Source organism: Prionailurus viverrinus, chromosome C1 (genome assembly GCF_022837055.1).
Source record: "Prionailurus viverrinus isolate Anna chromosome C1, UM_Priviv_1.0, whole genome shotgun sequence".
NCBI lineage: Eukaryota > Metazoa > Chordata > Mammalia > Carnivora > Felidae > Prionailurus > Prionailurus viverrinus.
The window spans coordinates 10,584,391-10,728,569 of record NC_062568.1 but is presented as its reverse complement, the minus strand read 5'-3'; the positions used below and the strand labels follow the sequence as shown (position 1 = coordinate 10,728,569).

At 44.6% G+C, this 144,179-nt stretch overlaps 1 protein-coding gene and 1 long non-coding RNA gene across 4 annotated transcripts; one reads left to right on the top strand and one right to left on the bottom strand.

Moving 5' to 3' along the window:
* Positions 1–39,910: 39,910 nt before the first annotated feature.
* On the bottom strand, positions 39,911–136,462 carry PAX3 (paired box 3). 3 transcript variants are annotated; one of them, XM_047871355.1, is made up of 9 exons: positions 136,372–136,462; positions 134,810–135,045; positions 133,353–133,482; positions 132,096–132,230; positions 71,007–71,212; positions 61,120–61,285; positions 59,813–60,027; positions 40,842–41,088; positions 39,911–40,342 (listed from the first exon to the last, which is right to left on the bottom strand). In XM_047871355.1, the coding sequence occupies exons 1-9, from the start codon at positions 136,454–136,456 to the stop codon at positions 40,308–40,310; spliced, it is 1,455 nt and encodes a 484-aa protein (XP_047727311.1). In that variant the 5' UTR covers positions 136,457–136,462; the 3' UTR covers positions 39,911–40,307. The 3 variants fall into 3 exon arrangements, with proteins under 3 accessions (XP_047727311.1, XP_047727310.1, XP_047727309.1); XM_047871354.1 differs by having other exon boundaries at positions 71,007–71,206; positions 136,372–136,456; XM_047871353.1 differs by having other exon boundaries at positions 133,353–133,479; positions 136,372–136,456.
* LOC125172807 (uncharacterized) lies at positions 129,309–131,840 on the top strand. Its single transcript, XR_007154842.1, has 3 exons — positions 129,309–129,793; positions 130,671–130,754; positions 131,018–131,840. It is a non-coding gene; the product is annotated as an uncharacterized LOC125172807 (long non-coding RNA).
* Positions 136,463–144,179: the final 7,717 nt, after the last annotated feature.

Sequence of the window (144,179 nt, the reverse complement as noted above, 5' to 3'; positions counted from 1 at the left end):
GAAAACTACGTGTCACGGAAGACAAGAACATTTTAAAGCCTCTTCTCGTTAAATTCCCTTCCAGGGAAGTTGTATTAGCTGTGTTTTACAGATAAGGAAATTGAGGATTAAAAAAAGATAAGTGAGTTGCCCCGGATCAAGGAGGAAATAAGCAGATCAGCCGGCCTCCCTCATTCAAAGTCCTGACCCACAGAGCACACCCATCCTGTGCAACTCCCTCCCCTCTGTGGATTGGGAACCGGTGTGAAAACAGGGCTCTGTCCCCCTGCCTGTTGCTTTGATCGCAGGATGAATGGGCCCCACAGCCTTCCTCCTGGAACCACCTCGTTCACGAATGAGGGATCGATCCCAGTAACAAAGCAGAAGATGGGGGACTGTTGGGTAAGACAGTGATTGAGAGACGTCCTAGAGTCAGACACCTGAAATTCAAATCTCAGTTGGGCCAAATCTCGGGTAAGTAATACATACTTTCGCAAAAACAACGTAACATTAAGTGCCTGTGTCCCGAAGCTGCCTGGGTTTGAAGCCCCATGCTGCCTCTTACCAACTGAGCAACTCCAGGCAGCTGTTTACGTCTTTATGCCTGTTTTCACATCTATAAAGTGAGGACAATGTTACCACTGCATTAGGTTACAGTTAAATGAGACGATTCCTGTAAAACACTGAGAACCGAGTCTTGCACATAGTAAGGACCCAGCTATCTTCTGCTATTATCTAGAATTCTACTTCCAATATATAAAATGAGGATAGGGGCGCCTGGGTGGCTCAGTCGGTCAAGTGTCTGACTTCAGCTCAGGTCAGGATCTCGCGGTTCGTGAGTTTGAGCCCCACGTCGGGCCCTGTGCTGACGGCTCAGAGCCTGGAGCCTGCTTCGGATTCTGTGTCTCCCCCTCTCTCTGCCCCTCTCCTGCTCCTGCTCTGTCTGTCTCTCTCAAACATAAATAAACATTTAAAAAAATTCTTTTAGGGGCACCTGGGTGGCTCGGTCGGTTAAGTGTCCGACTTCGGCTCAGGTCATGATCTCGCGGTCCGTGAGTTCGAGCCCGGCGTCGGGCTCTGTGCTGACAGCTCAGAGCCTGGAGCCTGTTTCAGATTCTGTGTCTCCCTCTCTCTCTGCTCCTCCCCTGTTCATGCTCTGTCTCTCTGTCTCAAAAATAAATAAACGTTAAAAAAAAAAAATTAAAAAAATAAATAAATAAAAATAAAATAAAAAAATTCTTTTAAATAAAAAATAAATAAAATGAGGACAAAAATAGAATATCAAGGAGTTAGTGTGGGAACTAAATTGGCTGATAAGCATGGAGTGCTCAGCCTGGTCATGGCTCACTGGCAAATGCCCAGCAAATGTTAGCAGTCCATTCAAATGCAAGTTCCCAACTGTGGGACCGGTTACCCCTCCTCCCCACTCCCTCCCCACCACCTGACATGTGGCAGCCGGTTTAAAACATTAAGAAACATACTTAGAATTCCCGATAGCCAGAGGCCACACCTAGCAGAATGGCATCCTGGGACTGACCCACTCATCGGAAAAGAAAGGAAGCTAGAATCTACCACTGTGAGTACATGCAGAGAGAGCCATACTTCTTAAATTTAAAAAAAAAAAAAAAAAGTGGGAGGGGCACCTGGGTGGCTCAGTGGGTTAAGCAGCCTTAAGCAGTCGACTCTTGGTTGTGATCTCATAGTTCGTGAGATCGAGCCCCTCGTCAGGCTCTGAACTGACAATGGGGAGCCTGCTTGGGATTCTCTCTCTCTCTCTTCCCCTCCCCCGCATGGGCATGTGCTCTCTCTCTCCCTCTCTCAAAATAAATAAATAAACTTAAAACATGTGGGAGATAAAGTGCTACTTTTGCTTTATACATACACATCCTTGAACATGCATATTTCTCTACTTTTGTTATGTCCCCTCAGGCAGCAGAAATAAACCCAGAGACAGCACCCAGAGAGCAGTGGTTAGTATGGGTTCTCCTAGAAAGGGCAACCCTCTTGCACTGTTGGTGGGAACACAAACTGGTGCAGCCACTCTGGAAAACAGTATGGAGGTTCCTCAAAAAGTTAAAAATAGAACTGCCTTAGCATCCAGCAATGGCAGTACTAGGTATTTACCCAAAGGACGCAAAAATATAGATTCAAAGGGGTACATTCGCCCTAATGTTCTTAGGAACACTATCTATAATAGCCAAATTATGGAAATAGCCCAAATGTCCACTGACTAATGAATGGATAGAGGATGTGTGGTGTATATATACCATGGGATATTACCGGGCCATCAAAAAGAATGAAATCTTGCCATTTGCAGTGACATGGGTGGAGCTAGAGTGTATTATGCTAAGTGAAATAAGTCAGAGAAAAACAAATGTCATATGATTTCACTCATATGTGGAATTTGAGAACAAGACAAATGAACATATGAGGGGGAGGAAACAAAGGAAAAAGAGAGGGGGAAACAAACCATAAGAGACCCTTACCAACAGAGAAAACACTGGGGGGTTGATGGAGGGAGGTGGGCAGGGGGTGGGCTAGACGGGTGATGGGTATTAAGGAGGGCACTTATTGTGATGAGCACTGGGTGTCACATGTTAAGAACTGAGTCACTGAACTCTACTCTTGAAACCAATATTGCACTTGACATTAACTAACTTTAAAATTTAAATAAACATTTGAAAAGGAAAAGAAAAAGTATGAGTTCTGCCGGCACAGGGCCTGCAAGTCAAATCCCCTCTGCCACCTGTTTGCCTACGGCCACCAGCTAAGAGTGGCTTTTCAGATGCACATTCACAATTGCTTTGATGACAGACAAGTAACTTTGAATCCAAATTAAGTGCAACATTATCCCTCCCCCCAAAACATTCTTCTCATTAGTAGACCTGCATTACAAAAATTGTACACAGTGATCATTATTATTTTTTTAACTTTGCCAATGAAAACATTGTGAAAAGTATTTTCTCTTGTTGTGTAAGTACCTACATGGTATCTTCAATATTGCCTCTTAACCTACAAAAAATAAATTGAAATAATAAATATTATTCTCTGGCCTTTTACATAAAAATGTTTGCCAACCCCTGCATTAGAGATTCTAACTTGTGACTTTTTAGTCCCAACAGCTGGTTCCTATGAACTCCAAGTGCTTCCCTGATGAGCACATTCGATTTGAGAAGAGGGAATATATTGGTGTCTCAGAACACTTCTTAAACCACAGGGGAAAAAGAGTTCTTTGCCTTGACAGTTTTAAACAAGAAAATGTTACTCACCCAATCCCAGTCCCACACACTTAACTGTGAAATGTATTTATAAAGCCATGTGATCAGAAACATTGTGTAGTGTTTTCTGGTCGTGGGAAAGAGGGCCATCCTGTTGCCTAAATGGACCCATTCTTTGGGAAGAAGTTATTTCATATCACATGATTAAAAGTTAACTTCTTGGAACCTCTCCTGAGATTCTGGAAGCTACCATCTTCTAAGCTAGTTCACTTGTTTAAAATGTCACCTCTTTCCAAGAGCCCTTAAAAGTGCACACTCCACCTATTTCATGCTGGATTAAAGCATTCTGGCTGTTAACGTTTCTTAAATGACAGAAGTTAATAATTGCAACTAGCTTCAAACATTAAAAGTCTATTGACTTCTGCTCTTGCCCAGCAGCTTCAAACGTTAAAACTCCAGAGCTAAGGAACCCGTACAGGAAAAGAAATTACAGAGATCATGCCCTTTATTCAGATCCTTATGATTCAAACAACGTTCTCTCCGGAAACGCAAAAGTCAGGTCTGCGTCAAATGGCAAAAGAAGAAGAAAGAAAGAAAGAAAGAAAGAAAGAAAGAAAGAAAAGGAAGGGAGGGAGGAAGGAAGGGAAAGAGGAAAGAAGGAAAAAAAGAAAGAGAGAAAGAAAGAAGAAAAGAAGGAAGGAAGGAAGGAAGGAAGAAGAAAAGAAGGAAGAAAGAAAGAAAGAAAGAAAGAAAGAAGAGGAAGGGAGGGAGGGAGGGAGGAAGGGAGGGAGGAAGGAAGGAAGGAAGGAGAGAAAGAAAGAAGAAAAGAAGGAAGGAAGGAAGAAAGAAGAAAAGAAAGAAACGAAATGAAGGAAGGAAGAAAGAAAGAAGAAAAGAAAAATTTTCAGGAGTGAAAAGGGAATATACATATGCATATTAACAAAATATCCTAAGACATGTCAGAATATGGGAGAAACAAGAATGCACAAGTACAAAAAGAGAAAAGCAGTGTCAGATGCACCCTGCCTGGGTCTTTTATCTCGAGGAACCCAGTAGGAAAATGAGGCTGGAGGCCAATTGCAACACCCAGCGCTGTCAGATCTGCAGATAATCAGGGAACATCACAAACAGTGCTCTCCCAAAATAGAAACTCTTTACTTATAGAAGCCATAGGTCATGACCTCCCCAGTTTGGGCCTCCTATGTATCACCCAGTTCTAAAATTACCCTACACTGCCTGCCTGCAGGGTCCACTCAGGGAAAGGAAACAAAGAGGTTTTGACAATTCTTAAAAGTAGAAAATGAAAAAAGCAATGCCTTTGCCTGTTTTTTTTTTCTTTTCACCCATTCGGATAGGGAACATCAAATTCCATATACAGTAAGTTATAGATAATTTATTAATATACCCAAATATTAAAACAGCTTTAGGGGGCTTAAGATGTCACAAGCATCCATAAACATCTCTTTAAAAAGGCAAATAAGTATAATTTCTCACCACAAAAACTTAAAATACACATTTGAACTGAATAATGTAAACCATCAAAAGACTCGATGGTGCTTTTCATTGACTTGAAATCCTCATAAAAGGGTCCATGTATCTCCATCACTTCTTTAACAAGTTTTACTACAGAAAGAAAAAAATCAAAGAGAAAACCACAGAACCACAAATCTTAAAGATGAAATTGACCTTGAGACATTAATTACTCCATCACTCAGCTGCTCCTGCTGCCCTCACATTTACCCCACACCACAACCCAAAGAATATCTTTCATTTTAAGCCTCAAAATATGAGATGCCACAAATTTCCAAAACAAGCAATTGCCTTTCAAAGAAAACTTGACTTACAAGTGACCTATGAGTATAAATGACCACTTCATGCCCGCTTGGTTCCAGAATCGCTGGTAGAGGGGCTATACCTTCCTAAGGAACCACTCTGTCCCCTCATCTCTCTTGGGAAAAACCCCACCCACAATCCACTCCCAGCCAGAAAAGTACCAGTTCTTACAGGAGCATCTTCCTAGGAGAAGTCACTGGAGTCTCCAGACCCTGCTCCCTGCAGTCAAACCTCGGCCTTGTTCCTTCTTCAAGTCTGTACCTGAAGCCCACCTATTGCCCAGCTTTGTCTAAATAGACCAAAAGTGGGATGGGAAAGCACCAAAATTAAAAGGCATATATTTATAAACATACAAATATATTAATGCATAATATACATGCATTGTAAATATATATATGTACATGGATGCATAGAAATACCTGCAAACCTGTATGTGTGTTCCATGTACATAGAATGTAGAGATAAATATATGTATATATATACACACACATACACATATATACACACATACATATACACACATATATATACATATACATACACACACACATATATATACATGCATATATACACATGCATATATATACACATACATATATATATACATACACATATATACACACATATACACATATATATACCCACACATACACATATATATACATACACATACACACACATATATACACACATGTATACACACATATACACACAAATATACACACACATACATACACACATATATGTACACACATATACACGTGTATATGTACACATACATATACACACATATAGACATACATATATACACACATACACATATACACACACAGATATATACACATGCATATATACACACACATATATACATACACATATATACACACATTATATACATACACACACATATATACACACATGTATACATACACATATACACACATATACACACATGTATGTACACACACATATATACACACACGTATATGCATACATATATATACACGTGTATATACACGCACATATATACACATATATAATATATATATACACTGTACACACATGTGTATATACACATATATATACACATATATACACACATATACATATATGCACACATACACACAAATATATATACACACAGATATAATATATACATACACATATATACACACATATATACGTATATGCACACATACACACAAATATATACACATATATATATATGCACAAACACATAATACATGCGTCTGTATACATATACACGCATGTGAAGCCAGGTAGGGATTACAGCAGGCATGGCTGATGCCCCCTCCAGGCCCACTTCCATTACTGAACCGATGATCCCATCCCCCGAGTCTGATCCATCCCCCGCCTCCAGCTAGTAACTCACAGGAAAAACAAAGGACAGAGGAACACACTGAACTGTACCAGGAGTTTCAATCAGCAAAATCCACATGGAGAGAGACTTTACAGGTCACACAGCCTGGAGTGTACAAAAGATAAACTGCAAGGAAAAGACAGGGTTTAAGAGATTCCCTGGAAACAGACTCTGAGACAGATTTGCATGCAGAAGGTTTCTTGGGGAGTGAACTGAGGAACATCTGTGAGAAAGAGAGAGAAGCCGGACTGGGCAGAGGGGCGACTGAGCTACCACTTGGTTAGCTGATCACACAGGAAATAAGGGAGCTGGGTGCCCTCTCCCACGTCTTCAAACTGACAGAGGGAGGCTGAATCAGGCTCTGCTCAACCAGTCATCGGAAGCAGACTGTCCCCAGGAAAGGAATAAATGACCTAGCAGCCACCCACAGTTCCTTGCCATGTGGGCTTCCCCGGAATGGTCCCTGACTTCATGAAACCAGCAGTAAGATGCTCTGCCGTGAGTGGGCTGCTGACGATACACAGCCTTACGTAATGTAACAATCCCAGAAGAGACATTCCATCACTGTCACCATATTTTACTGGTTAGAAGCAAGCCATAAGTCCTATCTGCATTCAGTGGAAGAGGATTATACAGAGGTATGGACACAAAGAGAAAGGGCCAGCCTATGAGTGTCCTCCACGGTCCCCCTGGCGGATGGATGTATGAGAGCCTCAGTCCTGAGGGGCAACTGGGGGGACCCCACGGTCTCCACTCTAAATAGCACCCTGTATGATAGAAGGCACTTACCGATCCGCGAGACCTCTACAGCTTATTAAAAATGGGCAAGACTAAACCATAGTGTCTAAAACTAGACAGTTTAGGGACAGGTTTCGGCTCAGGTCATGATCTCACAGCTATGGGAGTTCAAGCCCCACATTAGGCTCCATGCTGACAGCTAGGAGCCTGCTTCCGATTCCCTCTCTCCCTCTCTCCCTGCCCCTCCTTGCTCATGTGCTCTCTCTCTGTTTCTCAAATAAACTTAAAAAAACTAAATATTAAAACTGGACGGTTTAGTGATAATATAAGAAAGAGGCTCAATGAAGTGATAATTATAAACGTCATGACCTCTGTTGGGGCTGAGTAAATGGGGCTTCCCAGTTGGCCGACAAAGTCTTGTTACTTGATCTGGTGGGGGGAAGGGGTTTCCCTTATTATTATTCACTAAGCTCTGCATTTGTTTTGTATTTCTTTTATATCTGTATTTTATCTTGAAGTTTAAAGCTTAAGAAAAATCCCAGGATAGAAATATGATTAGTCCCACTGAGGCAATTGTCCAGTCTCTTCAATTAAGTTGCAGCTAGAAAGTACAACAAGGTCATCTATAAAAACATGGCCAGGCAAGTCCACCCTTTTAGTAGGGCCCTATCAAGTGGGCAATTTCAATAAAGGATATGTGGACGAGAAAGAATGAACAGGCTTCTTCCAATTCCAAACAGTATATTCCCAGCAGAGGCAAGTTGAAAAAAGTAATCTCCAGTGATAGCATTTCCAGCTAAGAAACCCTTTTTCATTTGGAGTAATTGAGGTCAAAAAAAAAAAAAAAAATGTGGATACTTTCTAATATTACCCAAGCAGCCATATGGGTGATGCAATAAAGCTGTATCAAAACTTTGGTTCAGCGGTACTAAGAGCAGGTTACATCATTGGGAATGTTATTTGGTTCAAAGCAACAGAACCAAACTCAAAGTGGCTTAAGCGAAAAGGATCTGTAATGTCTCACATCACAGCAAGTCTGACCTAAATAAAGCTTCAGCGTTGGTTATTCCGTAGACCACCGATGTCAAGAGGCACCCAGGTTCTCTGCCGCCTTCTGCTCACATCGGACGCTCCCAAGGTTGGCTCCAAATGGGCACGTGAAAACCAAACATCACATGGTGAAACAACATCAGGAGAAAAAGACAGCGTCTGTCTTTTCTTTTGACTTTTTTTGGAGGCAAACTTTTCCCGGAAACCAGCTTGTAGACGTCCCCGCATGAAGTCACGTGCCCAATTTTAAACAAATCCTGATCGAGAGGAATGTGATTTCCCCTTAGACCAGTCACGCCCACCCTGAGCTGGGGCAGCCTCCCCCCAGATACACAGCAGCACGGGTCGACCAAATACCTGAGTAACATCAAAGTTTTCTGCCAGGAAGGAAGAAGGAGGAAATGGTGCTGTGGGGTCCATTAACAAGGTAACTAACAGGGGCGCCTGGGTGGCTCAGGTCATGATCTCGCGGTTCGTGAGTTCGAGCCCCGCATCAGGCTCTGTGCTGACGGCTCAGAGCCTGGAGCCTGTTTCAGATTCTGTGTCTCCCTCTCTCTCTGCCCCTCCCCCGTTCATGCTCTGTCTCTCTCTGTCTCAAAAATAAATAAACGTTAAAAAAAAAAAAAAAAAAACAAGGTAACTAACAATGCAACCAACAAGTGCACCACACAGATAATTCATCCGCCTGTGAGCTTGGCTTCTTAAAAGACGCAATTATTGACCACAGAACCTTGTGGTTTCCTTACATACAGAAACTTGAAGTCTACAAAGAAAAAGATTTAGAAGATCGTGCCGTACATTTTGGGATGAGCACTGGGTGTTGTATGGAAACCAATTTGACAATAAATTTCATATATTGAAAAAAATTTAAAATTTTAAAAATTTAAAAATAAAAAAAAAAAGAAGATCGTGCCGTAAATACGCGAGCATTCCCCTTTTCTTGTTTGTTCATTCTCAATAGGCTAAACAAGTGGTACAATGTCAAGCTTAAAACACACGTAAAAAAAAAATTAATTACGTGTTTTACTAACTCCCTATAAGGTCCCTGTCCATACAGTTTTCCTACACCCACTTGTGGGTCACCGCCATATCATTGCCACGGCCTCTGGAACATGTCCCCAGTAGGAGGAGCAAATGTAGGGACCACAATGCCAAAGGTGGAGTTCAGTTATCCTGGTCATTCATCAGCCCTTCTCTGGACCCATGCTAAGCTTCCTGTCTCCAGGAAGTCCTAATGAGCTAGGCCTAAGGCCCTGTAACTAACAGTAAGGAAAAAAAAAAAAAAAATGAGCTTGTGATTCAAACAAATATGGATTCAAACTCAAGTTCACCTTGACTTACCATCAGTGTGACAGTTGACAAATTTCTTAATCTCTCTTTGACTCAGTAAAGTTGGGTAGGGTAGTATCTCCCTCCTAAATCCTGGTGCTGGTCAAATAAAATAATGCCAGTGCACTGCTAACTTAATGCCCAGCACAAAGGAAACATTTGATAAAAGTTAGCTTTCATTGTCACTTTTCTCTGCGAATTTGATTTGTGCTAATAAAATCATTATGCTGTAATTTCAAAGTGTAAGCACCCATCTACACACTGCTGTCTGATGTTCTGGGGATTTTTTTTTCTCTTTCTGCAATAGCAATGATTTAAGGAATTTATTGTGGACTTTTCTCCTAAATTAGCACTTGGCTATTTTTGCTATCACTACCTATCCTAGTTTTATCCTTCTATTTTATTTCTCCCTCCCCTAAATGAGTTCAGCACATCTTAAAGCTGAATATTCTTTTAATGTTTTTATTTATTTTTGAGAGAGAGAGAGACAGAGCACGAGTGAGGGAGCGCAGAGAGAGACGGGGGAGACACAGAATCAGAAGCAGGCTCCAGGTTCTGAGCCGTCAGCACAGAGCCCGACGCAGGGCTAGAACTCACGAACCGCGAGATCACAACCTGAGCCAAAGTCGGCGCTTAACCGACTGAGTCACCCAAGCGCCCCTGAAAGCTGGATATTTAAATTACAACATACCAGAGATCCAACCCATTTACCGCTGTTGCACTAAAAGAATGAATGACAATTTCATGCTCTAAAAATAACACCTCTTACTGATGTGGATGATTGCAATGTCTTGATCACATACGGCTCAAGTTTGCACTAAGATTAAACAAAACCGCGCCGTGGAGCGTGAATAGAACCGGTCCACAGAGGAAGGACCGAGCAGAGCTGCATTGGAGAATTCTACCTTGTGCACAACTTGCACAGCTGTATGAGCAGCCACGGGTCCCAGACACGTCATTTCTCACCTGGACCATTTCAGTAGCTTCCTGGCTGATCTCCCTGACTCCACTCTTGCCTCCCCAGAGTCTATTTTTCAGACAGCAGCCGGAGCGATCTTTTAAAAACAAAAGCCAAAACCCTCCAGTGTCTTCGCTTCATGCTTAAAATAAAATCCAACATGCTTAATGTGACCAGTGAGGCCTTGTGCGATCTGGACCTTTCCCACTCTCCCGGACTTGTGCTCACCACTCCCTCCCCTCCACCACCCCCCCCACACACAGCGGAATTATTCCTCCAATATGCCAGATTCTTCCTTCCACACTGCCTACACGCTTTCTGATCTCTCTGCCCAGCATCTTCTTCCCCCAGATCATCATGTAACTAACTCCTATCCTTCAAGTCTGCTCAAATATCACCTGCCTGGACATACTGGGTTTAAGCCCCGCCCTAAAACAGCACCCCCAAATCAAACCTTTTACCCTGCTTTGGTTTTCTCCTTGCCATTACAAGTTGGCCTGGCATTTATTTATGGTCTGTTTCCTCCATCTGGATTTAAGGTCCATGAAGGTAAGCCCTCTGTTTTGCACATGCATACATTTTATTTTTTATTTATTTTTTTAATGTTTTATTTATTTTTTAAAAGAGAGAGTGCAGAGAGGGAGGGGCACAGAGGATCCGAAGTATGCTCTGCACTGACAGGCTGACAGCAGCGAGCCCCGTGTGGGGCTCGAACTCACGAACCCCTGAGCTCACGAACCTGAGCCGAAGTTGGACGTTCAACCAACTGAGCCACCCAGGCACCGCACAGATCTATACATTTTAGAGGGGTGTCTGTCATAAACTAGACATCCCGTTAATGAATATGTAGCATAGTGATGGAAGTTGGCCACAGCACAATAATTGTGATGCTTTCATAGGTAGTGGGAACCATTCTTATTTACTACTAAGTTTTGCAGAGTGAAGTTTGCTAATGTAGATGGTGTTATTGTTCTTAAGCCACTTTGAGAGTGCCACTGAAAATTCTGATATTCAAGGGACACCTGGGTGGCTCAGTCTGGTAAGCATCGGACTCTTGATTTCAGCTCAGGTCATGACCTCACGGTTCATGGGTTCGAGCCCTGTATCAGGCTTTGCACTGACAGCGCGGACCTTGCTTGGGATTCTCTCTCTCTCCCTCTCTCTCTCTCTGACCCTCCCCACTCGTGCTCTCCCCCCCCCAAATAAATAAATAAACTATTTTTAAAAAAGAGAGAAAATTCTCATATTCAAAACAAACACAGACGGTCTCTAAACTAGTCTATAATGTCAAAGAAACTGTTGACAAAAAGAGTTAGACAATCTGATACATTGTAAATAAATACACATTAAATATACTGCGCCTTTGGGTTGACTTAAGCAGTATTAAAAATACACTTTTTGGGGCGCCTGGGTGGCGCAGTCGGTTAAGCGTCCGACTTCAGCCAGGTCACGATCTCGCGGTCCGTGAGTTCGAGCCCCGTGTCAGGCTCTGGGCTGATGGTTCAGAGCCTGGAGCCTGTTTCCGATTCTGTGTCTCCCTCTCTCTCTGCCCCTCGCCCGTTCATGCTCTGTCTCTCTCTGTCCCAAAAATAAATAAACGTTGAAAAAAAAATTTTTTTTTAATAAAAATACACTTTTTTACTACATTCATAGCAATCATTTGTGGACATAAATGACCATTAACGGCCACCAATGAAAATCAGACAAACACTCGCGTTATGAGATTTATGAATGTTTTCAAGTCATGGAAAGGAAAATGTCAGCTTTCAACTCCTAGCTTTCCAGTAAAAGGATATAAAACAGCACCGTAATTATGTTCTGCAGATGTTGTGCTAATAATTTTCCCATTGCATATGAACTCAATCCAGTGGAGGGGGTGTGAGGAGGGAATTGATATATTTCCATATTCAGTGGTATTAGTTCATAAGGAAGGATAAAACATGTCCTGCTATACTGCATATACTCCCAGAGTTAATTTCGCCATGAAAGCAAAACCCGTGGTCCTTAGGGCCAGATAATATCGTAAGTGACAAATTCCTTCAAACGATTCACCATTCCCGACTTTAACGGTTTTCTTCTTTCTCTGCCCATGATTTAAAAGAACACAATCCAAAAAATTCCATTTCTGATGTGCCACGATAAATCAGTGGTGTGTTTAGTACCAACTTATAAAGGAAGAAAAAAATCGTTGTAAGTTATGCTGTTGTGCGAAAGGTCTTTTGCAAATAAATCAGGTTTTCAGAAAGTTGGTCTTTTTTCTTCTGCTTCAGACGTCATCTGCCTTTGGACAATCATTTTGGCTTATCAAGCTGGGTTTGGCTGAATAAGGTGTCTTGTTCCCCCCTCCCCGAGATAGGAGCCTTCTATAAGCATTTAGCACTGCACCCTTGTTTTCATGTTCAAAGGATGATTTCGTCTTCAAAGTGATACTTTTCTGCCACGGACGGGTCACATTCTTGGTCCAGTGCTTACTCTCATTGAACTCCCCGGTAAAGATCTTTCTTTGAAATGGCTTTCTTGGAAGAACTATAACCCAAAAAGACAGTTAATGCCAGGAAAGAGTAAAACAACAGGACAAAGGAAAGAAGAAATAGGCACTGTCCTATGGTCTGGGTTTTGGATTCTTTTTCCTCCTCGGTAGCATTTTTTACTTCGCTTTCCAGTTTTCTTTCCACGAGTTGAAAAACCCTGAGAGATGCGACACTCTCGTTCTCCCGATCCACACCGTAGCCTTTCTCGAGAACACAAAAGGGTAGCTTCAGCCTGAGACCAGTGTCCTGTTCGTTTCCTCCTTGCTAAGCGGCTGACTTCCCCACTTGCTCAATTCTGGCAACGTGATCGCGGACGATTCGTCCCCAAACCCGATGTACCCTGAGAAGTAAACTCATTTTTAAAACAAACTGAAGGGGCGCCTGGGTGGCGCAGTCGGTTGAGCGTCTGATTTCAGCCAGGTCACGATCTCGCTGTCCGTGAGTTCGAGCCCCGCGTCGGGCTCTGGGCTGACGGCTCGGAGCCTGGAGCCTGTTTCCGATTCTGTGTCTCCCTCTCTCTCTGACCCTCCCCCGTTCATGCTCTGTCTCTCTCTGTCCCAAAAAAAATAAATAAACGTTGAAAAAAAAATTTTTTTTAAATAAATAAATAAAACAAACTGAAATGCACTTACACCGTGAATACAAATATAAACTCATTCCAAGTTTAACCCAAACGAGTTTTAATCTTAGAGTAACCTGCGGACTTGACTTCCTCCCCCCGCCTCCCCAGGAAAAATAAACGAAAGGGGAAAAGGATACATTGGTTTCGTACGTATTATTTTCAAAGACACATCCGAATCCTACCTTTCACTTCGGGTATTTGTCCTTGAAAAAATAAGAGCTAGAAAAGGCATACTCTGACACCCCCAAAACAGACTCAAAACGTAGGTGTTCATTTCAGGGCCCAAACAAAACCATGTTCTAACTTCACTCCCCAGAATAGAAAATGCTTTCACAAATTTCTCAGAAAATGAAATCCTTAACGTCCTGCGCAAGGCAACCGCATGGGGAAATTTCAGATGTCCTTTTTGGGGGAGTTGGTCCCGGATCAGGTCTCCTTGCTTGGTATTAATGACCTGGGCTGCTGGGTGCTCTAACTTCCTATGGTGTTTTACCAGCACAGGCCTCTAAAGCAAACTGTTGTCCTACAAAGTAGTGTAACCCTACCTCAGCTACAAACATGCTCAAACACACACAAACCTTCCACCTCGGGACAAACGACAATCCCAGCTGCTTTCTGCCTGGGATCCGGATTCTCGCGGCCAAGCACGCCCCCTTTGAAGTGTAGAGCACCTCTGTCGACCTGCATTTCGCAAACTTTGCACTGTTTCTCTAAGCCTGACCCCTGAACTGATTGTCTGATGACTAATTCACATGCTAAGCTGCGGTATATCAGTATCACTGGCCTGCCTGCGTTTGTCATTAAGGGTTTGCAGTAAAAAAGGAGATGAAAAAGAAAGGTGTAATATTAGACCAGTAGCCAAACATCTTATGAGTGTGTTTTGAAAACGTGAGGTTAAGAGAAATAGGCAACTCGTCTTAAGTAAGTCTTTCAAGTTATATGGAAGGCCTATATGTTTTTATTTTTGACGTGACTTTTATTCCTTTCTGTCCAAACTGTGGGCTGCTGGTAAAAGCCAACCTTATGCAGGAACAGACTCACTGCTGTGTGAGTTTCAAACCGCCGAAGAAAGTAAAGATGAGCTCTTCGATCGCCCCTGCTTCTGAAACGGACCTGTGTTGCCACCACTAATGTCACCAAAGTAGTCTAACAGAAATTAAAGAAAAGAGTGTCCATGGATGTTTTCTGATTGAAAAAGCGGCTTGTCAGGTCAACGACTGATCTTGCTGGGTGACAACGTTTTGTCTTACGCGTCCATGCCGAAGGTGAAAAATCTAACTTCTTTGGAACTTTTCATCACGAGAGACAATTGCATGAAGCATCATTTTTGTCCACAAGATTTGTGCGCTATTAATACTGTGAAAGATAGTCTGTTGGGACATCTTGGCAAATGCCACCACAAGATTCTTGAAAGGAACAGTGGGGCCTCAAAATGTGGATAATGGCTCTTTGAACAGACTCTGAAGACCCATTTCCATAGACTGGACCGGCTCTTTTAAAGAAATACATGACGAGAAGTCACATAAAAGGGGTGGGGCAAAATGAGAACATTAAAAGGAAAGTAAAAGATTAAAAGAGGGAAAGAATGGAAGGAAAATTCAAAAGGAAAAAAGATCAAAAAGAGGATTAACCATGTTACTTGTTGTTTCTCAGAAATTAAAAAAGTATGGAGGATAAGGAATTTGTTTCCTTTTGGCCCAAGAAAAATGCCAATTATGGTAGCTAAAGTGCCCGGATCACATATCAGCATGCTTTGGAAATGTGAGAAATGGATGGGAACTATAAACACGGAGCAATAGCTTACAGTTATGTTATGAATTAAGCCAGAAAAATATCAAGATTTAGTCACTGAATAAGCTGCCAAGGTTAATTTTCTCTGATGAACTTGAGCAAGATCAGAATAGAAGCGATAGGACTGTAGTTACATGTTTCGTGCAACACCCCCACCACTTTCTAGAATCAAACTTCTCTCCTGGAAAAAAAAAAAAAAAAAAACAAAACTCAGGCTAAGACAACGTAGTCAACAATAATGAGGTCACGAAATTCCCTTTTCATTCCTTGATTTTTATTTGATCAGTGCCCTAGCTCTGGGTTTAGATCTCGGGTAGACTAAAATGAGGTAGCCAACATTGATTGCTGGGTCGCCGTCACTTGACAATGCTTTTTGCATACTAGTCCTCTTCGGCTTCTCTTTCCTATCCTTTTGATATCAAGAATTAATCATTTAGGTTTGCCTTAAAATACAGAAAGTGTTTGGGTTGTTTATATTAATCAATTTGGTGAAATTGATCTTGTACATCTTAGAGTATACACTTTATCGTTGGATGTGTGTGTGTGTGTGTGTGGGTGTGTGTGAGATCATTTAATTTATTTTATTCCTGGTGAATTCATAGCAGTTTTCTGGTCCACATATTTCCTTTTGAGTTTGGCTTTTAAGATGTTCAGTTGTGTTGTGGTGGGTTTTTTTTTTTTAACCACAGAACTGTTTAATTGCCAAATATTAATTGCTTCAAAAATAAGAAAATCAAATAACTTCCTTGCTCCAAAAGATACAGCAGACAAACAGTAAATCATGAAAGAGAAGCACAAATGAAAGGGGAGAAATCAAAACGTAGTTATGTGACACTAATATCAAATGAATTCTAATAAAAATACAGATTTAAATTCTAAATTATGTGGTGGAACTGTATAAAAAATGTTTTTGGCATTCAGGTATTCTAATGGTATATTTAATATAGTCTCTCTCACAGGTAAACTATGTAAATTTTACCTAAGTCCCCATGCTTTTAGTTTTCTTCAAATACCCTTAAGGGCAAATCGCACAGACAACAATCCAGAAAAGTGAATGAATTTTATATTAATTGCTCCCTTTGTCAGTGGTCAAAAGGAACAGACTGCCGCTTCTGAGGCGTGTCACTATAAACAAACAACTTAGGTCAGGAGCCACCGAAGTTACTTTACCTCCCGCTGTCGCCATCTTGTGCGCACTTTGGTGAGATGGTTGGGGGTGGGAACTGTGACCCCAGCTCCAGCAAGAAGGATGACAGGTTACTGAAGGGGTGGGAAATTGAAAATAGAGCCCTTACCGCAGCAAGCCTGCTTCTGGAATCCATCTCATAGAAGCAAAAGTGCCAACATGGAATTAGATATCTATATCATCTATATCTATATCTATATTGATATCTCCATTCTATCTATCTATCTATCTATCTATCCATCTGTCTACATGAGAGAGAGAGAGAGAGAGAGAGAGAGAAGGAGAGAAAGTTTAGCACAGTATATTTACTGGCAGAAAAAAATCTGAATGTCCATCCATCTATCCATCAGGAAATGGTGTCATGAATTATGACTGATCCCCCCCCCCCGCAGTATTATGTAGCAGATGTCCGTGACAGCATCTGTTAGGTTAAAAAATAAAGCAGAGGCTACTACAGACAAAACAAAACACAAAACAACTCCGCGTGTGCAAATGAAGGTTGTATTTGTTTATATGAGCATAAAGAATTAGTGAAAGAATACTATTAATTTGGGGAGACTAGAGAACGATGAGTCACACTTTCAGCTTTTTATTTATGTGCCTCTCTCTGGTATGGTTACACAAAGTGTGATTTCAATTTTACATACGTATTCAAATAAAGAATCATTTTAAAATACGTAAGTTTTGTCCGCTATCTGGGGGATAGGAATCTTTCCTGGGGGTAGGAATCTTTGTCACAGAATCTAATTGTTTGAACCAACCTTTAGGCCTCTGAAGATGGCAAAGAAGAATGAGGGGAGGATTTCTAAGCAGGTAAAAGAAACAGAAGTTGCAAATGCCTGGAGAATGAAGCTTTCAGGAAGAAGAAACAGCAAGTGCAAAGGCCCTGAGGTAGCTGATGTTTGGAGCATTAAGAAATAGCAGGGCCAGTGTGGTTAGGGCTGAATAAACAAGATGGGAACAAAAGAGCTTTTAAAGAGATCCAGGGGACAGATTATAAAACGTGTGTGTGTGTGTGTGTGTGTGTGTGCACGCGCGCATGCAGGCACGACTAGACATAGGGATCACAAACAACAGTTTGAAAACCACCGATCGGATTGTATTCTAAGGGTGAGAAAAAGTCACTAGAAGATGTGAGCTACATTGAAAAGAATCACTGTGGCTGCTGTGTGGAAAACAGACTTGGGGGCCACACGGCAAGAGTGGGAGCAAAGATTCCATTTGGGGGTGTTGCGGTAGTGGCCTAGGTAAGAGAAGATGACGAGGACACTAGACCGTTAGCAGCAGAAGTCATAAGAGGTTTTGAATTTAGGATATATTTCTAATGCAAAGCTGCCCCAGAAGGCGTGACCGTTTGGATGTGCAGCAGGAAAGAAAAAGAAGGCTCAGAACGACACCCCATTTCCAGGCATGACCGACTGGGTGAATGGTGACGTCATTGACTTAAATAAAGAGCAACGGGACAGAATGAGATGGTGACGGAGGGGGAATACTGAAATCTGCTCCGGATGCATAAATTCGAAGTCATCATGACCACGTGCCTGCTTTGGCTGATGCCACATGGGCAGTAGTGAAGTGCGCCAGCCTGGTGAAGACATAAATCTGGGTGACCTCACTAGATGGCCGGCTAGCAAAGCCACAGAACAAAAGGAAATCTTTGAGGGCGGGAGTTTTCAAACTGTGCAGCTTGGCCATGAAATGAAGAGTCATGAAATGAGTACAGGGGCTGTGACCAGGAGTCTTTTACCAAAATGAAATGAATGATATTGGATTAGATACAACTGAGTAGAAAGGAATCTGACTGGGGCGCCTGGGTGGCTCAGTCAGTTGAGTGTCCGACTTGGGCTCAGATCATGATCTCACGGTTCGTGGGTTCGAGCCCCGCATCGGGCTCAGTGCTGACGGCTCAGAGCCTGGAGCCTGCTTTAGATTCTGTGTCTCTCTCTCTCTCTCTCTCTCTGCTCCTCCCCCACTGGTGCTCTGTCTCTCTCTGTCTTTCAAAAATAAATAAGCATTAAAAAAAATTTTTTTTTTAATTTTTTTTTCAACGTTTTTTATTTTTTATTTTTGGGACAGAGAGAGACAGAGCATGAACGGGGGAGGGGCAGAGAGAGAGGGAGACACAGAATCGGAAACAGGCTCCAGGCTCGGAGCCACCAGCCCAGAGTCTGACGCGGGGCTCGAACTCACGGACCGCGAGATCGTGACCTGGCTGAAGTCGGACGCTTAACCGACTGCGCCACCCAGGCGCCCCCAAAAAAATTTTTTTAAAGGAAAGAAAAAGGGGCGCCTGGGTGGCGCAGTCGGTTAAGCGTCCGACTTCAGCTCAGGTCACCATCTCACGGTCCGTGAGTTCGAGCCCCGCGTCGGGCTCTGGGCTGATGGCTCAGAGCCTGGAGCCTGCTTCCGATTCTGTGTCTCCCTCTCTCTCTGCCCCTCCCCCGTTCATGCTCTGTCTCTCTCTGTCTCAAAAATAAATAAACGTTAAAAAAAAAGTTAAAAAAAATAAAATAAAAAGGAAAGAAAAGAATCTGATTGTATTGAATAGATTAAAATAGAAAACGTGAAAAGTACCGCATGTGTCCTCGACAAAAACCGCGGCCACTCTGGGGAGCTGTGTGAAAGGCAGTTAGTGAGGGTGAGGTCACGAATCCGTGGGTGGACAAACACTACTGTAGATTTGGCCCAAATGCATCTCATTTAACTTTCCCGTAGGTGATGGTTTACCATAACAGGACAGTTAACGTCGTACTCATTTTTAATTAGGACACAGGACGTGAAGGTACGTCGGTGGAGAAAATCCCCGGGCCACAACCTAATGCCAACTCTTCTCCCGCTGACCCTTTGTTGCCTTGTTCTTTTTCTTTACAGCCATTTATAACTCATATGGGATACATCATATTAAAAGGACTGAAGGGCCCAGTCATGACCACCCCTCCCACGGTGATTTCTGCGTGTACACAAGGATCTTGATGATGGTGCCATTTTACCCATCCACGTCCAAGCCTCTACTCAAACGTGTGTGCCTTGGAAGTGAAAGATCATAAAATTAATAAATCCCAGTCTCCTTTCTCATCTTTAAAGTTCAGGGTTGCGGGGTTGCGGCTCAGGTCGTGAGCTCGCAGTTTGTGAGTTCGAGCCCAGCATCAGGCTCTGTGCCTAGAGCCTGGAGCCTGCGTCAGAGTCTGTGTCTCTCTGTCCCTTCCCTGCTCGTTCTCTGTCTGTCTTCCTCCTCTCAAAAATAAATGAACATTAAAAAATGTTTTCAAATTCAGGGTTTCTCCTTACGAATAGAAAAAAGGATGGGAGAATCTCGAGGGTGCCCATACACTTGCTCGCAGAGATTTATGGAACAGCCGTTAGGTTGCGGGAAAACTATCTTGTGTATTTCTTATGACAACCCTGTGAGAGACGAGCTAATATCTCTATTTAATCACCGAGAAAACCAGGACTCCTGAGGTTTAAGGAGTTGCCTGTTCAGCGAGTAAGTGGGATTTGGGATTACAAACCAGGTCTTTCTGAAGCCAAGCCAAGTTGGTTCTTGTTACGCGACACCACAGCAGCTTTACCTAGGTGTGCTGGTAGCACTGTTGTCGAAAGAAGAGGTTAGAAACACCCTACTTGTCCACCAAAAAGGGAGCGGTGAATTATGGTATATTTGACGATGAACGTAATGGAGGAAAAACTATATGGAGAAAGGTTTTCAACATATATTATGTAGGAAAAAAACCATGTGACAACCAAGGTGGAAGAAAAAGACAGAATGTGTTTATTAAAATTAAAATTAAAATTAAAATTAAAATTAAAATTAAATAGGGGTGCCTGGGTGGCTCAGTCGGTTGGGCGTCCGACTTTGGCTGAGGTCGTGATCTCACAGTTCATGAGTTCGAGCCCCACGCCGGGCTCTGGGCTGACAGCTCAGATTCTGTGTCTCCCTCTCTCTCTGCCCCTCCCTGCTCATGCTCTCTCTCTCTCTCTCCCTCTCTCAAAAATAAATATTTAAAAAAATCTAATAAATAAAATTAAAATTAAATAGTATTTGTTAAATATATTCTTATTTGAGTACCAAAAAGGGGATATATACATATATCCAAATACACACCACATATGTTTGCATATGAAGAGACTATTTGGAGCAGGATATACCAGAGCCTGTTAATAGGGGCTACTACTGGAGAGAAGGACAGGGGGGGTCTAGAGTAAGAAATTAAATTACTTTGTATTGTTAACCAAGTGCGTTATTAACTTACATGGTCATCATGAGCACTGTAGTTAAAATAATTCCAAATCTGTTTCCAGGCACACAGTGGGAAGACATTTCCCCCACCCTTTTTGAGACGAGGCCATGTGTCATGCTTTGGTCAATAAAATGTGGGCAACTATAAAAGGTGTCACATCTAGGGGCGCCTGGGTGGCTCAGTCGGTTAAGCGGCTGACTTCGGCTCAGGTCATGATCTCGCAGTCCGTGAGTTCGAGCCCTGCGTCGGGCTCTGTGCTGACAGCTCAGAGCCTGGAGCCTGTTTCAGATTCTGTATCTCGCTCTCTCTCTGCCCCTCCCCTGCTCATGCTCTGTCTCTCCCTGTCTCAAAAGTAAATAAAACGTTAAAAAAAAAAAAATTTTAAAAAGGTGTCACATCTAGACAGAAGTCCTAAGAGCCAGCGCCCAATGCATCCGTCCCCTTCTGCCATCCTAGCCACACGGAAAGGAGAAAGCAGAAACAAACCCTTCATGAGCCAGGGTCCCTGAGTGCCTGGGATGAGGGGAACACTCCTCCAGCCTCTCCTGGATGATACGACATAGAAAAGAAAGGCTCGTGTATAGAAAAACATAACCCTGGCAATTACATTAGAACTTCTCAGTATTTTTTTTAAGTTTATTTATTTATTGGGGGGGGGGGGTAGGGAGGGGCAGAGAGAGAGAGGGAGAGAGAGAATCCCAGGCAGGCTCCATGCTGTCAGTGCAGAGCCCAACTCAGGGCGCAGTCTCGAGAAACATGAGATCGTGAGCTGAGCCGAAATCTAGAGTTGGATGCTTAACCGACTGAGCCACCCAGGCGTCCCGGAACATTTTCATATTTTTAAATGGTAAGGGAAAAGATTTGTGTTAAAATAAGTTGGGTCGCTCGTTAGTTAAGTAAATATTTATCGAGGACCAAATATGTCCAAGGCACAGGGAAGTTCCATCAAATAAGACCGACAGGATCCTCACGTCCACAATTAACACAAACAAATAAATGAGCAATTTATGCCCATCACACATCAGGTGTGCTCCAATGAAAATAAAGCCGCCTGAAGCTTTGGCGAGGGACCCGGTGACTGGTTCGGGAGGTCAGAGAGACCTCTGGGAAGCAACCTCTTCAGCTGATGGTTGCAATTATGATGAGAGTTCTAAAACCACAAAGAAGTTTCTTTCAATTTCTCTGTAGTCTCCAAAGTTTCTCGAGTAGGTCTATATTTCATTTCAAACCAGAATAACACCGTAAAATAAATAGATAACAGTGGATAAAATGAGGGAGTAAGGGAGTCTTTACTTAGAAAACCCCGGAAAGTGAAGAACATATTCAGTTACACCTGCAGATGGAACCGATAGAGTCGTAAGTGGATACAGAAGCAAACGTTGGCACCTCTCTCAGCGGAGGAGGCCACGAATTGAAAATGTATCCCGTAAAACATCCATCAAGATAGCAGTAAAAGGGGTGAAATGTGTACACACATAAAAACAATTGGAAACATATTTGCCTAATTATACAGACAAAGATATCAGGATGAGTGTTGAAAGGGGCTGAGAACCTCGAAGATGTGGAATCTCTGCCTTAATGGAACCCAACCAGGGCTGGGAACATGGCCTCAGGGACAAATGCCACCAATTACAAAAACATTAAAGAGTTAATAAAGCCTGTGAAGTGTTTCCAAAGAAAGGAGGAAGTGAGAGGAGGAAGCCACAATTCCTCTTTTATCAGCAATTATTCTTTCATATGTTTGTATCAAGCGAACTTTATTAAATCATTCTGCAAAGGTCAAGTGGGATGTGTCTTTCCTAGACTATTTTCATATTTCATGACACAGACTGGGTAACTGGATAATATACACTGTATTTCCGAAGACTGGAAGACATTTACGCCTGAGCGCTGACTTCCTGTCATGTGATATTAGTCATTTAGACAATGGGGTTTTTTACGACGCAGCATATGTACCCAGCTCAGCCAATTCCCTTTCCGGTGCCTGAGAATCTTCCACTCAGCAGCTGTCAGAAACACAGTTTACCTGCTTATCTTTAGGAAAAGCGACTAGTTCCCCGTTCACACCTACAGCGACAAGGTGTGACCTCCCAGGGGGCCAACGTCAACACTTTTTCTTAAATCAAATAAAGCATTCAAAAGATTGAAAATCCATTTCGCGGCTCGCAGAATAATCCATGAGATACGAAGTTCTCTTAGTGAAGATGCCTTCTCTTCCCGAAGGATGGGGCAGGGCTTGAGGCTCTGAGAGCCTGACCCATCCGAGAGGGCCCCGGGACTCACGTTTGTCATTGCTTCACCGTTAGGACCATTTTGAAAGTGACATTAAGACTGCAGTGTGCTATATTGGTGTTCCATCATTGTTATCTGCTGTCCAGAACTTTCAAAATTTCTCACAAATATTATGTCATTTTGCTTTCGGCACCCCTACCAAGTAGACACCTATCTGGGATTGTTACCCCCGAAGCAGAGAGGCAAAGGAAACCACACTAAATGTTATCAGTGCTTCTGTTTGAGTTGTGGCTCCTCAGACGAGGGTTGTCTTCATCTCTCTGCTTGGCTGCAGTTTCTATTGTTCTTTAATGGGCCTTTATCATTTTGCAACACATTTTATAGTTGTTTTCAATGTTTATTTACTTTTTGAGAGAGAGACAGAGACAGAGCACGAGTGGAGGAGGGGAAGAGAGAGAGAGGGGGACACAGAATCGGAAGCAGGCTCCAGGCTCTGAGCTGTCAGCACAGGGCCCGACGCGGGGCTCGAACCCACCAGCAGAGAGATCGTGACCTGAGCTGAGTCAGATGCTTAACCGACTGAGCCACCCAGGTGCTCCTTTACAACAAAATTTTAATGTTGTGAGGCAAATGCAAACAAACCCTGCTATCCCTGCAGTAGACCCTGTAAGGCAAGGATTCATGTCTTTTCTCTGTGTTACTATCACCAGCCCAGGGCCCTCTAGGCTGCACCCTCTTCTTCATTAAGTACATAACATTCTTGGGGCACCTGGGTGGCTCAGTCGATTGAGCATCCGACTCCTGATTTCAGTTCAGGTCACGGTCTCATGGGTTCCTGAGATTGATCCCCACGTAAGGCTCCCTGCTGTCAGCTTGGGATTCTCTCTCTCCCTTTTTCTCTACTCCTCCTTTGCTCACGCGCGCGCGCGCGCGCTCTCTCTCTCTCTCTTTCTCTCTCTGTCTCTCAAAATAAATAAATAAACTTAAAACAAACAAACAAAACAAAAAGCAGATAACGTTCTTTATCTACACCCGGTAGGGAGGAAAAGAAAATTAGCATTGCTTAGTAGTTGCCCGTGTGCACAGGAACTGAAATAAGACGCATAAAATTCACCCAGTTAATCTCGCTATCTTGGGAGCTGTATTTACTCACGTGATCTGGAAAGTGGCAGCTCAGAGAAACTACCACCTTAAGGACATTAGTAAACGAGCAACAGGAGAACAAATCAGGATTCAAGCCCCCGCGTGACCGATTCCTCAGCCAACACTCTCTCCAGTACGACACACGCGGGCCATCCTCGGCATGCTACTAGTTCAGTATTTCCATCCTGCCTCCTTTCCATACATCCTCCATGGAGGAGGGGCATTAGCTAATGTTCCTCCTCTGCTTGGAGGCCGCCAGTCACTTCCCATTGCAAATGGAATTAAATCCAAGCTCCTTATTGTGGCTGCACTGGCCCAGCCCAGGCTGGCCTCACCCCATGCCGCACTCTCCCCACTGCATACCAGACATAAGGACCTAATTTCAGTACCTCAAACAGGCAAAGCTCTTTCTCAGATTCAGACCACCTCACATGCTGCTCCCTCTGTTTAGAAAACCTCTCTGCTCACTTCCCCAGGCTCATCATTCCTGCCAGGCCCTCCCTGACGATTCGGTGTAAGAAGGCCCCACGTTTCACCCTTCCGATGCTCTTTTCCTTCCCCACACTCAGCACGATGCCTAATTACAGGTTCGCTTCTTTACTCGTTTTTGTCCGTCTTCCCTACGTGAGGTTCAGAATCTGCCAGGAACCACATCGACCAAAACATCAAAGACATTCAGTGATTCCCGGCTGACAGAAGATTGTCACAAAGTAGTTGCCAAATAAACGCATAAAAGGCTCAAGTCCCGGTGACTCCCAGTTCACATTCTACTTCACTTCCAGGTCATTTGGCCTGCCTGGGTCCCACTGTGTCATCAATCACATCTGCCTTCTTCTCGTCTACAAGAGTGTGTCAGTGGTATTATTGGAACACAATCCTTCCTTACCTCCGACCCTTGCCCCGGATTCCAGTAGGTCCATCTGACCTGAGCATCCACCTGCCGTGGAACTGGACAAAGTCGGGGCTCTTTCAGCAAAGAAGAAGACAGATGGAATGACCACCTCCTGCCCACAGACTTGTGCCTGTAAAATCTACTCACCTTTCCCCCTGCCCCCCACCCACTGCCAAAGACAGAATTCTGTAAAATCCAAACCCGAAAGAGCCATCCCTCCAAGCGATTCCTGACGTCCCCCCAAAACTGTTACCCCAGTGCCACCCTCACTGTTAGAAATCGGTCTTGCAGTGGGATAGTCCCCAGTGTATAAGCCAAGGGGGTGAGAAACCCTGAAGACTATAGCTTCAGACTGATCCCTGCTGTTCTTTCACTGGGTCTTAGACACATACCTGTTTTCATGACTAAAGTTGCAATGGTAAATAAGCCACCATTGGCAAAGATTCTTTGGAGCAGAGGGCAGCTCATTGCTTTCTTCTTTGTATCTTCAGTCTCATTATTTTGGGAACTCTCAGTGGTTAGAGGGAGTCATTTAAAAATTATGACCACACATGGAAAAAAAAGAAGAAGAAGAAGAAGAAGAAGAAGAAGAAGAAAACTATGAATACATCTTCTCAATAAATTATATTCACATAAAAGCCATTTTTTTGTGACTTTTCCATTCACGGTCATTAAAAATAATCTCTCCGTTATTTTACTAACTTAGATAAGTGAATGAGTAAGTTTAAGAGCCCAGGAACATGTACAATCTGCATACCATAATTAATGTGATTAAGTAACACTATTGGGGCGCCTGGGTGGCTCAGTCGGTTAAGCGTCTGACTTCGGCTCAGGTCATAATCTCGCGGTCCGTGAGTTCAAGCCCCGCATCGGGCTCTGTGCTGACAGCTCAGAGCCTGGAGCCTGTTTCAGATTCTGTGTCTCCCTCTTTCTCTGACCCTCCCCTGTTCATGCTCTCTCTCTCTCTGTCTCAAAAATAAATAAACATTAAAAAAAAAAAGTAACACTATTCATTGCTAACACTTACCAGTAGCTCACCATCAGTCAGGCATATGCAAGGTAACATTGGACCCTCAACAGAACCCATTGAAGAAACCATCATTTTTCTTTTCTTAGAGAATATTTGTTTATGTTTTATTCTTTTTTGAGACAGAGAGGGAGAGAGGCAGAGAGAGAAGGGGACAGGAGACCCAGAGCGGCCTCTGCGTTGACAGCAGGAAGCCTGGTGCTGGGATTGGACTCATGAACCGTGAGATCACGGCCTGAGCGAAAGTTGGACGCTCAACTGACAGAGCCACCCAGGCACCCCTTACAGAATTTGAAATTAGTTTAAAAGAAATCAGATAACGTATCCAAAATCACACAGCTAGTACAAATGTTTGAGTTGCCAATCCAGAATTTCAAACCAAGGTTTTGAGTCCCCGGAGGTCTATAGCATTAGGCTACACAGTCCTCTACTATTCTTATGATGGCGTGCCATTTTTAAGGACTTAGAGGATTTAAAGAGGTAGGGTTGTCTCAGATGCTCTGGAACCTTATCGAGTCCAGCCTCTTGAGGTGTCTGGGGGATCCATAGCGAGACATGAGTTCGTCTCTTCTCTGGCATGCCATGGACCCCATCTTGGTTATATTGTCCCCAAAAGCAGCTCTCTTAGTGATCTTTCCAACAATGTATTGTAGGTGGTTTCTCTCTGCTTTCAAACCATAGCATAGCAGCCTCACATGTACTAAGGAGCAAACCTTCCAATGGCCTCAATGGCCCTCAAAGGCCCAGCAAGACCCAGGCCCCTGCCACCTCCTCCGATGCCATTTCTGCCATTCACACCTTGCTCACTAGCCTGCAAATCCCCCTCAAAGAACCCATCTGGTCTCCAGGCCACTCAGTCCCTTATATCTGAGCCACAAAGCACAGCTAAAGAAAAGCACTCCACCCTCACCCGGGCCTCAGGGCTGTTCCACGACCTCCGTGTCCCCAGACAGAGCCCGCACCCCTCCACTGAGGCCACTGGAGATGCTTGTGCCCTCCCCGCCGCCCTTAGCCTCGGAGACAACAGGCAGCACAAGTGAAATCCCGCAATTCCACGGCCTCCCTCTCGGCCGGCACACACGTCTGTGTTCTTCCCTACTGCCCTTACTTAAGCAGGAAAGGTTTAAAATGATGCTCTCTATCCGGGATAAAGCCAGTCTGTCTAAAACTGCACTGCATCTCGCTCAATCCCTTCCTACTTTGCCGGGCCTACTTGCTTCCCTCATTGACCGTCACTCACCTCCAGCCTCTCACTGGGCAACAAAGCTTACCATGTGGCTTTAAAAAAGGTGCTTACGCTTTCTGAGTATCAGATAATGTTACCACGTTGTTGGGTTGCTGTGAAGGTTTTTAGACAATACATTTCTGCAAAAGCTCCATAAAATATAACTATTGTAATTAGAGAGTAATTTCCTAAGTCACGAATCTATGTTGTCAGTCTTCTAGTTAAGAGTTCTTCAATGGCATCCCTTCACTTTTTTTTTTTTGCATTTTTTAAAGTTTATTTATTTTGAGAGAGAGTGAGTGGGGGAGGGGCTGAGAGAGAGAGAGAGAGAGAGCGAGAATCCTAAACAGGCTTCACACTCAGTGCAGAGCCTGACACGGAGCTCAATCCCTTGACCCTTGGATCATGACCTGAGCCGAAATCAAAGAGTCAGATGCTCAACTGATTGAGCCGCCCAAGTGCCCCCCTCTCCTTCACTTTTAAAATCAAATACAAATCCTTGGGACACCTGGGTGGCTCAGTTGGTTGGGCGTCTGACTTCGGCTCAGGTCATGATCTCACGGTCAGTAAGTTCGAGCTCCACATGGGGCTCTGTGCTGACAGCTCAGAGCCTGGAGCCTGCTTCGGATTCTGTGTCTCCCTCTCTCTCTCTCTCTCTCTCTCTGCCCCTCTCCTGCTCATGCTCTCTCTCCCCTGCCTGTCAAAAATACATATTTAAAAAAAGTCATCACAGGAAATAAAATAAAATAGAAATCCATGAACATGGTATGATATAAGGCATTCCGGACTGGACCCAGACCACCTCTCCCAGCTCATCATTCTGTCGTATGGACAACGGATGTTATATTTATCATTAAGTCTCAAAGGCAGCTTAGATCTCTTGGTCCCATTCTCCTTGCTCTTCTCTCCCACTCCCCCTCAACCTGCATTTATTATCTTTTGAATATAATTTATTGTCAAATTGGCTAATATACAGTGTATAAAGTGTGCTCTTGGTCTTAGGTAGATTCCCATGGCTCATCACTTCCATACAACACCCAGTGCTCATCCCAACAAGTGCCCTCCTCAATGCCCATCACCCATTTTCCCCTCTCCCCCACCCCCCCCATCAACCCTCAGTTTGTTCTCTGTATTTAAGAGTCTCTTATGATTTGCTTCCCTCCCCCTCTGTTTGTAACTATTTTTTCCCCTTTCCCTTCCCCCATGGTCTTAGAAAGACAGATATCCTATGTTTTCACTCATACAGAATCTTGAGAAACTCAACCTGCATTTACACAGCAATTCTGGAGCCGTCAATATTGTAAAGTTGAGTGACTACATTCATTCCTCTTTGTATCAGCCAGCTGGCACTATCTGGCTCTCTATTATAGTATAGGAACAAGCAGTGATTCCTACTGCCTCATAAAACTCAGAAAGCTACTTTCTCTTATAAGTTTAAATCATGTAAGCAGAGACAGACAACAATGTTGAGCGTGTGTTTGAGAACCCACTGAGGACATGTTCTGCTGGATGCATGGTCTTGTAGAGAATCAGAAGCTGAGAATCAGAACATCTGAATTGTATTCCTAACTCTACCATTAAAGGCTGAGTGTGAAACTGTGGATGATCATTTCACCATCCTGTTGCTTAACATTCTTGCCAAAGACTGAGGATTGTATTCCTGACCTGCCTTCTTCATGAAGATACTGGGAAGATCAATATGATGTGTGTGAACCTTCCTTGAATTTCTCAAGTGTCATACAGACCATTGCGGGTACGTAAATACTACTCCTCAAACTCTTTGATATTTATGATGAAAGACAAAGTCTGCAAGTACATGGAGATGTTTTCTTACAATCAATTCTCAAGGTGATGTCTTTTTCCAGTGTTAAATTTGAAAGTAAAGACAAAGGAGAAAGGAAAAGAACTGAAGTCAGGTAAGAAGCCCAAACAAACAGAACCCAAAAGAAAAAAGCTTTTGGATTTTGGGGGGAAAAAAACAGATTTAAGGAATTTATTTTTTCATTTATATTTTCTTTATTGTACACTGTAGGTAGAGCAGAAGTCTGAACACAAAAAAGAAACAGAACTCATAAAAAGCCCTGTATCAGACTAAATCATGAGGGTAACTACATTTCTTGAAAACTACAGTGCATACATGGAGAAAGAGACAAGTAGAGATTGATATAAATGATTTATTTTTCTTTCCATGATTCCATTTTACCGCTTTTAAAGAATAGTTTTTGGGGCCCCTGGCTGGGTCACTCGGTTGGGTGTCTGACTTCAGCTTAGGTCATGATCTCACAGCTTGTGAGTTCGAGCCACGGCTCGGAGCTTGGGGCCCGCTTCGGATTCTGCGTCTCCCTCTCTCTCCGCCCCTCCCCTGTTCATGCTCTGTCTCTCTCTCTCCTTCAAAACTAAATAAACATTTAAAAAAAATTGAAATAATAGTTTTAAATGTTGCTATAGACTGAATGTGTCCTCTCAACACTTAGATGATGACATCTAATCCCCCAATGTGATGGTATTAGGTGGGGCCTTGGGGCCTTTTGGAGGTGATTGGGTCACGAGGGTGAAGCCCTCATAAATGGGATCAGTGATCTTGTGAAAAAGGCACCAGAGGATCCCTTCCCTCTTCTGCCAGGTCAGGACACAGCCAGAAGACAGCCTACGAACCAGGAAGCGAGCCATCACCAGACACGGAACCTGCCAGTGCCTTGATCTTGAATTTTCCAGACTCCAGACCTGTGAGAAGTACGTGGTTGTTGTTTATAAGATGCCCAGTCTTTGCTGTTCTGTTGTAGCGGCTCAAACTCACTCTCAGTGTAATTGAATGATCATGAAAATATATCGGTACACTTAGTTAAAGACTGAAGACAGGGGCGCCTGGGTGGCTCAGTCGGTTGAGTATCCGACTTCGGCTCAGGTCATGATCTCACAGTTTGTGAGTTTGAGCCCTGAATGGGGTTTGCTGCTGCTCAGCACAGAGCCTGCTTCCCTGCTTGGGATCCTCTCTCCCCCTCTCTCTCCGCCCCTCCCCTGCTCGTGCCCCTTCTCTCAAAAATAAAGCATTAAAAAAAAAAAAAAAGACTGAAAAGAATATGCAAAGCTGAAAATGTCTCTTATGTTGGTGGAACAACGTATTTGTCAAACGTTCTCCAGAATTGGACTATGGTCTTCATTGTTTCAGAATTGGAACCAAATTGAACCGATAGAACTTGTTTTATTATGGAACAGTTTTAGTACTGTCAAATATGTATAGTAACTTCAATTACCAACAAATAAAACGTTGCCAGGTATAAATTTCTATCAGTCTTTTAAAAACAAAAGACACGTTCCTCTGAATAATAACTACCATATAACTTTGTTCATTCTTTTTTTTTTTTAATGTTTATTTATTATTGAGAGACAGGGCGTGAGCAGGGGAGGGGCAGAGAGACAGGGAGACACAGAATCCGAAGCAGGTTCCAGGCTCTGAGCTATCAGCCCAGAGCCCGATGTGGGGCTCGAACTCACAGAGTGCAAGATCATGACCGGAGCTGAAGTCGGACGCTTAACTGACTGAGCCACTCAGATGCCCTTAACTTTGTTCTTTCTTTAATGATTCCTGTTATGATCTCCAAGACCTGAGCTTTTTAAGTAGGCTGATTACATCGGTATAATCATATTTACACCATAATTTTTTTTTTTGACAAATGTTTCTTCGGTTTTAACACAAAGGTATACTAAAACTTAGCTTTCATCAAATAGTCTTACAAACTACATCATAAATTCATCCATAGATGTATTTATGAGCTTCTTTAAGCAGGAATCATGGTTTGTTTTGTCTTTTCAAGCTCCCCAGTCCTGGGAACTAGGGTAGATTCGGTGAATTCCCTGAAGCCCTACACACTCTCAATATTTTTCCACTTGTAAGACACTGTCCACGTTATATTATCAGCAAACTATAAGCCCTAAAATACTACATAAAATTCTATAAAATGCTGTAGAATTTAGTGCTGAACTCAATTACAGCTGAAAACAAGTGAATCTCTTGTATTCAAGGCGCAAAGAACTGTTCGAATGCTTCGTAACAACCAAGCATAAATAGTAAGTGACGATTTGGTTCCGTTCAATAAACGTGTCAGGCAGGTTGACAGCGAACAAAATAAAGCTGGAAACGCAAAAATAACCGAGCCGCTGGCCTTGTCTTCCAGAAACTTAAATTGTGGAGGAGATAGACAAGTTTAAAACAGTTATAAAATTACATGGGCAAGGCTTATATTCCAGGTTTCTTGCTATGATAACTATAAAAGAACATGGTCCCTTTCTTTTTTATGTCCAGCTTTTCTTTTTTAATTTTTTTTTTAACGTTTGTTTATTTTTGAGACAGAGAGAGACAGAGCATGAACGGGGGAGGGTCAGAGAGAGGGAGACACAGAATCTGAAACAGGCTCCAGGCTCTGAGCTGTCAGCCCAGAGCCCGACGCGGGGCTCGAACTCACGGACCGCGAGGTCGTGACCTGAGCCGAAGTCGGCCGCTTAACCGACTGAGCCACCCCGGCGCCCCTTTTATGTCCAGCTTTTTAGAGTGCACACGACCATCCTGCTTAACCCCAAGAAGTCGATCCTGTGACTAGATTCCTCTCACCCGTGTGTCCCCGGGAATTCTCGGCAGATGACTACCTCTCCTGTAAATCTGACCTGCCACCTCAGTCAACCCTCTGACTTTGGGAAGGTGCTGTGCATGATGCCCCTTACCCTCCCCATATCAGCAAACAGTATTTGCTTGCGTGTACCCTTAGCCCCAACTTGGGCATGGACCCTTCCCTTAATTCCTTAGGATGACAGCTAAGGCCTGACTTCTGTGGAGAGCTGGGAACAACGGGAAAAGACGGCAAAACAGAGCACTCAAACCTAGGTGCAATTTGTGGACCCTCCCAGATCCCTCTCCGTCCTTCCCACCCTGCTCTCCACGTAGCAGGCTGCTATCCGGGCCCACATGCGTGGCTCCTGCACCCTCTGGCTTCTAACTGGGTTCGGCCAATGGGACCCCCAGGAGGAGTTGGGAGAGAGGAGGAAAATGAAGCCGGGATATTTTCCCCTTGGCTCCCTCTCCCTCACAGTTGCCTCCAGATGTCTGTGTCCTTTCAACAGCCATCGCTCTCAGAGCCAACCGTTCTACGTGACGCTCTCTTTCCAGGTTCCAGTAAGTTCTCCCTTCCCGTCCCATAGCAGCTCTCCTCCTCTCCCCAGGTTTCCACATAATCCCTTGTGATTGCCCTATACCCTCCAGCTTTATAGATAATCTCCTTATTAGAAATCCTTCTCTAAATTCCCAAATTCAAGTGTGGCATCTGTTTCTGTTGACCGAGACAAAACCATGGTTGCCTGAGAGCACAGCCCCCTCCCCACCACCCAAGACCCAAACATTTCCAGAAGGACTCTCAGCATGCCACTGTGTTTTTGGGAACAGTTGACTTCTCTCAAGCAGGCCTCTGCTGCTGTAAGCCCAGAAAGAAATAACTGGTCCCCTACAAGTAAATATAATACGCAAAGCTGCCTAGTTTCCCGACATCAGTACCTCCACCTATATGTTCTTTATTCCCCATCGCAGAGAGGATATTTGCTCCCTTCTATGTGACCAAGAAACCCAATAGGGTGCATTTGGGAAGGGGGAATGGGTACAATTTGTCCAAAAAGAGAATTTAAACGTGGAGCTTAAAAAGGAAGAAAAGTATTGCTTCCTGTCTTTGCCCATCAAGGTTGAGCAAAGAGATCTTGGGGCCCAAACTCAGCGGAGCACCCCATTACACACATTTGGATAATTAGTCACAGTGGATCGTCCCAGTCAGCCTGTAATGAAAGGTACTTCAGGTTCCAGACCTGCGACAAAGAACTTTCCACTGATGAAAATGCAGCTGGACCACAAGAGTTGGCATTACACCCCTCCCAAGCTTTTGAGGTTCTGTTTAGAAAGGCAATAATCGGGGGGTGCCTGGGTGGCTCAGTCGGTTAAGCAACTAACTCTTGATCTCAGCTCAGGTCTTGATCTCAGGGTTGTGAGTTCAAGCCCTGTGTTGGATTCCATGTTGGACATGAAGCCTACTTAAAAAAAAAAAAAAAAAAAAAAAGGCAATGATCATAGATATGTGTTCCTTCTCCCCCAAGTTTCTTATCAGGCTCCCTAGGTAGAAAGTCTCTCAATCCATTATTAAGGAAAAAAAGAATTGCTCATTTAACCTAATCTCCTATCCTTTGAACTCTATAAACTAGGGACTCCCAGAAGGCTCTGGCTTCTTTTGTCTGGAGCCTCCACAGCTAACATCATATAAAAATGAAACTAGGGGTGCCTGGGTGGCTCAGTCAGTTAGGTATCTGACTTTGGCTCAGGTCATGTTCTCACAGTTCGTGAGTTTGAGCCTCGTGTCAGGCTCTGTGCTGACACCTGTTTCAGATTTTGTGTCTCCCTCCCTCTCTGCCCCTCCCCCACTCATTCTCTCTCTCTCTCTCTCTCTCTCTCTCTCTCTCAAAAATAAATAAACATTAAAAAAATAAAAATAAATCGAACTGACATGCCCTTTGACACTGCATCTGCCCAGTAACTTCCTATTTCTCCTTAGATATTCTGCCCCAGGGTCCCTTCCTCTGAAAAGTATACAATGCCAGGCAGAGCGATGCCCTGTCTCCTGGTGTTCCCACACTCACTTTCCCTTACGTACCGCTTCGTGTCCCAACACGTTATTTACTGAGCCAGCTAATTCGGAGCTGGGGTCCTCTGGAAGCAGGGACTGTCTTACTTTCCATTAAAACCCCACTGCCCAGCATACAGGAGGAGCTTGGTAAGTATCCAACAAATCATTTAATTAGGAAATAACAAACACTACCTCCCTCCGTCACTCTACAAGTAGTGAAAAGAACCGGCATTTGTGGGTTTCTGTTCAATGCACAGCAGCTCAGCGTCATTGACTGGGTGGACCCAGATGAGCGGGACCAAACGACAGTCATGTTTTCGGTCCTGTGATTCAAACTCTCCCGAATGCCACAGGATCACAAGAGCCTGGGGCACAAGATGTCAATGCACCACTTGGGGAAAAGCCCCACCACTACCGATCGTTGTGTGGTGATGTCCAGCTGGAGAGATGATGGGGTCATAACACAATGCCAATCAGTGATTCCACACGTTTCACCCTCATTTATGTCACCCAACTGCCGCCTCTCTACATTTTTCCCTCGGGTTCAAGAACAGGGGGGAATATAAGGCTAAGGTGACCTCATATGCCAAAGTGACCTCCCTCGGCTGCGTTGTGAAGAATGACCCTGACCATAGCTCTGAGCCCCAGAAAGCCCATCAGCCAGTTCCTTGGTCGAGTGTGGCCAAGACTTCAATCCAGCCAAAGGCTTCTCTCTGAGCTCTTGCTTCATTGACCCTCTCTCTGCCCATCTCCGTGGATTCTGAGTCACAAGGCTGGGTAGACCCAGCACTACTTTTTAATAATTAGGTTATGGTACAGGTAGGTGTGAGAACCAGTGCCATCAGCCATCAACCAACTGGCTCTTTCACTGCCTTGTGCCACCTGCCTCGGTCAGAAACACCAGAAAGATGACTCTCGAGTGACTTGTTAGGCCCCCTGACTCCCGCTCCTTCCCTAAGCTTTTCTACTAATCCAATCCAAGATAATCTGTGTGCCTTCTTGGTCTTACATTAGCCACCTAGCTGGTCCTGCCCCAAGGATTATTGCAATATCAGACTTGTTCACCCTGCTTCACACACCCTCAAGATTGAGCTTCTTCTTCAGATCATGGCAGGACTACAGTACAAGAGAGTCGCTCTTCATTCATTCATTTATTCATTTACTCAACCGGCAGGTACTGAGTACTCATTATGGGCCAGACCTGGTGCTAGGCTCTTGGGATTCAATGGCCGGTGATACCAAAGAGTGGATCTGTGAGAAAGAGACTAGTTTGTATCACCAGCATTGACAAGAAGCCTGAGCCTAGTTCTGTTTCTTTCTTCTCTCTCACATATCATCCAACACTGATTCCAGACCCATGAGTGCTTGTCTGGGGCTGAGGTCGGCCTTGTGGATCTCTTTGCATAAACCCTGCTCCTTGTCACTTGCTCTGCTCCTCAGTGTTCAACACCAGCTCTCCTTATCCATAAATAATTAAACACCAAAAATCATTTACTCAGGATGAGGCCCAAGCCTGCGTCCCCAAATAGATTTCCTTTCCATAGACATCTTGGTTCTAGCTCCGTAGAGTAATTATGTATTTGGAGGATTGAGTCGTCCACCATATGTCTGCACAAAGGGCATCAATAAATCTATCCCCTCCCATTTCAGACTCTTTCTAAACTCATACCCACGAGCTAGTGACCTTGTCCCTTCCACTGGCTCTATTGCCAGGACTGAGAAGATCCCTCCGAACATAGGATGTTCCCCCAAATACCCAGCGCGTGTGAAAACCCCTTTCCAAACTGGACTAAAACAATTAAGTTTGTTCCCATCGCAGATGTGAAATATGATAGCTATTCCTAGGAACATTGCTGCCAAGGAAGGAATGACTCAGCAACTGACATTCCTACATCCGTTATTGAATAATTTGAGGTTCTATTCAGTTTTTCCTTGTAAGTTTTCAAGCTAAACTGTATAACTATACGAACTACAGGAGCAGGGACTCCAACAAGTGGTCAGGACCGAGGGGAGTCAAGTCCTTGCTCCTCTGGAGATGGATTGGGTACAAACAAAAACACATAAATACGTCAGGGAAAAAAATGGTTTCACAGAGACTTTCAACATGAGGAACATGAGCCGAGCAAGAGATCTCAGAGACACGCAGAAATAAGGGCGTCAAGAAGCGTATCAGCAAGAGACGTGAGCGACACACGCCAAGCTCTGAGATTGGGAGGGAAGGGGAAGTGACGTGGACGATCAGGTTCTGTCGTGTAATCCCACCTCCTGGAACTTCTGCTCTCATGTCCTCGGAGTGAATTTTTTTTTTTTTTTTTTTTTAATACCTGCTTTCAGCTTGAGTTTGGCCCAAGGGTAGGTTGACATAAGGAAGTGGGGACTGTGAGCAGGATTTGGAAAGGTAAAATGAACACAGATTCTGCCACCAGGCTGAGCAGAAGTCAAAGCCTGCTTCTACGACTTCTGACTGTGTATGACCTCGGCCCAACCAATAAACAGCTCGGGGCCTCAGTTTTATTTATAATTTGGGGCTAATGATGCCCACCTCATGGGATTGCATGAAGATTAAACAGGATAACAAAAGTGGTAAAGATGACCTTCCTACCCTGTTCTTGAAACATTTGTAGGGGGGGCGCTGGGTGGCTCAACTGGTTAAGCGCCTGACTCTTGGTTCCGGCTCATGTCATGGTCTCGAGGTTCGTGAGTTCGAGCCCCGCATGGGGCTCTGCGCTGACGGTGAGGAGCCTGCTTGGGATTCTCTGTCTCCCCCTCTGTCTGCCCCTCCCCTGCTCTCTTTCTCTCTCAAAAATAAATAGGGGCGCCTGGGTGGCTCAGTCGGTTAAGCATCCGACTTCGGCTCAGGCCGTGATCTCACAGTCCGTGAGTTCGAGCCCCGCGTCGGGCTCTGTGCTGACAGCTCGGAGCCTGGAGCCTGCTTTGGATTCTGTGTCTCCCTTTCTCTGACCCTCCCTCGTTCGTGCTCTGTCTTTCTCTGTCTCAAAAATAAATAAACATTAAAATTTTTTTTTAATAAATAAACATTTAAAAAAAATTTTGCAATAGATCATTGTCTCTTTTTTTCTAAGGTTTTTTTTTTGAGAGAGTGAGAGGGAGAGAATGTGTAGGCAAGTGGGGGAGGGGCACAGAGAGAGAGAGAGAGAGAGAGAGAGAGAGAGAGAGAGAGAATCCTAAGCAGGCTCCACGCCATCAGCACAGCTCTCACAAACCCTGAGATCATGACCTGAGCCAAAATCAAGGGTCAGATGCTCAGCTGACTGAGCCACCCAGGTGCCCCTGGAAAAGATAACTGTCAAAAAAAAAGAGCAACATACTTGACTGGAAACAAGTGAGCTAAGAACACCTGACACATTTAAAGAATTTGGAAGTTTTACCTCCTGCACTTCAAGTCCTGGGGGTTTTAAAAAGACATGCCTTAGATCGGAGCTGACCAACAGAACCTTCTGCAGTGATGGAAATGTTCCATGTCTACACTGCCTGATAGAGTGGCTTCTGCCCACATGTGGCTATTGTACACTCGGGACGTAGCTAGTGCAACTGAGGGACTTTTTAGTTTTATTTCCTTCTATTATAAATGACAGTCATACGTGGCTAGCTGCTTATGGAATTAGCGCTCCTTTAGATTTTTCTAGAACTTTCTCTCACACTGGACTTGAGGAGCCAGAAGAGTGACTTTAAGCTCACAGGCTCTGGAAGCAGTGTGCCTGGAATCAAATCCCAGCTCTGCCACTGGGGGATCTCACAAAAGTGCCTTTGCCTCAGTTTCCGCAACTGTGAAAGAGTAATGCTAATGATGCCTGCCTCATATAAGGTATTGGGAGGAATAAATAAATTAATGCAAGTAAGAGTCTCCAAGGGTATTATGACCCATTTACTCAACAGTAACAGTGCTCATGGGGCACCTGGGTGGCTCAGGTGGTTGAGCGTCCAACTCTTGACTTGGGCTCAGGTCATAATCTCACAGTTTGTGAGATCGAGCCCCACATCAGGCTCTGTACTGACAGCATGGAACCTGCTTAGGATTCTCTCTCTCTCTCTCTCTCTCTCTCTCTCTCTCTCTCTCTTGAAAGGCAGGGGGCAGGGATGAAGGAGGACAGAAGAGTGAATGAAGTAGGCAGTAAGGTTTTTCATGAAGAGTGAAGACAACTTCTAAAATAAAATAAATGACACAATATGAAAGCTCTCAATAAAAATTTCAGCAGGGTGACCACTGAAGACGAAGACAGAGAACGTAGTCTGGAGGAAGACACGCTCCCAAGTGGTAGTTGAGGGATTCGATCGCTTGGAGAACCACAGAGAGAGAAAAGAGGGCAAAGGGGTCTACTTAAACACCACATATACAAAAATAAAACCTTCAGGGGCGCCTGGGGGGCTCAGGAGGTTATGCATCCGACTCTTGATCTCCACTCAGATCACGATCTCATGCGTCATGAGCTCAAGCCCCGTATTGGGCTCTGCACTGACAGCAAGAAGCCTGCTTGGGATTCTCCCTCTCCCTCTCTCTCAAAATAAGTAAATAAACATTAAAAAAAAAAAAAAAAAGAAACCTTCCGTCATTTAAAAAGTGTGCTCAACCAAGCTTGTTCAAGACAATACAATTGTCAGGTACGTGACCCTATCTGTCCATGGTATAGTCTAATCCAAAAGTCACCGTTGTCAGTGAAGTGTGTGTTGTGTGGACCTTCCCATACCCGCATTTTTATTAACCCTACAGTCACCGATTCCCCAAAAAAGCAGTATTGGGCAAGTTTTCATAACTGTTTATTCATTATAAATAGTAAATATTTACTGCACTTTTTACATGAAAGACATTTTTACAACACATCGTTGTTGGTTGAGGCTGCGACACAAAGCCCATCGCCTTCTAGGACCAACGTATGAACTACTCTGGAACTACGCCTAATCTCACTAACCGACTACGTCATCATCCTTAACTCTAAAGGGAATGTATCTGTGCCTACCTCGCTCATGGTTCCAAGAATAGAAAGAAATAAATAACACTGCCTTCCCCCTTCTCGTTCCTCGTAACATCTCGAAAAACAAATTTATTGACATTCTAAAATGTCACCACACAAATGTATGTAAACCTCAGTTCCTCTGGTCTTTTAACGTTGGGTATCCTTGTATAATTTAAAAGTACATGAGAGCCACGTGGACATTTCTGTTCTTGCCCTGCCTTTCATAGAAAAGAGAAGAATGTAAACGTCGTCATGTTAAAAGCCTTATTCTCGAACACGGTCTCTAGTCAAAAGGAGCAAGCCGGGTGTTGGTTGTCCATTAAATGGCGAACATCATGCATTCTACCGCAATGAATCATGGGCTGCGAAAATAAAGCACCTGCAAAAATAGAGTTCTGATTCTGTTTCTACGGCCCTGGCCACTGCCAGAGCATCCGTGAGGTACACAGTATTGCACACCGATAAGCAGCTGTGGGAACGCACGTCACTTCTTCTCCACCGCGCCCTCCCCCCAGGTTGGCCAGGTTGGCTTCCAAATGAAAACGAACTGGGAAGATGTCACATACCTCTCCCCACACCGAGAAAGAAAACAAGCTTTTCTTCCTGTTATCCCATATCCTGTCAGCAAGGCTGCCCGCCCGGGACATTATTTATTGACAACCGGGTTACAAAGGAGGGTGAGATCACAAATAATTTATTTGGGAGGTCCTTTACATCTAGTCTAGCTTCCTAAAAATGGTGCCACTTATTTTTATATCGATTTCCAGTGTGTAAAGGTCAAGGATTCCTCCGTTCCTGCTTCGTTACGTGAGCAGTTTTAAGATCGTAGAAGTGTCAGCATTGAAACATCAAACATGTCATACTTTAGAGTACTTTCTGACTTTACTTTAGAAACATTCTGCTTGCCTGAACCAGTCCAGATAAATCTCACGCACACATACACATACACACACACACACACACACACGCACACGCACACACAAATGGAATGTTTTAGCTCCTTGATCATCAGCACGGAAGAGTTGGGGTATTTGATATGTAGCCATGTTAAATCATTGCCTTCAAATGTTGTGTTTGTCTTTTTACGGTTCCAGGCCTTCCTTTCTTCCATCGCGTTTGTCCAACATGTTCAAAAGAATTTGAGACCAACTACCGGAGGGGGGAAAAAAGAAAAAAAACCACTCTTCTTGGTCTCCTGTCGAGACTGCCCCCCAAAAAAGCTGATTTTTGTTTTCTGAGGAGATTCTTCATGTGTAGGCTGGGGAGACCGGAAACAAGGCCAGTTCGAGCTCCAAGTGGACAGTTCACTTACGCGATATCAGGCTTGAGATAATGAAAGGCACCTGTAAGGAAACACACACAGCTCTTTAGGTCACGTTGGGACAATTCACAGCAAGAGGCAAAATCAGCTACAGGCTGACGATGTCATATTTCATACCACGGTATCAAAGGATCGAGACCAATATTTTTATTCCCGGGACAAGTTTGACACAAGTCTGTGTCCTTGGGATTATACCCCATGTGATCCTTGAGCTGACCTCATTAAGAACATGTGTTTCTAATGCCAGGGGTTATTTCATTTTGGCCAACCCTCGTGTTTTACCTAGTGGCAATCAGGTTTCACATCTCGGCAATTAATAACCGCAAGATGTCATTGACATCAGTTAAGAAAATAATTAGACAAGGGAGCCCTTGCCGGGACAATCGGCTGGCTTTGCCGCAACATTGATACTGGGATGTAAGGCCTAATGGTGCCTCTGCCCACCCCCCTCTTTCTTAAGGAAGGGTGGGGACTTTTCACCCTTTCAGGAGGAACGCTCCCCCAGAAAGACCCAGGCTTACTTTGTCCATACTGCCCATATTGGTAGCCGGTGACGGGGTCCATACTGTAGCCCGTGGTGCTGTAGGTGGGTGGACAGTAGGACTGAGACGTTGGCAGACTGTCCAAGCTCTTCATATGGTCTAGTCTCTGACTGCAGCTGGCCGACACCGTGGTGGTAGGTTCCAGGCCCCCGGTGAGAGGGGAGAGAGCATAATCGGTCTGGGGCTGATGGGGCACACCACCGTGGTTGGTCAGGAGTCCCATTACCTAAAGTAGACAGGCAGATTGGGAGGAAGTAAGAATGCAGGGCGGACCAGATCAGAGCCGAGAGCTGAAAGCATCACCGGAAAGGTCCCCTTTTTATTTCTTCGGAAATCTGCTGTTACAGGGCCTTCCAGAAGACGATGACTGCAAGGCAAAGGGGCGTGGACACCGCCTCGTGCGCAGTGATAACATCTGACTGCAGTTTCAGAAAAAAGGAAGGGGGGGGAGGAAGGTGTAGGGGGGAGCGGGGAGGGAAAAGAAGAAGAGGTGGAAAGAGAGACTCACCATGCCTCTCGTGATAAAATCGGACTAGAATTTCAAAGAAGGGGAAAGGAAGGAGGGACAGAAGGACAGAGGGAGACATTATATCTGTTCATGTAGAGCACTGGCTAATCATAGATTACATCTGGAAGCTTCACATGTGATTTTTAAACACACGTTTGCTTATGTTTTTTAAAAAGCTCAGTGGAGTCAAATGAAATCCTCGTTGTGTATTTTCAGATGTCTAGGTCTGCTTTCATAGCGTTCCCTCTCCAGAAGGTTCCTCTCCCTAACGCGGCCATCTTTCAGTAATTAGAAATAATTACTCCCTCCCCGATGTTCCCAAGCGTTTCATTCATCCCTCCCACTATGCGATCATGACTTTGCTCACCTACTTTGAATTATGAGAGTTTTGAGGCTAATAACCTACTTACCTTTATAGTCCTAGAACCTAACTTGGCACTTGGCACATATTAGGTACTGAGGGAAGGAGGGAGGCAGGGAAGGATGGATGAATGGAAGGAAGGAAGGAAGGGAGGGAGTAGTAACCAACTGCCTCCATTACCTGCCCTTTCACTTCTTCTCTAAACATTTCATATATAAGAAGTGTTAACAGGAAAGAAAAGGTGGAAATGCAAACATGTTCTAAAAAGTCCATTCGGTGTTGTAAATAACCCTGGAGAGCAAGAGAAGTTTAAAAAGAAAAGAAAAGAAAGAAAAACCACCTTGTGGTAACAGAATGACTTTCAGATGCGCATGGGGAAGGGTTTCCCAAACTCAAGCTCGCTGACCCTTACAGCCCCTTGTGATGGAAGTTAAGTGGCTAATTAATTTGGCAGCTGGAAAACTGCCACCCGAGAGAGGGAGGGATTTTTCTCGGCTGCTCTGATCTAGCAGCCGGGGTCAAGAAGCAGTTGCAGAAGAAATCCGGTACTGTGTGTAGAGCCCCCCCCCCAAAATATTACCTGTTTCCCAAGTATTTTAGTGCAGGAGCCCACAACTGCAGGCAATGCCATTATAGTCCTGTTGTATCGGGGCGCCCGGGTGGTTCAGTCAGTTGAGCATCTGACCTCGGCCCAGGTCATGATCTCGCTGTTCATGAGTTCGAGCCCCTCATCGGGCTCTGTGCTCTGCTCAGAGCCTGGATCCTGTTTCAGATTCTGTCTCCCTCTCTCTGCCCCTCCCCCGCTCATGCACGCGCGCGCGCACGCGCCCTCTCTCTCTCTGTCTCTCAAATAAATAAAAACGCTTTAAAAATTTTATTTAAAAAATATTCCTGTTGTATCTGAGGAAGAAATTAAAAGTACAAATAAGGGCAGGAGGAGAGAGGAGCAATGAACCCCAAGCCCCATCTCTGGCCTCGTGCTGTCCCCCGAGGTAATTCAGACCACAAAATCCTGGATGTAGGAGTTCCAGCAAGGGACTACTCTTGCATCCCAGAAAAGGCATCCTAAATTAGATTTCAAAACGGAGGATGCCACAATCCCCTTTGGGAGAGGTCTGCATAATCCTCATAGCCAAACAAAATCTTCTTGAAATGCAGCTTTAAACAGATCTATCTTCAATTAGCCCCGTGAGACCAAAGGGGGGGTCTGCTTACCACCTTCTATGGATTACCCTTTCTTCCTGTATTTTAACAAGTCACCGATTTCCCTCACCTTTTCCCTTAAGAGCTATTCTCTGTTTCCTTGTCTGCCTTTCATTTGACTTGTGTGTGTGAGCATGTGAGAAAGGGGGGCCAGTGTGCAGAAAGGGACACAGCAATACCCAAATTTTTAAAGATGTTCCAGGGGCTCTAAATTTCCTTGAGTTATGTAGCGGAATAGCTTTTTTTTTTTTTTTTTAAATTTCTTTTTTCAACGTTTATTTATTTTTGGGACAGAGAGAGACAGAGCATGAACGGGGGAGGGGCAGAGAGAGAGGGAGACACAGAATCGGAAACAGGCTCCAGGATCCGAGCCATCAGCCCAGAGCCCGACGCGGGGCTCGAACTCACGGACCACGAGATCGTGACCTGGCTGAAGTCGGACGCTTAACCGACTGCGCCACCCAGGCGCCCCCGGAATAGCTTTTTAAAAAGCTTTAAAAACTACATATATTTTAAAAAATAATCATATGTGACAGAGCATAGTTTTATTTTACTGGGCATTTGGAGAAAACGAAAGTCACAAAATAAAGAATCAGTCGGATTCAGAGCTGCAGTACGATAGAGGTTTCTAGAACATGGGGTTCTCATGGGCCCTACCTGACGCCGTTTACGGTCAGTTGATTGCTTCATTTTCTCCTTCTAAAAACTGTGAACATAACCCAGAATGCATTTGAGTTATTTCCTGAACGTTCTTCCACCTACATGGGTTTTTTTTTCTTTTTTTGCCTTTGAGTTTGTGTAGATGATTTTACAGTATATGTTTGGAGCATTCATAAAAATGCTACTGACAGTCTAGTTTATTAAGTATTTTGTTTCAGCCCAAATTATCCATTCGTGTCTCTTAGAAGAAAAGGATCTAAAACGGAAGTCTTTCAGTGCCAAGCACATCCCTTCAAATCATGGGTATCTGGATGGAGAAAATAACGATACGAAAAATGTAACTATTTCAATGAAAGGGGGGTAAGGACACAGGGCACAAATACTTTACTGCAAATAAACTGTGCTGAGTAAAAACAAGTACTTAGAAAAAGCCGTTTGGTAATTACATGAATCCAGAGAAGAAAAATGGCCAATGGCACTGGGTAAAAAGGAAATACATTTTTTTTTTTGGGGGGGGGACAGAGAGAGACAGAGCATGAACAGGGGAGGGGCAGAGAGAGAGGGAGACACAGAATCGGAAACAGGCTCCAGGCTCCGAGCCATCAGCCCAGAGCCCGACGCGGGGCTCGAACTCCCGGACCGCGAGATCGTGACCTGGCTGAAGTCGGACGCTTAACCGACTGCGCCACCCAGGCGCCCCAGGAAATACATTTTAAACTAAAATAGCATCCCTTGTGAAAATACTTACTTGTAGTTAATATTACGTTATAATATTATATTATTATAATTACAAATATAATAAATATTATATTACTATATTATAAAATATGTAATATTAGTACATTATAATTATATGTTATATAGTTATATATAGTTAATATTATGTCACTTCAAAGGAGAAAAGGAGTACTCTATACACAATGAAGGTTGAAGAGTGAGAGCGAAATGTTATTCAAAACATGCACACTCGCCCATGAGGTATCCTGTACATTTTCGTGATAAACTTTTTTTTCATCCTCTGCCATATATTTCTTAGTCTGCATAACTTTGAAAGCGGTAATAATGTTGTCCATTGGAGAAAACCTTGAAGATCCGAAAAGAGAAGAAATGAGTCCTTCCTGTAAGCAAAAGTCAGCTTACGCTGTTCAGGGAGAAACTTTTTGCCGTTCTGAATTTATGAAATACTTTAGGACAAGACTTAAATCTAAGACCTAGAAGTATATCTGCAGGAGGATGGAGAAGATATAGCCGTATCTGCCAGAGCCGTTTTCCAGGGCCATTGGAAAGATAGTTCCTTAAGGTTCCAGGGCACAGCGTCCTTAAGACGTTGCAGAGCGTGACCCGGTCAGGAGGGATGGCTGCTGCGTAAATGGGACAGGAAGGAATCCACACTGGGTCTTCCTATCAGTATTGCCAATGTCACACACAGAAAGCAAGTGACAGCTTCTGCTTGAGCAAGAGCCCTTAGCTCAGCAGTCCAGGAGTTGTAGTGGCCAATGTGAAACACTTAAAAGGACCAGAGCCCAACTTTGGTCTTCCCTGATAGAGCCTAAGAGACACACATTTTCCTGCCAGTTCTTCTTTCCACTGTGATGGTCACATATTGCCATCCTTTCTTTCTCCAGAATTATTTAAGGATGGGCAAGAGGCACTGGCCCAAAATGGACACTAACAAATAATTCTAAACTCACATGATTGATTCCAGGATTTCACATGGAGAAAACTTGAGAAATGTACATCTTTTCAAATAACTTCTCATTTGAAAACTGAAGAGGATATCTGTGTCGGGAGGTAAAATAGTGAATATATCAAGGCAACATGCACTACTTTCCCCTAACATAATTTAAAACCTCAAATCTCTATGGAGGGTCCCATTACACTTTCATGTACATTTCTTTAAAAGCTATTTTGTATTTCATGTGGTTCAAGAGAAGCTATGGAAATTTCTTTTTGTGCTCCACAAAGAAGTTGGTAAACGAACTTCTTAGAGCTCCCCCAATATGGCTATGGAATGTCTTCTAGCCATATTTTCTTTCTAAGAATATTGTCACGATTTCTTTTATACATGTTTTTCCTACAGCAATTTGTCATTTGAAGCCTAAAATAAAATCTCCATTTGTTGCAAAGTGGGGTATTTTCCCCCCTCATAAACCATTAGTGAGCTATTTCTACTACAGGACTGGCATTTTTGCTAATTTTTTTTTTTTAATTTGGAGTCAAGGGAAGAATAATTGCCCAGTTTTCACAAACAATTTCAAAGGAAAATCAGTGCACTTGGAACTATTCAGTTCTGTCTACGGAACACTGACCACATTCTTACTAAATGCCACAGAAGCCCAGAAGATACAATGACCAAGATCGCTGTCGTGTCCCCCTGGGACATACAGCTTCTTTGAGTTTGAGTACAGCTCCCAGGTGAGGAGTCTGAAAAGGCCTATTAAGTATATTTCTAAACTGTTACCTCCAAAAACACTTCCTAGACATTGTTTCTAGATTGTTTTAAGGATAAGCTTTTAAAAAAAAAAAAATTCAAAGCCTTAGAATCATGTGCCGACGCTAATGCTGATTCTTCAGTTATTCGAATGATCAGAGACATTTTCTGAAGATCTCCTTAAAGTCATTCTCCAGGTTCAGAATTCTGAACAGGGTGTTCATATCTTGATTGGAAGATTATACGGTTCAGGAAAAACTAACTCTTGACAATTGTTCCACGACATCTTTCTCTTGAATTAATTTTCCTATTGTAAGATGAAATATAAAATAAAAACTATGGGCCAAATGAAGATTTACATTGAAAACAACGTGTCTGGAAAATTTGTCTTCGCGGGTTACGGTTTTTGCCATCAGCCGAAAGGGCTCAGAGCTCATCAAAAATCTCAAATGATTTAGCAAATTATGGTGTATATCTCGGTGCATCTTTTTTCCTTAGTGGGAATCCTGGTTCATGTCTTTGTTTTCTTGTTTGTGCCGAACTAATCTTGTGATTTCACATTTAATGATGCACATTTATTTACATTTTAGAAAACTGTCGTGAAATATAGCTATGTAGGATATAAAGAGGTTTTTTTTAGTTTGGTTTTTTTTTTTTTTTAGCTTCTACCCTCCCCTCCCAAACTCTATATACTGATTGTATATATATTGAATTCGGCTCTAATTTATTTTCAAAATGAAACAAAAATACTCGAACGTTTAAGAGTGTGTGTGTGTGTGTGTGTGTGTGTGTGTGTGTGTGTGTGTTTTGCTAACACAGCTGCTCTGGGAGTCATCTGATGGTTATATTTCAGTGACTGTACCTTTGAGGCTTGAAAAGCCTAAATTTGGACAAGGGAGAACCAGAACATTGCCTTCAGATTCAAATGCCTTAGGAGTTATCCTGCAGTTGATTAGTATCGAAATAATTAGATTTTTGGCCCTGTCCGTTTAAAAGCTCTAAGAGGGAAGTAGCCTGAGGGCAGAGTTTCTTTAAGGTAAGTATGGTGACCTTCTCACCCACACCCACAGTTATGGGAAGGGCATGGCCGACCTTTACCTAACCAGATAGAACACTAGTGCTTAGAAAACAGCTACCACATCCTTATTTTTAATTTTAATCCTTAGCTTACATTTTGCAAGGAGCTATGTTTAATGCACGATTCAAAAGTATGAGTGCCGGACAAGTGTGGTTCATACGCTGCACGTATTTCTAAGATTTTTTTTGAAAAGAGCACCAGAAGTATCGTCTCGGATAAACCCTAAGTTCTAGATGCCCTTTCATCTCCAGCCCTCTGGCCAATCACAGAATAACTTTTGTTTCATCAGTTCTCCAGGGCACCTATTTCTCAATAGAGCGAAGCTGTTAAATTGATAGCAATACCCTTTGGGCCCTGCCGACTAACACTTAAAACCAGGCAAAGACTCAGCACAGAAATGGTTTGCGGTAATGACGTGTACGTGCACACGCGTTCACACACACATACACACATGCACGTACACAGTGTTTACTTCTGGCCAATGATGAGCACGTCCATCTAGAACCAACAAAATAAGGCCCATTAAGAAAACGCTTATTTCGCCTAAATGAAAAAGTATGCCAGTTAATAACAGTTGGTATTTGACTGTGTTAGACCCACCATGGGTCCTAATAAAATTCTCATATGTTTTAATTCATTTACGCATGCCTGCATTTAATATGCTTTGTGACCATGTCTACAATTAATATGATTTATGGGAAAAGAACATGTGCAATATCGGGGGTGGGGGGGAGAGAGTATAGCGTAGACTTTTTTTCTTCTATGAATGAAAAATATAACAAAACGGCTCAAGGAAAATCGTTGGCTGTTAGCATATTAAGAGGGACTGACAGAGCCCTGAGTAAACTTGAGGGAGTTAATGATATCCTCTTATCTGACCCTGACACATTTGCAGCATGTAATTTACAGAAGCTCTGTCCAGGGAATCTTGACAAATGCTCCTAACGATGTCAGGGCAATGTTCCATTCTAATGGAAAACAGATGTGGGTCAGATACCCTCATTCATCACTTACCACAGAGAGTCTCAAACTCTCTCTGGAAGGAATGGCATTACCTGCTGTTAACTCTTCCCATCACCACCACAGTCCTCTCCAAGGTAAGTACTCAAACCCATCACCGCTTCAAAAACCTGCCTGAGCACGTGACTGTAGAAAATCAAACATATATCTGGGTTTAATTTCATGACCACTTCAGGACATGTTTGCTAAATATTCACTGACCCTTTGGGATCTAGGATTCCAAATCACGAAAGCGGAAAGCTCTACACTTGGGTATCCCACAATACTTCAGGGATTAAAACTTCATCTCTAATTGCCCATAAACTAAACCTGCATTCCAGGAACTGGAGGGCTGATTCACCTTCATAACCATTCATAAATGCAAATCTTGCTGCACCTTAACTGCCCAGCTCTGTCTAAGGTACACACACACACACACACACACACACACAAACTTATAATAAACTTGAAGTCCACATTGGCTTTTAGAAAGAAGGGCTTCAACTCTGCCCCTCTGAAACCATGGATGTTGGGCTACACTGTATTCTCTTTCCCCCGAGATTTTCCCTTCCCCCCGGTGCTCTAACAACATGGAGGACAGACATTCCAGCCTACCAAGGGAGAAAAACAGTGGCCCATCTCAACAAGGAAATCTCTTCTTCCTACTAGACCATGTGTGATGTAGGCGAATATTTCTATGGCTGCCCAAGTCCTAAGATGGAGTCCTAAGGCTCCATCTACTAAATGCCTAAAATTACAGAAGAGAAGCTTCCCTACCCTTCTCTTCAAGTGAAAGAAGGTATGTTCTCAGGGTAGAGGAAAGAGCCAACTGAAAAGACCAAGTCATACTAATTTAATGAATAGATCTCAGGAAGGCGATGTCTATTAACCATGGGAAAGCAGAAGGCAGCCTTGCAAACGTCAAAGAATATACCTTTTAAGAAATGTGTTCCTGCCTATTTCACAGGATTTCCGAGATGCATGGACACATGCAGCAAGGCCATCAATATGGGACATCTGAGAAGACAGTCTTCCAAGAACCAGAAGCTACTACCCCACTAAGCTAAAATCCTATGTACCTTAATTCTTTTTCTTACCCAATTCCAGGGACACTGAGCCAATACAAAGATGTTGTGTTGCTCATCTACCTGAAATGTACTTGTGTACTTTGCGATCATCAATTGGACAGTGGCTATGTCTCCTATTGCACAGGCAACTTGATAGATGCTGGGAACATATGGGGCCCACAGTGAAACCACTTACATGGTTCTCTGAGCTACAGAAACTAAACCTGCGCCTCCCGATCTTGACTAAAGAGAGTCTTTGTAATTTACTGACTAAAAGACTATTCCCCAATTAGTAACTCAACTACTCAGATTGTCCCTTACTTTCGAAGATCCTTCCACTGTACCTGTTATTTTAGCTACCTTTATCTTCTACTGATGAGAGAGAAGCATAGCGTTCATCAGATTCGCTTATCTTTCCAGTCCCATAGGAGCTGAACCGTAGATTTTTCAAAACGTGTTCATGTCAATATTGTATTTCAATAAATCAAAATGAGAATGAGAAAAGGAACCATTAGGATAACCCTGCCCCTCCCCACTCTAAGGCCCATGGAATGAAGGATCGTGGCCCTTATTCTTGCTGGAGTGAGTGTTCTTACATTCTTGCGATCTGAATTTCTCTTTAAAAAAAAGTTTATCTAGGGGCACCTGGGTGGTTCAGTCGGTTGAGCGTCCGACTTCAGCTCAGGTCACGATCTCGCGGTCCGTGGGTTCAAGCCCCGCGTCGGGCTCTGTGCTGACAGCTCAGAGCCCGGAGCCTGTTTCGGATTCTGTGTCTCCCTCTCTCTCTGCCCGTCCCCTGCTCATGCTCTGTCTCTCTCTGTCTCAAAAATAAATAAAAACATTAAAAAAAATTTTTTTTTAAGTTTATCTATTTTTGAGAGAGAGAGAGAGCAAGCAGGGAAGGAGCAGAGAGAGGGCGAGAGAGAATCCCAAGCAGGCTCTGCACTGACAGCTCTGACGTGGGGTCAAATTCACAAAGGGTAAGATCAGGACCTGAGCTGAGATCAAGAGTCAGACGCTTAACCGACTGAGCCACCCAGGCACCCCGTGATCTGAATCTCTCAAACAAAACTAAGTGTTGTACATTGTATTTCTGGGGACTCTCCTGTCTCAGGCACATGACAATTACTGCATTCTAAGCGGACATCAAAAGGAGTCCTTACTTCTGTACCAGTTTAACAAGAAGATGGAACAGAAGTGAAGACAGTTTAAGCAACGTGCCTGAAGACACACAGCTGATCAGTTTTGGAATCTAGTTGCTTTTGACCTTGAGACCTCCTTCTTGAGATCAATGGGTTACATCCACACTGCAATCTAGTCACTAGAATTCTCTTGCGTCTCTTTACACCCTTCTCTGCCTTATCTAAACATTATTAAGCAGTTAATAGCTTCTTCCTTAAAATTACTCTTTTGCATGCTACGTTATTATTATACGGGTGGTGGGGATGGTGCGGACAATGTGTCCAAGTAAAAGATAACATCAGACATTAAATAGAAAGAAAATTCACTTGCGGAAAAAAAACCAAGGGAGGCGTTTCAGAAATGGACAACTCATGAGCAGATCTCCACCCATGTTTTCTCTCATTTAGCACTTCCTAGGAAGTGTTGCACAAAACCTGGTAGTTTAATACTCAACAAAAGGGCTCCACAGTTGAATTAGAAAACACTGAATTAGACAAACATGCTTCCATACTGCAAGCCTTGTCAGAGCCTTTAGTAGTCTCATGGGCCCTGGGATTTTGGAAGATAGCACTTATCGGGGCACCTGGGTGGCGCAGTCGGTTAAGCGTCCGACTTCAGCCAGGTCACGATCTCGCGGTCCGTGAGTTCGAGCCCCGCGTCGGGCTCTGGGCTGACGGCTCAGAGCCTGGAGCCTGTTTCCAATTCTGTGCCTCCCTCTCTCTCTGCCCCTCCCCCGTTCATGCTCTGTCTCTCTCTGTCCCAAAAATAAATAAACGTTGAAAAAAAAATTTTTTTTTAAAAAAAGAAAGATAACACTTATCAAATTGTTGACTCAGAATCCCTTTTCCCCAAACCACTGTTTCAGGGAGCCCACTATGGGCAATGAGCCTGGATTATGAGGCACTGTTTGGTTTCTGGGTGTTCAAAGATGATTATGACCTAGCACCACTCCTCTAGAAGCTCCCAGTAAAAGGGGGAATGGGTGCTTTGTTATGTAATAACAGCCTGGTACGTGTTTTAACAAGGTGCAAACACACCGATGTACATCAACAGAGGCTGAAAGAAAAAATTCTGCCTGCGAGAGTCATGGACGGGTTGACACTGAACTAGAAATTTTCCTGTGGAGTCACACATAAATAGAGGCTCACCACTACGGAGCGTTCTTAAGTCAGAAGTTCAGTTAAATTTTTTTAATGCAAACTGTCCAAAATGAGACATCAGTTTTGTTTTGTTTTGTTTTGTTTTGTTTTGTTTTGTTTTGTTGTAAGATAAAAAGTTATTTCTTTCAAGAACGTCTGCCTCCTTCATTGTTCAGGGTTGAGGTTCTCTCACCAGGAGGAAATACCCCCTTCCAGGTGGAAACACTACGCTGTGGGTCTACAAAATGCACTGTCTCACAATCTCCCATCGTTCTCATAGGGACAGTCAGCAGGAACAGTGCTGTCGCTCATCTCAGCAACTCTGGTTTACCGAACTCCAGCTAAATGTCAAGCGTAATTTTTAAATATCATACAGTACATTGAAAAATACACACCTCTGATGAAACCCAGACTGTTTCGCAAAAACAGATTTCTTTAGAAAAAAAGAAAACAAAAAAATAGTACACAACTAATGACTAAAGCCAGTCTTCTGCGTCTGCACTACAAAGCACACATTCAGCCCCTAATTGAATAAATATGCAAGTATTCAGATTTCTGTAGATATTGCCATTTTGCAAATGCAGTAATAAATTAAAAGCTTTACGTTGCATTCCAACCACATATAAAGGGTTGATTCAGACCAGTGGCCTCACACTAGCATCCAGCATGGTCTTCCTGTGTTTTACCGACGACAAAGAAAAACTTTTTATTCTAGTAGCTTCGTTATAGACCCAGCAACCACACACAATTTTTTTCTCCCCCACAGCTAAAAAAAATCCGAATGGGCCTAAAAACCATGGGCGTGTTGCGTTTGATTTGTGCAATGTACAGGAGAAAGCAGCTGATGGAGTTTCTATTTAAATCAACTCAGCAGACACACAAAAAATTTAATTCAGCGAGAAAGGTTTGCTTGTGGCTCATTTCAGTGAGATGATGTAAGATTCAGTCATTGATGCTGCTCCCGCCCTTCTTTCAAAAGGAGATTTTGGCCAAGTAGCTGTTTCTTTCAAAATTCTCCCAATCTGTAACTAACTCAAGAGGCTGTGGCCAGAGCTGACACAAACCAGGGCTTTCCTCATATTCTGTAAGGGTAGCAACCACAGCCTTCGGAGAAAAACCAAAGGCACCAGGTCAATTACAGCCTGCACTGAATTCAACAGATGGATTAGCAACGATGTTTTCACCACGGAGAACATCTGAAAACCTAGGCGGGGAACAGAAACATGCACACGGTCAACAGTGATCCTGGTGTGGCTGAAATGGGCTCATTTATGGTCATCAACATCCTGGAGCCTTCCTCAACACGGGAGGCTTTGGCAGCCTTGGATTTGAGCTCACGGCCTGCTTCAGAAATGAAACAATGAGACTCGAGCCTCGGAAGGGCTGCTGCTTTTGCATGGCGTGTCTGTCTCTCCGTCCGTCCGAGCTTTGTTTGACACCCCACCAATCTCTTTAATCAAAATCCCTCCTCTTTGCCCCACAGGTGACTTTCTGGAAAGTGTAGACAGAGGGAAGCGCCTCTTTGGGACATGGGCTGCCGGGCTGGCTCTTTGCAATGATAAAAGAGGGCGGAGGGCACAGATCCTGCAACCCAAAACAAATGGGCTGGCATGAAGCGGCTTCTGCGTGTACGCCCGAAAACGTCCAGAAAAATCCCTCTCCTGAAACAGGAGCCGGCCCCGCCACCAGGGTAAATCTTACCGCTTTTCCGTGGATCAGCGGTACAAGAAAAGGTCAAGGAATTACCACGCCACAGTGAAGAAGATTGCTCCTTGCGTGAAACAGAAAAGCACCCCTCGCGACCGTTCTTAATGACTACACCTCATCCACGTAACAAGCTGATCCGCGGTAAGCTAGCCCTTATTCCTTCGCTGGACAAAGAACCATCAACTGGCCTTGCAGCTAAGGAATCTGAGATAATGCGAACACCGTGGTGCAAAAAAAAAAAAAAAAAAATGACAAGCAAAATCAAAAGCAGTCTTGAGTTTTGTGTACACATCTTAACACTCAAATGCTTCTCCCTAATAAGTTTCGGGATTAACAAATGTTTGTCAAAAGAAACTGCGCTGAGCAATTGAAGTCTAATTTGAAATGGAACCACGACGGTCTAATACATATATGCATGAAATGAGGACACTCGCTAACAGGCACGGCTGCCACCAAATATGCAATTTACATACATTACACACTAATAATCTCAATTTTAATATTATTCTTTAAAAGCGACTGGATGGGTGGCGGAGCTAAAGGTTTTCTTTTGCAAAATGCGAATAAGAACAAAAGTTGATCCTGGTTGTCCTCTGCCGTTAACCACGATCTCATTACTGTGAGGAGCTATTGGCTCTTTCTTGGGTCTGCCCCCATCCCCTCCGAGCTGCGAGGATACAACCAGACTTCACAGATGAGTGGTCGACAGCCTTGATGAGACGTGCAGACCTGCGCTTTGTTCCTTAGGTGACGGGCAGCGAGCAAACATTCGAGCATTTTTAAGCCTTGTACACAACGAGTCTGCAGGAGAATTTTTTCTTCCCTCAGCAGATTATCCATGAAATAGGACAGGTGTACTTGTTACTCAGTTACATCTTATCCCAGACCGGGACGAAAATTTGAGATGAGGCCTCCGAGCATAGTTCTTACCGTGGGGATTTATTAATAACAGTTATAGGTTGCTTCACACAAAACTTTTTTTTTTGTAATTTAAGCCTATTTTCTTATTTTGTCGTTGGTTTCACTCATAAACCAGAAACGAAAATCTGCCCATCTGCTCTACACATAAAATGTGTTCATAATAATCCAGATTTATACCAAATGTATTTTTAAGTATTGCTGAATCGAGAGAGCACTAAAAATTTATGGCCTCTGAGGTTGCAAAGAGGATTTCCTCTTTTTTAAGGAGGAAAATGCTTCAAATGAACATAGGAAAGGCTCAGAAAGCTTCTTGGATATCAAATGGCTCCGTAGGAAAAAAAAAAAGAAAAAAAAAAGGTCCATGATATAAGAGTAAATGAATCAAAACCATATGGATCAAATTTTCCCTAAAATACACAGTTTGAAAAATTAAGGAGGAAAAGTGCTTGGCAAAATGTGTTTTAGGTTTTACCAAACCCAAAACATTTGAAGAATCATTTGCAATGGTTGATGAACCCTAAATGCAGCCAAGTTGGCCCATTTTTGTATACAACATAACAGTAAAAAAAAAAAAAAGAGAGAGAGAGAGAGAGCTTTCTAGAAACCATGTAACCCCACCGATACTGTATTTTACTCAAGAAATCATTAGAAGCTGTGACCAAAAACTGCGGTGACTGTCGACGTGGGATGGGGGTGGGGCACGAAATGATAGAAGTTTGTGAAATTAATTGGCCTTGTTTTTGGGGTTTGGCTATGTATGTTCTGGGGGGGGGCGGTGAGGGGAGTGTTTCTTGCAAAGGAAAGTTAATTGGAAGAACATGGGCCAAATGTTAATTAGTCTCATGTCTTAAGCATCTGGTAGTATTTCCTCGGCACTTCATACTCCAAGTCGACATTCCTTTTTCTCTCCTGCATGTGCAGCAAGGTGCTGGTAACATGCCATCCGGGTCTGCAGGGGGAAACGCGTGGTCTCTATTTCCCTGTGTTCTGTCTGCATTGTCCCCACACCAAGAGAACACAACTTTTCGAAAGAAGGCTGCTACCACGGCGTGGGGGGGGGGGGGGGAGCCCTCACCAGAGTGACTCAAACGGTTTTCTTCTCCGGGGCTGTTTGTCATTCATGATACAAGCCCCATCTCCTAAAGGCGTTATGTAGTTCAAACAAAATGCAATTCAGAGACGGCAGAAAAGGTTCGGGCCATAGCCTATCCCCTCTGTCACCCATCACTGAGACTCTTGCCTCAGGTCCCCCTGACAGATCCAGTCTTAGGGGAATATGAAGGCAAACCCTCCATTTGTGAAGCTTTTGGCCACGCCTGCAGGGAAATCAGGTCAAATATCGTCAGTGCCAGAGCCTATGGAAAACTTGCTAGGCTATGACGCTTCTTCAGCAAGCGAAATGTGTGTACTTTGTGTTTATACAAGAATAACAATTGGAAGAGAGAGAGATTTGGCTCTTAAGTCCGCCGGTAACCCACCCTGTCATTTAGATGACCGCGTTGCACTGGCCTCAGTTTTTCCATAAGAAAAATGGACGTGTTCCTCAGATATAGTTACTGATTTCCTCAGAACAAGATAAACTTGCCAACGATTAGGCGGTGCACCGACCCTTTCAGCAACTCGAGGAAGGCCATGCCCAAAGTTCCTAAAAGTTTTTGTCAATATTCTGATATTTTGTTCAGATACGTGTCAGTCCACTGCTGCTCAAATCTGGCCAGCTGGACAAGTGTGACCTTCCTGAGTCACTGCTTCACACCTGTCCCTCATGAGGCTGAGACCCTCCCTGAGAAAAGCACTGAGGACATTTAAGAAATGCCATTTGGCTAATGGCTCCCATTCCAAGCGTCAGAGGAATCTTTGCTTGAGGGAGCAGACGTGTTGGAGGCTCCAAAAGAAACGCACGCACACACAGAGAAACAATCTGCCCTTCTTTATGGTGGTGTCTATTAATTTCTTGACAGGAAACTAGAAAGCCCATGCCATCACAGTTCACATACATTCTAGTTCGTGAGTCCCAAGTGTGAATGGCCAACACCACTAGAAAAAGAGTCAAATAAAATGGGCAAGTTATTTTCAACATGTCAACCAGCCTCCACTGGAAAGATCTACAATGAATTGACCGTAATAACTCCAAAACCATTAGGCCCAATTCCATTTAAGTTATAGGTAGGGAAAGGCCTTTGATGAAATATAGCAGTAGAAAGAAGAAAGCTATATACGCTAGTATCTTAGTTATATATATATATTTTTTTTCAAAGTTTCTTTATTTCCGAGAGAGTGTAAGCAGGGGAGGAGCAGAGCGAGGGGGAGAGAGGATCCAAAGCGCGCTCCGCGCTGACAACACAGAGCCCAACGCGGGGCTCGAACCCACCAACCGCGGGATCATGCCCTGAGCCGAAGTCAGATGTGCAACTGACTGAGCCACCCAGGTGCCCCCAGTTATATGTTTCTTTAAAGGCGTAAGACTCAAAAAAGCTGGAAGGCAATATGCAAAAATATTAACAGTGCTGCCCAGGGGAGTTTTTTTTTCCACTCTGAAGACACTCTTAAAAAAATGTTTTCCATTTTCTACAATAACCATGTAGTACCTTTATTATCGGGGGAAGTTAAAAGATTGGTAGACAAACTGAGTGAAGCTGAAAAAGCATGTACAAAATGTATTAGCAAGAGTATCAGTTAACCTGAACCAAAAGTTTAGAAAATTTGCCTCCACTAAATGATTTTAAAATATGACAAAAGTCCCCCACCCCCACCCGCCGCTATTGTTCATGAAACCTGTTTCCTCTTTGCCCAACTGTGTACTCTCATGGGGGAGATCCCACTACGGGCCCAGCCTCCCAGCTTCCAACCTCAAATCTCTCTATCTGGTGGTCTTCAGCAGGCCTCAAGCAAGCTCTCTGAGCCTCGGTTGATTTGTCTGCATATCAGATGGTCCAGAGAGAAGCAGGGGAAATGGAGGAGTAGGAGAGGAAGAGGAGACATGGAAGGATTAGTTCCATTTTGAATATCATATGATCTAACGTGTTAATAAGCACTTCTATGTAATAAGTCATAAGGCTGAAGACCCTTCCTCTTTGCTTAAGTTTATTTGTTTATTTTTGAAAGAGAGACAGAGTGAGCAGGGGAGGGGCAGAGAGAGAGAGAGAGAGGAAGGGGGAGAGAGAGAGAACCCCAAGCGGGCTCCACGCTGTCGGCGCAAAGCCTGACGCAGGGTTCGAATTCGTGAACCATGAGATCGTGACCTGAACTAAAACCAAGAGTCGGATGCCTAACTGACTGAGCCAACCAGGTACCCCTAAAAACCCTTTCTTTACTCTCTTCTTTGGTTAATAGGTAAACCGGGCTGTTCAAAGTGGCCTCGTCTTCAAGTTGTCTTTACAATATTCCTAACAAAGCCAAACAACCAAGGCTGGGTCCTCCCCCCTTGCTTAAATAGAGGCGATCCTGAGAAGTGATGAATCCCAAAGCTATAGAAATCCAAGTTCTAATTTCCAATTCTCCTACTCTGTTGTTTTTTTAAATGTTTGGCATGATTCTGATCCACTCGCCATCTTTCACTCCCCAACTCTGCCTGAAGAAATGAGGAGGAATTTCATCATGTATTATTTGTCCCTTTTCCAACTCACTGGGGATGTTGTGAGGACTAAAACAACATGGATTCCTCGTGGTAGTTTGAGGGGGAAATGTCTGGCTGAAATGCAAAATATCCTGAATATGTATGAAGTAATAGGTGAGAAAATTAACAGAATATGGAAGAGCATAGAAAAGAAATACTAGAGGAGTTGCCTGTGGAATTTTCCATTGCTTGATATTGGAATGATTCCCACTCTACTGTCAACTCTGGAATCATAAAATGAAAGATTAACAGTTTCAAGACTAAGTGCTAATAGCTCCAATTATATAATAGGAAACATATAATATAATATACTGATTATAACATACAAGCTCATACGCTTACACGAAGCCAGGAGTTTCACTTCTAGAATACAGATTTGTGTCATTCTTCCTGTTGCCGCTGAACAGGAAAGAAATGCCAAGGGAGTGCTGGGTCTCACCTTACAGAAGCAGTTAGGGTTATTGAGGGTTACTTTTATTAAAACATTCAACCAAACCGTGTTCAAAACAGCTCTGCTATGGCCCCAGACTACTGATGCTAAAAACCGCAGAGATAACTACTTCTGATGTAACTTCTAAACTGTGGAAGAAGCTTATACCCTCTAAATCTGGGCATTTTAAAGAGGAATCTACTAATCGAAGTCTATGATTTTCATGCAAAAGCACACTTACAAATGCCAGCACTTGGAAATTAAATGTATTAGAGTCCTGTAGGAAGCACGTTCATTGTTTTCATGTTGTTATTTTTCAGCCGAGGTTTAAAGCCACCTCTTATTTCTTATCCCAGGATGTGCTATAGGAATCTATGAAACTTAATTACATTGACTGTTACAAAAAAGGATTTATGAACTTTTGCCTTTAGGCAGAAATGTTTATTTCATTGCCTTTGCTATTCATTCTTTTCAACTCCGACGGCTTTGAACTTTTCAGCTGCTCAGAGTTATCACCCTCGTGCAGAGCCCAGGAACTGCACTCCCAACACACAAACCACAAGTTGAAGAAAACGAAGAAGGCGAAGATATACGAGTCGTTATTTTGGCCACCCTTTGTGCCATTAAAATCTCATTTTCTGCCTATTAGAATGCCCTCTTGGTGCTTAGGCAGCGGTGATAGTCGGTGATTAGTGTGTAATTGAGTATAATTGTCTTTTCACTTTTCATTTCTGTCATTCTGAGCTTCTCTCTGTTTTTCTCACCACCAAGAGGAAAAACGGGGTTAAGAAAAGATAAAGCTGTTAAAACTCTCACTCTCCGCCCTGAAGAGATTCTCGATTGCAATTATAGATTGCAACCCCTTTGTGACATTTCTCCAAATTTGGTGGGCAGCTATCCTCGCCACCTGGGCCAAGAGCTCTCTTAATAAAATCAAGCGATCTGTATTTAAACTAGTGCTAATAATGTCAACCTCACACAGATGCCACGTGTAGGAAATTTATCCAACCCTCCAACATGCAATTACCAAGGCAATTTATTAATATGATCTCTGAAGAAAGGCTCACAGTCCAATGCAAATTAGAAAAACAATTACAACATTCAAATATCTATATATTCCCAAAGTAGCAGTAATTCTCCTAATCTGTGCATTTATAACTCATTTATCCCAGAGTTCTGCAGTCATCAGCTGACCTCTCCCCACGCAATTTGTTTGCTTCCCCTCCGATCGCTTTATGAAAGCTTTGGTGTTTTCATATTGGGTGCTTTTGTTCACAACCGTATCAGCTGATCAAGTACCTTTTTTAAAACAACAACAACAACAACAACAGCAACAAAGGTGCGTGAGCTTCTGACCCAAAGCTCAGACCTAGGGGTGGAGCCAACCCCTGCCTTGACAACTCGGGGTAAACACAGAATATCCACGATGACCTTAAAAATCACTGGGGTTTTAAGTCCAAGCTCCAACTTTTGATACGGGCCCGTAGGAAGGGTGGAGAGAAAGGAAACCAGAAAACTGAAATCATGTGGCTTGTAGAAAGAATACATTATGGTTTAAATTTGGCAATTCATTATACGACCGCCTCGGGGAATTGACTGTTCGGTTCTAGTATACAGCAAATCGTCTGTCTGGAAACACGGGACTGACCTGAGGTGAAAGGCCATTGCCAATGGCGGGGTTCATGGGGTTGGAGGGCCCAGACGGAGGCACAAAGCTGTCTGTATAGCTGGAAAATCCATGCCTGGTGCTGGGGAGGCAGTAGGCAGTGTTGCCGTCTGGGTTCGAAGGAAGAGTGCTTTGGTGTACTGTGCTCGGAGGAAGAGGCTGAGGTCTGTGAACGGTGCTGCTGGGATCCGACACGGCTGCAAGGGAGAAGACTGTCAGCTCGGAGGCACCGGTGCAGGCCAGCAGAAGACGGTCACATCACCGAGCCACCGGCGGTATCTACCGCTCAGACCAAAGAGTAATTTCAAACTGCATTCCATAACATGCGTATAGAGCCACTCGTAACAGCCACAGCCACATCTCTGCACTTACGCGCAAGTACGTAACTGACGTCCATACTTTCCTGGCATACTCACCCAGAAAACGAGAGCAGAAATCACGTTGACAATGATAACGAGCCTATTTTGGTAGCGAATGTTATTAATCAGGGTAAGGATTAACCAGTGTCAGAATCACAAGGCTCACATTTCTTGTCAAATATTCTTTCTTTCTTTTTTTTTCATGTTTAATTATTTTTGAGAGAGAGAGAAAGAGAGAGAGGGAGGGGCAGAGAGAGACGGAGAGAGAGAGCATCCCAAGCAAGGTCTCTGCTACCAGCCCGGAGCCCAACGCAGGGCTCGAACTCACCAACGGTGAGCCAAGATCAAGCCAAGATCAAGAGTCAGACGCTTACCAACCGAGCCACCCAGGTGCCCCCGGTCAAACGTACTTTCAAAGCACCTAAATATTCATGTGGAATGTCTGCAGTGCTATCTTTCGTAATCCCAAGTAATTTATCACTTATCCCATTTACCTCTGTATGCCATCCAGCAGTGACTTTATCAAAGCTTACCTTCGCTCGATTACTATTGTTAGTAACCATCATAGGACTTTAGTTAACTGCAGACTGGAGTACAAACGAAGTAAAATTTTAATAAAGCCAAAGCTAATCCCATATTGATTTAGGAGAGCTGTTTTGTTTGGTCTCGTTGATTGTTTTTGTTTTAAAATAATGAAATAGTATTACATTGCAGCACGGTTCATCTAGAGAGATCCAAATAATGTCATAGAGCCAACTATGTTTCTGAAATGTGACAGGTACATGTAGGATCACCTGATACCATGCAATTAACCTACAAGTAGCAACAACGTCAGCATCGCCCCCGGGGTTCCCCTGGCTGTGTAAAACAAGCCGCAGAGAAAGCCTTGGGAGTTACGCTTCAACCCCTGGACTCCCCCTTCCCCCATACCTTGCGGAATAGCTGTGGGCTGGTAAGATGTCTCCGACAGCTGGTATGTTGGCAGAGTCGGCATGGCGGTGGGAGGGAACCCCCCCGGAATGAGATGGTTGAAGGCCATCAGTTGATTGGCCCCAGCTTGCTTCCTCCATCTTGCACGGCGGTTGCTAAACCAAACCTATGGATTTAATTTAAAATTTGAGGATTTCACTGATGAAATAATAGTACATTCTTAAAGAATTTTTCATGCTAAAACAGATGAAAGGCCCCTTACGGACGGGGCAAATAGACACAAGAGCCCTCCACCTTCTGTGTTGTATTGTCAGGGGAGAAAGGAGAGTTAAATGTCAGGGGTCGGGAGAGGGGTTTCCAGGACCGACCATGGGCCCGCGGAGCCCCCACAAGCCCCATGGCGACCATGGGCAGGGATGGCCGAGCATGACTGGGAACCACAGGAGCTCTCCACTGTCCCCATCACCAACACCTACCCACCTCGATCTCTTTCCACATCGAAGCGAGGACACAAGCACCTCTCGGACCCGTACGTGACATATATCCTAATTAGGGCTTGCCTATCACGCTAACTTTGTATTTAATATTTTCATCAGTCTGACTTAGCATTTCTATGTTATAAGCATAGCTCCCGTGTCGTGATATTGATTAAATGAAGCCATCTTACCATCTCTTTCAAAGCTGACACATTGTTCTGGTCTTAATGGAAATAAATGCCAAAGAGGTACGTATTTCAAGAAATGAAAGCATTTTATTTAAGAAGATCCTTTAAATAATTAGTTTATCATTTCTCTCAACAACAGCTTAAAGCACCTAATCTACTCTATGCCAAGCACTATGATAACCACATATACTCAGAAAAACTTTGGTATAATATAGTCAAATGCCTTGAAAGAATTCAAAGTAAGTAGCCGGAGAAATGGCAACCATAGGGGTGAGAAATGTAACCGTATACCCAAATGTTAAGGAACTGTGATATAAGGCTTTTAATGGGACCCATCATCTTGCTCAATTCTTACAGCTGCAGCTTCAAAGTGGAACCTTTTTTTAAAGTTTGTTTATTTATTTTTGAGGGCAGGAAGGGGCCGAGAGAGAAGGAGAGAGAAAATCCCAAGCAGGCTCTGCGCTGTCAGCACGGACCTGATGCAGGGTTCCAACTCACGAACCATGAGATCATGACCGGAGCTGAAGTCGCTTAACCAACTGCGCCAACCCGGCACCCCTTAAATGTGGAACCTTGGATGATTTGAGACAGTGTGTATGTGACATTTCCCTTAAAATTAGAGAGTATTTCTACCAACTAAAGATAGTCTAAGTCCTATATCAGAAGTTCGTTGAAAACTTCACATGGATAAAGTACTGTGCTTGGGGGTCAGAGGGAAAAAGGGATGAATAAAATGTCAGGATAAGCCAGAATTCCCTGCACTCCAGCAGCTTTCAGACTTGTCCTCTGGAATGCACAGAGCCCTTAAGGAAACCAAAATAATCTCTCCCTGGAAGCAGAAGCTCCATATTTGGAAATGCAGAGAATCAGGGAGCGTTTGGAGTGGAGACGGAATTCGAATTCATTTTAGAATATGGATATGATTTTAACAAAAGGTCACTCCTGATGGAGGTGATAATACAGGAGACCAGAGTGTCCAAGAAAAGGTAAGACCTGATTTCCTTACAGAGCAAAGTTAACAATTAGACAACTTCATTGTTTTGTTTTGTTTTGTTTTTTTAAGTCATGGAAACTTTTAAAAGAGTGGGGGGAAGAATTTCTCCATCTTGGAGCAAGAAAACCCAGTTTAACAAATACCTTGCCAAGGTATCTGCTTAAACTTTTGTGATTCACCCAAGCATTTGCCTGGAAAGGAGTCTGGTCTTCTCCTGGCATGTTGTAAGACACTGGTAAGGAAAGCTGTTTGAACTTCCTCAAAATACTAGCATTTAATACTCCTTAAGTTTCCAACAGGAAAAGAAGGTAAGTCAATATTTTCCCATGTTGATACATAATTGAATTAGAGTTTTACTTAACTTAATAAATTGCCACCTGGGATAATAGAACCATGAACAGCAAGCAGTCAATTTCAGGTTTGTATCAACTGTGTTTTCTCACCGCAAAGCTAAGCATCTGTTATCATGACTCCCAGAAGTGCTTAGCACAAGCTGTTTGGGGCTGAAGGAGGCTGAGAGTAAGGAATGTGGGCTGTATTCAAGCCTGAGTGTATTGTACTATCCCACACACCGTGGTCGTATTTTATATTATAAACCCTTCAGATTAATGAGTCACACTCGGCCCAGGTGAAGTGATCTCTGACACCTATGTGCACTGTAGGCTGGGAAGAGAGCTGAATTTTCAAAAGTTCACTCATTCGGACTAGCTATCCTCCCTTCTTCTGTTGAGATCGTTTATGAAGAACTGAGTCCGTACTTCCATCGTTATCAGAACATGCTCCCGACCTCTCTGTGCCAACTTCCTTCTGTAACCTTTAGATAAGTAGACCAAGTTTGATTTATCCAGTGGGTGGTGATGCCTGATCACTCCTTCAATCTCAACCTACTTTTGATCCAAGATCACTCTAACTCCTCCATAACCCACTTTTTTTTTTTTACATGAAAAATGTCTTTGCTCAAACAAGAAGTAATAAGAAACATCGCGACTTCCTACAAATATCTTCAGGCATCCGAAAGACTAGGGATGTATGGTTTTGGGGGGTTTTCTTTTCATTTTTCCAAAATGACACAAATACTGAAGACACTGAGTAAACCTACCAGGAGTTGTATTTAAAAGTTCTTAAAGTATTTACAATGCGATTTCTATTATACCTACAACAAAAGATGACGAGAAATCGTTTGGGGAAGCAAATCTTTACTGCAAAACAAACCTTCGACAGGAGGTTCAAGAGTTTGCCAGTGGAAGGAATTTAAATGATGTTTAAATTTAGGCTAAATAAATCCAGAGGGCTATTCCTGAGAGAACCAGAGATTACTAAGGACTGTCCTTCCTGTCTCTAGCCATTTAACCAGATTTTTTATTATCTTGCCATTGCCAGCCTTCTGCATTTCCTAGAACCAGCTGTATCTGCCAAAAGAAACATTAATATATATATTAACAATAATATATATAATTTTATATATATTTTATATATAATTTTATAATTACATATGTGTGTGTGTGTATATATATATATATATATATATATATATATATATATATATCAGAAAGTAGTCCTTGCTTTCTTTCTACTTTGAAACTCGTAAAAGACGTAGCTACTGTTTTTAATAGGAAAAAAGTGTCCTTGAAATAACCTTCATTTTCAATATCTAAACTGACCAAGCACAGGGATCCTGGGGTACTGTTATGACCCCATCTTTGACTGAAAGACATTCTCTTAGCGTTCAGAGGTCTTATGTTGTATCACTAACATTGTATTCAATATTGTATCACTAATTCCTAAACATCAATGATTCATCTACTAAATGAGCTGGGTGAGTGCACAACACTGAATAACTTCATCTGAAATGGGTGGAATGCATTTATGACTCAGTTGTTACAATTACTAGAAACTGCTCTTTGTTCTGAAAAGAATAGCATGGGTAACAGAAACAAACTGGCCTCTGATGTTCCAAAGAAGAATATGGGTCTTGCATCAATTTCTTAGCCAGTAGGGCAGAAAGAACAAGTTTTACAAAGTTGGCTACCTACGTGTTAAATATAAGTCTATGATCTATAATTCAATGTAATCTCACCCTCCCCACACATTACCTGGCCTTCCACATAACACCTAACATGGTAAGAAAGTGGGGCAGGAGGCATACGTTGGTTGATAACGATATTAGCTACAGCTAAATGCTGATAATTAACCTGTATAATACCACAGGGCATCAAAATCCTCCCTCAAAGCAAGTTTTTAATTCATCTGATGAACTGCCACCTGGTTCGTTTTCATCTGCCCCCGGATCTTTCCCTACTGGTCCCTCAACAGACCCCTTCCACAAAGCTGTATTCCTGCCTTTGGAAATGATCTTCGGACCCATTTCTGAGGTACTGTAATATCCAATGAATTTTTGAAGCAAAATTTAAATTGATTGAAAGATCCTCATCACATCATGATAACTGTGGGAAAAAAAGATAATGATCCACAAAAAGAGAATAAGGTTTTCTTAAACTTTTCCCTTCTTGGGTCACATACGTAACCAATTTGTCCAGACTTTCAACAATACAAGTTGAAGAAAGCTTTGTGCTTTAAAAGATACAATAATACCTTTTATTCGCCCAGGTACAATGCAGACCGGGCAAAAATTGAATCCCATGCCCCCCACCTTGCTACCTCTGTGACCCTGAACAAATTGTTGACTATCTGTGGGCCTCTGCTTTCTCATCTTCTAAATGGGAGAAACAAAAAGCTACTTCACAAGATTGTTGTGACAATTAAGTAAGACACTACAATTAAAGCCCTTGAAAGAACACCTAGCATCCTATTTATTAAACACCTATTTAGTGTTTAATAAAAGTTAGCTATTGGGGTGCCTGGGTGGCTCAGTCGGTTAAGCGTCCGACTTTGGCTCAGGTCATGATCTCACGGTTCGTGAGTTCGAGCCCCATATTGGGCTCTGTGCTGACAGCCCAGAGCCTGGAGCCTGCTTCTGATTCTGTGTCTCCCTCTCTCTCTGCCCCTCCCCTGCTCATGCTCTGTCTCTCAAAAATAAACAAATGTAAAAAAAATAATAATAATAAAAAGTCAGCTATGAAGTATAAACATCATGCCGTCACTATCTTAGACACCCAAGAATTAAACCCTTGCTTTGTCTTCCCAGCTCTGTGGTCTACAGCCAAAGCCTTTTGTGCCCATGAGCAAGCAGGAAAGTGCCCAAATAACACCTCAAATAATTGAAAGCCAGTTTGGCTTGAATGGAGACTTGGGTTAAATTTGCTTCCAAGTTTCATGGATTAGTGCTAATTATCCCATGGTGTAAGTCTAATTTTGCCCATCAAGAAATTACTGGTCCAGATTTTTGGTGTGGTTCTCAAAGGCAAGCTAACCTACATTATTCCAGATGGGTTATTTCAAATGTAATTGGAAAAATGGGGAGAAGATATAATACTTAATGCTTAGAAAGGGAATTCACAACATTTAAAATGCTTGATTAAACACAACATTCAGCGATGTGTAATGTGACAAGGCCAACATAGTACTTTCCAAGTAGGTAAATTCAGGATAAGCTGCAATATCCCTGGACCTTCTCATTCACTCCACACCCCCTCTCTTTCCACATCCCACTCTCCCAGTGCTGCTTTCCAGCTGTGACCACTGTACAGAGAACAGGTTGGGGGCGGGGGGAAGAATGGGTAAGGTTGACAAGGAGAAGCACCAGGCTCTGAGGAATGTCAGAGGACCGTGAACACACAGAAAGGCAAATTCAACTGCATGCATCTTCATTCACCCCAAGAGCAAACTCCTGCTGAGAATTTCAGGGTGATGATATCTTTGCATCATTACGGAATTCAGGCCCAAATGTTCCATACCTATCTTAACTTCTGAACGACACAGATTTGCTGGATGGCTTCAAATTCCCATGGGATCAAAAATACAAGAAAACACGTGTTTGGCGAGAATGTAGAGAAAAGGAGCCCTCGTGCACTACTGGTGGGAATGCAAACTGGTACGGCCACTGTGGAAAACACTATGGAGATTCCGTAAAAACTAGGGGCGCCTGGGTGGCGCAGTCGGTTAAGCGTCCGACTTCAGCCAGGTCACGATCTCGCGGTCCGTGAGTTCGAGCCCCGCGTCAGGCTCTGGGCTGATGGCTCGGAGCCTGGAACCTGTTTCCGATTCTGTGTCTCCCTCTCTCTCTCTGCCCCTCCCCCGTTCATGCTCTGTCTCTCTCTGTCCCAAAAATAAATAAAAAACGTTGAAAAAAAAAAACTTAAAAATAAAACTATCATATGATCCAGTAATTCTACTACTGGATATTTACCCAAAGAATATGAAAACACTAATTCAAAAAGCTATATTCACCTTTATGTTTACTGCAGCATTATTTACCATAGCCAAATTATGGAAGCAGCCTACATGTCCATCGATAGATGAATGGATAAAGAAGATGTGATATATAGATAGATAGATATACATATACATACATACATACATACATACATACAATGGACTCAGCCATAAAAACAAATGAAATCTTTCCATTTGCAACAACATGGATGGATCTAGAAGTTATAATGCTAAGTGAAATCAGAGAAAGACAAATACCATATGATTTCACTCATGTGAAAACTGAGAAATAAAAAGAAAAAAGAGATGAACCAAACACCAGACTCTTAACTATAGAGAACAAACTGATGGTTACCAGAGGGGAGGTGAGTGGCAGATGGATGAAATAGGTGAAAGGGATTATGAGGACACTTATTGTGATGAGCACTGAATAACATATAAAAATGTTGAATTTCACTATATTGTACACCTGAAACTAATACATCATTGTGTGTTAACTATACTGAAATTAAAATCAATCAATCAATCACTCAGTCCCTATTGGATTTCCCTGAGAATCTCAAATTACTGATGAGAAATCATGCATCCTAGATATTTAGTTATTTACTTATTTTGTTTTAGAAAGAAAGAGAGGGCAGGGGAGAGGGGTGGAGGGAGACAAGAGAGTGAATCTAAAGCAGGCTTCATGCGCAGTGTGGAGTTCAACACAGGGCTTGATCCCACGATCCCAGGATCGTGAACTGAGCCCAAATCAAGTCAGATGCTCAATTAACTGAGCCACTCAGGTGCCCCTTAGTTATTTTTAATCGGGGGATGGGAGAGGGGAAGATGACATTTGAGAATATGACAAAGTCAGGGACCCCTCTCTGGTTAACGCTTGTGTATACGCATACACACACACACACACACACACACACACACACACACACACACACGCAGAGGCAGAGGCAAAGGCACAAAATTGTGTGTACAAATCTCAAGTCTCCTAGATTTCTTGAAGTTCTTCCATGATTATCCTGGTCATCTGTGGACCCAAACTGAGATCATCTGATCTAACCTATCCCATATTTGAAAACAAAACAAAACAACAACAACAACAATGACAACGACGACAACAAAAAACTGAAGCCAGCAGGATTACAGCAGAATCAAGTGACTTCCTCAACAAAACACGTTTGGCAAGCTGAGACCAAAACCCACATCTTGTGACTCCTAATTAAATGCTGTTTCCTCCAACAGCTTCCTTTGCTGTCTTCCATTATCCTGGTGGGAAAAGTGATACTTCTCTGCTTTGTGGAGTTCTCAGATGGAATATTTACCAAAACTTTTGCACATCATAAATATTTGCATTCTTCCCCACAAAACGAATGCTTCCCGTTATTTGCATAATAATACCCAGGAGGGGAATTGGGCAAATCAGGCTTTGGTGTAATTCTTAGATTGTGTACTCAGATTCGGTTGTGATAAACACGACATAGCTACTGTCTAAACAAATTTTTATGAAATACTGACAAACGCCTAAGTTATTATACGTTAATGCCATCTGTACCCAGAAGACTTTAGAAATATTTTACTCATGGGGAAAAAATAGAATGTAGACTTGTTTGGGGGTGGGGAGGGGGGGTTCGTTTGGTGTTTGGTTTTCCCAGGTGCCCCAAATTAAACTAACTCACACTTTCTGGCTATCACTCAAACTGAGTTGACTTTGCTACTGCTTTCCCAGATCCTTCTAAAAACTAAAGGATTTTGTTCTGGCATTTTAATCAGTGATTAACTACTCCCTTCTTTTTCCTGCTGTGTTAAGTAAAAGATCCATATGCCGGGTGTTGTAGGGAATTTGTTAGGCTGTAGATCATAGCTGTGGTGCAAGACATGATGTGTCTCAAGGGAACTAATGAAGCTATAAGGAATGTAAAGAGTCACCGGGTTAAAGCCACATTAGGACAGCTGTTAGGTTAATGAGGGCCCTGCTTTGGAGAGGAGGTCACTGTATAGAAAAATATGAACCACTCTTTATTGGTTTGATCCCATGTCCTCTGCAAGCTAATGGGCCTTTCTCATTCTCCTCTGACATTCACTGAGCCAGATGTGAATGCAGGGCACTGCGCAAATTGCAAGGGCTTGAGATTTATTCTGTCCCCCGTCCTTGTTTTTGGCAAAGGCAGGAACGAGGTACAACAACACTGAACATTCTTTTAGTTTCCCGTCACTCTCTTTGTTTGATTTCTTTAAAATCCGTGCTTATTTTTTGACTCCGAGTTCAGAGCTGTCTTCTGTCTGTCTAAAGGACGGACTCGGGATGTGGGCTTGACCCACAGGGAGTATAGGGACCAAATCCTGGAACCTAGTGGGCACTCAATAAAAGTTTGCTGGAAGAATAGAGATAGGAATGGATCTGACTTCAGAGTTAAATCAGGTCATCACAGAACTATAATAAAACAATTAGATTCGAGGTATATCATATTTGTAACACTGTTACATGTAATATCAGAATACGTACACTACATATATTGTATAATACAGTATTTATGTACACATAGTATCATAATTTGTGGTTAGTGGTGGTCGTTTCTGGAGAGGAACACTGTATCCCAATGTAACGGGTAGAGAGATTCGATAGTTCCAGCTGTAAAACACTTGCACCATACCACCTCCCCAAATCTGTGGCCCTTCTCTTCACTCACCCTTCCATCCACGTCCTGCTTACACAACCGGTTGCCTACATTCCAGCTCTGGCTACCTTTGGCCACCATCCTTTCCCTTCCACTCCCATGGCCACTGACCCGTTTCATGCCCACGGCTTCCACTGCCTATCGCATCAACTGTGAGAGCCTTCCCCTGAAACCCAAGCCCTCCGCAGGATGTCCTCAGCCTAGATGGCCAACTATATTCCTCCCTGCCCCCTCTTACCTCTCCCTAGCCTCCAGCCGAATTGAACAATTCACTGTGCCTTCAACATGAATGGAAATGAAATGTCACCAGGTCTGTAACTCATGTGTTGACTCACGTTGTACTCGCCCCACCCTCCCTGACCAGTGAATTTCTCTTTAGCTTCAAAAGTTCACCTTAAATCGGCCTTCTTGGTGAGCCTCTCCTGTTACTCCAGCAAGATCTCATTCTTTCCTCTTCTTAACTCTCACTGCACTCTGTTTCTGTCTTCGGGTACTTATTATATCTGGTTTTTTATTACTATTATTTGTGCTGACTGCATTAACCATATTAGACTGCAGCTCCTTGAGAGATTTCTCTTAATCCCTCTTAGCGTTCCTTCCCTTTGTTAGCACTATGATACACGGAAAGCCAAGTTGAATGAGACAGTTCTTCTGACGAGGCTTTGTAACCTGGAAGAGGCTATTTCTCAAAAAGTCTATAACAGGAGAGGTAATCAGCTGCATATGAGACGCACTGATCAATCTAGAGACCAGGTCAACTGAGCAGTTCACTGCTGAGTCTCCAACCTCACTTTGACTATGAAAGTCAAGTCGCCGGGAAGAACACAGCATTTCCAGATGAGGCAACTTAACCAGAGAGAGGGGTGCCTGGGTGGCTCAGTCGGTTAAGCATCTGGCTCTCGGTTTTGGCTCAGGTCGTGGTCTCACGGTTTCTGAGTTCAAGCCTCTCTGCTGACCGCACAGAGCCTACTGGCGATTCTCTCTCTCCCTCTCTCTCTGCCCCTTCCCTGCTCTCTCTGTCTCCTCTCAAAATAAATAAATAAACGTTTTCAAAAAGGCACTAGAGAGAAAGGTGGGACCTTTATACTACTAAAGGCTACAGTTCACAATGAAGTGCCTTCGCTAACATATTTATTTTCTTGGTTTCAAATCTGCTTCAGATGAGAGGACACTTTTTCGTTTCCTGTCCGGATTCAATCAGGACGTGGCTGTCTGGAGTCAGTACCTGTACTCGGGCCTCCGTGAGCTTCGCCCTCTGTGCCAGCTCCTCCCTGGTATAAATGTCAGGGTAGTGGGTTCTCTCGAAAGCTCTTTCCAGTTCTTCAAGCTGTTCTGCTGTGAAGGTGGTTCGGCTCCTGCGTTGTTTTCTCTTCAGGGGCAAATCTGGTTCGGAGTCAATGTCGGAGCCTTCATCCGATTGGGGTGCTGAGGCTAAGGGCACAAGAGAGAGAAGGTGATAAAATGGGGGTCAAAAAACAAGGGTGACCAAGCCTTAATGATTCAAATCCTAACGTCCATCCCCAGTGTCTTCCCTGGGACACCAAGCCCCTCTCTGCAGTATTATATTATTAAATGATACCTCCTCCCCTATTTTGTCTCCAGGCCCCCCAGGCAGAAAGCATTGTTCTCTGCATCTGTCAGTCGTGGTCCATTATGAGATCTTAGCAAACAGGGACAGGCATTCTTTCACTTTTATGGCCCTTGTCCTTAACACTTAATGGGTACTCCATCTGTGTTTGATGAATGAATCGTTTAATTTGGTTCCAAATTAACTTTCTCCAACTTTTACATGAGGAAATCTGTTTAAAACGGTGGTTCTTTAGAAAAAAATTCCAGGGGCGCCTGGGTGGCTCAGTCGGTTAAGTGTCCGACTTCAGCTCAGGTCACGAGCTCGCAGTCTGCGAGTTCGAGCCCCGCATCGGGCTCTGGGCTGATGGCTCAGAGCCTGGAGCCTGCTTCCGATTCTGTGTCTCCCTCTCTCTCTGCCCCTCCCCCGTTCATGCTCTGTCTCAAAAATAAATAAACGTTAAAAAAAATTTTTTTTAAGAAAAAAATTCCAAAACTAATGTAGTATCTAAAAAGCCAATAATAGTGAACTGTTACAGGATCCCAACAAATGTATAGACTCTACTGCTCCTACAGAAGAAACCATACTTATAGTTAGTATCTTATTACCAGATACTGAGAAATATTTAAGAAGAGTTTAGATACTGTTGATGTAAACCTCCTGAACTGACTCCAGAAAAAGCAGGCATAGTCTAGTGACCTGTCCCTACACCAAAACTTCAAAGTCTGGGTCTCTGCTGAATGGCAAGCAGCTGCCCAGAGGCTGTCGCCTCATTTGAGGAACACGGTGAAAAATTAAAATACGAGTGCCCGTGTTCAAAAATTATCGCAATTGTGAGACGGCCACAACAGAGCATAAAAAGCAATCACAGAGCCCTTCTGAGCATGGGGCCATGAGTGAGCGACTGCATAGGTCACATGTCCCTGAAGTCAGGCCCGTTGCAGGCCCCATCCCAGCAAGTTTGAGTTTGTCTGTGTTAGCAGACATCAGGGAAGGAGATTTTCCATAGTTAGTGTGTGAGCATCTCCAAAAGAGAGGAAGGAACCCGGAAATTAGATAGGAATTTGCATTAATGACGCAATAACACAATAACTGTCAGCCTGGAGAGTGTTCTGAGGTTTGTGGGCACAGCAGACACAGGGCTCTGGGCAGGAGCGCAGCCATCTCCCGGAGGCCCTGGACATCAGGGCAGTAGCAAGGGGCCATCAGAGGGCTCTCAGGCCACACACTCTGAGCAGAGCTCAGGACACCCAAGGGCCTTGCTCCTGAGCATATCCAAATGTACTCTGAAAACCCCCCAAATAGCTGAGGGATCCTCTGGGGAAGGGGCTGAAGTGTGCTATCTGCAAATGAGGAAGGAATTGTAGATCATTAATGTCATTGTCAAGGTAACTCCTTTGCACACCCAGGCTGTAGGACCCGAGGAAACACAGGTGGTGCCAGAAGCGATGACAAAATGCAAAAAAGTACCAATTCTCATTTATCTTAAACTCCAACAACTCTGCCCTACAGAAATCAAAAATGACATTCTACTTCAGTATCAATTATAAGCTGCCCAAAAGGGGTACGCGTCCAACATAACCCATAAATATAATTTTAATTTTTTAATATTTAATACTTTTGTAATTTACTCACACTCAAACTTGAAAATTAAGAGAGCGAATTAATAATCTATGTGACAAATTAAAGAAAAACAAGCTCCTGTACGTAAAAGCAAAATGGAAGCATCATATATAATGCTCTGCTATATGTTAGCCATGAAGCTTGGTTTTTATGTTATGTTGTCTAATTTAACATAAAATGGTCTCATTTTCTTAGTTTATTTTATTTATTTTGAGAGAGAGACAGAGACAGAGAATCCTAATCAGGCTCCACACTGTCAGCACAGAGCCCAATAGAGCTTGAACTCACGAGCCAGAAGATCATGAAATGAGCCGAGATCAAGAGTTGGATGCTCAACTGACTGAGCCACCCAGGCGCCCCTAAAATGGTCTAATTTGATATAAATCTTGTTTTAGGATACTTAGGAAATAAAACCAGACTTTCTTTAAGTGTGGGAATGTTTCAAAGGAGCAGTAACACGCTAAGAAATGTGCCATACGTTGCATTATAAACTTCAAACGCTCCCAATACAACTTATGTGTGTATGTGTTTGATAAATGTGAGTCCGATTAAAAGAGCGGTAATTTGTGCCTCGTTGTAGGGCAGTGGATCTTGAGCTGTTGGAGCATCAGAAGCACTTGAAAAGCTTGTGAGAACACAGATTGCTGCCCCCACCCGGTTCCAGAGTTTTCTGCTTTCACAGGTGGCATGCCAACTTTACTGATCCTAAACAATACTTTGAGAACCACCTCTACAGAATATTCCAGACTCTCATTTTCTTTCCCCAAATTCCCCAGTATATAATATTTTTTCCTGCTGTAATTTATCAAAGCAACACTTCCGCATACATAATACACTTTTCTAGAAATGGATTAGTCGTTCTCCTAAGACCATTGCGTACCATAAAATGTTCCCCTTCCCTGCTTCCAGTTTCTGTTGCCCTGACTTTTCTGTCTTCTGTAAATTCAGGTGCAAGCCCCAACAGCATTTAAGGGCTGACCCACAGCTTCCTCTGCCTGTGAGAACCTTAAATCTTTGCTTCCCCTTTCTCGGACTATGATCCCATTAGGATAATAGTATGTGGAAATTTTCATGTTTCCTCTGGGAGTCTCTAGGGTTATTAAATCCTCCCAAGTAAATATGATGTGCCATGCACTGTCAGGTCAATTAATCAACATCACCTCTAGTTTCTGAAGAAAGGGGGCTGCTTACATTTGCGAGTACCAGTGAGAGTTAATTCTGAGGGTCAAGGCCACCGTGTTTCACCTGAACCATCCCCATCCCCCTGAATATAAGCTTTGTGAGCCTCTCTCCATCTTGTTCACTGTTGGAAGCCTTGGAACACCGTAGGTGCTCAATAAACACATGATGACTGAATGGAAACACCAGGTAGAATTTAAGTTTTGGACCAACACTGATTTCTCTGCCACTATTTTGCACCTTTAAATGGAAATGCTGCCCGTCTGAGTCTCCCAGCATGGACTGAAATGAGGTTCAGGAGTCCACAAATCCTCAAAAATTATTTGGAAGTTTTTGCAAGTATTTGCGCAACTGTATTTTTCTGGGAAATAATTATCAATGTTTTCTGAGGATTGTGATTTTTTTTAAAAAACAAGTTGATCACCAACAGCTAGTAATTAAAAAGACTCAGAATGGGGCGCCTGAGTGACTCAGTTGGTTAAGCGTCAAACTTCAGCTCAGGTCATGACCTCACGGTTCACCAAGTTCAAGCCCCGCATCGGGCTCTGTGCTGACAGCTCAGAGCGTGGAGACTGCTTTAGATTCTCTCTCTCCCTCTGTCTCTGCCCCTCACCCACTCACACTGTGTCTCTCTCTCTCTCTCAAAAATAAATAAGCATTAAAAAAAAAATTAAAAAGACTCAATGTCTAGGAGTTCAATAATACAGGCTTTGCCACTAAAAATAAAATTTTCTTTGACAAGCTAATAAGTCGCTACTTGTATTTCTAGACTGCTTATTCAAGAGCAGTCCAATGGTTGTGCCTAACTAGGAAAACCTCCATAAAGCACCATTTCAAAAGACACTGAGGAAATGACTTGACTGATTTCTCTACGGGAAAATTATCCGAACCAATGGATCCTTTCTGGCAACATGAAGCCACAGTTGTACCAGTTAATTCTAACTTGTCCCCATCTGTACAGCCCAAAAGGATGTGGGCTTGAAGATATGTTAAGTCAGCCACCCAAGACTAATCTACCAGCTAGGAGATAGATACTAGCTACTTCTAAAGATGGAAACACTACCGTGTCTTGTATCACCCAATAGAAATAAGATTCATTATTTGTGCAGAACATGAATCACAATAATGTCATGCATTTGAATCATTCCGTTTTTACCAAAAACAAGTCTGACACTTACATTTTAACAGCACAAGAAAAAGTATTTTGAAGTTCATCTATTTCACATATTCAACTTTCCTCTAGATACTAGATACAAAATACCTAATCCTCCTAAATATTACAGCAAAGTAAAAACAAGGCTTTTTTTTTTCAGACAGCTCAACACAAAGAAACTACAGTTTTTCTAATGTTATGACTTGGACCCCACAAGACAGTTCTCTAAAATAGACTGCCGGGATATAACAACTAGATTAAATATAATCTCTTCAGTAATATAATCTCTTTGGATTACTTCTTCTGTCTAGCCTTAATATTAAGAGGAGATTTTCACTGGCATTTAAGTTAGTCATATTCTACACACGCCTTCACAAAGTTTGCTTTATTATTCATTAAATAGAGATATTGTTCCCCAACTTGAAATTCCAGAATCGCTCTCATAAGAAACCCACACCAACATATGATACATGACTTTTTGAGTGGAGATTGTATTGCTCTAAATTGCATAATTCTCCAATTTTACCCCAATCCATATTCTTATCAGACCTTGAAAGTTTTGACTCTATTTTCAAAACCCCCTCACAATCCATTTTCTGACTTATACATTAGTGTAATTCAATGTCTCCAATGAGCCTGGAGCAAACCTCTCTCTTACCAATGTAAGTACACAAAAACCCCGTGAAATAAATACCCCTTTGTACAAAAAAAGGAAACTGAGACTCAGAGACAACATTATTCAGATCACGTGACTAAGGAAGCTAGGATTTGACCCAGGTGTATGGGGCTTCGGAGGACATACTTTCTTTCTTCTAGCCTGGTATGTTCTAAATAGGTGCTCAGTTCCTTCCTTTCTCTCTCTCTCTCTCTCTCTCTCACGTGTGTGCGCGCACATGCACATGTGCGTACACACACACACACACACACACACACACACACACACACACAGTCCTTTTGAAGAGAAATACCAGAAACAAATCCAAACAGGAATTCTAATACAAGTTATTTAGCTGATTGCTACCAATAACTCATTTGTGCCAGGTTTTCAAAAACTTCCTAGAATCAAATGAAATTTATGAAAACACAACTGTTTAATATTATACACCAAATCAATTTCCTGATCGAATTTAACTCCATTCAGTGAACATATATTGAATTCTTTGTATATTCAAGTGTAGTCGTTAAACAAGGGTAAAGCCCTAAGAAACTAATCCATTTGCCAAGACGCTGAATGAATTTATTTAAGAAAACAAAATAGTCTGACCATTTGAAGTCTCCCTTAAGAATCATCGCAGAGCCCTGGTCATAAGATCCAGCGTCAATCTAGAAGATACTATTGGTCACAAGCAGTTGAACTGATCATTCATTTTACAGCTTTACTAAATCCTTCTTTTTTGCTATTAAAAACATCTTAGTGAAAGGATCTCAAGCCCTGTAAAGTAGCCTCAAACTGTTTTCAGACAAAAGTGCAGGAATAAATAACTTGAAATCTGTTGGGGTATTCACAAGTTATTTAGTAGATGCCCCAGAGTGATCCCAGGGAAACAGTCACCTCTCCCCAGGTGCCTCAGTGTGTCAGTTCCGTGCTTTGTATGAAAGGTCATTTCTTCCTTTTCCCTCTCAAGCTAATTTTAGGTCTCAGGAGCCAAATTTTTAGTGACCCCAGTGATTTCGCATTAACTCCCAAGATTAACCTTGGGAACGTGGACATCATCAGTTTAAAAAAAAAGAGAGAGAGAGAGAGAGAGAGAGAGAGAAAGAGGTCAAGCATAGGCAACAATCATTACCCCCACAGGATTACAAATTCTTCCTTCGGAAACAAATCAAACTGGGAGGAGAAGGCAGAAGTATTTACCACCAGCGGACCAACCATGAAGTTTAATTAAAGAAGGAATTACGGAATTAGAGAGTATGTCTTTGTCCGTTAACCCCTTGTGACCTCTTCTGTAGCCTGAAGAAATATTTCATCCTAGTTAACGCTATTATACATGAGATCTTACCTCAATTTTATAGGGATTTAGTCACGTGGACTTCTATAATTATTGGTTTCCAGACCAATATAATTCAGGGATGGGAGACAGGCAAAAAATGGAGAAACAAAATAATTCACAAGCATGAATTTGGCACACTGTCTTTCTTCTCAGCAAGACCTTTCATTTGAATAATTAAAGAATCAAAACATGACAACCATTTAAACTCTATGTTTGTCCCAGATATAATACGATGCAATTTACAGACACAGAGGAGGTGGGGGGGGATCTCTCTCCGCGGGCTCTGAGGCTGAACGTCATCATCAGTCATTCACTCTAAGATGGCCCCAGACCACATCAGACGGTCTTTTCGTCTGTACTAATCTTTGCAAGCTCGACCTATCAGCATTTGTACTCAGAGCTGTGTCTTGCTGATTAAAAAATAACAATAATACAACACAAATCAAAGTACGAATCGTGCCTGAGAGCTCCCCGAGATCACTTCCTCCCATATCTGAAGGTCTTAGGGGACCTCGCAGGTATATTCCACAAGGTCTTTCACGGGTCAGCTCGAAGTTTGAGGCACCCGCTTGGCTAACTGCAGAATGTCTCCTGCGTTTGTGGGTGTTGCCATCCAGCATGAAGGGGACGATGGGACAGCTAACTGTTTTCTGATGTGAAGTGGCCCTTCTCCACTGAGAGAGATGTGAATGACCTCTCTCGTGTTTACTCGGGTGAAAGCCGGGAGGAGTGAGGCAAGACTGATATTCCCTCACAGACCCAGAGTAAATGACAAATGACATTTTCCCTTTGTGATCTTTGGGATTTTTGTTGACTTATTTGGAGGCTTTTGTTGGATCCCAAGAAATGGCCTGTGGCTGAGGCCTATTCTACCGATTTCCACGCTCCATCTGTGGAATCCATCAACGGGGCATTTGACCCTCATTCAGGGGTCTGACACCTGCCTGGCAGGGAGCAGCAGACACAAAGAAAGCCGGGAGTGGATGAGAAAGGGGAGGTTGGTTGTTTTTTTTTTTCTTCCAGGGGCGGGGGGGAGGTTGAAATGGATGCACAGTAGGGGTTAATCCAAGCCAGTCTAGAGACTTCAGCACCTGGAACCTTCTCTTCCACATTAATTCACAAGCTGAGAAGTAATCGGCGACATTATTCTTTTAAGTGTGTTTAAATCCTATCTAGGTCAAGAAAAGAAAAGAGATACAGAAAGGAAAAGAGATACCCGCCTGAAAGGAACACACGGGAAGACTGACGACCAAATCCAAAGGTGGACGGAGAAAGTGCGCAAGTGACCTGACAAACGATCAAGCATTCAAGAGAACTTCCCAGAATTCCTGACTCAGGGACCATTTGAGGAGCTGTTATTTTGCTGGTGGATAAACAGGGAGAAATGGCCCGTCACCTCATCGGTGGTCCATGTGGAGGGGAGGGGGGTCCTGTTTTGCTTTTTGTCGCCTCTACAACTTCTCCAAAGGTGCCAGCCAAGAATCTTTAACAAGTACCCCCCCCCCCAGAAAAAGAAAAAGAATAAGAATAAAATAAAAGGAGGTAGGACGATCTGTGGCAAGAATATTCTGGGCTTTCTCCAAGAAAGGTTCTTTTCAGAACACTCCATCTAATTAAGACCCGCAGCCACTTCCCCACTGCGGCCCCTGCCCCGCAGTCCCCATTTGGGGGTTGCAGAGATGTAACGCTATTCCCCTCCCCCCGCCCCCAGGTCCTTCCCTCAGAAGCCGCCTTCTCCCAGCACGGGGTCATTAGAAGGAAAATAAGCTCCTGCCAGGTTGGTGCTAATCAAAATAGCACAAATAAACCCTGACACTCAACAACTCCCCGAGTGCCTGCCGCCCCGGGAGGAGAGTACAGATTGGTTATGAATCCGGCCGGCCGCGCGTGCTGCACACCCGCCCCGGAGTTCTCGCAAGTGCACGACATGGACCGTTGGGTGTTTACTTAAGATAAGAGCTACGGAGCCGCCAGAGCGGCCAAGCTGCCTCCCAGGCGATGAGCAGCACGGCCCCAAAGACCCCCCAGAGCCTAAGGTCCCGATCTCGGCGCAATGTCAGGTGCGCGGCGCACCTGCAGCTAGGTTACGCTGCGACACCTTAACTCGGAGTGGAGTTCGTCCCAACGGCCTCGCCTGATCATCGGTCACCGCAAAGGCCTCCTTTGTAACAACAAAGCCAGAAAGAAAGGCTTATGCTTCCTTGTTCGTCACAGCCCCGTCAGTAAATGGCCTGTAACAGCTATATGCACTTGATACATTTAAGGAAAAACCTGCCTGGGCCCTTTTTCTTCCCGAGATACAACAGCATCTCGTCTGGGGGAGCCGCAGAATCGTGACCAAAGTGTTTCAGCACCTCCCTCCCCAGGCTTCAAGTGCAGGACGCATCCTTACTTGCTTAGAGACCCTGACACTGACCCAGATTACCTCCGTGGCTTCTTGAACCCTCTGGTTTACGACCTGGAGGTGCACGTGACAAGAATTGCTCTCAACAACATGAATCTCTCTCACCGAGGGAGAAGATGAAGTGACACTTCCCTACCCCACCCCTGCGAACGATTTTTATTTGCAGTTGTTTAACGGCTTTTTAAAAACGCCGAGGTCACTGCCACTGGAGCATTTCAAAGAGAAACAGAGGAAAGCCCCAAGAAAATGTGTTGCTATTCAATTAGGAAAACTGATTAGTTGACTAATTAATCAGTTAACAGCTTTCTAAGAATAGTCTCCCATGATAAGAATTTCCCCCCTCAAGAGCTTAAAAGTCAGTCATAATTAAAATTAAGAACCAGAGCTCGCTCTCTCCGTGTTAAGTCCCCATGGCCCTAAAAGCAGGCAAGCTAGGTTCTGGTTTCCCGGGGATTGGGCTGCATGGAGCAAAGAAAGGTAATTTGCACACTGAAGGGGAACAGGAAAACGGTAGTTCTCCTGTGAAAAGGAAAAGAGCCAAGTGACTTTTATTTACAATTGCCAAGAGAGAGGCCATTATTGACCATATGTGCCACAATGGCCCTCTTATCACGGGCTGGCCATCATGTCCTTTGGGAGCTGTTAATGAACTGGGTAATTGAGCTGCTGACATGTGTTACCAAAACAAAACAATAGGAAGAAGAGACAAATGAACATTTTATTTGCCAATCAGAGTAGGTTCGCCTTTTCACGGAGCTGCGGCTAAGTTACTGACTGAATACATAAAACAGTGCATTGAAAGCAAGCAGATGTAGACACAATAATAGTTAACTGACAGCTTCTGGCCCATCTGTGCTTAACATTTTGTTAAAGAAATTACTTGACTTGCTAAAGAGACCAATCATACAGCTGCCCCGAGTGCTACATTATAAGAGATAAATCATTAGCTAAACTGTTTCATGCTTAAAATGACAATGCTTATTAACAGTTGTGTTGGGACATTTTTGCCGGCACAGCTTGACACAGTTATTACTTGCTAAAAATGGGACAACTTCTAGATTTTCAACAGAAGGGAGTTGGGGCAGGGGGAGGAATCAGAACACTGCAAACCCTTTGAAAGAACAATAGGCATTTTTAATCTCTCACGATTAAGTCTGCATTTCTAAGATGTTACAAATGGGGTGGGGGAACCTATGAAATGGACCACAAGATGATGTTCCATGTGGTAATTAGGTATCTTTCTTCCATATCTCTTTACTATGGGGGTGGGAGACACCATGTTGCAAAAGACTTGCTTTCTGAGAAGATTTGGCTAATGTTTTTGTTACTGCATCTGAATTGAAACCACATTTCCCCCCCCCCCCCCCCCCGGGTCCAAGTGTGGTTCATCCACTGCCATGCAGGACGGCTTACCTCTGAAATCATGTCTTTGTAAACTGGTTACCCAGAGACAGAACATGGGTCCCTCAAAGCCCTTCTTGTGATGATTCCTTCAACATTCTGGGCAAAATTAAGTCAACAGTACCAACAGTGATATATGAAAGGCTGCTATTCTGACTCACTGACTGCTATAGTCAACTCCTGCTTCCTTCCTCCTTCATGTACACGTTCTTTCATTTTTCCCAAAACCCTATTGGAGGAGTGTTGTCACCCCCGTCTTATAGATGAATGGGGGGGAAAAATGAGGTCTGGGGAGTAATGTAACCTACCTGATCCATGAGAACGCAGAGAGGTTATCCAAATATAAGATCGTATATATCAAATATAAGATCTAATTAGCATTGCCATTTGAGGAGGAAGATTGATGTGGGCTGGAAGAAAAACTGTAGCCAATATCATCACATTTTTTTTCTTCCTGGTCTACACTGCCAGGACTCAGATGTCACAGTCAACTCTGCAAATCAGTTGTGAAAACACAACTATAAAAGGTGAGCGGTATTCTCAGTGGTGGTTGGTGTGTGTGAAAATTATGTTATGCACAGTTACTAACAGAGATCGCTGGCTATGAAACAGAAACCCTAGCTATGTAAACAGAGCTTTAAAATAAGACACCACCTGATTCGCGACACAGTGGACAAAGACAAAGAACCACCCTGCCTTCACCTTTATTTCCCACGACTGGATATTTTTGCCATTGTGTGCATCAGTCACTTTCACGTCGACAAATAAATCCAAAGCTGAATATAAAAAAGAGATAACAAGTTGCACAAAGAGCCTTTCAGGGGGTAGAAAAACAAAAGAACGCTTTTGCCACCCTTATTGAGACAGGACTAGCAAAGACACACGCGACCCACGCTGTTTTACCGACAACTAAATTTTGTCAGGATTAGCATGGCGGGAGATATTCGGGGCGGGGGGGGGGTGGGGGGGAACCCAACACAAGAAAGGCAGATTTAAGAAGAAAGTTAAATACGACACCTTTTGTGCCAGAAACCTACATAAAGAGATAGAGGCCTGACAGGCTGGACAGACCAGGGGAAAGCATTCCTGCAATTGCTGAACCATCAGAAACCCTAGGCCAGTCCCTTCGTCTCAGAGCCGAAGCCCAGAGAGCAAGCAGGGTTGTCCAGAATCACACACATGCTTCAGGAAACAGCGGCTGATGTTGTCCTCGGCACCAAGGATGCAAAGATGAATAATGTGTGGACTTAAAGTCAGAAAGCAAAAGTCGCATCACCTGGCTCCCACCGCAGTGCTCTCTCCACGGAGGCCAAGCCTGGGTACACACAGAAGATAATCCAGCCGTGTCCTGCAGCAACAGGGGGATTAAACGGCCCCTCAAGGCTGAAACACCTAGATACATTATTTACCGAATAACGGAGCCATAGATTCTGTGAGCCTGTGATCTTTAATATAGAGATCAAATTCATACATAGATGCTTTCACTGACACCTCCCATATGGCATTTCAAGATTGTTTCTTCGCTTTTTGTCTCCTACGGGATTCCGTGAGGGTTTCAGAAAAGGGGCAGCACAGGAAGCTTGTTTTGAAAGTCCAAATCTTACCTGGGCCAGTTATGGCCTCTTGGAAGAGAGAAAGAGGTAATAACTGAACATAAGCGAAAGAGGAAACTTTTCCTGGAGGCAAGAGAGGAGGCTGAGCTTAATTCTCGCTGGCACAGGAATTAGTGGCAACATCAAGGTCACCGTCAGAAATCATTCACAGAATACCTACTGGGCAAGAAACTTCAGTCGAGGCTGGGAGGGAAGGGAAAACGAGGAAGAGACAGTGATTTCGCCCCTTCAGCCTGCAGAGGTATGAGGCTCAGGTCTGGGAAGTTGGCCAACTGGTCGAGATGACTAAGTAGAGGATATGAACGATTTTTCAACCTCCCCGCTTTTTGAAATGTTTTCTTCTCTTTGCGTCTGAGCAACAGTCACCATTGAACTCAGAAGTGATTCCAGAGGTCTGGGCACACAAAGCTGGCCGTCCTGGCAGAAGACCTCCAGCCCTGGAGACAGGCCAGTCGACTCCAAATGCCCAATATGGCATGGGGAAAGCTGCTGATATGGGGAAAGCTGCTTAACCCTTGAAACCGGTTCTTTCATTAGTAAGTGTGGCTCAATACACCTGCCTCAAAGGCGGATTTAAAGGAAAGGCGAGCGTTTGTAAAGCACAGAACAGTTCCCGACGAGCAATATATCCTCAGCAAATATGGCCCCCCTCTGGTTCCCTTCACCACCATATTGTCCAAGCTCACCAGGCATAACGGACTAGCATGAGGAAAATGCTCTCTCTAGATTAAGACTGAGGGAAAAGTGGCCACTGAAGCCTTGTAGAAATTCCCAAATTTGTGAAACAAGAGCCTCGTCCAATGTCTCATCTGCTACCTCTTCCAAAGATCCTGTCCATAATCAGCCGGTCTACATGTATCCAATTAAAAAGGATATTCAGCTCTTGCTCCATATCTAATTCCCTTAAAAATCCAAAATGTTGGCCAGGGTACTTTACTCCTGCTGACCCAGGACACGTGCCTGTGCTGTGTGTCAATGTTTAAGGTAGCTCTGAAAGTAAATAAATTCTGTGCTCCCAAGTACCTCAGGGCCTGAACAAGAAGGCTGATGGATCAAAAATCAGGCAACGAGCCTAAAAGAAATTAAATATACTTGGCCTCCCCTCTATGCCAACATTCATTTTGGTTTCCATGGGAAAGAGCTTTGAATATGTTTGCTCGGAGGCAAAGTCGCATCTGCTTTTATGTCTACTGATACACGTCTAAAAAACAAAATTGAAATATAGTTTTAAGCAGTTCACTCTCTGATCGTGTTGATTCGTGTCCCCAGCCAGTGTGAACAGCTCAGGCACCCAGTCTCAGAAGAAGAAGAAGAAAAAAAAAAAAAAATACAAGGATGTCTTCAGTAGCCGGCTTCTATGTGAATTACTAGACAACTGCCTTGCCCCTCTATGTTGCCTTTTCAGGAATCATCTTTCAGAACTGAAGGGAAATTAATAAGGAAATGCTGGGTATAAGGGAGCAATGGAGGGAGAGAAGAAAGAAGAGAAGAGGGTTAGCTGTCCATCCTAGCAAAGACGAGTAATAATGCAGTAAGCGATTTTAGAGTCAGTGGGTTGACCCCAGGCACTCCTTTCCCAAAAGACTGATGACAAGTCCTTTTGAGTTGGGAAAGCCTGCTCTGAGGGACGAGAGTGGGAGAGTGAGGGTCTGAAAACATGTCCTGATCCTTGGCAGCTTTGAATAAATTACAGACCCTCTTGGATGGAAACCAACGATAGTCCTACTCATGTTTTCCACTCACGCCGGCCAGTGACTTTAACTGGGAATCACCCCATCAGCATGTCAGGATAGTGCTAATATTTAATCCAATTCAAACTCAAGTCCCACTCTTCACTACCCAACGATAAGTTTATTCCTAAGAAGGGTTTCGTGGACAAAATATATTTTCTATTTTGGGGGCACTTTTGTTTTCACACGGTAAATGTACATTACAGTAAAAAATAAAATTTGGGCAGCGCAAAAAAAAAAAAAAAAAAAAAAGATAACCCCAGAATCCAAAACAATCACTATGGATTTTGAATTAAGGAGTTAGATTCTATAAATGGACATTTGGCTGGCTGGCTGGATGAATGGATGGACAGAGCAAGAGTTAGATATAGATTGACCAAACTTCTTTACTTGTTTCTTTCCATTCTTTTGTTCTGTGTATATTATTTTTAAAAAATTTTTTTTCAACGTTTTTTATTTATTTTTGGGACAGAGAGAGACAGAGCATGAATGGGGGAGGGACAGAGAGAGAGGGAGACACAGAATCGGAAACAGGCTCCAGGATCCGAGCCATCAGCCCAGAGCCTGACGCGGGGCTCGAACTCACGGACCGCGAGATCGTGACCTGGCTGAAGTCGGACGCTTAACCGACTGCGCCACCCAGGCGCCCCATGTTCTGTGTATATTATTAACGAAACGTAAGTTTTTAAAAACTCTTTCTTGATTAATTACACCTTAAAAAGGTAAGTAAAACTCTTCCGTCCAGCAAGCATTCAAATGAATTTATCTTTGTCGTTTTGGTAATAACAACAAATTTGGTTGATAGTATTATTATGTGCAAATTTAACTTGAGTTCTGAGATCATGTAGCATTACTCCTTCCTGTTTACTCATATACACCTGCAGATACATTTGAAGGTGCAAATATAAGCATGTGCCCATCTCTCCATATACGGACCAAGATAAATGACATGTACTCACACTGCATTCACAGGACGCCAGCATATAATTCACTCCAACGAGCACAGAAGCTGTTCCCATACATCTCACTATAAATAAGCCAGTCTTGTTTAAAAGCTTCTCAAAGGCCTGAAGCATCCAAGGTGGCTGTCTTTACTGACCATTCCTCCCAATCCTTATCCCCATTTCTAACTAGGCTATCACTTAGTAAGAGGGGGCCCCTAAAATGCTTCCTTCTCCCTGATAGAAGCCAGAGCAGGATCAGTAGGTGCACCGAGCGGGACACCGGCTGGAGAAGAAAACCAGCAGAAGCACAGCAAGATGACATCCAGGTATATAACAATGTAAATTACGGGGGGGTGGGGGGGGCGGGGATATGAATACATCACTGTTTAAAATCTTTTTTACCACTACTTGCTAGTGGTCATGCTTTATGTTAAACGTGCTGCTTGGCATTAGAACTTTAAAAGCTAGAAATCATTTTAAAGATCATCAGACCGTACTTTACCTTACAGATTCAAAACAAAACAAGGCTGAGTTTCAAACAGATGAAATGATACTTCTGTCATCACCTGGCTTGTTAGTGGCAGAGTTAAATCTCCAACTTACATCTTTGAATTCTAAATTTTGGTTCTTTCCTTTTTTCACAGTGTCAACGCATAATTTTCTGTGGCTCTGTGGCTGAATTGACTTCTATTTTCTAGTCAGCTCTGGTAGCTACAGTCCCCCTCCCAGAACCACTGAATCTAAAGATGAATCAGGGGCGCCTGGCTGGCAATTCTTGATCTTGAGGTTGTGAGTTCAAGCCCCACGTTGAGTGTAGAGCTTATTTGAAACAAACAAACAAACAAACAAACAAACACTTTTAAATAAATATGAACAAAATGAGATGGACTTTAGACTCAAATTGGGCCTTGGGGGGAAAAAAAGTAAACATTTAGCCTCTCAACCATTCTATGTACATCTAACCATTACATGATGCTGTTTTTGTTCCTGACTTTTAACACTCTTTATTATATCTTGTTAACAATTCTGTGAGTTAGACAGTATTATCCTTTTTAAAAAAATAAAGTTGACACTCGGAGTGTTTACAAGGATTTGCCCAAAGTCTCAACAAGCCAGCTAGGCATTAGCCAAATAGGTGTTGAGAAGATAATCATCAGGCCTTCTCTCTTAAAATGCATGAAAATAATTTCTATCATCTTAGTACCATTAGCAAATTTCTTTGCTCAAGTAACATATATATTCAAATATAGATGACTAATAACCATTTTTATAAGAAATAATGATTAGTGTATTTCTGAGTAAATCTGCTTTAAAATGTAGAAACCTATTAATTTTTTTAATGTTTATGTATTTTTGAAAGAGACAGAGAGAGCGTAAGCCGGGAAGGGGCAGAGAATGAGGGAGACACAGAATCCGAAGCAGGCTCCAGGCTCTGAGCTGTCAGCACACAGCCAGACGCAGGGCTCAAACCTACGAACCGTGAGATCATGACCTGAGCCAAAGTCAGATGCTTAACCAGCTGAGCCACCCAGGCATCCTGAACACTAATAATTAACGCGAAGTTGAACACATACGCAAAAATCTGCTAAGGGTTCACTGTATGGAACTATTTTCACTGGACTGGAACAAACGTACTTTTCCAGAATCCCATGAGCTTGCCAAAGGGACCAAGGACTGGTCCTATCTTGATTTTCCCACCCTAACTAACCGAAGCTGGCGTGCCCTTTCTGCCCATCTTAACATGATGTCCTCATAGGTCCCCAAACTTCCCAGGAACCCCCCACCCATCAATACCCCTCCTTTCTCTGGACAGCAAGAACACTTCATACTTTCCATACATTCAGCACTTGTGCTTCTTAACTGAACTATTGACTCAACTTTGAGGTCAGCTCTTTTGCAACCATACATTTCTCTGACCACTTCCTTGAACTGCTATAAATTTAGTTGTGCGTCCCAATGGTGCTTTTTCATTTAATGGGTCAAACAGTCAGAGGTCAGCAGAGCAACTAGTAAGTCCACACAGACAAATCTAATGAGTGCAAACACCACCGAGAGCAGGTTTTGAGGGAATCTTGGTTCTGTGCTTGCCAGATGAGTAGTTTTGCAAGCAAAAACTTAGAGGCCATTCTAAGAGCACTGGCTTTGTGTGTCAAAGTTCAATGGTTATTTTGACTGCCATGATGCTGAAGAATTTGCAAAAGAGAAGCTGACTGATGGTGTCACGGCTCCATCACAAAATAAGGAAAGAATATTGAAAGAAGCACAGAGACTCCATTCTACCTCAATCTTTCATAGGACTCCAGTTAATTTGGGAGGCATCCACAGGCCATAGGTAAAGAGACTTTCTCTTGGTTTCGGTTATTACCAATGAGGAAAAAAATACAGCAAAGTGCTCAGTAAACTGTAACGGTCGCATAACATGCATGTTTTTCTCATCACCATCACCACCATATTGTCATTATTATTGTAGGAGATGATGCAGCACCAATTATACAAAATGTATTAGCCAATGTCAAATTAAAATGGCATTACATTAAGGCTTTCACTTTCTCTAGAAAAGAAAAAGATGAGTGTATAAGAGGTTCTTTTTGATCAGCTGAAGACACATGCCCCTCTTTTTCCCAAACTTCTCAAATTTCTTTGAATATAGGAGGACACCAACAGCGTCTACGTGCTTCTTTCCCAGAGAAGATCTTTCCCTTTCACAATTTCTTCTTCAACTGTAGGCCTTATGGAAGATTAACCCTCAACTTCCAGGATCCTACTTATCTTTCAACAAAGACGTTCTTCTTCCCTTCCAAAAAGGTTTGAGTAAGTCCCACCCTGAAAACATAGAGCCAGAAGCAGATCGATGTTTTGTGGAGCCTGAAGTTTCTACAATTTGGTGGCTGGGAATGCTGCTTTTAATCAAAGAACAGGGGCACCTGGGTGGCTCAGTCGGTTAAGTGTCCAACTCTTGATTTCAGCTCAGGTCATGATCTCAGGGTTGTGAAACTGAGCCCTGCGTTGGGCTCCACATTGGGTGGGGAGCCTGCTTAAAATTCTCTCTCTCTCTCCCCACCCTCCCTCTGCCCCTCCCGCACTCGCTTGTACATGTGCACTCTTTCTCAAAAATAAATAAATAACAAATACATAAATATTTTTAAATGACATAAAACTAGCTTAATTTGGCATGTTTTACAAAATTACATGACCATGGGACACACTGTTGAGGCCTTTGCGGGAATTTGAAAGGCATCCTTATCAGTGAAGGTTCTGAAGTTTGCTTTGTTGTAAACCCACTACCACTCATGAATTGCTGCTAAAGCCAGAAAGCCCCTAAATGCAATGCACAAGAGAAAGACGCTCGCTTTCTACATCCACACGTCCCTCCACGAAAGGTCTAAACACCCATCAACAGTGGCAATGACAACCCATCCTACCACAAGTAGCAGGGACAGACAAGTCAACCAGTAGTCATAATTATAAGCTACATAGAATCTTTCACAGGGGCATGGTGTTTCTTGCCCAATTCTGCTGAAATCAACTCTTGGATGTAGCCACTTCCACAGCCTGTGAGTAAAGCTTATCCTATAAACTATAACAGTGGAGACATGCCCTTCACAGATCGTTCAGAGAACCTCATGATAAATATGGGAAGCCATTTTGCTTTGTCTTCTAACCTTCAGGAAGTATCCTGGAACCTGGAACATATCCTAGGTAGGGATCTCATGAGCCTGGTGACACCCTCGCGAAATCACTACCACGAGTGTGGTGCCTTCCACGTGCATGTTGCTTATACCCATTAGGGCCTCAAACGGAATGCAATTGAAATGTTTGGGGAAAGTCTACTTTAAGATGTTTTCTGCAATAAATACGTATGACTTTTATAATAATGGAAACAGTTCCAGTGTTGAGAAATACCCTCAAAAAAGCCTGGGTCTTCTTACGAGAAGTTGCAAAGAATCCCAACAAGCAGGCTCTGAGCCGTCAGCGCAGAGCCCCACACGGGGCTCAAACCCACGAACCATGAGCGGAAGTCAGACGCTTAACCAACTGAGCCACCCAGGCTCCCCTGCATTTCTTCTTTACTTGCATCTGAAGATGTGGCTTTATTCTCATCTGAGATTTCTTAAATCCTGAATAGGGTATAGGATATCACATAGCTTTACCCCAAATGACTCACTGGGGACTAGATTCCTTTACATTTCCTCGCACTTGTAAATACATCAGACACTACTTTCCGCTAATCTCAGAGCAGTTCTACCGCATCATGTGAGAAAGATTTATTACACATGAAATTTTGAGCCGACCTTGCTAAGACTCCACAAAATTAAAAATGTACATTTGCACTTATGGACCATCTACCCTATCACTTCAATGGTCTTCTAGAAGTGTTCCATTTGGATAGCCAATTTGGGGTGAGGGAGGGAGACTGTCAACCCCCCTCCCCACCCCCCTACCCCTCCCACTGTCACGTGCTTTGCTGCATAACCAGAAGATGCCAACAGAAAGAACCCTAAGCATGAGAGTCACCACAAACAAAGATGTGGTGCTAGGAAATAACATAATTTCTTCCAAATTAAAGACGTGAAGGTCTACACCAGGGAGCAGCCAAACACAAACCACTGTCGATATCTGCATGTCCTGTGGTCCAAGGATGGTTTTTACACTCTTAAATGGTTGGGGGGAAAATCCAAAGGAAGCAGAACATCCAGAGCAACTGGGTGGCTCAGTCCGTTAAGTGTCTGACTTCAGCTCAGGTCATGATCTTGCAGTTCGTGAGTTCGAATCCCGCATCAGGCTCTGTGCTGACAGCTCAGAGCCTGGAGCCTGCTTTGGATTCTGTGTCTCCCTCTCTCTCTCTCTGCCCCTCCCCTGCTTGCTCTCTCTCAAAAATAAATAAAAACATTTAAAAATTGTTAAGAATAACATCAGCACAGAAAGACTAAAGGAAATCTTCGCGTCCATAAATACAGATTATTAGGACATAGCCACACGCTTATGTATTTTTTGTGATCACGTGCTACAAAGGCAAGCTGACAGAGACCAATGGTCTGCAAAACCAAAAATACTCACTCTATAGCCCTTTGCAGAAAAAAAAAAAAAATGGCCTGGCCTATACAACGACCAACATTTTATGGGGACTCAATTTGCACCAGGTACCATGTCAAGCACCTTTACTTGCTTTCATTCACCTAAAGCAAATGAACACTATGATCATCCCTTGTTTTGCAGATGAAATGCTGAGGCACAGAAACAGTCAGGTAGCTAGTATGGCGTGGAGGGGTGGGTCTGATGTAATGTATACGGAGATTCATGTTTATTGATTCTGGGCCAAGCTTCCTCCCCAAAGCCCATCATCACTACCACCATCCGAGGGCACGCAAAATACAGAGCCAAAACCCTCACTTTTCCCTAGCATGTCTCAAGTCCCAATCCTCCTGTGGTGTGTAGGAAGGGATGCCTGGCCCCATCTCCTGCTGCTGTCATTCCCTCATGTCCAGGCATGAATGAAGCCAGAATTGTGGGGGACTTTTTCCCACAAGAATCCAGGTCTCTGTGTTGTTGCTCAACTTCATACAGCCGGTGCCACATGTAATTCACGGGCTAATTACACCCAAGAACCACGCTATTGCTCAGCTCACAAGAAGAGAGAGAATGAGGAAACTCTTCTGATGGGACAACAGTTTTCCAGGGGATGTGAGTCTTGCTGTTGTGGTTACTTAAGTTTCATGTTGACGTTTGCTTTGACTTCGGACTCTTGGATTACCTTGGATATCTTGGATACCTTGAATTATCTTGGATATCTTCGGACTCTTGGATATCTTGGATCTCTATGTTATACACTCGATGACCTCTGCCATGAACCGCTGGTTACGCCCACAGAAATGGTAGAAACGCAGTTGTCCCCTCACTCCCTAATCCTATGCCCCTGATGCCCCATACACCACTCTCACCCTGTTTATCCAAATTGCCACCACCGGGGCAGCAAATTTACCAATCCGCTAAACAAGGAAGCTAGAAGCAGCACAGAAGAGAGACATATTCTATTCCCAGGATCCTGTTCTCAACCCAGATGGTCTGTTGGGCACGTTGCCTAAACTGTATCGCTCTCACATTCCCCATTTGTAAAGGAGTAATAACAAGCCATAGGTGATTATGAGGAACCAATTTACAGGGGTATGAATAGTCTCTGAAAAATGCAGAGTACTAGAGAAATGCAAACTAAAGGTAAGCCACGGTGTTGAAGTATAAAATGTATATCCTGATTTGACATTAGTGTGCTAACTTTCTCGAACACTGAAGACATGTTGGGGTGTGATTCAAGGATTCAACACTTCATGCTAAGGAAGACTCCAGATGTCAATACCAATCAATCGAGATGGCGCACCACCAGAAACGGCAATAAAACAAGTTGTCAAAGATAAATACGTTGAGACACATGCTCTCTTTCCCAGGGAGGAAAAAAAAAAGGTCAAAGTTTTTAATAACTTCGTCACAACATTTTTCTCTAATTTTACATTCATTTATTCACAAGACAGTTGGACTCCCAATCCCAGTATGTGTTCGGTAGATACATTCTTTGCCAGGGGATGGGAGGGGGTGGCCGTCACAGTCTTGTCCCACCCTTACATTTAGATTGGGTTTGTTGGGTCCAAGTATGCTGGTCTGTTCTGACATGCTTCCTCCTACAATAAGAACCATCGATGCTTTACACATACAAGGTTACCCTGGAGGTCTGAAATTCAAGGACTCTTCCATGTCCAGAAAGACCTTTGGAAATCTAGGTTTCCCAGAGTCTCTGGGTATTATTTTACCACAAAGGCACCTCTGAGACCCACCTCTGGGTCTGCCCCTCCACTGATGGAGACATCAATGCCATGATTACTTAGGATGCAAGAGAGTATCATGGCCGGCTGAGAACGCCCAAAGATCTCTTCGAGATCTTCTTTTCATAGTATTTTCCTATCGCTCTAGGGCATGAGGATATCAAACACCTCAGTTAATGTCAAAACGCATGTATCACAGAGTGTCCTATGCTTAAGGCTTACAATTAAACGTTCTATTCTCAATTCGGTTGAGCACGTTGCGATATCAATAGAAATGGAGATTTTGCCTGGTTCAATAGCCAAACACATTTACAGATTTCACTGGAGAAAGAGGGAATGTATATAGTCTTCAAAACCGTGAGCCATGGGATCTGATTTTAATACTGAGAATGAGTCAGGCGTATGGTAGGAAATGCCTGCCCTGCCTAAATGTGGTCAAAGTCTCAAGGAGATGGAGAAAGGGGTATCCTTCTTGCTGGAGCGTCCTCATTGGGTGATAAAATCTTAGCGTCACTATTACATGGGAATATTGTGCAAATCATCTACCAATATCTGCATCAGAATCACTCGAGGTGTTTGAGGAAAGTGATATCTAAGCCCGACCCCTGTTCTGCAAAATCCAAGTCACCTGAAAGTGATCCTAGAAATAGTCTTTTAAGCAAGGAACCCAGAAATTAAGTGTAATAATGACAGCATTTGTCTGGCGTTTACCGCGTCAGTCAATGTTCTGAGCATCTTACTTACACTGACTCAGGTTCTCTTATGTGTGACTGGTAGATTCCATGAACTTGGCGTACCACTGGGCTAGGTTTTCGCCTAACACGTGGAGAGTCAAATCCTGGATCTGTCATTTTTCTGCCACTATGGCCCTCAGAAGGCTACTTGATCTCCTCCAACCCCTAGGAACTCATGTGTAAAACAAGGGTGATCATTCCTAATTTGCATGGTGTTGTGATGATGGCCTTTCTTTTCTTTTTTTCCTTTTCTTGGGGTGGGGGGTAGGATAGCATATCAGCTACACATTAAGCTCAAAAGAGATGTGCTCCAAAACCCCTCCGTGAACTGACAGAGGCACACACTTTCCTACCACGTGAGCTCAGGTGCATTTGAGAAAACGTCCCTAACTGGGCAGTGATGATATATATGCCCAGTCATATTCCTTACCCACAGTTCAAGAGCCTCCTTGAAGATGAGCTATCACCTCCCTATGGCTTGTGTCAGGTCCTGTCATTGGAAGCATCAGAGCCCACGGACTCTTTCCTTCCTTCTGGAATTGGGGCTGTACCAGAACCAATCACATTCCAAGGGGGCAAACTGGCCCGACAGGCACATCCTCTTGAGTGTTTTCACAGTTCCCATGAGGGACTTTTTCTGCGCACAGAAAACCATTCTTCCCTCCATCCAGCCACAAGGACTGTGCTCACCATCCCTGGAAGGTTCCCTGAGCCCCGCCACCCCTCCCTCTCAGCCCGCTCCCCCCTCTCCTCCCCCATCCCTCCTTGATCCCTGGGCTCACACCGAGGAAGGCACTTCCTGATCCCTCCCGCTCCCTCTCTCCACTCCCACTGAGACAATCCCCCAGGCACAAAGACCCCCTAACCTCCTCCAGGCTCAGCCCGGGAGACTCGGAAACTGCTCTTTGATTTCTCTACTGCAAGGAATTAACTTTTCTTCCCTAGTAGCCTGGAAGTCTCAATTTCTCATAAATACAAAAACAAAATACTGTATCTAACAGCGATGTTGAAACGGACAGTCTTTCACATTTCCTTTTCCTGAAACTCAGGACGTGAGTGCCAATACGGTACTTTTAATGCGATGCTCCCAGGACACAACTTGTGTTGGGGAAAGTAACCTGACTCCATCCCAGAAAGCCGGCATTGAATTTGATGAACTGGCTCTCCATTTTGAAATTTTACACTGTCCCTAGACCGACTCTCCCTCAAAGCACAGATGCGGCCACCCGACCCTCAACTCTAAAGCTCAAACTGCAGCGCGGAAGTGACTCCTGGAGCTGTGAGCTAACTTTTGTTTAATAAGGCAAGTTGGAGACAGTGAAATACAACTAGTAATAGTTACAACATGTTGTATAACCCGCTAGTAAAATCTGGAAAATATTCACAGAATGAGCACACAACAGGGGCAACAGTCCACAGGCCATTTTTTTTGGTGAGGAAAAACAGTACTAAATGGGGGGCGGGGGGGGCGGGGAGCAGGTTCCGCATAGATATACACTTTAAACTGTCTACACTTCGTTTAAATGTCTCCGGGTGCCTTCTCCCAACAGGGACCCAATCAATATTTCTTTAGTAAATGGCTCCGCATGTTCAGACCTTCAGAATTTCTAACTCTTCACCCTCTTTGTCTGCCTATTGGAATTTTGCACATCATCGTAATTCAAGATGGATTTTGTTTTCCTTCGCTTTTAACTCATGCGGCCAAACATAAAGGGCCAATTAATACTACACTTTCATGTTTTGAGCACTCGTATAAGCCTAGGACAATTATTTTTCTGCCCCAACAGCTACCAGAGAAGTTAAAACCTGCATCACCAGTGAACTTTTAAATAATTCTTTGAGGCTTTATCACGCTCTTTCTGGAGACTCCTGTTGCCCGTGATCTCCACGAAGCAACTCACTGCCTATTTTCCAGACATTGTTGCAAAGTCACTCGTGATTCTGTGTAGGAAAGGTCACCAAATGAACTACCTGCTCATTGGTCTGTTTAGAAGGCCCAGGGGCATGCATGCCCGTGGCCACCGATCCCGAAGTCCCACTGGGATATTTTTCCAGGAAACAATGAGGAGTCCTGGGGACTCTGGGGCCCTTGGCATCTGAGAGCCGCGCGGAGCCCAGGGCCTCCGGGGCTGGAAGGCTCCCGGCCGCGCAGGGACCTTGCGCTTTGGGGCTTTGGGGCCCGCGGGGGTCGCCTGCGCCGCCTGGCCGTGGTGGCGCCCCCCTCTCGAGGCGTTCCCACACCGGAAGGCTGTGGGAACCCAGGCGGGGACAGAACCGCAGACCCTTCTGGGGGAAAGGGGAGAAAAAAAGGACCGCTTCAAGGAAGAGGAATATTCGAGAGACGTCCTTCCATCCTAAAACCCACTTGGTTTTCTGGAACGCTCTGGGGCACATTTGTATTTTATGTTAAATCAAATGAGGACTAATTCACATCGTCACCATCCTTGTATTGTTTGTTTGTTTTTGGAGGAAGAGGGGTGGAAGGAACAGTGTATTTATGTGCCCCTATCTATAATTTTAGAAGAGATGCTCATGCATCTAAGCCTCGAGTATTTCATCCACAGAGTGGGCGTATGTCCCTCACGGCATTGTTTTGACGATTAAACTACCTTTGTGAAGATTTATTTTCCTACACCTATTATTAGTATTATTACTCCATATGAATTATAAGTGAGAACAATTTTTATTCCATTAGTAAATAACCTTTAATAAACCTAATAGGGTAATTTTTTAAGAACTGAATATTTTGCCACAAATTTATTTAAATACAAAGCTTATATTCAGAGCCTGAAGGATGGCCCTCCCCCCCTCCTTTTCATTGACCTAGAGATAAACTTTGACCCCTTGTTTGATAACCACATTTTTCTGAAGATGCCTTGTTCCTTTCAAGAACAGCAGCTTGGCCCCAGAATCTGGAAACTGACATGCTTCAGTATACCTCTTTCCTCCCTTTTTGGCTTGACAGCAAGAACCTTTAACCTTTAGGCTTGATTCCTAAACCTTGTGTATTGTTTGCAGTGAGAGAATATTCGGGGGCAGACGGAGAATTTGCCTCATTCTAAATTTCATTGGGTTGCTGACTATATCTTTCTAAAGTGTGGATCTGAAATTCGGTTCTTAAAAAAAAAAGTCTCTTACTGGCAATGCTGAGATTTTTTTTTCTTTTCTTTTCTTTTCCCTAAGTCTTATTCTCTTGGGTCAAATCATGGCACTGATTTAACACACACTATAAAAATCTCAACCCCTGAGGCATAAGTGAGCCGCTAAGCTGACCTCGACAAGAAAACTGGAATGAGGAAACTTTTTCCCGCAGATTGGAAGTCCCATGGCTTCCTCAAAAGAAAAAAAAAAATTAAAATGTAAAATTTTCCTAAACCAAATGTATTCTATATTTTACCTTATCTACAGCAGCTGAGAACCACTTTCCAAGAATGATTTGTTGGAAAGCAAAAACCTGCTCTTACTGCTTCTTAAAGGAACACACACATACGTGTCAGCAACCAACACAATTCATCCAACAAAACATCATTGTTGAATAAACCCATTCCCCACTTCCGGCTGCATTCTGAGGTGGAAATTCCTAATGTCTGGAATCCTGTTACATTAAAGACAGGAATCACATTGCTTCTGCCTGTTTTATCTTAGATCAAAAGGTAAAACCAAAAGATTGTACAAAGCAAAGAAGCATTTTGCAGGTAATACATGATATATCGAATATAAAGACTAGGCATGGCATTCTACCAATCAACATCTATTAAGAACATCAAAATAAAAGGGATTTATAACTCCGAGTCCAAACAGAGAAATGACACTGGGAAATAACACTGTGTTTAGAGAAAGAAAATGCAAGTGCCCATATTGTTTAAATAGTTCCAAGCCAGAGCTGGTGCCACAGAATTCAACATTTTTGCCTTTTTCTTTTTTGTTTTAATGGGGGGTGGGGGGGGGGTGGGGAGGGAAGAGAGGGGAATCTCATAGCTTGTGCCTTCAAATCAGAAGTTTATCAGTGGCCTTGGATCAGTCGCTTAACTTCTCTGAGCCTTGCTTTCTTCATCTCTGCGGTGGGCAACAAAATGCCTTTTTACAGCCCATCACAACACTGAAATGGCTAATAAAACTACAGGTAAGGGTGCCTGGGTGGCTCAGTCGGCTAAGCGTCCGACTTCGGCTCAGGTCACGATCTCACGGTCCATGAGTTCGAGCCCCGCATGGGGCTCTGTGCTGACAGCTCAGAACCTGGAGCCTGTTTCGGATTCTGTGTCTCCCTGTCTCTCTCTGCCCCTCCCCCACTCATGCTTTGTCTCTGTCTCTCAAAAATAAATAAATGCTAAAAAAAAAAAATTTTTTTTAAAAACTACATGTAAAAGAACTATAGCCAAATGACACATTATAATTATCATGGCTGGATTGTGACAGTTTTACTGAGCTAGATTTCTATTTTTTTTTTCTTTAACTCAGAAATGCAATAACTACTTTTCATTTACGGGTGGCTATATTTCAACACCATATGGTCTTAGCTGAGGAACAAAACTAGAAGTATTTCTGACAACGTAAAATTTAAGAGTAATGCTTAGAATCACTGAAGAATCACCTAAACTTTGCATAAATCACGGAAACGAACTCAAGTAGCCACAAAAGTGGATCCTTCAGTGGAATCCTTCGGTGCAGCACAGTCTCAAGGCGAAATTCCTGAAACTACTTAACTGATTAACCTTGGATATTCATCTCAACGTACGGTTTTTACGGAGTAACCTGAATTCAGCGGACTCATCGGGTCCAAAGTTTCCAAAATCAGGCCGACACACCAAACTATTCTGGCAGACCTGGAGTGCCCATGACAAGCTGCCAAGTTGCCCAGGACGATCGGTTTTAACAACCTTCCCTAGAAAATGCAGGAGTTTTACAGCCATCTCTGCCAATCTGAGAGCCACATGTTGGATCCTTGATTACGTTTGAGATTCACGTGTTGAATCATTGGTTAAGTGTTAACTGTGAATTCTGTTCTACATGTTAGAAAGTGGGGAGGGAAAAAAAACCATGTTAAATACCTGGCATATGTGTCAATTTCTCTAAAACATTAGGACAGAGCATTCAAAGTTCACTGGAATTTGGCAAAGAAATTCTAGACTCGGAGGAAAGGATACCAAGATTATAACCTCTCTCATTATTCCTTTCTGAAGCAGAGCAGGGGTGGTTTTCTTTTTTCACTCAAAACAAGAAAGAAAAAAAGGGGGTGCCTGGGTGGCTCAGTCGGTTAAGCGGCCGACTTTGGCTCAGGTCATGATCTCACAACCGTGGGTTCGAGCCCCGCGTCAGGCTCTGTGCTGACAGCTCAGAGCCTGGAGCCTGCCTGGGATTCTGTGTCTCCCTCTCTCTCTCTGCCCCTCCCCTGCTCACACACTCTCTCTCTCTGTCTCTCAAAAAATGAATAAACGTTAAAAAAAAAAAAAGAAAAAAAAAGCAAAGCCTCCTGCCGTCTACTCCCCTCCCTGAGTTTCTGATATCTTAGCATTTAACTCATGGGCTAGACCATTGACCTGGAAACCCTATAATATTGCACATTTACAAATGTTTTTGAAAGGACCCAAAGACTTCAAACCATATACATTTAATAAATGATAAAAAAAAAAAAAAGCCATGGGTAGATTGACCTGGTCTTCATGAACATACATCAAAATACCTTCCTTGTTCTCCGAGATCGATTTTAAATGTTGCATGACAAATGCAGGAAGCAGGTGAAACGCATGGTGATTCAAAGTTCATCTCTGGGGTAGACATGACTTTCCTCAACCTCTCTTGACTTACAGCCAAACATTTCACTAAAATCAAGCACTTACACAGAGGAAGAATTGGTAACAGAACGACATCCCCCATTTGGTAGATAACGTTATTAATTTTACATGGAATAGAAACAGATTCATTTTATTATCACCCTCTGATTGCTAAAATGTTTAAAGACCAAAACAAAATAGCTTTCAATAAATGAATTCTTCCCAGCAGAAATTGTTAGTAGATACAGACAAATGTATACGGAAAAGCAACAAAATGGATACAAACAATTTTGAAAAGGAAGAAAAGGTTGAAGGAATCACATTAGTGGATCTTAAGAATTACGACAAAACTATAGTGGTCAAGACATTGTGGGATTAGGAAAAGGAAAGGCACATAAATCAATGGAACAGAATAAAGTACAGAAAGAGACCTATACAAATATGGCCAGTTGATTCTGACAACGAGGCAAATGCAATTTGGTGAAGAAAGGGCAGTCTTTTCAACAAACGGTGCGGGAACAATTGGACAAATGAAAAAAATAAACAAACAAACCTTGCCCTACACATACAACCACAGGCAAGAATCGCCTAAAAATGGATTACAGACCTAAATGTAAAATCTGTATTTAATACGAGAAAATCTTCATGACCAGAGGCTAGGCAAAAAGTTCTTAGATGTGATGCTAAAAAGCACAACCATAAAATTAAAAATTGACAAACTGAACTACATTGAAAGCAAAACTTTTGTGCTGCAAAAGACGCTTGGAAGAATTCGAAACAAACAAACAAACAAAAACCAAGCTAGAGACAGAGAGAAAACATTAGCAAATCATATATTTGACAAAGGACTTGTATCCAGAATATAAAAAGAACTCTCAGAACTTAACAATGAGAAAACAAAATAGCAATTTAGAAATGAGCAAAAGAGTTGAATAGGCACTCACCAAAGAGGACATATGGGTGGCAAAAAAAGCATATGAAAAGATGTTCTATATCATTAGCCATTAGGAAAATGTGAATTAAAACCATGATTAGGTTTCACTGCACATCTGTCAGAATAGCTAAAATTTAAAAAAGAAAAAAACACTGATAATACGAAGGCCTGGCACAGATGTAGAGCACCTAGAATGTTCATGTGTTGTGGGGCGCCTGGGTGGCTCAGTCGGTTGAGCATCCGACTTCGGCTCAGGTCATGATCTCATGGTTGGTGAATTCGAGCCCCGTGTCGGGACTGTGCTGACAGCTCAGCGCCTGGAGGCTGCTTCGGATTCTGTGTCTCCCTCTCTCTCTGTTCCTCCCCCGCTCACACTCTGTCTCTCTCTCTCTCTCAAAAATAAAGATTAAAAAATTAAAAAAAAAAAAAAAAGAATGTTCACGTGTTGCTGGCAGACTGACATAGCTACTGTGGAAAACAGTTGGGCAGTTTCTTACAAAGTTAGAAAGTTAAACATACACTTAACATGTGACCTGACAATTCCACAACCTGGGGTAAAGATAAATGAAACTTGTGTTCACACAATATCTTTACACAAATGTTTATAGCAATTCTATTCACAATGAACAAAAACTGGAAGTAACTGAAATGTTCAACAGGTGAATGGATAAACAAACTATGACACATCCATTCAATTGAATATTATTCAGCAATAAAAAGGAATAAAATGTTGACACATGCAATGACTTGAGGGAATCTCAAAATAATTATACTAAGTGAAAAAAGCCAATCTTAAAATGCTACATATTATATGGTTCGATTTATAGGATATTCTTTTTTATTTTTTTAATTTGAGAGAGACAGCAGGTGCACATACAAGCAGGAGGAGCGGTGGAGGGAGAGGGAAAGGGAGGGAGAGAAAATCCCAAGCAGGCTCCTCATTCAGTGCAGAGCCCAATGCAGGGCTCGATCCCACAATCCTGGCATCATGACGTGAGCCAAAATCAGGAGTCCAATGTTCAACTGACTGTGTCACCCAGGCAGCCCAATTTATAGGATATTATTTTTTTTTAACGTTTATTTATTTTTGAGAGAGAGAGAGACAGAGCGTGAACGGGGGAGGGGCAGAGAGAGAGGGAGACACAGAATCGGAAGCAGGCTCCAGGCTCTGAGCCATCAGCCCAGAGCCCGACATGGGGTTCGAACTCACGGACCGTGAGATCGTGACCTGAGCTGAAGTCGGATGCTTAACTGACCGAGCCACCCAGGCGCCCCTAGGATATTCTTAAAAGAACAAAACGACACTGATGGACAACAGATCAGTGGTTTCCAGGAGTTAGGGGTGGGAGGAGGGTATGATTTGAATGGGACAGCAGAGAGAGTTTTGGGGTGACAGAACTATTCCCTGTCCTGATTGTGAGGCAGTTACATGAATTTATATATGTGTTAAAATTCCAAAAAAGAACAAGCACACATGTTCATAGCTGCACCGTCCATAAGAGTCAAAAGGTGGAAACAGTCCAAATGTCCAACAGTGGAAGAATGGGTAAACAAATTGTGGTATGTGCACACAATGGAGTATTATTCAGCCATAAAGAAGAACGAGGTACTGATATATACTACAACATGGACGAACCTTTAAAACATTATGCTAAATGAAAAAAGCCAACCACATATCATATATCCTATGATTCCATTTATATAAAATATCCTATGATTCCACTTATATAAAATAGAAACTATCCCAGAAGAGTTAAGGACATTGAGACAGAACACAGATTAGTGGTTACTAGGGATTAGGGAGCATTTCCTTAAAGGTGCGGGCTTTCCTTTTGGGGTGATGGAAATGTTTTAGAGGTAGACAGATCTGATGGTTGCACTACGTCACGGATGTACTAAACACCACCAAATTGTTCCGTGTTTTTTGAAATTCACAAATCCAAGAAATCCAAGAAAGTCTATTTTACTCTGGGATAATTTTGTAACAATAAATTTAAAGTCAAAAAAAAAAAAGAAAATTATAAAAATGCAATGAGTTGATAACTCCAGGCTCCAATTACCTCCTTGAACAGAGCATAAAAGTAAAGATGTTACATTCTAGAAGACCTCCCATTTGTGTCCATTAGGCTCCGGTCTTCCTGAAACTGCTCCTGCAAGACAGTCACTCACAGGAAGAGAATGTTTTGTCCAATTAAAAAAAAAAAAAAAAGCCTCAGCTGTCTGAAATTCATTTTCTTTTCAAACACTTCCTTAATGACCATGTTAAACTGACCTACCTATGGGGACAACATAGATGGACCTTGAAGGCATTATCTTGAGTGAACTAAGTCAGACAAAGACAAATACTTGATGATCTCACTTTTACGTTGGATCTAAAAAAGTCAAATTCATAGAAACAGAGACCAAATGGTGGTTACTAGGGGCTGGAGGATGAGGGAAGGGACGAGAAATAGTGACTACGAGACGTGATGCAGGTGTTAGCTCAGCTACGGTGGTAATCATTTTGCAATACATAAATGTGTATCAAACCATCATGGTAGATACTTAAAACTCACACAGTGTTATCTGTCAATTATATCTTAATAAAGCTGGGGTGGGGGGGAAGCGACCCACTCAGCCTTTGGAAAATGTGGCTGTGTTTAGAGCATACTGCCTGTTAGTTTTTAACAGAAGAGAGATGAAAAGGGGGAAGTTTATTTTGCTTTTTTTTTTTTTTAATGTTTATTTATTTTTGAGAGTGAGAGAGACAGAGCATGAGCAGGGGAGGGGAAGAGAGAGAGGGAGACACAGAATCTAAAGCACATTCCAGGCTCTGAGCGGTCGGCACAGAGCCCGATGCGAGACTCGAGCTCACTGACAGCGAGATCATGACCGGAGCTGAAGTTGGACGCTTAACCGATTGAGCCACCCAGACGCCCCTTATTTTGCCTTTTAAGACTGAGGAATTCTGGTGACAGGACCCCTTTTCGTGTTCAGCTGCTTGCCAATTCCCACCTACACTGTGTTTTGGCCGCTCCATGTCTTTGCCCATGCCGTTCCCTCTGCCTTTAATACCTTTCCTCTTCAGTGCTTTTTGCTCTGGCCAACTCCTAGTCATCTTCTAAAACTCAGCTCTGAGATCTTGTCCAGGAAGCATCCCTGAGGCTGGGGATGGCCAAACAATTTCCCCCTGCATTCCCACAGTGCCCTGGGCTTTACAAGCCCTTCAACGAGTGATTGGCAGTGATCTGCTCACGTGACCATCTTTCCCCCAGGTGACAGGCTTCTCAAGAGGAGAGGGCATATTTTGCTCATCATTATTCTTTCCAGTAACTACTGTAGAGTAGACATTTGATAAGTGTGGTTGGTTTGTGTGGATTGTTGTATGTTTCTCATAAAACAATCTGAATTGGTGTCTGAATAAGTTCTAGTCTCTCCTCATTCACACAGGTGGTTACTCTTGCTTTGTGATCAATTCTGATTCTCCAGGTTCTATATTTTCCCAGTGGTTCTAAGTTAGTTTCGTGTGGACTTCTAATATCTGGAACAAGGTTTTTCTGCTCTTTCAGAATACCAGAAGTTGGGACATTTGGCAAGCCAGACTTCAAACAATTCCAGAACAGGAAGATGGTTTTGACTTCTTTAGCTCATGTACACATGCATAGAATCTGACGGCACAGCTAGAATTCTCAGTTAATGCCTGTGAATGAATCAAACTCTTAACCAACAAATCAGGAAAGTAAGCCATCTCCTACCCCCTGCCATCACCTGGCTCCCCGTGCCTACAGAGGGTTTCTCTCCAAGGGTTTAAAAGCAGGACAAACACAACAGTGCCAGAAGTATCCAGTAGCTAACCTAGGTTTTGAAGGACTCTCTTTTTTCTCTTCTTAAAATTTTATTTTTTAGAGAGAGAGCATGTGCACAAGTGGGGGCGGGGTGGAGGAGAGAGAGAGAGAGAGGGAGAGAGTCTCAAGCAGGCTCCATGCTCAGTGCAGAGCCCGACGTAGGGCTCGATCCCATGACCCTGGGATCATGGCCTGAGCCAAAATCAAGAATCAGACACTCAATCGACTGAGCCACCCAGACGCCTCTTCAAAACATTCTCTTTTTTAAATAGATTTACAAACACAGGAAACAACAGGTGTTGGCAAGGATGCAGAGAAAGGGAAACCCTCTTACACTATTGGTGGGAATGCAAACTGGTGCAGCCACCCTGGAAAACAGTATGGAGGGTCCTCAGAAAGTTAAAAACAGAACTACCCTATTATCCAGCAATTGCACTACGAGGTATTTATCCAAAGCATACCAAAATTACTGATTTAAAGGGATACATGCACCCTGATGTTTATAGCAGCGTATCAAAAATAGCCAAGTTATGGAGAGAGCCCAAATATCCATTGACAGATGAATGGATAGAGGATATGCAGCATATATATACAATAGACTATTACTCGGCCATAAAAAAGAATGAAAGTTTGCCATTTGCCACAACAGGGATGGAACTAGAGAGTATTATGCTAAGTAAAATTAATCAGAGAAAGACAAACACCATGTGATTTCACTCATATGTGGAATTTAAGAAACAAAACAGATGAACATAAGGGGGAAAAAAGAGAGAGAGAGAGAGAGATGAAACCAGAAAACAGACTCTTAACTACAGAGAACTGAGGGTTACTGGAGGAGAGGTGGGCAGGGGGACAGGTTAAATGGGTGGTGGGTCTTAAGGAGAACACTTGTGATGAGCACCAGGTGTTGTGTGTAAGTGGCGAATCACTAGGCGCTACACCTGAAACTAACGTTACTCTGTGTTAACTGCAGGGATTTTTAAAACTTAAAATAAAAAAATAAATTAAAATAAAATAGAATGGAATGGAATGGAATGGAATAGAATAGAATAGAATAGAATAGAATAGAATAGAATAGAATAGAATAGAATAGAATAGAATAGAATAGAATAGAATAGAATAGAATAAAAATAAAATAAAATAGATTTACAAATACAAAATCCTTAGAATGGGGAGAAAAATCACCATAAGTTAGGGGCTCCCTCTGGTGCGTCTCTGTCCAGGCGATTTGCTAGGAACGACTACACAGAAACAATTCATGACTGCATCCTGACTTCCCCTCCCCACCTAGAACACCTTACAACACCCAGCAAACAGCCAACACGCTCAGGGGTTCAAGTAAGTTCCTGGGAATCCCGCCTCTGAGCCACACCCCACGGATAAGATGAACAAACATAAAGTCTGGTGCTTACTGCGGGGCACAAAGTGTCCCTGTGTACTCTCTCATATAATTTTCAATCACGATTCTATATGGCAAGTACTATTAGTGGCCCCTTTTCATAAACCTACCAGCTGCAGGAGCACTTAAGTACACTCCCTGAAAACAGACCCACTCTTCAATACTCGCTCAATGCGGCTTGTCTCCCAGAAGCCACGACCCAGTTAAGCAGCGTGCCAGTTGGGATCCAAGTTCTGGAGTCAGGCAAACCTGGACTCTGAGTCCAGAACCACCTCGACAAGATGCATTACCCAACCTCTCTAAACTTTCGCATCCTTAGCTATCAGATAGGACGTCCATTCTCATTATTGCTTTGTTGTTATCTGTCTGGCCCCTAACTAAAGGGCCGACTGTGAATTCAAGGATAAATTCTAACTGGGGGGAACCATTAACACCAATAGATCCCAAAGATCATCCAGATTCCAGGAATTCCCTATGTGCTTCTAGGATGCAGCTTTGGAATGACAGAACGAGGTTGGTAGTAGCATCGTAAACCTGAGAAAGCATATGGCATCGGACCTGTTTACAGCAGGAGCTGTAAGTCTAATTACTATAACCTTGCTCTGTCAGCTAGATTCAGCCCTTTCAATCTGAAATGCCCCACGGGATAGGCGGAGCACATGAAATAATCTACCTGGACCTCCGAACCACAGTCTCACCCAAAGAGGCATGTGATTCTGATAGTTCAGGCCGGTGGGCAAATTTACAATGGGAGGAAAACAGGATCATAAATTGCTCTTCACTGGTCCCCAGCCTTCACTTACTGAAACAGAAACTGGGGGTTCGTGTGGGAGAAGGAGTAAGAAAACAGAGGCTAGAAGGGTAAAAGTTGGTGGCAATTTGTAAATCACCCAGAAGTGGGGAGAGCATGGTGACAGCAAAGGCCCCCAGTTTTCCCACGAGAGCTGATTTTGATCTGAAAGGTACACCAGCATTTTCAGTATTCTAGGATCATGGACATTTCCTAATAGTTCCAGATACTATGATTTTGAATCACCCTGAAAAAGGACATCCAAAGGAGTCCTTTGATACAAGAAACGCCCTCCTTCTAGAAGTAGAAAAGTTTCCGTGGTTACTACTGGTGAAATGTCCTAGCTCATTTATTCTATTTCTATTATTGCCTGTGTTTTTCCTTATTTTACAATTACTGTTTACTTAGGTTTTATTATTATTTGGGGTATTTGGCGGTACTTTCCTCCCAAGACACCTAAGGGAATTTACAAAATCACATAGTCGATTCCTGCTAGTTAAGCTGTTACTGTTCTGTTGACTGTTTCTGTGGTAGAAAACACCTCTTACCCCCTCAAACATTGTTCTGTCGTAGCCTTAAACAGGACAAGGAGGGAGAATGTGTAGGTTGACTCTACTATATAGCTAAAGTCATTACTAGATTCAAAAATTAGCCATATAGGGGTGCCTGGGTGGCGCAGTCGGTTAAGCGTCCGACTTCAGCCAGGTCACGATTTCGCGGTCCGTGAGTTCGAGCCCCACGTCGGGCTCTGGGCTGATGGCTCAGAACCTGGAGCCTGTTTCCGATTCTGTGTCTCCCTCTCTCTCTGCCCCTCCCCCGTTCATGCTCTGTCTCTCTCTGTCCCAAAAATAAATAAACGTTGAAAAAAAAATTTTTTTTAATTAACCATATAATTTGTTTTTCTAGTTTTGTATACCAATCATCATTGGTGACCCCCCCAAAATCAGGGTTTTTTTTTTAAACAAGGAAAGTTTTCAAGCACCAGGGTATGATTGGTGCGTTAAAAGGCAGAGTGATGGAGTATTTACTTCAATAATGGACTTTTTACAAAGGCAGCAACTTTTATATTAATAGCTACATTCTGGAACAGTATGTCAAAAAGCTGCATAACAGATCCTTCAGATGAATTACTGTCCCTCCAAACAAAATCCATTATGCACAAAACGCGACATCAAACGACAATGTGCAACAGCCCATGTTTCAAAAAATCCGAACAGCGTCCTCAGGGACCTCTTTACAAGCCAGCCTCTGTGTTTTGTAATTTAGAGACACCTTTGGTTCGACCTATCTGCAGACATTTATACAGGTGTTTGGGGTTTTCTCCGTCTCTTACCTATCCACCCCTGGGGAAGCCTGGAAATCTTTTTTTAAAATCAGTTTGCTCACACTTGCAAAGAAGTGCTCGGTTAATGTTGTTTGTCTTTCAAAATGACCCATAAAAAGTGGAATCCAAAATGATCCCCGCTGAACACACTGATAGAAACCGATCCAGCCTCCAATCAGACCCCCAGCCCTGCCACCCCACCTCACCCCTCTAGGTGACGTCTACAAACCCCCAGCTCGGCGGTTACCCAGGAAGGCTTTCCAGCCGCTTCCCCCCACGGGTGTGTCAACAGCCAGCCACGATGGGGAAAGCTAAGACAGGAATCCCCCTTCTCTCCGAATCTCCTCTTCTCCACGGGGGCAGAGTGGAGTGTCAGCCAAATCCTTCACATTATTTAAGCACAGCTTTTGCTGGCTGATTTTTTTTTTTTTTCCTAAAGAACTTTCCTAGATGGGTAAACATGTTTGTCTTTAAGGGTTGTTGAAGAAGAAATCCTGCATATTTCAGCCAGCTCCAGATGAATCGAGTTAAGTGACTCTCCAGCATGCTAATGTTTGAAAACCCCATATTTGTGCCATATTCGGACTTTTTACTAGGAACTCGACTTCAATGCAGCCCCCGCCCCCCCTCCAGCCTCCTCCTACCCCCTCCTCCTCCTTTATGTATATATGTTGCATAATTATGGAGCAGTGAGTATTTATCACCTTTTCTGGGCAGTAAGCAGAAAGAAATACAATACCATTACTTCCAGTTACTGCCTTTCCCAAGATAATTAGGTAACACAGCGGAGGGAGCCTCCGTAGGCCTAATGCTGTCCAAGTTAAGTGATTGACATGGCTCTGTCTGGCTGCTCTATTAACTGTTTCATTTTGTTGCTATTTGCAGTTTGCTTGGCTAATACTCCGAACAAATACAGACTGTTTCTTTAGCCCCTTTTTTCTCTTTGACCTTCTCCTGCCCATTTTCTTTGACTCACTTCAAACTGCCTTGAAAAGGCCTGTTGAATACACACAGTCCATCAGAGGCCCAGGTTCATCCCTACCCTTGCCCTGAATGCCTTACTTCAAAGATGGGCCGCATTCTTTAATTGCCCTTTGAATTAATATCAAAGGGTCACAATGCGAGTGCCAAAAGAGAAAGGGGCTTTAATGAAGCGAAGAGCTGCCATTCATTTGCAGATAAGCACGTTTTTATGCCTGAATGGTCACCGCAGCTAAAGGCTTGGGGAAGGGGAGGAAAAGACCTTAAGTAGTGATTAGTTCAAACAAACAAGAGTAAACAAATAAAAAAAAAAGTCTACAAACAGCGACAACATAAAATAAATAATAAGGCTAAATTCGTGAGCCGCACATCCCCTCCCAAACATCCGTTAAAAAAACAACAACAACAACAACAACAAAAAACCCTGTATGTAGTTAGCAAATCCATTCACCATTTTTAATCCCATATTTCAACACCGAAATTCCAAGGGCGGGACTTAACAACAGGCCGGAGATAAAGTATTTTCGCTTTGTGCCATTGGTAACACCGACGGAAAATGTTAAGACTTTAAAACGTAGGGGGGAAAACATGTACCCTTCGCAAAAAAAAAAAAAAAAAAAAAAAAAAAAAAAAAAAAAAAAAAAAAAAAGTCCCAGTGCTCCGGACATAATTACTTTGGATGTGAACATTTGTGTTGAAATGATTGATGCTTCACTAACCCTTCCAGCGCAGAGAATTTAGTTTGAGTCTGAAATAGTAAAACGCTTCTATCAGTCATCTCTAGATGTAGACGAGATCTGTCCCAGGGAAATCACTATGCGGTGGTGCCTTCATTTGTCCCCTTGTGATACTGTAGCTGCAACAATAGACTCAGTCTATCAGCAGCACCGGAGGTCAACAGAAGGTAAAATACTGCTCAAATCATAAGTGATCACAGAGAAAGAGTAAGCCTTGCTTCTCCTCTCCATCATTCTTCTTTTGGAGAGGCTGGTGATTGAAGGAAGGATTTCAGTCTCAGTGAATTATCATCTTAACTAAAGCTCAGACAACATCCTTGGTGCCCGGCTACAAAGTGGATGGATGGCTGGCCTCTGGCAGACGCAACATTCGGACCATCCCCTGGACTTTCCTCCCCCCCCCTCTCCCCGGCGGATGCCTGATAAACAGAGTTCAGTTTACTCTCCATGACGTAACAAGGAAGGTCCTTGTTCAAATGGTTCAAACGGCCTCTGAAAGTGAGATGCCAATTTTGAATTCGTGCACAGAAAATTGCCACTGCAGGGGCGCCGGGGTGGCTCAGTCGGTTGTGCGTCCAACTTCAGGTCAGGTCATGATCTCACGGTCTGTGAGTTCGAGCCCCGGTCGGGCTCTGTGCTGACAGCTCAGAGCCTGGAGCCTGCTTCGGATTCCGTGTCTCCCTCTCTCCCTGCCCCTCCCCCACTTGTGCTCTGTCTCTCTCTGTCTCAGAAATAAATAAAAACATTTAAGAAAATTTAGAAAATTGCCACTGCTAGGTCAAGAGAAAGAGAGAGAGAGAGCTTATCTTTGAAGAAATCAAAAGCACCTTCTCTTCACTGGCCTTATTTTCCATGAGCTTGTCCATCTGGTTCATAGTTGCCAGAACAGAGGGAGAAAAGGGCAGCAAATAAATGTCAGAGAGGCAGTCAATCTGCATAAATCTCCAACTCCTTCCAGAGAAACTCCTTCCTGGCCTGCTGGGCCTTCTAATCTTGTGACATGAGCCAAGAGGCATCAGAACAATGTGGAAATCAAAAGCCTTATTTTGCCCAGATCCAAACCCCTAACAGCACTTTCTCCCATCCTGCTTTTCAACCAGAAATGCACCAGGGTGCTGCTCTGCAGTAAAGCAGTGTGATCTCAACAACTAGGTCCTGCATACGGAAGGAATTCTGTTTTGGACTGACCACAGGAAGATGCACTTAATTCTTATTAGACCGTACTCAGAAAGCATTAAGGCAACTCAATCAGCTCCCAAATCTTGGTTCAATAAGCACAAAAGCAAGGAGCAGATTAGGAGTAAATAATGCCTCATATCTGTTCAGAACTCCCAATGTGTTCAGGGCGTTAATACCTCCCTCCCATGCTTGGAGCTGGTGGAGCAAATATCATCAGTCCCACCTCAGAAGAACCCAGCTCAGGGTGGCGAGTGAGTTTCCCTCGATCACACAGCGAGTAAAGAGAGTAGACCGGCTCAGAAAGTAAAGTCATTTAACTCCGAAGTCTTTCATGAAATCTCAGTTACATCTGGTGCAGAAATAGATTTTGGCAGCCCAACGTGCTCTGGTTTCTTTACCGACAGCCACAAGTGGAATAAACTTCAACACACTGCAAATCCAGCTTAATGGGCCACAAGAGAAATGTTTGGACCATGTATTTCAATTTCCTCATACAGATGCAACCATTGATTGGCTCCATTCAAACGAAGCAATAATAGCAGTGCCAATAGTAATGATTATACTTCACAGGCGTCCAGGGCTTTACGCTTACAAGTGTTTTCACACCCACTACCTGATGTCATTCTATTTTTTCAGATGGGGGGAAAAATACATTTTCACTTTAATGTCAAGCGCCTAGGAACGAAGCAGTGTGAATCTCGAATATGCCCTGGTGTCGGGTGAAGGAAAGCGTCGGGAAGTTTTCACATCTAAACAGTCTTCTCCTTAAAGCTGCCCGAGTAACGGGTTTCTTATTTCCTCTGTGACTCTCGATCAAACTCAGGGGCATTTGATACTCCAGCAGAATCGATGTTCCCAAGGGACAGATCGTTCATGCCAGCATTCTCTTCTCTAGCCACCTTTCCATTCACAGCTGGCAAAAGAAGTTTCCGAAACTCAGGTCCGGGGGAACCACCCCTCTCTGAAGCTTAACCTGCAACGTGCCAAAACGGGAACAGGAATGTACCCAACGTCACAGATAGCTGTCTTATTAAAGGGCTCTCCTAAACGTAAATGGGAGTCTTGTCCAGAGGCCAGCTGGGCCTCCGTCCTGAAGGTTCGCACTTTGCCTCTCTCACCAACTCATGACCACAGAGCTGAGCTGCTGGCTTTGCGCGCCACCCTCCACACAGACAACCTGGCCCGGGAGATCTGATGAATATTTAGTGCCGAAGACACAGCAGCCACAGCTCCTACCCTTTATCCCCCGTTAGGAATCAGAAGCGTGCTCGCAAGAAACTCTCACCTTCAGGGAAGAACAAACAGAGCAGTCTGTCCTGCCATTTGCAGACTTACAAAAGTCGCATTCGCTCGGCTTCTTAACACACGTGAAGTCTACCTCTTCCGCTCTCGCCACCTCTCCCAAGAACCAGCCCGGAGTGAGTGTTGTGTCAACTAAAGGGGCTTAGAGGGGAAGAAAATGTGATCCAAACAAACCTCCTGGAGCAGACATCCTGCTGTAGGCCTTCAATGGGAAACAGTTGTCATGAAGTAATAAGAATTTGCATAATTTGGGGGAAGACTGTTTTCAAAGTCATCTTCTTTTTCACCTGCTTAGGCCTTTGCCGTGTATGGCTTTGGTTAAGTTTTGTTGATGGAGGCTCATGTTTAACCAACTGTTTTTAATTTACAAATTAAACTTGTCAGAAGTAGAAATCCTTCCCTTGGAACTCTTCCAATATGTCAAGAATTAATTCTAATGAAAACGGCATTGCCTAAATGCAGGATGGCCAGTCGCTTATTTTATTTACACAAAGTCCTTCTCAGTTTCTTTGATAAAAGCAGCTAAATCTTTTTCCTCTTTCATGTTTTGTCAGCACTTGATTCCTTTTGTCCCTTGGCTATTTGCCTAGCTGTGGACAATAAGGCAGGAAGAAAAGAAGCAGATTGTTGGAATGGCCCTCAATAAACCTAATTATGACATGTTGACTGCCCTCACCATGACAAAGTCAAGGGACCCAGGCTTATTCAATTACCCTTGCCAGGTTTCCCTTTCAGACCTAAAGTTATCCTTTGACTGTTTGTATTTCTGAACAGTATTCATGTTCATTGTGAAAGAAAATCCCCCGGACTTTGAGGGGTTTTTAAGTTGATGCTGTTATTGTAGCTAATTTTTATTAACTGAATGATAACATGATAAAGAAATAGACTTTTGTGATGTAATAAGAACAAATCAGTGTGTGCTGAAAGTTACACCTCTCTCGCCTTTCTCGTCCAGCCAGCCTGGCAGGACGTGTAACCTGAATTAAGAAACAAAATAATTTTTCAACCTGCACGTCCCTTACAACATGATACAGAGTCTAGCGCCACAGAACGGGGACTGTTGCTTCGGTGTGATTCTTCTTAACTTAAAAAATAATAATGACACGATTCTGGGCTGTGTGCGTTGTGTGCGTTTTGTTTTGTTTTGCTTTTTAAGCGCCAAGAAGGTTCTTGGCCCCATTAACACCAGAGAACATAAGTTCATTGATACCTTTATGCCAACAGCTATTTCTTCAGCTGTTTGAGATAGACAGGATGAACAGTATTTAATTAAAACTCTGGCTGCTGGTTGGACGAGCCCTCTCCTCCTCGAACAGATTGTTCGGAGATCACGCCAGTGGTTCCCGCAAAGCCAGTGTATAAAAGCTGTGTGTCAAGTGAACAAAAGAGTGGAAAAATGAAGGAATGCCAAAAATCAGCTCCTGATCCATCGTAGCTTTTAAGTCAACTGGGTCTGATAGAATTAATATTCAATTGTATTTAAAGCTGCACAAAGCTTAGCAAGAACAATTGTTTTGTAAGTTACAGCCTCCCTCGGTAATTTCTTTTCCTTTCTTTCTTTTTTTAAATTTTCTGTTGAGAAACTCATTGTTCTTTTTAGGTAATCTGGCAGCCCTTGGGACTGTGAGAGAATAAAAGTTCAACCACAATATGACAAAGTAGGTGCTATAATTTCTTCAATTTGTTCGTCAACTCATTCCCTTTGTTAGAAAATTCCCATCGTTTGAATAAAAGCGAGCCTAAATCGTAATCTGCCCTGCTAGCGCATTTGGACTTTGGCGTTTATTTGCTTTCTAGGGAAATTACTTTTCTAATCCTAATGTGAGAAATCAACTTCACAAAGGACCTTGAGAAATCAAATAGACGGTATCCGCAGCGTTTGAAGAACGTTCAGAATAAGTTCTCTCTAGAACGTTTTCTGCTCAGCGAGCCCCTCTCCCTGCACACAGCAACACTTTCATTTTCTCCAAATCCTAAATGGATATTTTTAATCTCAAGCACCCAAAATGAACTGTACAACAAAGTCTTCCAGCCTCGTTAACATGAATAATTTCAGCGAAATGCATCCCTACCTTGTATGTTATAGACTGTCACTCTACGGTTAGCCGTAGCATTTGATTTCGTTTCTTCAGTGAATATCAATCTGTGTTCACACTGACTTTAAAATCCCTCTGAGCAATCACAAAACAACCATAATAGCACTCTACTGAGAAACAAACCAACCAACAAACAAAAACACCTCTTTTAACAGCACAGCAGAAAACAGTAAATGCCTCACCACAAGAAAGTTGAAGTGTTCTTCCAAAGTGTTCAAATTACTTTAATCAACGAATGTAACCTCCTGTCTAAAGGAAGTTAAAAAATAAGTCTGCTCTTGCTACCTTATAGTGGAAATACTATTAAAATATCCAAGATGTCTCAATATTTTAACCTGAAGCATATGTATTCCTGCATTCCCTAAAATGCTTTAATGTTTTCATACAGTTAAATAGAATGGCAACTCTTCTCCGAATCTCCAATCTTGCTAGCACTTCCCTAAGAAAACATGAAAGAAAGTAAGTGGAGGAAATCAAATACTAGATCGAGCACTGCTCACCACCCCAAACTTGGCAACGCATTATAAATGCCTGCCGTTCTAAAAGTTATGTGGTTATCTTACTATTCAAACTATATTAAACAAATATATGCCATAACTCACCAAATCAACTTCTTCAAACCTGCTGGGAGTGCAGTTCGCGGGCAGCGGAAGTCAGAGGTTGGCTTATGGATACGAAAGGGGAGTCGACAACCTGAATTGTTTTGATTTGTATGGAGTTACTCAACAAAAATTCTAATGTTGGCTAAGAGTAGCTAAGATCAGATTTCTTCTTTAATCTGCAGGTCAAGTGGTGACTTTCTCTCTTATCACATAAAAATGTTCATTTGCGATTCAAAGTTCAAAATCGCAATACATTGGCTCTGACTACAGGATAATGACTAAGAAAAATAGAAACAAACTCTTTCGTATGGTAAACAGTAGTTCTTATTATTCTGAGTGTATAAAGGGGTACAGTTCCCCTTCCTGATGTTCTCATTTTATAACGTTCAGCTTCTATTTCAGAAGATTAGTTGATATTTTGTAGCGATATTTGCTCACACGTGTTTCCACAAACCTATTTGTTTAAGATAAGGAAAGCCTCAACAAACCTTGAGCCATAGATTATCAGATACGTAAGAAAAATCATGCATGCAGAGATTAGTCTGGATATTTTCATGCTCTAAAAATTCTTCAAAAAATAAATTTTCACAATGCATTTGACATTGTTAGCTTTGTCATTTTGCCTCTGCAGTGAAGGTTCACCATATTTGAATGATTCATTGTCTATTTTCAGAATATAGACCTAAAAAGTCAATATGTAGATGTTGACTCCTCAAATAATTTTCTTCCGCAAAAATAAAAGAATAAAACATTGAAGAGAAAAAACAAATTCAAATCTCGTCTTGATAGGCTATGACATCTTGCCTTGAGTTGTTTTCAATGCAAGAAAATTATTTCCTACATTCTTTTCAAATTTCTAAAACGCTTAATTGCAAAGGCCTTGCAAAAACAACAAAAGTTTTTGGATTTGAAATTATATACTGTTTAATCTTTGAGTTTTCTCTCAAACTCTACTATGCATGAAAAAATTTAATTGATTCAAATATGATTTTTTTTTAATTCACGAGTGTCTATGCGTGTCATTTAACCCAAGGCAAAAAAAAAAAAAAAGCCACTTTATCTGATTTAGTTTTTGACAACTACTGATGGGGGAGTTAATTTATGTTTAAAATACGACAGCAGAATCAGATGAAGTGAACGCACCATTGTCTGATTCTCTCTCCTCAAGCCCAGTTTCCAGCTCTGACTTGGTCAGCTACCAGAAATCTCACGTGTCCCTCTCTGGTCACAGGAAAATATGTCCAGACACAGACGATTTGAAAGAGGGAATGTTACTGTCCTGCTTCAGCAACTCTAGCTTAAAGGGAAGCTCTCCAAATAATATCCCCAGGGGTTTCCAGACGCTTCTGGAAGCCACAGTTTTGACAGGAGGTACAAGAAACCGTGCACTGCCCCACGTGGACGGGGAAGAGCCAGTGGGTCCACCTGTTCAACAGTACAGCAAGCTTCTGTTCCCACCCTCACCGTTCCAGCACCTGGAATCCTTTCCACAGACGAGACAGATAGGAGTTCCTCGCCTTCTAAGACATCCTTGCCCTGATTCGCCGGCTGCCCAGAGGCCCCACTGTTTCTTCAAACAGCTGCCTAGGGCTCCCAGGCAGAGTCTGCTGAGAACAGACGCGACACGTGGCCGGAGCCACCACGTCCTGCCAGAGCTGGGACAGACTATACCCTTCACCTCGCCAATGCCTCTGTTCTCGGAGGAAAGGCGAATGAGGCCCAGAGAGGGAAAGCGACCTGGTCATAGCAATGGTTTTGGAGACCTACAAGAAACATCTAAAAACTGCCTAATCCAACTTCTACAGCTGAGGAAATCAAAGCCCTCCCCCGCCACAACTGGGGCTCTTGCCCACCTCCCTGTGTCCAGGGAGTAGATGGATGTTCCTCATCTTCTGGTAAGGAATCTGTCCAGGATCCCTCTAAGGGGCTCCCTGCAAGGACCTAAGATGCTGTGCGATATCAGGGCCACATGGGTAAACTCTCAGTAGCTCAGACTTTGGTCTCCTAAGTAAACAGGATAAGGCATGAGAAATGAGGAAGCATCTTGGCCAACTCTAAGGCCTAAGACACAGTGGAGGGAAATTGAGTATTATTATTATTATTATTATTATTATTATTATTACTACTACTACTATTTTGCTCTCACACAGGTGTACCAGGCCGTCTCCATGCTCAGGGACCATCTCTGCTCACTTCTACCTTTCCCACCCGAAACTAAGCAAGGACAAGGATAAACGCAGCTTTGAGGGACCTGAAGCTTTTATAGTTGAGGGAGCCCCTTCTGAGCAGTAAATACGAACAGACCTTAATTTTGCACCATTTGCCAAAAACCTAATGGCATGAAGACGCTGTAGGTACCCTTCCAGAGCCTGCAAGGGCCCACGCAGGTGAGGAGCCCCGGAACTCAAGGTTCATTCACTGTATGCTAAGCTCACCTCTCTGACAAGGACTCGTCTTTTATCCTCCACCTGAGGAGGCCTGGGGGAGACGTAGACTGTTTCTACATGCTTGTGCCTGCTGTCATTACCTAACACTTGTAAAAGGTCGATCAAGTCTGAGTGATCAAGCCCCCACTTTGGGGGCTCAGCAGGAATCCAGGGTCGTCAGTTAATAGTCCACAAACATGACAGGCTATTTCTGAACCCCATATATCATGGATGCAATAAATCCCAGCTGTTCCCCTGAGGCGCTCCTGGCATACGTTCTCCAAAGCAACGTGTTGCTGAGGCTCTCCAGGACTCCAGTACTGAGAGTCTAGGAGTCCCTGGCCATCCAGAAGATTCCTAGAAGTGCTTCAGTGCACTTGGCAGAAGCTTTCCCAGCCAGTGGATCCATCATGGCTGCCCCTTGGGCCCTAGTCCTCTAGAGGAGGGAGCCTCACTTCTTCTGACCTCTGCCATCTGTCCAGGTGGCACTAAAAGTGTTAAGAGCTCAGATCAGATGTCTGTTCCTTAGGAGGGTTTTGAGCTCTGAGGCAAGATAGGCCCCTCAGTGCCCTCCACGCCTGTGGCTCTAGGCCAGAACAGACCCTTTCTGTTCTTCAGGAAGTCCAAAGGACACAAGCCAAGGCCCTTCCCTGGCACCCAGGAAGTGTGGAAAATCTACCTGCGATGGAGAATGCTCTCGGCCCTACCTGGACCTGCCTCCTCCTGGATAGCTCAGTGGTGTACCACCCCCCGGGCAGGCCATACTCACCAGCAAGAAGCTCCCTCATTTCAGAACGAGTCTCACCACTCACAGTGAAGAGAGGATCCACAGGGGTGTGATTGAGGGGCACCAGAAACCCATCCCTTGCCCCCACCCCCCACAAAAATGTCCTTCCTACTTGGACACCTGGAATTCTACCACTAGAGTTTCTTTCTTCCACGCTAGGTTATCAGCTCCCAGGGTCCTTCTGGAAACTGCCAACATCCCAGGAAGAGGTAATGGGTTGAAGTCTCGATGTGAACGAGGAAGAGTTGGTGGAAATAGGGCAAGGGGTGGGGGACACAGGGAAGGAGAGGAGACGACATCCAAGACCGACCTCCCTCTTTTTACCCCAGGTCAGCCCAGAGAGCCCTTTGTGAAAGGAAAATGGGGGGGAACATTTTCAAAAGATTTGCAAGGCAGAGCACTGGGGTAGGGAGATTTTCAAACATCCCTGTAAAAGGCCCAAACTTGTTCCGGTAATATCATTTCCTATACACTACAGGTTGAGTGACAGTTCTATTTTTCCTGAAGCTTTTCCAAAAGGATTTTCCAAGCACCAGGAATTGCAACGTGAAAGATTGTCATTGTCCTTCCTAATGAGTTTAATTTGGGTCTTCAACTAAAGGAAAAAATGAAAAGGATTCATTTCCGGGGGAAAATTGTTAAACTAGTAACATTAAATTATAGTAATTCAATAAAATGATAAAGTTAGACAGCAAACCAAATTCAGACCAAATTTGGTGCTCTGTGTCATTTGTATTTTGTAATAGGGAAATTGTTCCTCTCCTTATCTGCCCAAGGTATATGCTAATACCCCATTGGAAATAAAAGCCCGTTAGGGGCGCCTGGGTGGCTCAGTCGATTGAGCGTCCGACTTCGTTCGGCTCAGGTCATGATCTCATGGTTCATGGGTTCGAGCCCCGCGTCGGGCTCTGTGCTGCCAGCTCGGAGCCTGGAGCCTGCTTCAGATTCTGTGTCTCCCTCTCTCTCTGCCCCTCCCCTGCTCATGCTCTGTCTCTGTCAAAAATAAACATTAAAAGAAAAGAAAGAAAAGCCCGTTCAGGGACTTAGTCCCTAAAAGAGGACAGACCCCATGACACAGGTGCACCAGGTAATGAGGACTTGCTCCCACCTGCACAAGAGTTGTATGTCCCCACCTTCTACTGACCACCACATGAGCCTCTGAGGGACACAAGGTGAGGCGGCCTTCCCAGCCACCAACTGGCTTTCGGCTCAGGAATGGCCTGAGACACACCAGCTGACAATTTTCCACAGGGAAGAAAAAGACACTGAGGATTCAGGGCCCAGAAAGTTCCCCGAGAAGAGCCCAGAAGCTAAATCCCAAATAGGCCAGTTGACTTTCCAGCCTGGCCTCCATCTTGGAACCCAACCCCCAGTGTGTGTGTGTGGGGGGGGGGGGGTGCCAATACCCAGCATCCCCCCTAAGCCCTGGACTCTTCAGTCTGGCTCTTTGTAGTGTCTGACCTGATGCTGAGATCCCAGTCTTCCGTTTGCCATCTTTTTTCAGACAAAAATTCAGCAAGTATTCAGAGCTTGGCAGGGCCAGTGACCACAAGCAGACATTGGCTTCCAGGAAGAAACCATAGAAGTTGCCTTTCTGCCGCCCTCTGACAAACGTGTGTCGCGCGCACACAAACCCCGGATGTGCCCTGTCTGCACAAAAGCCAAGCAAGCCTACCGCCTGGAAAGTTTCCACACTGGATGGCTTCCCAAGTCATATTCCTCTCTGGCATGTTGCTAGTCTGCCGGAGGCACCGTGAGGAGACCCCATTTATTTGCTGGACTTCCTGAAATGGACTCCCAGCCCCTTTTAGAAATGGTCTGAGAAGATGTTAGAAGTTCCAACATTTTCCAAATTGAACCAATGATTCCGGACCCTGAGGTCCCATTGACTTGGGAATCACGAAATGGAAAGTTGAAGTATTTCCCCTAATGAATTCATGGGTCCCTTTTTTATTGAAAAAAAAAAAAAGGCAAATGTACAAATCAGAAGAGGGAGCTGCTCTCCCACCAAAATCCCTGCTCGCTGACCCTGAGCCAGCCCGCTGGTGAATGTTCTCCCCGTGCCTGTGCGGATGAGAACCGTGTAAAGACGCGTCAAGTATCTCAAGTTCGGTTACTCTGCCGACACAGCTCTGAAAACCGCATCTTTCCCGGGGTCTAAATTTCTGTTGGGAACGTCACAGCAATCTGACAAACAAATCAACATTTCTTCAAACTTAACCCCTCCCTAACCACCCCCACCCCCACCCCCAGCACCCATCCTATGTGGAGAGTTGCCTACTTTTGCCGGGAGTAATCAGCTGTCACAAATTATGGGCCTGATTCGATCCAAATTACGCACCGAGCTGGGAGAGGGCAGGGGAAAAAAAGCTGCTTCTGATTCTTCTCAGCTCTTCACAGATGCTCTGGACACCAGGCCTGTTTGCATGTTCAAACTGACTCCTTTAGATTTCCATAAGCAAGTCAGAGAGGAAGCAGGGAGAGGACCGAGAGGATCCCCCTAGCTGCGTTCTGTCGAAGCACACACAAAAGTTCTAGCGGGAGAACTCACCTTCCTGCCACTGCCTGGCACAACCGTGCTCTGGGGACGGGCGGCAAGAACGGTCAAGAAAGAAGACGGGTTCTGTTTCTCCGTAATGTTCGTTTTTTTTTTTTTTACCAAATCAAGATTTTGATTCTCAAAAGCAAATCCTAGCTCCTAGCTTCTTCTCCCATTTCTGCAAGGCCCATTCCTAAAAAGGAATGACTCGAAACCTTCACTTCGTAACATTTATTGGCGCTCACATCTTCAGTTTTCCCAAGAGGGTTTGCAGCGGGTTGTTTTTCTCATAGGGTTGGAACACAGCTCTCCCTGGCTCATTTCACAGACTCGGACTCCCAGCTTAGGTAAGCCAGGTACTTAACAGCATCAACAACTGAATTCCTGGGCATCAGATTGAAGGGAAAATAGGCTGAAATGATTTGAGGGAGGCGAGGTATGTGCAAAAACATAAAAAGTCCTTTGTGCATAGGAGGGAATGGATACATGCCCCTTAAGAGTTTGCAAAGTTAAAAATCAGCCTTTCCCAAACTCGAGAAACCCCCGAGAGCACCGGGCCAGCCCGTCTCAAGAATCAGAAATACAAGACGTGTTTTACTATTCATGACCTGCTCTCTTACTAGTTCAAACCGAATTTGGTGACCCTGAAAGACAACTTCTCTTTCGTAACTAAACCATCAGGATAAGTTGCCACTAAATTGTTATAAAATTATCCATAGTTTTTCCAGCCCAGAAGGAAAAATAACTAAGAAGGCTTAACATAAATATGTTAATAAATGACGGGGGTGGGGAGTGAAGCAAACAGTAGATAAAAAAAAGAGGAGGGGCGCCTGGGTGGTTCAGTCAGTTAAGCATTGACTTCGGCTCAGGCCACAATCTCACAGTCCGTGAGTTCGAGTCCCGTGTCGGGCTCTGTGCTGACAGCTCAGAACCTGGAGCCTGCTTCTGATTCTGTGTCTCCCTCTCTCTCTGACCCTCCCCCGTTCATGCTCTGTCTCTGTCTCAAAAGTAAATAAACGTTAAAAAAAAAATTCTTTTTTAAAAGAAAAAAAAAGAGGAACCAAAAAGTCAAAGAAAAAAGCTTTCCTGGGATTTAGAGATTTCTCCATTTGGAACAAAAAGAGAGTAGAGGAAATTTCCAGAGTGTAGTCGCTATTGGAAGACCAACTTCCTAAGCAGAAATTTCAAAATCTCGGCTCCTATAAACATACAGCGGTAGAGAAAACTGTTTCATTTCTCTCGTGCACGTAGCCAGCATGCTCCTGTTCCACGCTAAGTATCCCATGATTTGTTCTCGACACAATACTAAAATTCCACCAAAGCCACCAAAGTTGCAAACACTTTCTCTTTGTCCCTACCATGGAGGAATTAGTTTATAAATAAACTCACACACGTTAGATTGGAAACTATCTAATGCTAAGTAAATCACCTTTTGCCATCGCAATGGAATATTATACAGCTATACAAAAGGCTGTGGAGACCATCAGACCCTGATGTGGAGTAATTGCTGAGATATAGTCTCAAATGGAAAGAAAAAAAAAAAAAAAGCAAGGCACAGAATAGTTTCTATAGTGAGCTACCATTTGTGCAAAAGGAGGGAGAATATTTTTTAAAGAGAGAGAGCAATGTAATTATTTATGTGTAGACTCTCTAGAGGGGTGACCAAGATACTGAGGGACATAGATGGGAAGAAGACCTATTAACACCTGTTCCCGTAAATCCTTCTGTATCTTTGGAATTAGGCGCAGAGTGAATGCTTTACTCAGTCAAAGTAAATGGGACGATTTAAGAATGAAATCTGACAAAGTATATATTTCCTTTGAATGTTTGCATCAACAAGAGTACAATCCCCAGAATAAAAGAACGCTTCCCTTTTGAGGCTGAGAGTTGGCCCCCATAATCCAGGAGTCCTCTTGCATCTAAAAGCCTTTGGGGGGGGGGGGCGCAGGGGTGCAGCACAGTCCAGAAGGAAGGCCCAATGGCTCGCCAGCGAATTTTTATCAGTTCACTGGGGGCCGCCTGCCGGGACGCCTAAGCCCCAACAGCTGCATAAACTGGCTGTGCCCCAGCCTGACCTATTTCGGAGACAGGTCAGACCAGTGCATGCGGGGATAAGAAAACAACCTTCCTTTTCTGCAGTGGCTGCACCAGCAAGGCGCTCCAGCAGGGGAAACGCGGGCCAGGAGCTCTCCAGCCCCCTCCCCCCAAGCCTCACAAGCCAGGCTACTTTGTTTTCAACTCTCCAGACGCACCCCGGAAAACACAACACACAAGTTCCCGAGCTCGGGGAACTGGATGGAGGGAAATCGAACAGAAAGGTCACCGAAGTGTATCCTCCAACTTCGCGAATGCTATTTTGGAAAGTTTCTTTAATATTTCTGAACTCGAATTTGATAGGAGAGGGGTTAAGAAGAATCATGCACAAAGAAAGAAGAATGCACAAAATCTCACGTGCGGAGCTAAGGAGATATTTAAGAACACGGAGGGGGCTGAAGAGGGGACAGACAGAATGAGAGATGATGCAAGACCAATTCCGGAAAATGCAGCATTGCAACAGAATTTCACAAGTAAGAATGCATGTATGAGACCGATTTTCAAACAACAACTTGTTTGTCAATCTCTGGAGAGAAAGGAACTTGTGCAAAAAAAAAAAATCGAAGAAAAGTTTGATATGGAGGGCTCTTAAAGAGCCAAGTGAATCTAAGAGAGAAAAGTAATCTTTGTAGAACTAGGAGAAAAACATAATTTAGAAATATCTTTTGACATCTCAGTGAATGGCTTTAGAATTTTGTTATTTTTCTTATCTATTAAGACAATAAAATCTGTTACATTAAATAGTTGCTTACAAACTCAATCTTTTTGACTCAGTGAAAGTGGACTGTGTGTGTGTGTGTGTGTGTGTGTGTGTTTCTTCATTGTTGCTCCTAAGCCCTGAATTAAGCTTTTATCTGCCTTTGGGCAGAGCCCATCTGCCAGCAGGCTGGTCATTTTCTGCACGTTCAGAAGGTTTTCTCCCCCAAGATTTTGAGTGTTCCTATCATACGTGTAATTTGCACATAACTTGCATTTTCTCATTTTCTTCTCATATCACTCTGGGAAAGTAGTATGATGTGCCCCATCTTATAGACTTCAAAGCCGAAGTTCAAGAGGATCACACCTGAAGTGTGGTTGGTCTCAATTTTAGAGTAAAATAAGGGAGGCAATGGGGCGCCTGGGTGGCACAGTCGGTTAAGCGTCCGACTTCGGCCAGGTCACGATCTCGCGGTCCGTGAGTTCGAGCCCTGCGTCAGGCTCTGGGCTGATGGCTTGGAGCCTGTTTCCGATTCTGTGTCTCCCTCTCTCTCTGCCCCTCCCCCGTTCATGCTCTGTCTCTCTCTGTCCCAAAAATAAATAAACGTTAAAATAAGGGAGGCAAGAACCCTTTTTACCTTGGGTACTGGGCTCTTACAATGCAAGCAAAGGCAGGAAAGAGGACTTTGGGTGTGATTAAGTCAGAACATACAAGAAACACTCAATCAGGAAACTGGCCAAGTAGGAATTCAAAAAGAAGAAACCTGTTGCTTTTCTTATAACAAAATGAATTGGACCAATTAATTTTCTTTAGTTCAGGTTAAGCTCAACCATGGTAACTGAGACACACACACACACACACACACACACACACACGCGCGCGCGCGCACACACACACACCCACACATTAGCCAAGATTTTCTTAATCATGGTAATATATTTGAAAACTGGCCAAACTTTAATATGTTTGAAGACAGACTCCATAAGTCTACAGTTATTTAAAAATAAAATGCTTTTGGGGGTGCCTGGGTGACTCAGTTGGTTAAGCATCTGACTTTGGCTCAGGTCATGATCTCACAGTTTGTGGGTTTGAGCCTTGCCTCAGGCTCTGCGGTAACAGCTCAGAGCCTGGAGCCTGCTTCAGATTCTGTGTCTCCCTCTCTCTCTCTCTCTCTTCCCCTCCCTTGCTTGTGCTCGCTCTCTCTCTCTCTCTCTCAAAAATAAATAAACATTTAAAAAATGTTTTTTAAAAAAGATAAGCCCTATAAGAAAATAAGGAAGATATTGATATCCCCATACAATGCCCAAGTGCCTGTCGACTGGATAAGTCATGTCTAAATTAGGGTTTGCCAAAAACCATAGGTAAGAAGGGTATATATTGACTGTACTATTAGCATTGCTGTGTACCTACAAAATCACCAGCCTACCAATGCAAGCTTTCTATTAAAAATGCAAATTTGTGCGTGACCATGTAAATATTTACTATAAAAGTACATTAAAAACCAAACCAATCCCATTGGTTTAATTGCACAGCAAATAATTTTCTTTTCTTAACTATTCTACCCTAACTTACTTATTATTTCCATCTAACGACATAAAGGCAAGGACAGTTAATTCTGCGGCAGTTTCCAGAAATATGCCTACCAGCCGATCATAAAAATTCTGAAAATTTACATTTAAGCCTCCGTAAAACTATACTATTTGAATTCTCAGTATGACCCTGGACATTTGTTAATGCTGAAAATCAGTGGTATTTCCTCTCCCTCAGCCAAGAAGAGTCTCTCCTATCCTCGTCACAAAGCGTTTTGAACAGCTATTTTTAAATGGAATCCATTGATTACCCCCTAGAACTGAGATTTTATATTAATATACTGTTGTAGATGCATTGAATCTTGCCAAAGAAAAGTACATATAGTCACAAAATCCCAAAATATAGTTGAAGGAGACAAACATACAGCTAGCTTCTTGTTGCCTGTCATGTCTTCTAATTTGTTTTACTGAGGGAGATTGATTCCTCAATCACTGCAGTAAAGGAGGACATAAAAACTCAGACTACTTTGATCAAGTTGCTTCACCCCAACGAGAAGAGTTTCTTTGTTGTTGTTTACTTAAAATCCTGCAACAAAAATCAAAATGCGACAAACTTTGCTACATGCAATGTGCAGGATAAAACTCTTTCTCAAGATTGCCCTTCTTAGGAGAAATGTGCATTGAATCAAATTCTAAATTTTGCATCACCCTTTATTATGAGGCACTTTCTTCTACCTTAAAGAGAAGTGGTCACTTCCATAGCAGAAGTCTGTTAGTCTTAGTTTTTATCAGGAAGGAAGGAAAACCAACATTGAAGGTACAAATTCATAAAACCTTTCCTCAAGTGTCCTCAGCAACTGCTTTGCATGGTTTTCATATCTGCTTCTGACAATGATGACGTTTCTAACTCCTCTCCCCTGAACACATGTTTTATAATGTTAATGGGCATTTTGATAACTGTGTGTGCTCCAGTAACAAACTGGAAATTATATGTTTGGGGAGCATAATCCTAATACAGATAATTTGAGAGAAAGATTTCTTAGAAGACAGAGGTCTTGATTCCAGCAAAAGTTCCATGCTTTTGAGGCTCAGTGTTTGGCCCGACACCACAAGGCAGAGCTGAAAGGTGCACTGTGACCCTCTCCACCAGAGACTGGCAGGTACAGGGCAAGAAAATCTTTCCCAATAGAGCAGAAGATGGTCTTCTGTTCCTGATTTGCTGTGCATCTTCCAAGAGAAAGACAACTTCTGAAATTCCCTTCCACTTTCTCTGATCATAGTTCCTCGGTGAAAGGCAGCCCATCCTTTTTTTTTTTTTTTTTACAATAATATCAAATCGTATTCCCCCCCCCCCCAACTTGATTGAGATATAATTGACATAAGCCAATTCTCATTATCAGGAATTCTGCCTTGGTACTGAGATCAGACCCAGTTTGGAGCTCGATTCTGCTGCCCCCCGCCTTCACAGTATAGGAATACATAGCCTGATACCCAAGGGGGAACAGTCACTTAAGCTCCATATGTATATTTCATATACATGCACATATGACGTATGCAACAAAGAACGCCCTAATGCTGCATCTGGACCCAGGACAGGGTAACCATAACAGATCTGAGCTGACTCACACTTCCAGCTTAATCTATTTCAGGCAGCTGCTCTACACTGAATGATTGGGACTATATCAAAGAACATTTGAGCACAGGTAGGTTATTAATTAATTGGGAGATGATAATAGAATAGAAAACATCCACTAGTAATTCTGTACGTCAAGACTCATCTTGTTCAAGAGTGAGTAAGAAAGAATAAAAACAAAATAAAATAAAATAAAGCCCTATGCACAATTATTTAGGACTTCAATGAACACAATCAGAGAAGAAGATTCAGAAAGACAGATCCATGATGCATATTTGAATAGCCAAAGCCTGAATCTGGCATAAATTTCACAGCCTCAGAGTGATTTGTTGGAATTTGCAAATTAAGCACAGAGATGGTATTTCTAAAAAAGGTCTTGCAGGAATTTTAACTCATAATAAAAGAAAAATTTATCTAGATATGTTGAATTCTTAAACTTAAAAAAAAAAGTCTAATAGGTCATCTAAACATCAACAGCCAAAAAGTCATAAAATCATTCAGGGAAATTTTTTTCCTAGCATTAAACAGAAGGGCTGAAAAAGAATTGGGAGGTTGTGCTATTATCTCAAATTCTGATGACTCTAGAAAGTGTAATCCATTGGACAAATAAGTCTTTGCGCAACTGGATATAGTTTACTGCCAGCATAATTCATAGTGAGCAACTTATAAATAAACTCCAACGATGCACAAACTATACACAAATACATATCGACTCCTACATTATAGAGGGTTAAAAATATGCATGAGACTCATGTAAACAAAAAATATAGAAGCACATGTAGAGAAACATACTTAGTGTAACTCCCAGTTTCCTGGGTATTTAACTAGTCCCCACCTAGTTTTACATAAAAATCTGACCGCTTTCCTTTCCATCCTTCCAGCTTTGAGGGCAACTCCGGCGAAAGCAAGTTCCACATTTAGAAATTCAGGGATGAGAGAACGGTAGGTGCCATGCCTCCGGCCACCCTCCAAAAATGAGAATCTATTTGATGATAAATTCACCATCTTAGCCTAAGCTCTAAACAAGAAATCACCATAGGATAATTAAAAACACCCCATGAATCTCTTCTCTACAAACCTACGACGTGTAACTGGTTTGGGTTCCTATTTCTTAAAGAGAATTTGGCCAATCCTCCTTAGAGATTTCAGAGGAAAAGGAGGATTTTCCAAGACAGATAAGTTGAAATGATCCCGCTTTGATCTCTGTGGTTAAGAATCCCTCACAATAGAAGATGGCCACTGAGGGGCCGCGATCCCGGCCTTTTAATGCGTAACAATGCTATCAACAAACAGCTACTTAATCAATATTTGGCCAGAGCTGCTGAAAACTTCCTTTTCAGATTTTAATTCCTAGTTGTAAAACAACCCCAGAGCAGCCAGTGAGATAAGGCATTAAACTGACTGCTTAATTGCCTGTTAGTGTCTTGTTAGTTATATATGTACATTCTTAATGGTTCTTTAATCTTTATTTACCCACATAAATAAGTTACCTGTCTAGAACCCCACCGAACTGAACCTTCTCTGTCCTCAGTCCTGAACAAACTTTGTCTCACTCTTTGTTTAGGGCTGATGTTGCGACTTTCAACTTTCATTGGCTATTTACTTATGTGCAGCTTAAACATTTAACCTTATGGTTAGGAGGGATTTTTTTTTTTTGTCTTGAAAACATATTTATTCATGGAAATTGAGTTCAGTGGCAACGCTCCTATTCACCTGATTGATTTCCACATATCCCACTCTCCTGAACCGCAGGGCACTTGCTGGTTCCGCCTCACCGCCCCGGTGGGTTTTATTGCGAAGCCCTGGGGACTCTTAAATGACCCTTCAGTAATTATTACGCACTTGAAGCCCCTAGTCCCCGTTCCGGTGCTCTCAACAATCAAATCAAGCCCCAAAATAAACATACGATTTCAAGCATTAATTAGAAAATCTGCATGTTTTCAATAAGGCCAGAAAGTAAGCATACAGCAGCCAAATAAACAAACAAGCAAAAAAGAAAAACCTGCAAAGATCTGAACTCTGGTGGTTTTCTTTTTCTTTCCTCTTTTGTTTTCTTTCTCTCTCTCTCTCTCTCTCTCTCTCTCTCTCTCTCTCTCATCATTCCAACAGGAAAATCGCTACCATTACGTCCCTGAAAAGGACCCAGCCTGGTGTTTTAATTTAATTCAAGTGCTGATATTTCCAATACACTTTTACATGGGTGCTATTTCCTTGTTGCGTATTTTAAGGACTTCAGGAAACATAAACTTCACTCAAAAGACTAGAAGGCGACATTGGGGTCAAATTGAGGATTCTGACAAACGGACTTGGAGAGTGGCCTGTCCACTTTAATAAAGGTTCCGATGCCACAAACCTAAGATCTTATACCCCGGGATTTCAGTCTGTGGGAAAGTTCCTCCCCCCCTCCCCCGCTTTGCCTCGCGCCAAAACGTCCTTCCCTTGCTAAGTCGGGGGGAAGAAATGGCCTTCGTTCCTCTCGACTTCAGTAGCGCCCCCGTCAATGATAAAGTGTTCTTTTCATGATTCCTTTGGAAACGAAATATTTCAAGGGCCTTTAAAACTTCTGTGCGTTTTTACTTGCTTTATCTTCTGCCCCGCGAAAAACTGACAGCATCCTAGTTATTTCAGAAAAGCTCACAAGGTTTCAAACAAAAAGGGACACGAGCAAAACTTTGGTCACTTTTACTTTCTCAAACAAACAAACAAACAAACAAACAAAAAAACCACACAGACCTGCTTTTCATAAATGTCAAATAGGAAGGGAGAGATATGAGTGGAGTATAAGCCCCAACCGACCTATGCTTGCGGTCTCTGAGCTCAATCTTTGAAACTGTTGCAAACCTCCCACGCTCACTAGTGATTTTTAAAGCGGGAAAGGAAAGTCCTAGGAAAGTGTATCTCCAGCCTCAATCAAAACATCAATTGGGCAATCTGGCCTCTCTCTCCCCCCCGCACTCCCGAACTGCCACATCAAAGCCTCTGCAACAAGTCGGTAATTGTAATGTTGCATCTAAATATTTAAGCGAGAGTCTTGCCGTCGCGTGTCCATTTACAGTCCTCATCTGTCCTCTAATTCCATTACGGCACAAAGCAAAAATGTTTCCCAAAACTCACAAACAGGAAAAGCGTCACCCTGCTGGAGGAGGAGGAGGGGGGAAGGAGGGAGGGAGGGAGGAGGAGGAGGAGGAGGAGGAGGAGATGATGAAGGAGCACTTTCTATTGATTAGTCACTGCTTTTGTGTTAAGGGCTTTCTTTAAAATAAGAAAAAAATGGGGGGAGGCTGCAGAAATTTCACTAATGTGAGCCTCAGGCAAGAGAGGGGGGAAAAAAGGAGAAGAAGGGGGGGAGGCGGGCTGTGTCTAGATGAAAGTGAGAAGGACATAAAGGAGGCAATTGAGTCGGCTGCAGCCCGGCGAGCTAAGCTTCGAGCCGGCCGGAGCGCCAGGGAGGGGGCGGCGCGGCGCGGCGCTTTGGCGCAGGGCGCAGGAGTGGGGGCCGACCCATTGTGACGGCGCCCGCGGGCCCGCTCCGCCGCGCTGGGGGAGGAACAGAGGCGCCCATTGAGTGGCCGCGGCGGAGGCTGTGCCCACAGCCCCCGATGCTGCGACCGGGGCTTGGCTCCTGCGACTGCGCCTGTTCCGATCACGGTGCTGGCCGGAGGGCCGGGACCAAGCGGGGTGGGGGTGGGGGTGGGGATGGGGGGCGGTCTGCTGTCCCCCGGCCTCCCGGCTTTCTCCTTTCACCCGGGCAAAGGAGCTGGAAGGACGGACGGAGGAGGGCTGCACAGCGTCTAGTGCGCTCCAGGGCGCAAGGGCCTGAGCGCGCCGAGTCAGCACGCCGCGCTGCCCTTGGATTGGGCAAGGGACGAGGGAAAGTTGAGAAGGTAAAGGGGGTCCCCTAGAAGAAAGGCCAAACGCTGGAGGAAAACGAAGGCGGTTCTGACCTCTTTCAGGGTGCCTCTCTTCCTGTGCCCTCGAGTCTGACAAGCGGAAAGACGTCTCCTGGAAAGCCAGTCTCAGCTTCCGTCGCCCCCCTTCCCGGCCCCGCAAGGAAGCTAGAACCTCCAGAGAGAGCGCGTCCCCTGCTCAGAGCACCCAAAGGTCCTTTCTAGGCCAGCCTCCTCCCCCTCCCCCAGAGAACTCAGACCCCTTTATCAACATTCATCCCGTTTTACAAGCGGGGGCAGTCGATAACTTTTGGTGCCCAAAGAACAGAGGTAATTTTTTTAGGTTCCTAGATTTCCCCTTAAACTATACTTCGCTCCTACACTTGTCCTTTCTCTGGGCCCCATATGCCCTCCAGGGTTTATCTGGAAAGGGAGCTAGAGCCGCTAAAGAAACGGTCGCTGTATCCTCTCTGACAACCCCAAATTAAATTAGGCTTCAGCCTCCGCGGAGTGTGTGTGTTTTCAACGGCACAGCCCCCGCTGGGGAGAATACTCTGATTTTAAAAATGGTAGCAATTGCCCTTGAATGGCAGCCGGCCCAGCTAGACGGCCCAAAAGACTAGAAACATTTTGTAGGTGAAATAGCCACTTTTTCCACGCTGGAGAGTCCATAAAACTTCCTGGCGCAGCAGCTATTGGAGCTCATTGAATAATTCATCCCTCATTGCAAGCCCATAATGTCTATTCTCAGCCCTTTGTGGGGCTGTTTTCTCTTCTTTTCTCCTTGAATTATAAAAAGGTTGCCTTCCTTTGTTCACATCAAGCTGCTGCGAGCTGGAGCTTTGTCTGGGCCGCGCTAAAGTGTGAGTTTCAATGGACTCTCCAGGCTTTGTCTCCCAAGTTCATCTCCAAGTGTAGATTGTGTAGAGAAGGCCTTCTTTGTAAAAGCTGGAAAAGTTGTACAAATGTTTGACCAGCTCATTTGGGGCGTTTTGTCTCCTGGGCCTCGGTTGCCTGTGCTGTGAGGGAGCGGCCGCTCGGCCGCGGGGCCTCCAGCAACAAGTAGCAAAGCCGTGCCCCCCCGCCCTTCCTGAGCCTCTCTGATAGCTCTGGGCTTCTTGCCCCTGTGCCCGCAGGGGCCCGTTGGGTTTGGGATTAGCTGGTTCCTCTCCTTCCTCCCTCACCAGTACCTCTCTGCTCCATCTAGGTCTGGAATAAAAGCTGGGGTGTCTCCTCAGAGACTACAGCAGAAAATCACCCCTCCCAGAGGAGAGGCTTAGACTAAGACCTTGTGAGTCCCCTGCTTTAAAGGGACGGAAACAACAGCATGTGTATCTCCCTGCCGTGGTTGGGGGTGTCTTTTCTTGGTTGTCCGTGTGTACCGGAGCATCTAGGCTTCTGCGTATCCCTGAAATCTGCTGTTTGGGTTTGTAACACCTAAATCTGAGTGTCCCTTCAAGGTTGTGTACAGAGCTTGCCTCGGTTCGCAAAGCTGCTGCCATCCGCCAGGTTGGGCAATGAAGGCAAAAGCAGTAACCAGCTTTCTAGCCGCAGTCCTGACTCTGGAAGCCACAGTCCTGACTCTGGAAGTCACAGTGGGTGTTCAAGCCCATCTGGAGAGCCGCCTGCCCTTCTAAGGCAAGTCAAAACTCATCTCTACCCACCAAAGTCCAGGCCCAGAAGCAGGAACTCTAGGCATGGCTGGGACTCCAGGTGCCTCCCGACCGTCCATGCCTTTGAAGAGGTGCAACCATCCCCAAGGCCAAAACTGCTCACGGGAAAACTGCTGCAGTGACCCCTTTCTGGTTCAACTTCTACCTCCCCTGGGGGGCTGCCTTTCCTTGGGCGGGGGCGGGACACCTTTAGACTCTACCGACCAAGTGCTGCAGGTATACGAGAACGAAGCCGCACTTATGGCTCCAAAGGAGAGGCTTTCTCTTGATGATGCCAGGTCACAGCCAACAGGGAGCAGGTGGCCTGTACCTTCCCGTGGAGACAGGGTGCCAAAAAGGCGGGCCCAAGAGCCCACATCTTAGGCTGGTTTTACTTCCTAGACACACACAGAAATCCAACCCTATCGCATTTGAAAAACAATTTAAAGCACAAAACAGCCAACTTACATGTATGTATGTATGTATGTATAAGGCAACCGATGGCGCAGAATTTGGGGGCCCCCCGCTGCGCCACAGAGTTTTGAATCCTTCTCTCCCCGCCCTTCCTCTGATAATGGGAAACTCTGGAAATCTGGGCCTTTCCTGAGGGCGCAAAAGTTCCTTCAGCCTCCGGGGACTCACAGACTGTCCCCAGCCCCTCAACCCCCCCACGCCTGAGGGCAAGTGGGAAGCCCTTCACCAAACCGCAGCTCGCGGTTCCAGACGCCAAGGGGCTGAGGCTGGTACAGAAGAAAGGCTTACAAAGTAGAAAAAAAAAAAAAAAAAACAGAGATTTTTGTTTTAATTTCAAGTGCGTCTCTGGTCTTTCACGTGAATGCTCCGTACGCGGGTGCAGTGGGTACCAAGGGAGAGACCTGGACACGAGCGGGAGCTGGCCGGCGCTCCGGGCGCCGACGTCAGAGCGCGGACGTGGCCGAGGCGCGGGCCTCCGTGCGCCGCCCGAGCGCGCCGCCGCTTACCTCGCTCGCTCAGGATGCCGTCGATGCTGTGTTTCGCCTTCTTCTCGCTCTCCTCTGTCTCCTTCCTCTCCAGGTCAGCCTCCTCCTCTTCGCCTTTCCCGAATTTACTCCTCAGGATGCGGCTGATGGAACTCACTGGAGGCGGGGGGGAGGGAGGGAGCGCGGACGACTGAGCCGTGCCAGGCCGGGCCGTAGGAGCCCCGAACCCCCGACCCGAGCCGTAGAGAGGCTGCCTTGCACAACTCGCCTGTTTCCTCGCCTGGGTCACCCGCCCACTCCAATCCCCCCACCACACAGTCTGCACCTATCTACGCGGAGCTACTGGGAGCCCGAAGCCTGGGAAGCCCGCACCTCCCAAGTTAGGGCCGGGAACGGCCGTCTGTGTCCCTCTTGGCAGAAAGCATTCCCCTTTTTGACCCTGTAGACGGGGCTCTGGATCTCCAACCCAAGAGAATTCTCCGGCCAGCCCACCACCCCTACCACCACCTGGGTATTGGACCCCCTCGGTTCGCGTTAAGGGAGGAAGAACCACAGCGGACCCGTCCCCTGCAATTCAACGCTTTTTTGAGGCTATAAAGGGTTTAAATTTCAACTGCAGAATCGTTTCCTATTGTAAAAAATCAAAAGAAAATGCACTCTCCCCCATTTATTTTTTCCAGATTCTAGTCTGGTAAACAAATCCATACTCTGAAATATCTCGTTCTCGCAGGGGTGGTGGTGGGGGGGAGGGAGTTTCCTTTTAATTAAAAACAAACTCCCGCGCGCCCTTGCGCTCGCCCTGCGTTCGCCCCTCTCTCCGCCTTCCCCCGGCTGCCGGGGGCGCCGGATGGTCCCTGGGACTCTCGGGAAAAAGCCCGGCCGTTGCCGAAGCCTCCCCTCCATTGCGCACTAGGCAGAGCCTGGGCTGGCGCGGCCCCATCTCCCTTCGGTTGGGGTTACCAAAACATTTGTTTCTCTTTAAAAGGGAACATCAATATTAATAAACAGTTGGCCTCCGCCTCGCGTTTCCTGCTTTCGTCCTCGACAGAAATCCTCTTTGGGGAGCCGTTGGCGGTCTCTCAACCCCAGGACCAGCAGCTGTGCCCTCCCTGGGTAAAACACCCAGAGCGCGTCTGGCTCGTGAATGTTTCAGGGCCCTGGGAGGGGCTGCCTCCCGATCGCCCGGATCGATCTCTGGGGTGATTGTGGCTTGGATGACCCGCCCGGGGAATAGCGACTGATGGCGGCGCCTGGGGAAGATGTTAATGGGCCTCGTACCTGAGGGCACAGTGTTTCGATCACAGACAGCGTCCTTGAGTAATTTGTCTCGAATTTCCCAGCTGAACATGCCCGGGTTCTCTCTTTTGTATTCCTCAATTTTCTTCTCCACGTCAGGCGTTGTCACCTGCTTTAAGAGAACAGGCAGGCAGGCGTTGGTACCCAGGACTCTGGGCCAAATGTGGTGGCCCCATCGCCTCCAGGCTCGGTGGGATGCTCCTTCCTGAATCCCCTGGGAAGGTCCCCCTTGTTAGCAAAAGGACCCCATTCTCTGGAGCAATTTACTTTTAGGAAGGGGTAGAAATGAGATCACCTCACCCCTGTCGACCCTGTTCCTCCCTAGGTAAGCTTGGGCACTTAGGATAAATTAAGAAGACTTATAACATCTTGGGGGAGAGGGGTTTACTTTCTGATCCCTGAAAATAAAGTCAACTCCTTACACAGAAACATGAAAACGAAACTAAAAAGGGGAATGTCTGAAGGAGAAGCAGAAAAATCAAGTTACAGCTACAACTCGCACCTCTCCAAAAATAAGCACAAGATTTTAGCTACCCTCAAGAGCAGAATGCAATGTAAAAGGTGATTATATGGGTTTTAAAAAATCAGAGTGGATAAACAAATATGGATAATTCGAAACACTGGGTCTTTTTTTTTTTTTCTCTCTCTCAATAAAAGTTGTTTCTAGAGATTCTCGGAGAGGTTGGAAAGGGAGCTAGGAGTGGGAGGAAGGAGGGTGTTTGGAAGTCTTCGGTTTGCCAGAATCCTCCTTTCGATTTTGCCCCGTGGCAACTAGAAAATTATATTGGATTTTCCCCACATCCAGAAGAAAAGGCAGACCCACTGCAATCCCCTCCCACCGAGTCTTAGCCAGTGTGACTCCTTCATTTTTTTAAAAGGAACCAAAATAATTTGAGGATAGTACCAAACTGCTTTTTAAATGCCAAGTAATCTGCCCATTACAAAGGAAACAAATCACCCTAGCTTTTGACTCCCTGAAGACAATTTGGACTGGAGGAGATTGGGGACAGAAGGTGGGAGAGAAACCATTTAGAAAACCAAAAGTGGCTCTTTAGATCTGGCAAAAGCGGTGCAGTGGGTCGGAGCTGGGAAGATTCTTGGGAAACCAGCAACAGGTGGGCACGCACAGTTGCATGCTTTATGTGTTTGCCTATTAAAATAATTTGATGGGTATTCTAGGGTTCCGGGACATTCTTAAAAATGCTGTATCTCCTTTGCAAAAAGGCTGGAGTTTTCCCTTAGCGTTTATCAAGGAGCAGCGCCCAGGCAGCAACCTTGTTCTCCCCCCCCCCAACCCCCCTCCACACACACCTCTTTCTAGTCTTGAAAAATAACTCCTTGGAAAGCCCCAGATGAGCGTCCTTGCCCCCTGCCCCGATCCTCCCTAACCGGGGAGACCACAGGCCTGGAGGCCTCCGGGGCCAGGCCCCAGCACTCACCTTGGGTTTGCTGCCACCAATGGCACCGGGACGGATGGAGCCGGTCTCCTGGTACCTGCACAGGATCTTAGAGACGCAGCCGTGGGACACGCGCAACTGGCGGGAGATGACGCAGGGCCGGATTCCGTGGTGGGCCATCTCCACGATCTTGTGGCGAATGTGGTTGGGTAGTGGCCTGCCGTTGATAAATACACCACCGAGCTGGTTGACGCGGCCCTGGCCGAGGGGAGTGGACACTGGGAGCGGAAGGCGAGAAGAGAGGCAAAGGAAAAGTCACTTCTGGAGAACAGAGAGCAGCCGGGAAGATGAGCCCACCTAATTCCTGACGCTTGGGGACCATCCGCGTGTTACAGCCACAGCTGAAAATGCAAGACAGCCGGCTCCCAGCCCCAGCCCCTCTTCCAATCACATCTGTTCAAAGTATTAAGCAGTTCGGGGGCACATAATCTTGTGTGAAGGGGGAGCAACGACAGCAAACTAACTTGCCCCAGAGAAACCGTCTTCCTTTTGGGCCCAGAGAAAGTGGCATCTTTGGCAGGGGGTGGGGGTTGGAAGGGAAGACCCTCGGGCCAGTATCTTGAAGCTTGCTCGAGAAACAGCCTCCAGGCAGAGAGAAGGTTACCCAGACGCTGGCCTCCTGAACTCCACTCCTCGGAAACCCCGTTCAATTGGAACCGCTCCTTTTCTAAGGGACTCAGAGGAGCTGACAGCCCTTGGGGTTTCTGGCTGAGAGTGCAGCAGCCAAAGGTCAAAGAGGGTCCCCAAAGGAGGCCTCAGGTGGTAGCGAGTCACCTGTTACACCTGGGGACCCAGACGACAGCAGGGTCTGCAGGCAGCCCCCTTCACCTCCATCCATGCTCTAGGTATGACATTCTACTCCAGACCCAGCCTGAAGGGGGGACGCCTCTGGATCAGCTTCCCGCTCTTGCTGCCCCAACCTCTTCGACTATCCAAAGTCTTCCTGCCTTGGGATTCCCTTCTGGATGACTGCAAGGCAGTTCCCCCAAAAGGGTTTGTGGAAACTTCGAGATGCCACTTGAGATGAATGGAACTCTAATTAATTAATCGGTTAATACTAAAAATTCCAAGCACGAAGCCACCGGGCTCCTGCCACTGCACTTTGCGGCCGGCGAGAAAATTCTTTCGGAACTAACAAGAGCTTAGCGAATGTCCGCGCAGCCGCGACAATTTTGAAAGGCCCTGGGGTGGGCAAAGTGCGGAGATGGTGCTTTCTGGCGCTCAGAAGCCGGTCCATCCCTTCCCCGCCGCCGCCGCCGCCGCCGCACTTGCAAAACAGCAGAGGAAAGTGGACCGGCCCGGAGCAGGCCCGGCCGCCGAGCTTCGCGAGGGTTTGCAGAAAGAACTGCGCTCTGTTTGCAAGGAGAAAATCGAGCGGAGATCTCTCCCCGACTTGTTAGCTGGGGGGGGGGGGGGGGGGGGGAGGTCGGGGCACCCAGGGAATGGGGCTCCCAGGGCACGCCGAGAAAGCCTGTGGCGACGCTGGAGCAGCCCGGCTCGGGCCCTGGGCTCCGCGCGGCGCTGAGGCGCCCCCCCACCCTTACCTTCCAGAGGGAAGCCGCTGCGCGGGTAGTTCTGCCCTGGGCCCGGCCGCATCATCCTGGGCATGGCTCCGGCCAGCGTGGTCATCCTGGGGGCAGCTTCGCTGGGAAATTATATCCAGGTGAAGGCGAAAGAGAAAGGCGAGCGCGGTGCTGGCGGCTCTCGGGAACTGCCCCCGAGCGTGGGGAGCCCCTCCCCAAAAAGGCTGGAAAGAGAGGGAGGGACGTGGGCAGGAGGGCTGCTCGCTCGTCGTCCAGAGAGCGGCTCGGGAAGGAACCGGGGAAAGGGGCGGGCAGGGAGGCCCCAGAGTCCGGGATCGCGAGCCCAGGGCGGAGAAGTTTGGTTTGAGTCTGAGCGAGTGGCCCTGCGGCGGGGGGCGCTAGGGAGGGGGCTGCGAGCGCCGCGACGAGCCAGGGAGGGGGGGGTGGGGGTGGGAGCGCGGCCGGCCTGAATCTCCTCCCGTCGTGACACCGAGTGCGGGGATCCGGGCTCGGGAGCATTTATTAGTTCTTTCACCCAAAGCTTGGTCAGGAGCCCTGAGCTGCGATTGGCCGACGGGGAGACCGTCCCGGGTGGCGGAGACACGCGCTGATTGGGCGACAGCGGCCACTTTCTCTTCCCATCCCCGGCGGTGCCAAGGCCTTGGCCGGCCCGGAGAGGGACCCACGCTGCTCCCCTTCCCCGGAAGAGAGGGGCAGAGCCGTGGAACCTGGGAGAGAAAGCCCGAGGGAGGTGGCAGCTGCGCAGAGGAGAGGAGTCCCTGTTTCTTTTTTTCACTTCACGTGTGTCCCTCTCTCCTTGACTTTCTATTGCTCTCTTTGTCTCTGTCTCCCTCTGTGTATCTCTGTGTGGCTTTCTCCGTCTCTGACTCTATTCTTCCCATTCCGTCTCCTTGTCTCTCTATGTCTCTATTTTTCTGTGACTCTTTTTTCTAATTTTTTTGTTTTGTTTTGTTTTGTTTTACAACCACTGGAGGGGCGCAATTCCAATAAGAAGGCATTGGGACCCTCCGCCCACCCCCCCCCCTTGTTTAGCTTTCCGTCTTCTGGTCAATGCCCCTTTGGCCTAGGTTTGTTATAGGGGTCCTCCCGGTGGGGTTCCTCCCAGGAGGAGTCCAGTGTGTGCTGATAAAGTTCTTTTGTCTTCTCGGTCTGGGAGCAGGAGTGGTGAGGAGCTTCGGCAGCCATTGGGGAGGCCCTAGGACTCGCTAGTTGAAGTCTGGGGCGGGGAGGGAGAAGAAAACCGCCTCTTGATTGAAAAACCCACTCTGGGAAGCCCCAGCTCTAAATCTCGAGGTATGGATCCCCAATGCGGCAGCAGAGATGTGTCTATATGTTAAAGTTTTGCCCGGCTGCTGCGTTTGTTCTCAGGAATTTATTATGGTATTCAGACTAAACTGCTGGAAAAATAAAAGGAGCGAAGTCTTGGCTAGGAGCTGAAGTGTCCCCAGCAGGATATGACGCCAGGAGTGTTGTAAAGGCTGTCTGTCCTTAGAGAAGGTACCATTGTGCATAGCCCTTTATTTATAACTTGGTAAGTGCCAGCGAACTCGCCTCCTTTACACCCCGAGTGCCAGCCCCGCGCTCTGCCTGCGCTTTATTCGCTGAAGTCTATTCAAGGACTGTCACTCTGGGGCTGCGAGGTATTCAGGGCCTTAATCAATCAAAAGGATGAGAATCGGGCAGGTTTTTCCCTTTGAAATAAAGGAAACAATGACTTCTGGGCTTCATGTTCCCCCTTTTCCTTTTACGATTTTTGAATTTTTCCTGCGCCGGAGTTCTCCACCCCTCTCTCTAGGTCCCCCATCCCCCAACTCCTTTGACAGTTTTTACGTGAAGGCGGCCCCCAACCCCACTTCCCCACCCCCTAATTAAGGCAAACTCAAAAGGGAAGATGGGGTGGGGGGAGCTTATAACTGCTCAACCTTCTGGGAGTTGGTTCTTTAAAAATCCACTCGCAAGTGGGAAAAGCAGGCAGTTTTCGGCTGGCTGGGCTTCAACATTAAAAGGCTTGACTGACCTTCCGAGCTGCGGAGACAGGCCTCTGGAAACGCGGAAAAAAGTCTGGACATCTCCTCACTCACCAAAGGGGGGGGGGGGGCTGACGTGCATTCATAGTACAAAGGACAGTCACCGCTTAAAATGAAGCCCTATTTAACCTGATATTACATAAAATGATTCAATTTGTCAAGGGGAAAACGTTCTCATTTCCTTTTTGGGGATCACCAAAATCCGTGTCCTTGTTTCTTCCTAAGCCACTTCTCAGGGATTGCAACCCCCGAGCTAGAAATTCTTTTTTTTTTTTTTTTTTTTTTTTTTTTTTTTTTTTTAGTTTTCCGTCTTTAAAAAGTTGAGTGGAGCCGATAGGGCACTTTCTAGGGTCAGCGGTAGTTGGAAGAGGGAGGTACCCAAGGTGTATTTTAAGAGGGCAAATGCAGACTCAACTCGCCACTGAAAAGAACCCAGGAACATCCGGGACTGAGTCTCATTTGTATCTGAGCCGAGGGCCGTGTCTCCAAACCCTCGCGGCGCTGACCCGGCGCGCTCCGGCTGGATGTTCTCCTTCCCCAAAGCTTGCAGATCAGGGAAGGTGCGCGGGCTGCAGACTCGTTCTCCCGGGTTGCGCGTCCAGCAACCGTGAGCGGCAGGGCCAGGGGCATCCTGGAACGGAGGCACTGCGGGTTGAACTGGATCTGGAAGTACCCATGGAAGCCAGTCCAGTATGTGCATCCATAAACCGACCACCACTTGCTATAAAAATGTACAAATGGAGGCCACGAGGGTGTGTGTGGGCGGGGTTGGGGGGCCTCAAGCTCCAGGAACTCTACTCCCCGGCCTTCCCCTGCGGGAGAGCTCTTCTTCTGTAGCCACATTAACTCATACCCTCTCCAGCGGGTGGCGGTCAGAGGACCCGGGAGACTCAGAGGTGGGTGAGAGGGCACCCTCAGTCTCCCGGCAGCTGGGTCATTAGGGCTGCGGGGCCGCTTTGGATCCAAAGACCTCGGGAGTCCAAGTTCCTTGAACTTGGTATCCCTGATTTCCGACCAGGGAAGGCCGGGACAGCGACGTTGGCTGAAGCTCTCGGGCCCATGGCGCCCACTCGCAGCCAAACCAGACCAGGCCCGGAGCCGGAGCCTGTACATAGACGAGCGCAACAGGTCGCGGAAGGGTGGGGTGGTTCCCGGCTTTCCAGATTGGTTTCGAGAACGAACCCCTGTTCTATACTTCAGCTTCTCCTTCCCTATCTCCGAAGCTTGTGCCTCCCTTCTTTCAGAAGTCTCTCCGGAAGCAGAAGTTACCCCCGCCCCCCCCCCCCGCCCCCTTCCCCGGAGCAGGAAGGGAGTGTCCACCCAGGCCCGGTCCCCGTTCCCAAGCCTCTGAGCCAGAGTCTCCGCGCCGCCTCTGGGCGCGATACAGTCGCCAATTGACAAAGGAGTGGCCCCAAAGTGGGTCTTGGAAGGCAAGCGCCCTCGCCCTGCGGCACTGAACGCAGGTTTGGAAGGCAGCATCATTTCCCCAGGCTGACAAATTACCCAGAAAGCAGGCAGGAAAGTCTCTACGACAGTTTCAAGAACGAACGTGGTGTCCACCCGCGCTATCCGTGCACGTGCAAAATGCCACTGAAGCCTTGAGGGCAATAGGAAGATAATGGTGGGGGGTGGGGGAGAAGGATTACTCGCCGATGCCTCCTCTGCCCCGAGTTTCAGAGGAACGTCAGGTGAAATAGACAGCTGGCTGCCTGTCCAAGCCTGGGGCGAGCTTGCCGCATTCACTTGAACAAGCTTCTCCCGCTCCCGGTTTGGATGTGTGGATCAACAGTCCAGTCGCGGTCCGGTGCCATCTGCTTTGGGCCGCAGGACGCCCTTCAGCGCGCAGCTCTCGCATTTGTGGACCCAGCCTTTCATGAACCCCGGACTTCTCTTGACCTCTAAGACGCGACCTCATTTCTAGCCAGACAAAGGCCTTAAGAAAATTATGATCTATGTAAAACACTGTTCTTGAGTGGCGCGGGCGGGGACGTCTGCCACGCAGCCACCCAGGCCTTTTTTGCCCCAACGGGAGGGCCGCGGGATCTGGCAGCCTGGCGTGGTAGCCCCGCGGGGCCGCGCCTGTCCGCTCGCCGGGTCCCAGCCATCACCCGGGGTTGCAGTCTGTGGTTTGAGCAAACACCACGAAGCCCTCAGTTTCGCAGAAAGGATGCCCCGCGTTCACGCGAGGGAAATGCAAAGCACTGAGTCCTGGACCACGCGCGTCTTGGCCGGATGCGAGGATCTGGGGTTGGTGAATGCTTGGGTTAAACTCGCCGACCCGCGCAGCGCCAGGCGAGGCGACCATCATTGGGCCCCCCGCAGTTGTTTGTCAAAAACTTTGGCGCCGCTCTTCTCCCCCACTGGAAAATCAGTCGGGATGAGGTCGGATTTAGGGACTGGATGGGGATCTGGGCGCCGCACTGAAATGTGATGTGCGCCAACCACAGTGATTTTGTCCCTGCGGTGCCGCTGCGGCTGGGGGAGCGGCCGGGAACGTGTGAGCGGATTCTCAATAAAGAACATATGGTTTGTGGGAAGACGAGAAGGAGAACGAGGAAAGGAAAAGGAAAGGAGGGGAAGAAGAGAGATGTAAAAGGAAAAAAAAAAGTTTAACGGCAGCGAGGGAGGGAGAGAATGAATCTCTCGGCAAATTGTCTCCTACAGACGTTTGTTTGGCTCTACAAAAATTATTTTTATGCAAATAAGGAAGACAAGTTGCCAGAGCCCAATTCTCGGGGCGGGGGGGGGGGGAAGCGTCTTGAAAAAAAATTAGAATATGTCCTCTCTAATCTTCAAAAATGCTCTGCCCAACTCGGTGAGAATCCACGGCTCAGGGAGGGGTGTTGATTAATTCGACAATTGCTCAGCTTGTGAGCAAGCACGGTGTTTGCCTGGGGGTAAGGACTGAGGGGTCTTGGCAGGGCATCTTTGGATGTGCCCAGGGAAAGAGGCAGATGATCTGACGTGGGGGGGCGGGAGTAGAGCTGGAGAACTTGATAGGAGGGCTGCAGGAGGCGGGAGGGTCTGTAGGGTTTCTTTGACGCCTGAGGCCAAAAAAAAAAAAAAAAAACCCAGCAAGGCAAATGACCATTCCAGGAACTCCTGGAGTGGGGGGGGGATGGGATGTGGGAAACGAAGGTGGGAGGAGGGAGGGGAGTGGAGGAGGTGGGGGAAAGCTAACAGGCCTTTCACTTGGATCGGGCCAGGTCTGACTCCGTGCGGCCCCACTGCCTGAGCCAAAGCTCAGATCTGCCACAGCTCCTCAGCCTGCGAATCTTTAGCCCCCGAGGGAAATTTCTCCCCGACGAGGATTTCAGGGGGTGGGGACGGAGCGGATGCAAGGAGCAAGAAAAGAGAGATCTGCGAGAAGAATGTTCAGACCTGGGTGTCTAGTTGAACCAGGATGCACTGGATAGTGAGGGCACGGGAGCCTAAGGCAGCAGAGCTGTGAGTAAACCCAGGACCCGCAGTCCGCAGGGATTAAAATCTCGCCTGGAGCGAGAGAGACTGTGCAGCCAACTCCCAGCAGTGAGCGCAACAGGTGGGGGGAGGTGGAAGAGGCCGAGGCTCCCAGAGCCACGCGGGCTGGGGCCAGGGACTGGAGGAAAATAGTAGGAAGCATGCAGCATGCACCCTGCCTCCTTGTGGCCCGTGGGAGCTCACCGTGCACAGAGGAGGGGACCCCCGCCCCGGGATGCATCCGTTCCTGACTCCACCAGCCTTTCGTAGGGAGGAGGAGAAAAAGACAGAACGAGAAAGAAAAGAAGAGAGAAATGACAAGGAAAAAAAAGAAAAGGAAGGGGAAAAAAGAAAGGAGAAGAGGAGAGAAATCACCACAAGCTAAACAGGTTGCCTCAACCCTTCCAATTTCTTTTTTTTTTTAATTTTTTTTTCAACGTTTATTTATTTTTGGGACAGAGAGAGACAGAGCATGAATGGGGGAGGGGCAGAGAGAGAGGGAGACACAGAATCGGAAACAGGTTCCAGGCTCTGAGCCATCGGCCCAGAGCCCGACGCGGGGCTCGAACTCGCGGACCGCGAGATCGTGACCTGGCTGAAGTCGGACGCTTAACCGACTGCGCCACCCAGGCGCCCCAACCCTTCCAATTTCTTAAACATCAAGAATCCCATTACGTTCCTTCGTAGACCTTAAAGTTTCTCTCCATCTCCCTTCCCCCAGGAAAACACCGATTTCGTGTTTTAAATTAGGTTTCTCTTTCTGGAGACGGACCTTTAAACTAGCCTTGGGTCTGGGGGGTGAGGAGTAGAAGAATAATTTTGATTTTAGAAGCCTGGAGATGGGAGAACCCTGGAGGGGAAACTGAAAAGATGAAAACTGACCATCCAGAACGCCACAAGCGATCGAAAGGGGCCTGCCAGACAGGGTGGTTTAGCTGCAAGGAGCCCCCACCAGAAGTGTAGACCTGACGCTAACCGGCTGCCCAGAGTCCTGTCACAGAAAGCTGTCCCGCATCCCCGCGGTGGCCCTGCGCGCTGGTCGCCGTCGCGGTCTTGCTTCTTTGCCCCGGGAAACTCCAAGAAGTGTCCTGGCCCCCAGACCCCCAGGGCCCAGTGGGGGCCAAGAGTTAAGACAAGTAGCCCCAAGAGAAATGCGCTTCAGAGAGCCTTTTTTCTTCTTCCCATTTCTAAACGAAATCTAATACTATCTGGCTGCAAAAATATATATCACTGGCCCAGAGACTGAAAGATTAACATTTGGATATGTAGGAAATGTAATCTGCATGGCTAATTGATTCCTAGCGTATCAGTTTAAAGGATAAAGATCGATATCTCCATGATGGATATTGTATTAATAGGGGCATAAATAAAGGCCGAAGAGTCGTTACCGAAACCTTTGAAGCCTCTTCCTGACTCCTGCGCCCTCCACGCGGCCACGCAGCTCCCCCCAACTCTCCGCCCCCCCCCTACCCCCGCCCCTGCTGGTTGGGAAGCGCTTGCTCCCCCCACCCAGGGGCAGAAAGTCTCCGGCTAAAGCCAGAGTGTTTTCACGCGGCTACGCTTCGGGGAAAGTTTGCACGTCCCCTCCCCCGCCCGGGCTGCAGCAGGTGGACAGCAAGGCGGGAGAGAGGGTGGTATTTTAGCAAAAACGCACGACTCAGATACTTAGAAACACAGACGTAACAGCCACGTACGTTCACCCACACACATTCAGACACACGATCACACATTCATACGTAGCGGGTAGGTTCCCAGAGCCCCTTTGGCCTGGGGGACTCGAAGCTAGCGTTCCTTTCCATGCCTCAACCCCTCCCTGACGGCACCGTCGGAAGCTGGGGCCCGGCGGGGATCGGTGATCAGGCCTCCCGGAGATCCCCTCCAGCGCGTTGAGGGGGGCGGTAATGAGGCGCAACGGGGAGTGTGCGGGGCAGGGAGTGCCCGCCAGGGCCGGGCTAGTGCTCTCGAGGGAGGGAAGTCCATCTGCATCTGGGGTGGTTTCAGACGGAGTTAGGGGGATGGAGGTGTAAGGCCCGGGGAGTAGGTCCCGTAGGCGGCGACGTGAGGGGAACAGGATGGGGGACACTTCGGTCCGGAACAAGTCGGCCTCAACCGGGTGGTAGCCAATTAGTCCTGGGCCCTAGCGGCCGCCTTCGCCGCAAATCCCGTGAGGCCGAAAGCGTGCTGCAAATGCAAATAAATCACCCTTCGCGCCCTTCTCTCCATTAATTAAGAGGGACGTTTCGACTAAACGAGCGTAATCTTTATTAATTGCGCGGCCCTCGGAGAGCCGTTCGCATCAATCACGCCCAAAGCGAAAGTACA

What these genes read in the sequence shown, in the direction of transcription:
- PAX3 (XM_047871355.1), bottom strand. Translation starts at nt 136,456, where the DNA reads ATGACCACGCTGGCCGGAGCCATGCCCAGGATGATGCGGCCGGGCCCA. An exon ending in CAGCGGCTTCCCTCTGGAAG is followed by an intron (nt 135,046 to 136,371) that starts GTAAGGGTGGGG and finishes TTCCGCTCCCAG; the next exon opens with TGTCCACTCCCCTCGGCCAG. An exon ending in GCAATGGCCTTTCACCTCAG is followed by an intron (nt 41,089 to 59,812) that starts GTCAGTCCCGTG and finishes TGTCTACTTTAG; the next exon opens with GTAATGGGACTCCTGACCAA.